This window comes from Astyanax mexicanus, chromosome 21, assembly GCF_023375975.1.
Source record: "Astyanax mexicanus isolate ESR-SI-001 chromosome 21, AstMex3_surface, whole genome shotgun sequence".
Lineage (NCBI taxonomy): Eukaryota > Metazoa > Chordata > Actinopteri > Characiformes > Acestrorhamphidae > Astyanax > Astyanax mexicanus.
The window spans coordinates 29,551,194-29,695,372 of NC_064428.1; the positions used below are offsets into that span (position 1 = coordinate 29,551,194).

Below are 144,179 nucleotides of genomic sequence, written 5' to 3' on the forward strand. Positions count from 1 at the left end.
GTCCTCAACTATAGGTTCAGAGGTACCAACTATCCAGGCTAAGTCCTTCGTCTCAAGGTTGCTAACTGTTATTCTAAAATGAAGCTGACAATCAAACTGTGATGTTTACTTCAATAAGAGACAGCTTTGTTGCTTTTTCCTGCCTTTTCTGCTACAGCAGTTAGAACAATGCCAAAAACTGATTATATTAAGACCTTAATGTTCCTCAGCTTCTTCAATTACCTCAGGTTTTAGAGTTTCCATTGACATTTCAGAAGATATGTCCAGTTTTTATTATGTGTAAATGACAGAATGTCCTGAACAATAGGTTCAGAGGTACTGACCACCCAGGCTAAGTCCTTGGTCTCAAGGTTGCTAACAATTATGTTTTAGTGGAAAACTGTGAAGTTTACTTTATTAAGATACAGCTTTGTTCCATTTTTCTGATTTTCCTGCTACAGCTGTTAGAACAATTACAAAAACTCACCATATTGAGACCTTAATGTCCCTTAGCTTCTTCAATTACCTCAGGTTTTAGAGTTTTCATTGACATTTTTTTGGCAGATATGTCCAATTTTTCTTATGTGTAAATAAAATAATGTCCTGAACAGTAGGTTCAGAGGTTTCTGACTAGCCAAGCTAAGCCCTTCATCTCAAGCTTGTTATTTTCCTGTGGAGCTGGAATCACATTTTTAATATATTTCTACAATTTTAATTGTGTTTGTATGATTTGTTTTACTCCATTGAAAGTAACTGTAAAAAAAACAGTATTTTGCATATTAGATAGTTCTAAATGGTGCTGTCAAATCTCCAAATAATTAATAACTAAATAAAACTAAGAACAAAAAACAGTATGTTGAAAATCTTTATGATGTATAATGTTATGGTATGGAAGTATCAGTATTTACTGGCTCACACCTTAAAAACAAAAACACCTTAAAATACTAAATTAAAGCATTCTTTGCCTCATTTGTTGGAGCTGAAGTAGATTATTTTGTTAAAACCAAAAGGATCTTCTTTCTGTATCCAACCTCTGTATTAAGTATTTTGCTGCCAATTTTGTGAACCTTGCTTAGCTAGATAAGTAGGCAGGCTTGTCAATCATTTAATTTCGTCTAAATGCTCCATTCATTACAAACTAAATGATTGAACCAGGTTTTGCAGTCCTGTGAATTTGAAAGGTAATGATTCATTGCCTTTATATGCATAGAGCATTTGGTTTATTAATTACTGGTGAGATGAAAAGATTTTAAGAAATGTAATAAAATATTCGGTTCTAATATAAATCACCAGGTTTAAAACTTCAGTTTTAAATCTTGAAAAAATGACCACTGTTTTGTCAGCATCTTCCATCTGTCCCTCGCAGTGGTCCAGAGGAGTGGTCCTGGGATTTGGTTTGAATTCCAGGTCATGCTGCTTGACATCAGCAGCCAGAGCCCGAGAGACAGGCACAGTTTGCCCTGATCTCTTAGGGGTGGGTCGATGGCATTTTTTTCCCACATTTTTGATCCCAACATCACTTCTAGTGTGATGTTGTTCAGCACAGTTTGGACAGAAAATGAATCTGCTGTTTGGACATCCAGTGGAAGTGCATTTCATCACTTTAGTGTCAGGACAGAGAAAAGTCTGGATGCCTGACCGTGCATTTTGCATGATGGTGGGTCAAGCCGATCAATACTAGCAGCTTGAAGGAATACTTGGTACAGATCTGGTTTTGACTGTTCCCATTAAGTATGAAGGAGCTGGTCCAATTTTGGCTCTGTAGGCCAATGTCAGGGTTTTGAACCACCTGATGCAGGCAGCTGCAGTAAGGAAGTTTTGGGTTTTCATTGATATTATCAGTTATATATAACTTATAAACTCAAAATAGAATGTCCTATATAGTTCCTTAAAACTTCAGCAAGACAGTTAACAATATTCTTTACTGCAGGTTTACCTTGATTTATTTGATTAGCGCCACCGTGTGGAGGAACGAAGCAGTAAATTCACTAAATTTTGTTTAGTCAATTTGGGGGGAGAGTCTTAGGGAGTTTAGAGGGCCTATGTTTCAATTCACGTATTAATATTTGATGCCACGTCATAATAATGTATTGCAAATGCAAACGATCGTGATATCAATATTTTGTCCCACCCCTACTGTTGAGTGTTATCCCTCTAGAAACCAAATCATTTCCACACAAAGTACCTATTTACATTGTTTCTTTGGATTTCCTTTAATTGATACAGATGGTACCTTGTCTAACAGGTGCGATATTACAATACGATCATTTTTTTGATGTTGTATCAGTTTAGATATGTAGTTATCTAATATATCATACAACATATTGCTCAGTAGAAACTGTGGGGGTTAAGGGTAGCTCATAGTCAGAGTCAGAGTCAGAGAATATTTCCTGAATTCTTAGATATTCCTGATTTAACAGTGTCAGCAGGTTCTCAGCACCCAAGATAAAAGGGAATTATTTAGCTACACTTTCTCTTCCCCGGTAAATTGAGCTTTGGGAGGCTAAAATGTCTCAGAGCCTCTTGGAGCATCTGCACTTCCGAGGCTGCTGGTTATTCATGAGGGAGAATAACTCTCATCATCTCAGCTGTCGAGGAACGTCGCTCGCTCTTACTGCTAGCCAACACCAGCCAGCACGGAGAGAGCCTATTAATCCTAACCTTAGAACCGTATTAAAAGAGTGCACTGTGCCCAAACCTCCTGCCTGTCCTGTCCTGTCTATTGGGTGAGGGATGTGAAGTTTTGTGTTTTGGCTGTACTGGTTTTACTGGAAAGCTAAAAGTAGCAGTGGAATATTGAGGATCTTACTGGAGCACAGGAGTGAATATTTTTGTGAATGTTTGCTGTAGTTATTTTTAGGGTTCAGTTATATTTGGTTCTAGTACAAATCAGGTGATTGACTGTGCTAGAGAGTTTATTGTCTCTTCCAGGATTTTTTTTGCTGTCTTTCATAGATAACTCCATCAGGCATGGTTCCAGTAGATTCATGTCTATCTCTGTATGCTCCAGAGATTCCTATTGTTTTTTGCAGTACTTTTCCCCTTGTAAAAAAAGTGTATTAATTATATTTTTAAAAGTATACTTAACATGGAAAAGGAAATACTTTTACAAAATTAAAATATGCACCTAAATGCATACTAAATATACTATTTTGGAACAACTTATGGCAACTTAAGTATATTTCAGTTGTAATCAAGCTATATATAAACACAACATAAAAGCATTAAATTGTGCTTATGCAGATTTAAGTATATGTGTGCTTTTTAAACACCTTTTTTAATACACTTGCAGTATACTGTAAATGTACTGCTTTGCATATTGATGCACATATTGTGTACACCTTAATGCTACTGGGAAAGAAATGCACATATACTAAAGTGCACTTTAAGCTGTATTTAATGGCACTATATACAGGGGTTGGACAATGAAATGAAAACACCTGGTTTTAGACCACAATAATTTATTGTGGTGACGGACAGTTCTGGTGGAAACAGGAGAGTTGAGGTGCACATTGAATTCTGCCGTGATTTGATTGAACATCCCTTTCAGACAGCTTCCTCTTACAGCGTCCACAGTTAATCCTGTTGGATGTGGTTGGTCCTTCTTGGTGGTATGCTGACATTACCCTGGATACCATGGCTCTTGATACATCACACAGACTTGCTGTCTTGGTCACAGATGCGCCAGCAAGACGTGCTCCAACAATTTGTCCTCTTTTGAACTCTGGAATGTCACTCATAATGTTGTGTGCATTGCAATATTTTGAGGAAAACCTTTGAACCTCTGCTCTTACTGGTGCAATGTGCAATTAATGTAGATTGGCCACCAGGCTGCTCCAATTTAGCCATGAAACCTTCCACACTAAAATGACAGGTGTTTTAGTTTCATTGTCCAATCCCTGTATGTTTTCTATCAACACTACATATAATCTAAAGCATTGCTTAAAAATGCATTTTATGGAAATACAGAGAAAGTATATGTAATGTGTATTTTCATGAAATATATTACATTGAAAATGCACTTTCAGTATTCTTTACCTAATTTTAATATACTTTTAATGCTATTAAGTATACTTTTTCCTTTTCACAAGAGTCTACAAACACTATGCAAGCTGTGTGTGTTCATTCCCTGATATAGTAACATTTTAATGTGCTACAATCCTGGGCCACATCTGGCACTTACTATTGGCCCACATACCACTTGGATTAATGGCCCTGAAGTGGGTTAAATGTGGTTTTGTGGGCCAAATGTAAGGCTCATTCATATTTTTGTATCCCTTTGATTTATAACTAGGGAATAAAAATACAGTTTTGTATACACCAATCAAACATAACATTATGACCACCTACTTGTTTGATCATTTAGGAGCACTTTGTAAGTCTAGAACCATTAAACTGTAGTCCTGTATCTTTTTCCTTAATGGTCAGGACCCTACAGGACCACCACTAAGCAGGTATTACTATTTGAATGATGGGTTTCAGCATTTGTAGCACTACAGGGACTGCACTGATGGTGCAATGATGGTGGTTAGTGTGTTAGTAGTGTGTATTGTGTTGTTGCGATAAGACGTTTTTGTGGACGATATATCACCCCAGAAATTATTGTGATACACAATATTTTTGTCATTTTAAGACTATTAAATGCCACTGACATAATGATAACAGAATAGCAATTAAAAAAAAAAAACAATTACACACTTTTTAAAGACAACAAAATATTTGAATGAATAATTTATTATAATTAGTTTGGGAATTATATCCTTATTTCTTCACATACTTTAGTCCACAATATGTGTATGGAGTCACAGTTATAAAAGCATGACTGGCTAAAATACGGTTCACTGTTATATATGTTAACAAACATACAAATAAACACAATAGACAGTATCATGATTATCAAAAATGATTGAGGTCTTGTTCATTTATTGTTCGATAAATCGATACATTGCAGTTATTGTGACAGGCCTAGTTGTTCTGTGTGGCTGTATGAGTGGATTAGACACTGCAGCAGTGCTGCTGGAGTTCTTAAACACTGTGTTTAACCACTCACTCTCCACTGACTAATATATACTTCTTTTACCTATAGCTGCTCCACCTTGTAGATAGTAAAGTAAAGTCAGAGACAGAAGCTCTGAATCTGTTTCTGTTTTTGAAAGCTTCTATTTAAAGAGTAGCTTTAGTAGCAATGGGTTGAGCATCTCTGGACTCTATATAAACAAGTAGCAGAAATACGTTTTTACCTTGAATTGTTGTGCAAATGCAATTAAATAATTTAGTTTAGTTTAGTTTAGTTTGGTTTTTGAAAAACATAGACAAACTTAAAAAACAGATAATAAAAAGAAACAATCAATAAAAAAACAAAAAGGTATAGGCTGCAGCTTTAGCACATACACATACATATATACGTAAAATATGTTTATTACAAAATGTAGTGACAAAAAACAACACAAAACTAAAAACAAACAAAAAAAAACACAAAAGAGAAAATTAAGAATTAAAAAATCATTAATCATTTGAAAGTTTACAATATATAGACAGCTCATTTATCACTTATTTATTTGTTTATTAATAATAATAATAATAATAATAATAAGCTTTTTAAGCGTTTGTCTCTTGATTCTTCAGAGCGACACCTTTATCCGTGTAAATCTCCAGCCGCAAATGACCCTCTGTGTATTTCTGGTCTGGGTTGAGTGAGGTTTAATTTAGTACAGTAATAGTAGGAGACTGAGTGGCATCCCTGTGGGTGGTAGCGTCCGCCCACCCACCCACCCATCATAGCCACTGTGCATTTGCCCGGAGCCTTAAGAGACCTTTTGTTTTGGCAGAGGAACTGGAGTGTACACTGAATTGCCAGTTTTTTAGGAACATCAGGGACATATTGACTATTTTGTCAGATAAACAGTGTATCCAAAAGTATCCCGTCGCTCTTTCTAATGAGAAAGTCGAGCTACTGTAAGGTACACCTACTGCTGACACAAGCAGTTAATTTTTGCACAGGCACAGCTTGAATAATATCCATAGAAAAGCACTGCCAATAGAATAGGATCAGCGTTTTAGGTTTTGGTTTATTGCACAATATCTCTCACAGCTTAGACACCTGTAATAAACAATTTCACAAATAACAATTAGGCTAACAAATGAAGCTAGAACTGCAGAATTGCTGGACTGCAGCCATAGAGAATCAGGAGTAAAGACTCCTTGGCTTAAGACATCGATTTCCAGTGCCAAAGCCACCCACCCATCCCAAAGCACTGACTGTTCAGGACTGATGAGCAGCACACATAGTAGTACATACATTCTCTGGAGTAATAAAGCACCTTTGATGAGTTGAGTGGGGTCATTGATCAGTGTCTGACATTTCCAGCACTCTAGTGGCTGAATGCAATCAAGTACTCAAAGCAATGTTCCAGCGTCTACTGTAGAAGGCCTTCCCAGAATAGTAGATGAGGCTGTTCCTCCAAACTGTGGACAAACTCTCCATTAATTCACTCCATTTTCCACTCCATTTTTCACAGAAAATCGTTGGATGATTTTCTGAGCGGTTCCCATCTGTTAGTTCTCAATTTATCAGCCCCCTTGTACGCCATCCATCAATGGAGCGGGACCACCACAGGACCCCCGCTGATGAATATTATTATAATTAGTGTGTATTGCCTGGGTATGAGTGTGTCAGTGCTGTGTTTTGAGAGGATTTGATATGTCAAAGTCACTGCCATGTTGAGAATATGGCACTAATCAGACATTTCAAGCCAACAGTGGTACTGTGGCCCAAAACTAACCACTAATGACTAAGAGTATGTTACTCTTGTTACACAAAGCAAAGCTGCTCACATTAATATACCACAGATATTTTGGTGTAAAAGCTGTGATGAGGATCTTGAGCCACAGCCAAGATTGTGTCTGCTCAGTGGTGATCATCTGGTGCTTTCCTATGTTTATTTGGTCTAGCTAATAGGGCTGCAACTCATGATCATTTTTATGATCATGATGATTATTAGCTGTATTTTCAATGAATCGATTGTTCGATTAGTCGCTTATTCAACGATTGTTTCTGCCATGCCTTCAATCAGTTTAAAAAGAACAACTTGAGAATTGGATTAAACCAGACATCCCAAGTTGCAAAAGTTGATTTCAGAAACACAGACTGCTGTTAGGCTCCGCCTTCAAGTGAGTGACATACACTGTGATGACTAATCTAAATAATCATTTAACCAAATGATCTACAGTCTGTTTGGTCCTTTATTTAGCAAAGTATTGCCACTACTTCTCATCAACAAACTGTGTGTTTATATCTCTTGTTCTTGTGTCTTCTCTTTGTTTTTTCTCTGATTATGTTTTTTAACTACATTTATCTTTGCCTTTTCATATTTGGCCTCTTGTTACAGCATTTTCTACTAGACTTTGACCCTTTTTCCTCTGTGTGGGGTGCTTTTGGTGTTTAAGCCCGTTTTTAGCTTTTAACAATGTGCATCTGACTATAATCAGAAGCCTATTGTTACACAAGGGAAATCCATTTATTCATGATAAACCCCTTAAAGTGATTTCAGCCTCTTGTATGGCTGAAGAACAGCATATCACAGTTGCCTACTTATTATATAAGAGAGTCTCTTGAGCCTTAGAGAATGGCATTTTTAATAGCACATATGGTACAGCCCATAATGAACTGGAAAGTGAGACAAATTGTGTTGCTTTGACAGAGTAGTCCAGCCTACTGAACGGGACATTATACAATAGGGAGGTTTAAATGTAGTATTTGCTTTATACTCTAGCATGCCATAAGTCATGGGACTGGAACTAATATGTCTTATGAGACAATTTGCATTGTCTAGTGGAGGCTTAAGCAAGATTCATTGGGAATTCCTCAAATATAAGTATTTTTATTGAAATATTGGGCCTCTTAACTCCCTAAGACAGGGCTGTACAAACTTTTTTTGTTGGGGGCCAAAAGGAGGAATATATTTGAAGTCACAGGCCACAGACTTTGTAATACAACAAATAATAAAATATACCCCTTTAAATAATACATTTTACTGATTACTTTCATTTACACATCATTTTACTTGACTTACAATCTCTATCTTTGACAGTGTTGTGTAAACTAAGATTTTTCAAATTGATGTTTCATTTGATGATGTCTCTTAATATAAAACTCCTTAATTACGGCAAATTTTAGACTCTTTGGCCCGTTTTTCTGCACTAGAACTGCGCACCCTCTCCGCTTTTAGACTCTTTGACCCGTTTTTCTGCACTACAACTGCGCACCCTCTCCGCTTTTAGACTCTTTGGTCTGTTTTTCTGCGCTACAACTGCGCACCCTCTCCGCTTTTAGACTCTTTGACCCATTTTTCTGCGCTACAACTGCGCACTCTCTCCGCTTTTAGACTCTTTGGCCCGTTTTTCTGCGCTACAACTGCGCACCCTCTCCGCCTTTAGACTCTTTGGCTTTTAGACTCTTTGGCCTGTTTTTCTGCGCTACAACTGCGCACCCTCTCCGCTTTTAGACTCTTTGGCCCGTTTTTCTGCGCTACAACTGCACATTCTCGCCGCTTTTAGACTCTTTGGCCCGTTTTTCTGCGCTATAACTGCGCATTCTCACTTCTTTTAGACTCTTTGGCCCGTTTTTCTGCACTACAACTGCGCACTCTGTCCGCTTTTAGACTCTTTGGCCCGTTTTTCTGTGCTACAACTGCGCACCCTCTCCGCTTTTAGACTCTTTGGCCCGTTTTTCTGCGCTACAACTGCACATTCTCGCCGCTTTTAGACTCTTTGGCCCGTTTTTCTGCGCTATAACTGTGCACCCTCTCCGCTTTTAGACTCTTTGGCCCGTTTTTCTGCGCTACAACTGCGCATTCTCACTTCTTTTAGACTCTTTGGCCCGTTTTTCTGCACTACAACTGCGCACCCTCTCCGCTTTTAGACTCTTTGACCCGTTTTTCTGCACTACAACTGCGCACCCTCTCCGTTTTTAGACTCTTTGGCCCGTTTTTCTGCGCTACAACTGCGCACCCTCTCCGCTTTTAGACTCTTTGACCCGTTTTTCTGCGCTTACACTTCGCACCCTCTCTGCTTTTAGACTCTTTGGCCCGTTTTTCTGCGCTACAACTGCGCACCCTCTCCGCTTTTAGACTCTTTGGCCCATTTTTCTGCGCTAACACTTCGCACCCTCTCTGCTTTTAGACTCTTTGGCCCATTTTTCTGCGCTACAACTGCGCACCCTCTCCGCTTTTAGACTCTTTGACCCGTTTTTCTGCACTACAACTGCGCACTCTGTCCGCTTTTAGACTCTTTGGCCCGTTTTTCTGTGCTACAACTGCGCACCCTCTCCGCTTTTAGACTCTTTGGCCCGTTTTTCTGCACTACAACTGCACATTCTCGCCGCTTTTAGACTCTTTGGCCCGTTTTTCTGCGCTATAACTGTGCACCCTCGCCGCTTTTAGACTCTTTGGCCCGTTTTTCTGCGCTACAACTGCGCATTCTCACTTCTTTTAGACTCTTTGGCCCGTTTTTCTGTGCTACAACTGAACACTCTCGCCACTTTCAGGCTCTTTGGCTCGTTTATCTGCGCTACAACTTCACTCTCTCTGCTTTTAGACTTTTTGGCCCGTTTCTGACACCTAGGGTTCAAACTTTGAATCTCACATTATAAAAACCTGCTTAACAGCGGGCCAACTTTCATTCTATTTCTAAAATACCTCGCGGGCCGCTCCAAAAAAGGAAACGGGCCGCAAATAGCCCATAGTTTGGACACCCCGGCCTAAGATTAGCCCCCCAATTTGTTATTGCTTCATTACTCCATATGGTGGCACTAATCAAATGAATAGGGTAAACCTGCAGTGATATATATTGGTTGTCAAATACTGTCAATCAATAATGAATTCATAATTTCTGGTATTTGCTTATTAAGGAGTATTTTATTCTCTTTATTAACATAGATGTCGTAAAGTAGTGTAGAGACTTGTCTTGCGATCTGTTGAGTATCGCAGAATCACAGTATCGTGATAATATCGTATCGTGAGACTCTAAATATGGATGTGATTTCTGTCCACTGTGGATGGTAATGCCTGTGGATCAAGGAATTTTAAATATCCACAAAACAATGTCAGAAAAGGAATTTCGAAATATATACCATCCATCTTTCACTGATTATCAGGCCTCACACTAACTCCAAAAATGTACGTCTTCTTGCCATCAGAGCATGTCTCCTGGCCAGTGTACAGCCTCACTCACAAGATATCACCTCAGAACATATACAGGTGTGGCCTCATCCAATGTACCACTCCATGGTGACATGTTGCTTTACATACTGCTGCTGCTTCCATGACTTTTGGCACATCAGTGTAGAAACACAAGAAAAACGTCAATCAGATATGAGCCCAGTTTATTCCAGGACTTATCAGGACCCCGATGAAGCTAATGCAGTCGGAGATGGAGAGCTCGATTTAAGCATGGCCCAATCTGCCATGGTAACGGGAAACTGCAGACTTAAGGCAGGCTCTAATCTTCCGCTGATAAAGTTGCAGGCAGTGCTGCCAAAAAGCGTTGGCAGTGAACTCGGTGTCGCGGTTTATTTGAATGAAGAAGTTCAGCAAAAAAGCACATTAAAAGAAGATGCGCATTAAGCGCACATGGCTCTGTTACTGATGACAGATAACAGCCTTGAGGTGTGCACCAGATGATGAATTAGATTTCTGCTACCCACCTCAGAAAAGTGCTGGCAATACTTTTCCATATTTCATCTCCCAAGGCTAGAGTCAAACAAAACGACTGGAGAGAAAGCAAATGTTTGATGCCCTTTTAAAAAAAAAAACATGGCTGTGGCAGTGATGCATTCAACAGGATGTAGTCTATTTATTTGTGTCTGTTTCTTCGTGTGCTGGGTGTTTGCCCGGTGGCACATACACTCATTGACAAAAAAGAACAATAGTGCACAAAGAAGGAGTTGTTGGAACTGATGAAACTTATTTATGTACACGTGTAAAAACAGTGGTAATGGTATATAAGTGATTATACAACAGTTAGTTCCGACCTCACAATCTGATTGGTTGAGAAGTGTTTTAGCCGTGCTGATATTTGTGATAACATCACGGCCTTCTCACGCTAAACTTGTATCACTCCGCTGACGCGTTGCCGAGTAACGGTGTGTATACACCGTACAGTTTTGAAAAATCACCTCCAGCGGCACCAGCAGCAGCGTTAGCTTAGCACAGGCTAGCACTCAGCCACGGCACGCTCACCCGCAGTGCTGGCTGGTCTTTTGTGGAAAAAAGGGAAGGAAAATCGCTCGGCTAATGCCGTCTGACAGCCAGAACAGTAACTTAACCAGCCAGGCTAGGCTAAGCTAAGCTAATGCTGAGCTAAAGCAAGCTACGCTAACCTAACCACAGTCCAGCCGGCTAGCTAAAACCAACACCACCCAGAAAAACAAGCAGAAGTGCTCAAAAAATACGCAGCTTTCACCTGAAGACGACTCCACTGAGCAGGAGAGGAGAATATTAGCGTTATTTCACAATCCTAACGTTACCATCTTGTCTTATTTCCAATTTTGCTTTCAAGCTAACTTTCGTGGTGTTAGTCTGTATAAACCGTACACCATTTTGTAGTTAAGTTTCAGTTCTGTTACAGTTGTGGTGGAGATACTTTTTGGCGGAAGGCACAGTCCATATTAAAGCATATTCTTTCAGAATTTCTTAAAGTTCTTTGATTCATTTTCTTTATTCATTTTGTAAAAAAATCTCGCCTACGTGCCTTAATTACAATGCAAGTGCTAAGATTTTTGAGAAGAACAACTGTATGACTGGAAGGAGGCTTTAGCACCCTGTTGGGCCACCTTTAAGCTGGATACAAGAGGAGATAAACAGTTGGGCGGTTGAAAGAATACAGGTTCTGTATTGCATTTTGTGGAACATTTGCCCAGAGATGTTGCAACTAGGTCTGTAGATCCTGCACACCCTAAGCTGTCCATTTTCCACACAAGCCAGCAAAGTGTTGCAAGTGTTGGTGGATACATTCCTGGGAACCTCTTGCTGTGTGTGGGCGAGCATTATCCTGCTGAAAAATGCCCGTTGGAGGCCGTTAAGTGAGCCGCAAGATGTTCTGCACATATTTCTGAGATGTTAGTGTTCCTTGCATCACTACTGTGAGTGACTTACTGTCGTATGTGATGGCTACCCAGATCATCACACGAGCAGTTAGGGCAGGTAGTCGCTGCACAGCAAAGGCTGGATTCAAACCTGACTGTCTTCAGAAATGGTTTTAATTCACATCATAATGCAGGGTTTTCTGTAACAGTATTTGAGGCAAGACAACAACAATTAGTGATGGGCAGTATGACCAAAAATGCATATCACTGGGCTTTTATATAGGTATTGTTAGGAGTACATATAATATAAAACAGTAGGGCTTTAAATTAAGGCTTTGATTACTATTGGGTTTACTTTGTCCCACAAAATATATAACACAATATATGAAGAAATCTTTAGTGTTCTTGTTCGGCGGAGCTGTCCTACACAGCGCTCTGCAGCGCCTCTAGTGGTATGGTGGAAGGTGAAAAATAGGGCTGCAACTAATGATTATTTTGGTAGTCGACTAATCTAGTGACTATTTTTCCGATTAGTCGACGATTATTTTTGCCATGTTCTCAATCTCTACTAGCTGTGGGTATAGCTGCTGTTGATTCTAGCCTTCTCTGTCTTCGCTTCACATTGATAGAAACGGCTGAACAAGGGATATAAATGCACTTCAAATATCCAGAACATTGCCCTTTAAATGTGGAAAGTGCTGATATTTAGTAAAGTAATGTGTAATCTGTCATGTTTGGGCAATTTTAGAGACTTTTTGGAGGCCAAGCTGAGTGTAAACTGTTTTTCTTTCCCCAGTACTTTTTGTAGTGCTGCAAATGAACGAATACATTTGGGGACGACACATTTTTATAATCGACATTGTCAATTATATCGACTAATCGTTGCAGCCCTAGTGAAAAATGCATCTGAATTCCTCTCCACCCAGCATTTCAGACAGTTTAATTTACCCACTGTTCTTCTCTCAGTCCAACTATGTACCCTTCTCACAGTCTGTGAACTGGCAAAAATGTCTTGGAGTCTAGCAGTCAGTGATCTCTCACCAGGAGGTACACTACCCGAGAGTAGCCTCTTTTTAAAGGGCAGTGGGAGATGCCTAATTAGACCACCCCTGAATCATGCACATATCTGCCTGAGACATAACTACATGCTGAGTTTTGCAGCATCCCTGGGTGCGTTATTTTTCTTTTTCTCAACAAGTGTATATCCAGACACTCACTCACCCACCCATCTTTCCGAACTGTGTTTATTAGTCCCCTAAAGAATCTCTAGCGTCGTGTTCCACAGTAAAAAGATACTTTACTGCTCAAATATTTTTATTCACTGCCATCGGTGGGTGTCTGGGAACAATTTCTAAAACGATGCATGGAGATAAGGCAATAGCTTTTCATTCTTGGTCTTTCATCTTTGATTGGCAGATCTGCTCCACTCGCTCCCTCCCTACCTCCGCTCTCTTCAGACAATCATCTCTCCCACCCAGCCACTCAGTGTGAGCATGTGTGTGTGTGTGTGAGAGAATGTGTGTGTCTGTGTGAGTGAGTATGTTCAGTGAAGACTGTACCGTATGATCTGTGCAGCCCTCGTTAGCTCCTTTTTACACACATCTCCTATATAGGGACTGCAGTTATAAACATTCCTTGCAGGCAAACGTCGTTATGTAACAGAAGAATACGTAAAAAAATGACTTGGATAAACAGTGATTTAACTGTCTTGCAGCGTGTATTTTTACGAGAAACTTTTTTAGTTTTATCCTTGTTTTTAGAAACGTTCCAATTCTGATTTTTCGTTTCAAGTACCTCATCTCATTAAATCCTGTAAATAGCATTTTACGACACAATATAACAATACATTGCCCATGATAACGTTAATATCACAATACTGTGATATTCTGAGATACACGAGAAATTACAAGACATCTCTCTACGATACTTAAAGGAGAACTCTGGTGTAAAATGGACTTTTGTTGTAGTAAAACATGATAAAAGTACTTACCTTTGATGAACAGCACACCTCCACCCTCCCACTGCATTCCCGAGATACAGAAATTTTAACAGTTTGTCCAAACACCCTTCAGACTGGGTGACACGGGGCATAATTTGCTCTGATAAATTGCCTTTTCCACCGTTATCCAGCTCAAAGTAGCTCCGCACTTCCTTGCTAGAAGCCTTAATGACTTAAAAAGTGCACAAGAAGCTTATTAAAAAACACTGTTTACATCCTATAATGCTAGCTCCGCTCCGTGCGCCGACATTACTAAACTGGAAATAACATAGACATATATATCCATGGACTCCGTATAGCGTAGCAGCTGGTGCCAGGAGGCAGCTAAAACAAAAGTAATGGCGTTTGTCTAACTGAAGAGGATAAAATACTCCTAAATAAGCAAATACCAGGAATTATGGATTTATTGGTGTCACAGAGAGACACAGAAATTATCAACCAATATTCATTACTGCAGGTTTACTCTATTCATTTGACTATAGCGCCACCGCAAGGAGTAATGAAGCATTTTTTTTTAGTAAGTCAAATTGGGGGGCGAGTCATAGGGAGTTTACAGCACCTATGTTTCAATATAAATGTCTAAAATTATATTTGACGACAGGTAACGATAATTTATCACAAACAAAAACGATACAGTACATTGCAGTATCAATAATATGGTTCCACCCCTAGTAAAGAGGAACACAATTCAGTTCTTCTCAGGCCCTAAAATAGAACCTTGTGGAACTCCACAAGGTTTGTGAAACTAAATACTTACTAAATAAGTAATAAAAGCTTGGTCATTAACTTAAATTAATAACTGAGGAATAAACATATGGTTTAACGGGTTAATGATGAGGTTTGGCTAAAACCAATCTGATCCAGTCATTGTATTTCTTCTGTATTGGTTAAATATTACAGCCTTGCAATTGAAGCAAAAATGTGCTGTTACTTAATACTGCAGTACAATCACGTCACCTGACATCTTGGGAATGCCCACACTTCTATAAGTTGTAAGGTGTTATCTTGTGAGGATTGAAGTTGAACACTGGAGTTTAACAAGGCCTGATAGTGGGTACCAGATGGATGGGACATAATATTTCCAAAGTTGTCCAAATTGGACATTTACCATTCTTTGATCAAGAGTGTCATGTGCATTCCAGGAAATCATGGGATATGACACTTGGAAGACTTGGCTTTAAAACATGGATGGGCCATTCCAGTCCAGTACGATAAATGAACATAATGTTGATACATTTTGCTTCTCTGGAAGTTGGCTGTTGTGTTTTCTTTCGTGTATTTAGCAGATGTTGATTTTAGCCAGTCATGCTGTTCTGTACTGTTCTTTCGTCAGACACACAGTATAGTTTTACTGCTGCTGTAGTCTTTCACACTGTTCTATTAAATGATACATAGACTGTATGGTGCAAGGTGAACTGAACCTGCTTTTGCTTTACTGTGTGCTCTGTGTCTGACTATATGCGTGCCAAGAGTTCTCTACAGATTTTGCTCTGTCCACCTGTTTCAACTTGTCCAATAATTGGCAGGTTTAAGGTCTGCTAAAGCATGGAAATCAGTAAATCAGTTGCGCTGCACTCAATCCAGTGCCATTTAACTGTATCAAATCAGGACATCCCTATTTGTTGTCATGATCTTTATACTTAACTTTCTACTCAAGTGTTTTTCAGTCAAGGTTCTTCCTGTGCATTTGGCTTCGTTATGCTTAGTCATACTCAAACTCTTAATAGTGACTGATATATGCAAGCTGTGACCATGAAATGTAATAAATGCTCTGTCACAAATCAAATTAAGTGTTGAACTTACTTCTGGCTGATTGAACAGCGTGGAGATCCTTCAGATTCTGAAGGTGAAGGGCAAAGGCCCATTTGATCCGCTTCCAGCTTTATTAGTGAGGAGGAGGTGATTGATAATTAAGGGCAGAGTGTGTTTAAAAACAAGTCGTAAAGCTTAGTGTGGGTCAAACCTATAAAACACTCGGTCAGCAGTGAGAGTGGACACAGTGTGCAGTGTGGTGACTTTCAGTTTGGAACTAACTTACTAAATTAAGTCCATTTATGAAGTCAAATTTATAAACAAGGTGCTCTGCGAAACATTCTTTCATTACTGTTTCCTTTTTGCCATATAGTCCCTGTTCACATCTGGCATTATAACATAATGAATCCTTCCAGCTAACAGAGGTTACAGGAAGGTTAACATGTAACGTTTAAGAAATAATGTTCCAGGAAAGTTCTGAAAACGTGACATAATAATGATCTGCATCACAATGTTAATAGATTATTTCTCACATAATGTTTCCAGCTATATGACTACCAACATTATGGAAATGTTAAAAGTAACACTTCTGAAAATAAAATTTAAAATATTGACAGAATAGTGACGTTGACTGTAGCGTTTAAAAGCATTAAATAAAACAGTTCTTAGAACGTTGTCAGGCCGAGGCAAGGGGGAGACGTAGAGAGGGGACGCAAATGCGAGGATTTATGAAAAATAGAAAACAAATAAACAAACAAGGAACTAAAATAAAAGAGAAACATGAACAGGAGCAAAAATAAAACACGGAACATGAAACACGGACAATACTGAGAGGAATAATCAAAACAAAGGAAACATGAGACCTGACTGATGTGAAAACGTACAACACTGGATGAGAAAGACAGGAACAGGGGGACTATTTAAACACACAGACTAACAGGAAACACCTGTGGAAGGTAACGAGGGGGCAGAGCTACAATTAAACACAGACAGGGGCACGTGGCTGAAGTAAAAAAAAAAAGAGAGAGCACATGAGACACAGAGACAGATAGGGAACAGGGCAAGAACGTGACAAACGTCCAGAAATCTTGAAAGATTGAACATTATAAGAACGTTTTTAATTATAAGTGGCCAACACAAAGTACAGATATGGAAAGGATACAGCATGTCATGTGGATAGGGATGGTACAATTTATTGATACCATTATATATTGTATGGTTTTGGTTGTGTCGTATTTTATCGATACATGGCATCAAATATATATTATATTATATATCGTTAAAAAAATTTACCAGTATCAAGGTCAGGACTTTAACTTTAGTCTTCTTTAGCCATTCTTTGGTAGAACAACATGTGTGCTTAGGGTCACTGTCTTGTTACATGGCCCCACATTCTCTGGAGATTCAGATCACAAGCAGATCCAGATGAATTTTTTTTATTCTTGATTGAATTTGCTTGTAAAATAAAGAAATCTTTGGCAAGCCTTACTGAAGCAGATGCAGTAAAAAAGCATGCCCTAATCATGATACTGCCACCACCATGTTTCCAAGATGGGAAAAAGGTGTTTTTTTTATGCTGGAATTCAGTGTTTTCCTTTTTCCAAATAGGATGCTTCTCATTTAAAATAAAAAAAAATCTGTTTTGGTCTTTTCTGTCCACAAAACATTGGTTCAATAGCCTATTGGCTTGTCCATGTTAGCTTTAGCAAACTAGAGAAAGGGCAGAAATGTTCTTTTTGGAGAGCAGCAGCTTTTTTCTTGCAAACCTGCAATGCACACTATTGTTGTTCAGTGTTTTTTCCTGGTGTGCAGAAATGTAGAAATTTATAAAGGGTTCACCAACTTTCAAGCTCCAGTGTAGATGCATGCTAATATCACTTTCTTCACTCTGCTGAAGAAGACGTGAGTGAGTTACAAGCTAGGCCAGTGTATTTCACTTCTAATAAAAACCAGCACACAGGAAAATGCATAAGGGTTAGCTTAAGGGTTAGGGATGGTAAATGCACAATTACCAGTTCCAGTTGTGGCATCTGAAAGGGCTGCCCTGCAATTCTGTAGGTATGAGAAGGAGGAATGCCTTTCTTTCATCGTGGTTTTCTTCTCATCTTCTCCTCTATTCAGTTTTAGTCAGTGTGTTTTTCATTTATGCTACTGATGCTTTATAAAGCCTGATAGCACAAGTGCCTCATAATGTTAGGTGGTAACTTTGGCGGTGCTGGTGATGAAACTTTTTTTTTTTTTTTCGAATAATTAGCATGTATCTGGAAGGCGCATTAACAAATTTAATCAACAGATGCCACTATACAATAGGGATGTGTCATATCGTATCATACGCAATAACATCAGCAATATGTTTGTATACCGTGAACAATTTTATAATAATTTATTTATTGTGGCGACGGACAGTTCTGGTGGAAACAGGAGAGTTGAGGTGCACATTGAATTCTGCCGTGATTTGTTCAGCCGTGGTTTTATGTTTTTTTGGATACAATCCGGGTTAGCATCCCTTTCAGACAGCTTCCTCTTACAGCGTCCACAGTTAATCCTGTTGGATGTGGTTGGTCCTTCTTGGTGGTATGTTGACATTACCCTGGATACCGTGGCTCTTGATAGATCACAAAGACTTGCTGTCTTGATCACAGATGCTCCAGCAAGACGTGCACCAACAATTTGTCCTCTTTTGAACTCTGGTATGTCACCCATAATGTTGTGTGCATTGCAATATTTTGAGCAGAACTGTGCTCTTACCCTGCTAATTGAACCTTCACACTCTGCTCTTACTGGTGCAATGTGCAATTAATGAAGATTGGACACCAGGCTGCTCCAATTTAGCCATGAAACCTCCCACACTAAAATGACAAGTGTTTCAGTTTCATTGTCCAACCCCTGTATTTACTAGAGACAGACTATATCTGTCCAGTATTATTTATTGTACTTTAATCCTGGATATATGGAGATATTTGGAGTGCATTATTAGGATTATGACATTCTGGATCATTGACGTCTGTTACAAGTCTGATAAAATTCTTGTATTTTTTAAATATCTCAGTTAGGGGTGTGCCATGTCATATCATATGCAAAAATAATAGTATAAGTTTCATTTTCATTTTGTTGCAGTTGTGTATTCTTGAAAAAAATTTTTTAATTGAGTGTTTTATCATATTGCCAAAAGTATAGTTACCGTGAAAATACTATGAAATATCATGATATTTTTTTGGGACCATGTCGCCCACCCCTACTATTCGGCCTTATTGTAATGCAGGCGGACGTAGTTCGAGGTGGGGGGCATTTGTTATCAAGGCCCTGCCCTAACTATAAAGCGCTGTGGAAAACACTGGTATAAGGCTTGTCTCGAGAACAGTTTTTAATGGACGATATTTGTTTGATTAAAATGACTTTATCGTAAGTCAGGATCAGGTCAGGTGTTTATAGCTGACTGAATGACCACATATTTTCAGTTGTAACAGTCTATCAAACATGGCACACGACACGGGATCAGATGTGGTGGTCAAATGTGGTGCGAGTGGGGAACCGCCACTATTTCCCAAGGAAATCGTGGGAGGCAAATGTTATTGACAGAGGTGTCAAGTAACAAAGTAAAAATCTTTACTTTACTGGAGTAATTATGTTTCAGGGAGCCTAGTGCATCCCAAATTTATCAACATTAATATTTTAATATAACATTATAGTCATTATGGCTTTCAGAAAAATGTGTTTTGGAGAGGGGGGGTAGTGCACTATTGGACCCTATAGCGCGGCCTAATATTTTGTGCTTAATGGGCTTATTTCCCCGTTACGTTTAAGCAGGGCTCTCAAGTTTTGAAGTTTGGTGTTGAGGGGTTGGGGGGTTGTGGTGGAAGTGAATGCGCACAGTCCTTTTTTAGTTGTACAAAGGGCGGGGGGGTGGGGGTGGGGGGGTTGGATGCACGCCGCTCTTCGGTTGTTAAACTCTGACACTCCACTGCTGAAACTCCACCCTCTTTGACTAGGTCTGCCTAACAACAGAGCGATCTATATTCTGATTGGCTCTACAAGAGTACATTATAATATACATCCGATGGATTGGCAAGCGTGAGAAATACCATGTGTGGCATGTGAGCGTGTGAACTCGCTGAGGTGCGTGTGTGACTTGAGAACACTGGTTTAAGCTTGAGTTAGTACTTCAACTTATACAGAAGTATTTTAAACCCTAGTATCTGTACTAGTACCTGAGTAAAAATATCAATACTTTTGACACCATGACTATTGACACCATGTCCATTTATTGTACGATAAGTCAATAATGTCAATATCTCGACTGATTTAAGGGCCTCGTTTTTGAAAACCTACCCATTGAATACAACTCAATGAAGTTGCGTCATTTGGAATAAATTGAACGCACCTGCCTGTGCCCAGAGTTAAGTATTTTCATGTGTTGTAAACATCACCATATTCTGTAGACACTGCAGACATCTGCATCAGGGAACTGAACTGGCCCTCTTTTTTCCAGCATGTCAGGATTCTGGATGCCTGCAGAGCTCCATCTGTTTAGTCCCGTCGGACTCAGGAGCAGATAAGAGTAAGCATGTGTTTATGGAACTGCTCAAACATCGCAGTCCCAGCCATTAGTTTGATGTGTCCCTTTCTGTAGTCATACAGCCTAAAGAACTTCCAGCCGTTTCTCACAGAGAGACTGGGATTTGAGTAATAGAAACTGGTCCTGGATCAGCCGGTAAGGGCACGTTCACTTCACTGCTGCCAAACTCCTGACAGCCGGGGGCTTTGCCACCAGCTCAACACCCCAAAGGGCCTTTTGGCTCAGTTTGCTCTGGCAGCCCCAGTGTGACAGATCCTTAGTCACTCGCGCATCTGGTGGCGGAGTGCTTCTGAAAACTCTCCTTTTTCATTTCCCTGTTTTCCTTCCCTGACAGTAATCGCTAAAGAATAGCATGACCTTCCCCAGTTGGTTATATAAGGTGTGTGTTTGTTTGAAGATGTAGCATCCTTTAATTCGAGGGGGGAAGTGGGGAAAAAGTCACATCGAAGTTGAAAAAATGAAAGAAAAAAGTGTGCAGCATTAAGAGCAGGCGTTGAGACTTTTCCACCTCGTATATTGGATTGGATTTGGTTTTCATTTCGCAGGGATGGGAAAATGAGGCCAACCGTCAAGAGGGAACGCTCACTTCCGAGAAGACTGGAAGCGAAGAGTCAGTGCATCATTTATTTCAGTCACTCACTGTCAGACAAACATAGTAATGATCGATTAATTCAACCTCTAAATGAGAGTGACGCATCGTATTTCGTATTGTAGGGGTTGTGGGTGGGAGGTTGGGTTTGGCAAATTGGCGTATTCCCGATAGCGCAGTAACATATTTAACCAAAGATGCCACAATTTGGGCGCTTCGTGATGTAGGGGAGGATGGGGGGAGTAGTCAAGGCGGGGGCATTTGTTGTCAAGGCGGCTGCCCTAAGTATAAAGCGCTGTGGGAAATAACTTTTTTAATGGACGATGTAGTATCCCAGGAATTATCACTTGCAGTTCTGAAAAACTGGAAGCAAATATTTAATGCATCATTTTTTTTCAGTCTCTCACTGTTTAAAACACTCATAATATAATAATAAATTCAACTACTAAATGAGGGTGACGCATCATATTTTTGTCTGGTTTGTGCCCACTCTTAAAAAAAAAGATGCTCCAAAGTTTTCTACAAGGAAAAAAACAGTTGTGAAATATGAAAAATAATTAATATACACTTTGATGTAAAGCTTTAGTGGAAGTATAAAAGGTACCACTGTAAAATAAGACTACCTTTATAAAGGGTTTATAAATGGTTAACAATTAGTTTATTAATGGTTACTAATTAGGTTGTAAATGCCTTAAAAATCATTAATAATCAGTTTTAACACATATGTAGAAAGGGCAACAATGACCTGTTTATTGCCAAATAGTGAACCCACAGCCTTCTATATTGTTGCCCTATTTATGTATGTGTTATAACTGATTATTAATGTTTTTTAAGGCATTTACAACTTTATTAGTAACCATTAATAAACTAATTGTAAACCATTTATAAACTCTTTATAAAGGTATTCTTATTTTAAAGTGGTACTGTATAAAAAAGGCAGTATTTGACTTTTTGTAATGTTCAGGTCATTTTGGCTGTGTTCACATTACCAATTTAAGTTTTTTTCCCTTAATGTGACCCTGATCTGAATTTTTCAGGGCGGTGTGGATGTGTCAAATCAGATTTGAGTCACTTTCATATTTGTTGTCCCACAGCAGATACAAGTGATCTTTTTGGGCATGCTGCATGACCAGGATGCATGCGTTTAGTGCTGTTGGTGATGAAGCTAAAAGTTCTCATAGGAAAGAGGTAGCCATCTTCACAGTGTCATCAGGCAGCTGCGCGTCTTCTCCACAGAGATGTGACCTTCAGTTTGGAGTATTTTGGTCTCTTCTTGTCCACAGAGGTCAGAGCCTGGTCTTGTGTGACTGGAAATAACTGCTCAATAATACAGCAAAGAGGAGCCAAGTGAAGAGGCTTTCTTATAAGGTCAATTCTAGTCATTTTACGCTGGCAGAGCGAGTTTCTTCGTTCCCAGTTGACTGCGGAATATTTAGTAGCATTGCCATGGAAGTGATTGGAGCAAATGATCTGATGTTGCTGCAGTTGGTCTGCGGGTTTAGGTTCAGCAACAGTATGTGTTGAAAGAATGAGGTCAGCTGACTACCTGAATATACTAAATATAGACCAGGTTATTCCATCAATGGATTTTTTCTTCCCTGATGGCACGGGCATATTCCAAGATAATAATGTCAGGATTCATGGTGGTGGAATTGTGAAAGAGTGCAGAGTTCAGGGAACATGAGATCATTATTTTCACACATGGATTGAGAGAGTTCACCACAGAGTCCAGACATTAACCTCATTGAGAATCTTTGGGATGTGCTGGATGGAGAAGAGCTGCTTTGTGCAGTGGTTGGTCAGACTCTACCATCATCAATGCTGCTGCAAGATCTTGGTGAAAAATTAATGCAACACTGGATTGAAATAAATCTTGTGACATTGCAGTAGCTTATCGAAACAATGCCACAGAGAATGTGTGTCACAATTAAAACTAAAGGCGGTCCAATGAAATATTAGAATGTGCGACTTTTATTTTTTGGCCAGGCAGTGTAGTTTTGGCAATATAGTGTATATCTTGCACAATAGTAAAATAGTTATTTACTAAACCAAACATTTTTCAAGTCCGAAATTTAAAATCCATAAGGCTTTTTTCCCTCTACGTTCCTCTATTTCAGTCCTTTTTGCTATTATTTAGCCTTAATTTGTTTTAGGATGAAGGCCAAAATCGATTTACCCACTCTGTGTGTTTGGAGACCACTCATGCAAGCTGACAAAATCAGAAATGAATGCAACACTCTGCATAAGTACTCTCTGATTAAACAAAGCGAAAAAAAGAAGAAAAAAAACAGCATCTTCAAAAAGTGCAGAATTTATTTATTCATTCACAGCGACTCTTTGCAATTACTTTCAATCTTGTGGCCTTCCTCGAGGAGATGAATCAGTGTCTGGCAGGATATAGGCCAGGGATTTTAAAAGTCTTGGAATCAAACGGTGTATGAGGATGTGCCTATTAAACGCGGGGATAAAGGAACATATTGTTGAGAGATGCACGGTCCCACCTCGGCGTGAGGAGCTAGAATGAGGGAATCAGCAACGTAATACTAAAACATCTGCTATTTTTATGAGCTGGGAGAATGCTTCTCATGCAGCGTTTTGTGGCAGCGTTTATCAAAGCCTCTAGCAGAATATTGAGATTGAAAATTCCACTTGTTCTTCAGGGACCTTGAGAGTTCTTGCACAGATAAAGAACCTTGCGTCCTCCAAGTCCACGTGGACTTCAAGGTCGGTGACACATCACTTTTTCCTCTTTCTTTCTGAAGCTTTTCAGTGTTTCCAGAACCGGTGAAACGTTAGCGTCTAACCTCGGTGTCATCTGAGATAAGCTTGGTTTATTCTTCAGATTCGTCTGTTTCGCTCTCAGACTTACCTACCTACGTCAGCAAACACAAATTAACGGAAGTTAAGAGGAAATAAAGAAAAAGATGAAAAATACTGAAAGAGTAATCTTAATGAGACGTGTGATGATGATTAGAGCAGTGTGATCCGACTCTCTGAGGCACAGGAAGTTAGAGGACTGATTGGCAGGAGGGAGAGCTAGCGGATGGTGATCTCAGTAGCTGCCGTGGTTTGGCATCGCGAGCGACAGCTCTCTCCATCCATCCCTGCTGCTTCTCTGCTGCTTCTCCGCTTCAGCTCATCTCGTCGTTGGGGTTTTGTTTGCAGTATTGCACAGAATGAGTCTCTAAACTTGGGAACCATTTTTGATTGACAGCAGCGTTGGTAACTGTAGCGTCCGTGTTTATTTTTTATTAATGTCCCAAAGACTGCTGCTCTAAAACATCAATAAACGACGAATGCACTGAATGAAAACTTTTGGCCAAAAATGAAACCAAAAAAAGGCAGGATATAAACAAGTTTTTTTGTTAATTTTGCCACTTTTTTATCTTTAAAATCTTCAGCATAGTTGTTTTAGTCACACACTTACCTTCGCAGTACAATTTTAACCATGAACACACTTTAGGAGCACTATTCTAATTGTGAATTTACCTCAGCATAGTTGTTTTACTTACACATTTCAAAGTCAAAGTGTTTTTTATTTTCATTTCAGCTATATACAGAGTACACAGTGAAACGAAACAACGTTCCTCCAGGGACCATGGTGCACATAAACACAGTGTAGACAGAACGAAAGTGCAACAGTACAAAAGTGCAGACAGACAATACAACACAATACAGACAAGAATAATAAATAACAAGACAGTGTGCAAATTATGCAGTGTGCAATTAATGTTGAGACGAGTGAGGTAGTAATTACCTCTATTACGCAGTGTGCAATAGTCCAGTGAGGTAGTAGTGTTTTTAGTGCAAATGATTTCCATTTTCTGGGGTAAGTGGGGTAAGAGTGACAGTGTGTGCATGTACAGAAAAACCATCAGTTCAGTCTCTGCAGTTGAGGAGTCTGATGGCTTGGGGGTAGAAGCTGTTGCAGAATCTGGTCGTGCTGGACCGGATGCTGCGGTACCTTCTTCCCGAAGGCAGGAGGGAGAATAGTTCGTGTGAGGGATGAGTGGGGTCATTCACAATGCTGGTTGCTTTGCGGATGCTGCAGGTGGTGTAAATGTCCGTGATGGAGGGGAGAGAGACGCCGATGATCCTCTCAGCTGTCCTCACAATTTGCTGGAGGGTCTTGCGGTCAGAGGCGGTGCAGGTCCTAAACCAGGTAAACTAACATTTACCTAAGCAGTGCTATTCTCTTCGTGAATTTACTTCAGCATTGTTGTTTTATTCCCACATTTACCTCAGCAGTGCTATTCTATTTGTGAAATTACTCCCACATTGTTGTTCTAGTCACACATTTACCTCAGCAGTGCAGTTTTTACCATGAATTTACTTCAGGAGCGATATTTTAATCATGAATCTACTTTAGCACTGTTGTTCTAGTCACACATTTACCTAAGCAGTGCCATTTTGGTCAGGTGGAATATACACATCATAATGTATCTAATATTTTGGTAAACAAACAAATGCTAAAGCTAGATAGCTCAGCTAATGTTACTGTTCTAGTCCTGTACAGCTTGTATCTTTAAACTGGAAAACAGACAGGTAAATGTAGCCAGTATGAATCCATTATTTTATTTAATTCATGCAAATACAGTGTTAAAATGAACTTAAACCTGCTGTTTAATGGTTCTCCCTTTTTATATTCTGCTTTACCGTAAGGAAGCGGAGTTACACATGTTAAGAGTTAGTCATACTGGGTTTGGTTGTATTTGTACTCTGCCTTGGTCTGGACTGAGTCCAAATACCATTTAATACATTATATTTACTTCTTTCAATTTAAATAATAGTAAACTGACTGTAGTAGCTTTGGTTTGTCTCAGTGGCAAACAAAGCAAATGGAGCTGAGCCCCATTACTGCAATTATAATTATGAAATTTGCTTAAACTGTAAGGCGTTTCATACTAAAATACATTAAGCTTCACTTTTACTCTCAAAATAAATTATTTTATATTTACAGACATCAGCATTTGCCTATCCCTTAGGTGTGCTTTAATAAAACCTGGACTATCTTTGCTGGTACTAAAAATGTCAGTGTGGAATAAGCTGTTTAAGGTGTGATTCAGTTTTTGGCGAACACCGCTAAAATGTTGTTTACTGCTCAGTGGCAACACTTATTTAACTGGAACGTGAAAAGTGTCCTAGTTTTGACAGAACTGGTGTTTGAGGAGCAAATGTAGAAAGTGTGAAGTTGTAAGCGGATTAAAAATTGAGGTTCCTGTTCCTCCTGTGAGAGGAGTTAACATTCAGACGTAGAGAAAGAGAGAGAGAGAGAGAGAGAGAGAGAGAGAGAGAGAGGGAGACAGTAAGGGCACACTAATAGAGCATGTTGAAAATTTGATAGAAACCGTCTCCTGCGAAGGTTGTTCTGAGTACATATGACTGACCCTGCGCGAATGCCGCCGTGACTAAAGCAGATGCATCTCCAAATCATTTTATGCACTGGGTGACTTAATATAGCTGTGAGACCTGGTACGAACATGGCACAGCATACCTGAGGAGCGCAAGCAGAGTGCTGGCATCATTATACAGGCAATTCCAACTCTTCACAAACAAATAGTGAGAGAGCAGAGAGGGTGGAAGGGCTGGATTATTTGCTCTGAAATAAGTGAGACAAGCCAATGAGGTTGCTTCACCACAAATGGAAATAGAATGGCTTGTTAAAACTGCATAATATGGACTGTAAATTGTGTTCAGGTGTATCTCGCAACATGTAGAAAATTGGCCCAGTTTACAGAGAACATTTTTTAGAACATTTTGTAACTAGAGTTGTACTTAATAGAGATCTACTGAACCATGGTCCAGACCAAAGTATCAGAATGTGGTCTGACCAAAAAAGCTGGTCTCAGTCTGAAAGTACTGAACCATGGTCTGGAACAAAGTATCAGAGTTTTGTCCAATCAAAAGAGGTGGTCTCAGTCTGGATCTACTGAACCATGGTTCAGACCAAAGTATTAAAGTTTGGTCCAACCAAAAGTGGGGGTCTCAGTCCAGGTCTAGCGAACCATGGTCCAGACCACAGTATCAGAGTTTGGTCCAACCAAAAGAGATGGTCTCAGTCCAGGTTTATTGAACCATGGTCCGGACCAAAGTATTAGAGTTTGGTACAACCAAAAGAGGTGGTCTCAGTCCAGGTCTACTGAACCATGGTCCAGACCGAAGTATTAAAGTTTGGTCCAACCAAAAGTGGTGGTCTCAGTCCAGGTCTACTAAACCATGGTCCGGACCAAAGTATTAGAGTTTGGTACAACCAAAAGAGGTGGTCTCGGTCCAGGTCTACTAAACCATGGTCTGGACCAAAGTATCAGAGTTTGGTCCAACCAAAAGATGTGGTCTCAGCTGGAGTAACAGAGCCATGGTCCAGACCAAAGTATCAGAGTTTGGTTTGACCAGAAGTGGTGCTCTCAGTCCAAAGCTACTAAACCATGGTCCGGACCAAAGTATTAGAGCTTTATCAAACCAAAAGAGGTGGTCTTGGTCTTGATTTACTGAACCATGGTCCAGACCAAAGTATTAAAGTTTAGTCCAACCAAAAGAAGTGGTCTTTGGTCCTGACTATGGATAAATTAATCCAAACAAAGTATTAAAGTTTGGTCCAACCAAAAGTGGTGGTCTCCGTCCGAATCTATTGAACCATGGTCCGGACCATTAGTATTAGAGTTTAATTTGACAAAAAAAAGGTGGTATTAGTCTGGATCTACTAAACCAAGGTCTGGGCCAAAGTATCAGAGTTTGGTTCAACCAAAATTGGTGGTCTCTGTCCAGGTCTACTGAACTATGATCTGGACCAGAGTATCAGAGTTTGGTCCAACCAAAAGCGGTGGTCAAAGCCAAACTCATAACTAACATTCTACAATTCTGTTAATATGAAGTATAGAGAGACTCACATAGCCCAGGTAGCTGATAACGACAGGGCGTAGTAAAGATTTTTAGTCCTCTCTAAACTAAACTGCAGTGTGAAATCGAAACTAACTGAACCAAATCTACGGTAAACAATGTAACAAAGACACAAACCTTGGTGTGGCCTGTAATCCAGACTTTCAGGTGTGGAATCACCTGAGCAAGGCAAAGGCAACAGTGGCCAAAAACTCTGAAAGCTGAAGGAAGGACCCTTCGGAGGAAGAACAAGACTCACTGAGAGCTAGAGAACGATTAAGCCTAAAAAAACAAAATAATATTTCACAGTGTGAGATACCCTGTGTACCAATTTAAGCTTCTAACATGCTGTGATTACACTCAGTAAAAGGTCTAAATCTGACATTTTCCATTTTTACTGAAGTTCACTGATGATTGTGTGGGTTTTCGTACCCAGATAAACTGTTCCAATTAATCTCCCGGTATTGTGGCTCATTCAAAAAGCAGTCAGAGTTGAAACTTTAAGAGATAACCTGCTATACTCTGAATAGGTGAATAAATTAATGCAAATGAGTTGGTTATACTGAGAGCAGAGAATTCAAAACAAGCTTTTCTATATGGATTACAGAATATGGACAGTTACAATTTGTTTGTGTCCAAATGAAAGGTAATCTGTCACATTGACCCTGAACTTCGCTGTCTCAGATGTGCAGTTTTATCGAGTTTAGGTAAGGTTTTTTTTATGTCAGTTTGTCAACAACAGCAACTGCCCTGAGCTTTCTAATACTCTTAATAGATATTGTATCTGTAGTCAAGCTAACTAGCTTAGGGATTAAGCTACAGAACCAACAGACCACACAAAAACATTAATTTCAGTTTCTGTTTTTGCTGTCCAAAAGCAGTTGCTTGATCCGAGTCTTTCTTGTCTAATGGCTTATAAGCACACAAATTGCTTTTTAAACCTAATAACAGCTGTACACATGTCTTTCTGGACAAGCTGAGAGATATAAAACTGGCATCTTAAAAATAAAGAAAAGAAGCATGTAGACTGGGGTAGAGTAGAGGTGGGACCATTTTAGAATATTATTATAAAATTCAAGTTTATCTTTTCTCCAAACCCAATATCAGTGATTTGTTGTAGTGGTTTACTGCAAATGGAACTTCTGTACTCTAGTTATGTAATCTTATTTAACACTTCATGTGAGAGATTAGTGTGAGTGGGTGGGCTGGTGATTCAACTGGCTTCACGAGTAGCATTCTTCTGCAGCGAACATGTGCAGTTGATAGAATGACTCATTGGTGTCGTGCAGAGTGTATGAATGCAGAAGGAATAGTAGTAACCTTCAGAACAACAGGGTGGGGGGAGGGTGCTTTGAGACATTCTTTTCGTCTTTTTGTTGAGCGATTAAAAAAAACAATGCTTCTTTTCCTTTAAATTTGTGTGCAAGTCAAGCAGAGTGCCTGAAAAACAAGGGTCTCAAAAGCCTGTCCGGGATTGGCTGCTTCTCCAGGATCAGATATTGAGACCTCCAGGTTAAACTGTCTACATGTTGCTCAATAATAAGGAAAGTATCCTACTGTGTGGAGAACCCAGTGAGACACCCGTCAGTCTTTCCTCATAGCATTTCATGGTAATCGGTAATGTGTGTGGACTGTAAAGATGCTGAATCAATTCTGTTTGTAATTGACACCATGGTCCCTTACAAATGACCATATGTGTCAATTCAAATGCCAGATGACAAAAGGCTGGATGTGAAGATCTGAAAGTAGAAAGGGAGAAAAGCTTCCCTGCTATGGAATTGCTAATATCGCAGTTCTTTTGTCGCCAAAAATTGCCATCAGCGCTCAAAATGAGATGCATTAAACAGGTCCTTTGAGGATATCTCTGTTATTACAAAGTAATGCTCCACTGATGTTGATGCATGCCAATGCTTTTTGAAGTTCTTTCTAAGGATTTTCTCATTTATTTTGTTGCTCGGAAAAAAATATCATTAGTTTATAAAATCCAGCTGTATTAAATGAGTTCATCCTGTGTGTGCGGAAAAAGGTGCAGTCGTTTAAACTTTATTAAAATGTATTTATTTTTTTATTCTTTTTTTCAGATTTCCAACTTCACTCACAAAACGTATTAATATAAAAGTGAAAAAACAACATGGACCTTCAAAACTGCTCCGCGCCGGATCTTTCTGATGTTCTGGACGGTCGAATCAGCCCTGGTAAAATCCTGCTCTCCCTGATGCTCTCCGTTTTGGCTGTGGCCACTACCATCATAAACTCCTTGGTGATCACCGCCATCTTGGTCACTCGCAAACTCCACCAGCCTGCCAACTACCTGATCTGCTCCTTGGCTGTGACTGATCTTCTGGTGGCTGTGCTGGTCATGCCTGTCAGCATCATCTACATAGCAGAAGAAGAATGGGTTCTAGGGCCAATCGTTTGTCACCTGTGGCTCGGCGTGGACGTCACCTGCTGCACCTGCTCCATTCTGCACCTGGCTGCCATCGCCCACGATCGTTACAGAGCTATCACTGATGCCGTGGCCTACTCTCAGAAGCGTACGTCCAGACGTGCAGCTGCAACAATCATAGTGCTGTGGGTGCTGTCCATACTTGTTTCACTTCCTCCACTCATGTGGAGGAGGTTTCCCAACATAAGAGAACAAATTGGGGACCGTGTAGTCATGGACTGCTTGATAGAGCATGACCACGTTGCCTTCACAGTCTACTCCACATTTGGCGCCTTCTACATCCCCCTCACCCTGATCCTGGTGCTCTACTACAAGATCTACCGTGCAGCACAGACGCTCCGGAATCGAAGAGGAAGCAGCCGGTTGGTCCAGCAGACAGTCAGCAGCGTCATGATAAGTTCAGAACGAGATGCTCCTCTTAGTCCAGACACTCTCAGCCCTATCGAAAAGTCTTTTTCTGACCCTTCCACAGACTGTGACCGCGTCAGGATTGCGCCTACCACAGGGCGGACGATCAGGAGTCGCAGAGCTCCTGGAGCCAGGGAGAGACGCGCGGCATTGACGCTTGGCCTCATCCTTGGGGCATTTGTGATTTGCTGGCTGCCTTTCTTCCTCAAGGAGGTCATTGTAAACAGTTGCCCTTCTTGTAGTACCTCTGCCTTTCTCGCAGACTTCCTCACATGGTTGGGATACCTGAATTCGCTCATCAATCCACTAATATACACCATCTTCAATGAGGACTTCAAGAAAGCCTTCCAGAAGCTTCTCCCGTTGTGTTGTACCCACTACCGCTGAAGTTGAACCACTGGAACATGGAACCATCTGCTTCCTTTGAGTGTGACGCTGTATCCTTGGAAGTAACATCCTGACGAGACTTTTCGTTGGCAGTGTCAGGATTGAGCCTGGGACTGGGTGGACAGTAAGGAGCCGCAGAGCTCCTGGAGTCAAGAAAAGACGTGCAGCCCTGACGCTTGGCCTCATACTTGGGCTTTTGCATTCTCTGCGACTTCCATCAACTTGCTAATATACACCATCTTTAACGTAAACTTCAAGAAAGCTTTCAAGAAGCTTCTCCTGCTGTGTTGTACCCACTACCAGTGAAGCTGAACCACAGGGACATGGAACAATCCTCTACTTTGAGTGTGACATTGCATCCTGAGACATTCTGTTGACATTGCCAGGATTGAGCCTGGGACTGGGTGGACAATCAGGAGCTATAGAGCTCCTGGTGAAAGGGAGAGACATGCAGCCTTGAGGCTTGGCTTTATCCTTGGGGGTTTGGCATTCTTACCGACTTCCTGACCTGGCTAAGGTACCTGAATTCGCAAGAACTTCAAGAATGCCTTCCAGAAACTTCTCCTGCAGTGTTGTACCTACTACCGGTGAAGCTGAACCACAGGGACGTTCTTTTCTTATTGGGTGTCCTGAGAAATTACTTCCTTCCAAGACTTCAGAGCAGTAACAGTTGTTAAGAAGTGTGTCAGGATAGTTCCACCCAGGGTAAACAGTCTGGAGCTCCAAAGCTCCTGCAGCCAGGGAGAGGTGTGCATCAATGACACTTAACCTCATCCTTGGGGCTTTTGTGATCTGCTGGCTGCCTTTCTTCATTAAGGAGGTCATTATGAACAATTGCCCTTCGTATAGTACCTGAATTGTACTCCAGATTTGTCAAGGTTGTCAAGGTCTTCAAGAAGTGGCCACTGCCATTGAAGACTCTGTTCTTTGTGGGTATGATTATGTACCCTGAGAAATTACTTCCTGTTGAGACTTTGGTTGAGACACCCACCACAGAGCAAACAGTCAGGAGCCAGTTGACAATTATTGGTTAGTCGAATGTTTCCTGAACATTACAGTTTACAGTCTTAGAATGTTCAGTCAGGATGTTCTTAGAACATTTTTATTTAACATTTTTAATTGTAATCTTTTTAAAGTCCCTGCAATGTTACTTGTGTATGTGTTTTTATTTGTTGTTTTGAGAATGTTACTTTTAACATTTTCATAATGTTAGTATTTATTTAGCTTGGAACATTACATGAGAAACATTCTAATAGCTTTGAGATCTAAACCATTATTATGTTACATGTTTCAGAATGTTCCTGGAACATTGTGAATGATTGCCCTTCTTGTAGTAGCTCGGCTGTATTTGCAGACCTCCTGACATGGCTGGGGTGCCTAAATTTACTCATCAACCCCTACCAGTGAATCACTGGAATACTGTTCTTTTTGAGTTTGACATTGTATCCTGAGAAATGACATCCTGTTGAGACTTCGAGATGGTAAAGACTTTTGTAGATTTTTATTTTTGAGAACAGACTGGAAACTCGGGGAGGAGGGATTTCCCAGGTTAGATGACTCACAATCGGCTCTGCAGAGCTGCGGTAGAAAATCATATTGTTTTAGCATATATAAATCTATTAAAAGTGAGAAGTTGCACTGCTTTTTGTCTAAGTTAAAGCTTTAATCTTTCTTGGAGTGTTAATATCCATGATTTGAGTCTTGACTCAATTTGACAAACTGGACATCCTTCAAGGAAGGTCTACTTTTATGATTGTATTTAACCAGCGAGTACAGGAACATTAAAGCCAGACACTTATTTTTGAACTGCTGCAGAAGCAGCCCCATAGGGAAGCTCACCACTTGGAGAACTGTCTGCTCAAAGCTGTGTACGTGAGCTGGCGCCCGCTCATGGCTGGCGAGCGTTGACTGACAGGGGAGAGGGACTAAGCCATCTTTTTCACTAATTTGCTCTTTTGGACTTCTGGTCAGGGATGGATGGCTTTGGCATTGATGACAGGACACAGCCCTCCGCTCAACTCTCCACATTTATCAGTCGGGAAAAAGCAGCATTGGCTTCTTCTTATCTTATCCTGCGTTCACACTGGCAGATGACAAGTCGCTCACATCGCCCCAAGTTTGTCTCTTGTAGAACCGAGACTGCAGGAGGAGGTGGTCTCCGTCTGGACCCAGATGAACTCGAAATAAGAACGTAATTCTGCCTCAATCTGACCAACTGTCCAAAATACTCCTTATGTTTAGGCTAAGCTGCTTTTCAGGTACAGTTTAACCTGATTAATTATCTAGATTATCACTACAGCTATAAACAAATGTGGTTGAACCCTGTAAGTGCAGCGCTTGCCACTTACACCCACCAAAAAATGCAGCCATTCCATTGAAAACAAATAGCTTGAAGGTGCAGCAGCAATATTTCCGCATTCAGCGTAAATGCACCTTACTCTACACAAATACAGGACCTTCCTATGTTTACTTTTTTTGCTACTACCCATACAGTTCTGACCAGTAGTCAAAGCTTACATGCTCATGTTTGTTGTGATGCACTTTGTTGCACTTGCGAACCAAAGTGGGAAATGCTCAAATAAACACGTTAACTGATTCGGACCAGAGAAACCAACAAAAGGTGCCAAAAAAATGCCCTAAGTGGATTTTCTTATGCATGATGTCACCACAAATCCAAGTCCAAGGACTCTTCATTGGAGAGTCCTACAGAGGACCTGTCCTACCTTGAGTGCAGCCTAGACTTTGGAAAAGAGTTTTACCTTTCGGACATTTGGTTTAAACTGGTTTCCCACATCATAATTTATTTGCGTAAAGTTTTAAAAATCCTAGCTTGATTTGTCGCTTGTCGTGTGTCATCAAATCTCAAATACATATCGCATCCTCTCATAGGAAATGACTGGTCGTTTGTTATGTTGCCTGCTAGTGTGAACGCAGAGTTAGTTATTAAAGAAAACAGCAACATCCATATCTTGATGTCTTGAAGTCCATGAATGTGGGAATTGTTAGAATATGTATTCTCATGCATCTCCCACAATGGCTGCCCTATACCAAACCCTTGACTTTAATGCCTGAAGGCGTTGACCTCGGTACGTATAAATAAAAAGACCCATCAGGTGTCGAGATTCTTTGACAGTTCCTAAGCATTCACTGATTTTCAGCGTCCATCTCTATCTGACAGTGAGCCTCCCCTTGCAACCACTCGTACCTGAGGCAGTTTTACTAGTTTGGCATCTTGTCACGATTTCTGACACTGTTCCCTTCGACTACTTTTATTTTTCTATTTCAGTGTCTGACATACTTGGAGCTCATCCTGAAACAAATATTCCACTATGCGTATGGTATACATCTTATGCTGGAAATATCCACCCTCCTGCTTTAACATTAACATCTTGGTAATTGTCATATTGACAATTAATCTAAGATGAGCATCACATATTTATTCTGTCTCATTAAAAAAAAAGCTGCTTTTTCTATTCAGTGTCTTTGTCTACATGTTGGTAGGTTCATGCCTCAACCAAGAGATGCAGTTCGGTGTTCCCACCAAAGCAGTACTTAAAGCAATTATCCAGTTAGCAAGCTTTAAAAAAGGCTCAGCAATTAAACACTCTTGTATTAATAAAATATATATGTATACGCTCCATTAACATGAAGTGTTGCATTTGCACAAGTTACTGTGTGGAAGTTTTATTTCATTTGCATACAACAAGCATGCACATTTAAATCAGGAAAATGCAACCCTGTTGTGGAAGCACTTTGTATAGGTGCTTCTTTGTTGGTACTCCCGCACTATTACAACACACAGCATGCAAACACCCCTTTAAATGTGGCACTGTAGATGTCAAACAGTAATATTAGAAAGCATTATCTGTAAATACAAGGAAAACACCCTACATACTATGTGCACATGCCCCATGTAGATGTTTTATTAGAATTAGAATCAGAAGGTCTCTATGGGAATAAGGGCGTTTTCACACCAGCACTATTTGGTCTGGTTTAAACAAACTCCGATCCATTTGTAACTGCAGTGCGGTTCGATTGAGCAGGTGTGAAAACAGTAATCGCACTCTGGTGCGGATCAAACGAACTCTGAAGCGGTTCGCTTTGGTGAGAACGTAATCCGGTCTTGATCCGACCCAGCTATTAAATATGGTCTTTTTATTTAAACTAAACTGCTGATAAGGCGCAGTTTAAACTGATATATTAGCCAGATAACGCTAATTACCACAGCCGGGAACAAACGCTGTGTCCATGCACGCGCGATCTGTGCTGTGTTCACTTCTCAGAGCCGCATGATGCGGTTTACTATGCTTACACCTGTGCTGCACGTCCAAACACTGTTTAAAAGCGCAGCGTTTTAGCGTTCACTGTTAAAGCACAGATATTCACGCTGGAACACAGAATATCTTCTCGCTATATTTAACAGGTCCCACGCCAGACAGCTCTGACCAATCAGAGGACACAGCCTGCTTGCGTTGTTTTTTGGTGCGCGTACATTTATGTCTGTGTAAAACCAGAACAAACAGAGGAAGAAAACGCTCCATGTAAATGAACATCAACTGATTCAGACCACAGAAACCAACTACAGGTGTGAAAACGCCGATCTAGTCTTGGACTACACAAGATTGTGAATGGAGATGGTCCAGTATAAGGAAAGCTTAGTCTAGGACTAGACCCAATTTCCTGTTTAAGAAACTGCTCGTATAACTGTTTAAAGACCAGACTGAAATGGTTTGAGACTGGCCAATTGAAACATGTGGGCTCTAAGATGGGAGTAGAATACACCATCACCACCACCTGCTGGACAAAAGCATTAATGACTAACAGTATAAAACATGGGGCACAAACGTTAACCAGTTAAAAAAACAAAACAAAAAAAAAAAAAGTTAGTTTCCACCCAAAAAAAAAAAAAAAAAAAAAAGAGTCTGTGGTGAGATGAGTCATCCTTTATACGATGTGGAAGGGTCCATATATATATATATATATATATATATATATATAAAACTTTCCTTCACATTAACTTATTAGGTCCCCAAGTGGCATATACTGAATGTGTATCATGATGTATTACAGTATTACAGTATGTATTTTTTTTTAATAAAAAAAAGGCAATTTAAACCAATGATCTTTATTAAACCAAAAAGAGACCATTGTGTCAGACCCTTTAAGATCTGTGTAAAGTTCCTTAAAGCACTGTAACAATCATTTTAATTCCTTTAATTCCCATTTTAAGTCCTGAACTACATAGCAGAAAATAGGTGATTGGTTAGTGCTAAAAATAAAACTGGCTCATTTTAAATCACTTGCTTCTACAGGTCTGTTCCCATAGTTTTCAGGCCTGACCTATTAAAATGTTAGGAAAATATTAACTTTACTAAACACTACAAAAGAAAATGCATGCTAGTGGAGGAACTGCTCCACATTTAAGCTTAAACTTAACAGAAAATAATCCAGATAAGAGAGGACTTAATGCTGGTGCCAACTACATGCATCAACACTTGCAGTGTCCATATTAAGCTGCATGCTTTGCAAAAAATCTAGTCATTGCAACTTAATTAAAAAGTTAATTTTACTTCAAAAACCATATGTAAACCAATAAACTTGACTAAACACAAGTACACAAACTACTTAAAAATTACTTTTATTTACAGAAATAAAAGGAACACTTAAAAACAAAACTCAACACTAAACAGCTCAACAACATTTACACATAAGCCGTGTGTTCTCTGGCCTGAGACGCTGGTTTATAGAGGCCTCCTCTCATTCCTCCACCTCGAGGCCAGGAGGTGCACAGGAGGCCTCCCCCGATCACCTGGAGCACACCTGCACCCCAGCAGATGAAAATCGCCGCACCAAGCTCCCTCTTCTGCGCTTGGGAAACCAGCGGGTTGTAGAAGTCCGTGATGACCACATTGGCCGTCCAACTGGGTGGCACAAGACTCAGGAGGCCAGCAACTAGAAAGAAGATCCCAGCTCCTACAGCTACTTTAGCTTTGGAGGTGGAGCCACCATCCAGGCAGTTTGTGCATTCGGCCCCCGCCAAGCTAGCTAAGATCGCTACAACCGCGATTACGATAGCGATGACTAGGATAGCCCTGGAGGCCTGAAGGTCCTGAGGCAGAGCCAGCATGGAGTCGAAGACTTTGCACTGCATTTGACCGGTACTCTGCACCACGCAGTTCATCCACAAGCCCTCCCACATGACCTGCGACGTCACAATGTTGTTGCCAATGAAGGCGGTCACTCGCCATAGCGGAAGGGCACAGGCCACGATGACTCCCAACCAGCCCAGCATTCCTAGTGCAGCACCAAGCATCTGTAGACCTGCAGACATGGCACCTTCAGGACAGAACTGAAACAGAACCTGGTAGAAATAGAAGAGCAGAGTTAATAGAAGAATTTCTGAAAAACAAAACTTTGTACAAAAGATATTCTCAAGATGCACAGAATCCAATTTCTGCAGGGGTTTTTCCTCACATCAAATAAAGGTCTAGAAAGCTGCATTAGGAAGTGTTTTTTTTAGCCAAGTTAATCAGATTTCTAAGCACATGCAGCAACTCAATCAAGATTAAAGCTGTGCTTAACATAATAATAAATAAATAATAAATAAAAAAACTTCTGAATGATTGACACTCTTTAGATAAGGCAGTGATCATTAAATAAATGATGCATACAAAAGACTACTAAAGCCAAGACAAGGGATGCACCAACGCAAGAATTCTGGGACAATACATTTATTGGCACATCTGCCAAAGCACACATGTATAACTTGAGACTATACACAGGCACAGGAGGAGAAAGGGAAAAAAAATCTCTAGTCAGATTAGCCATACCTACATCAGGAATTACAAGCCATCCCTAATCTCAGTTAAATAAAAACAAACAAACAAACAAACAAACAAACAAACAAACAAACAATCTCTTTTCTATGGCCATAGAACTGCAAACAACTTGAAGATTCTGCTTTAAAGCTACTTGTTTTTGTCTAGACCCTGAGCGGTTACTGCAGGATAGCTTCAGGCGGTTTTAGAGTGATATCTATAGTGATCTCTCAAAAAGAACATTGTAAAGTCAGACGTTTGAGAGTTTCCAAACTGAAAGTTTATGCTTTCAAAACAAGTCATGAAGTTGGTGGAGTCAGCAAAAAGGCTTAGGGTGGAGTTCACCAAGGCCTAAAACATTAACAAAGAAAAAGTGCATTGGTTCAGACAATAGAATAGTTGGGGGTTGTCGAGTTGGTATGGCATCAAGTGCCTGACCAGTACAAGTACATTTACCAATTGCCTCAGGATGTTCTGATTGAGATCTAAGGTGACCTCAAAAGAAAACTTGTTTTAAAAAAAAAGTAGTTTTTGAATACACTAAAGACTATAATATTTATGAAAATGAAAAGAAAGTTGCATTGGTTTGAACCAAAGAACTGGGGCCAGAATTTCAGTCTGGATTAAAGTACAAAAGTATCAGGTCTAACTAGTTCTAGGTTATGCCTTTCTTCTGTAAAACTACAGCGTAGTCATTTAACTTAACTGTTTTTTTACTGGTTTACTGGTCATTTAACAGACTGCTCTAAAAACAATGTGATCAATGGTGAGCTATCAAACAAAACTTTTGCAAAGTCAATAAGTTAATAGAAATATCGAATTAGTTTTAGCTTTAATTTACATTTTAAAATGAAGAAAAGCATATATAATGCCTTTGGAAGAGTACACTCAAGCCTAAAATCTTCACAGCAAAAAAAAAAAAAAAAAAAAAAAAAAAAAACATTTAAAGCAGTGCACTACACTGGTTTAAACAGAACTAGCAGGTTAAATCTTAATTCTTCAACAGAATCTACCAAATTCTCCACCCTTGAGCTGAGAATGGAAAACCTTAAGTCCTTAAGGTAGGTATGACCAAACAAAAAGATACACCCCACTACTAGAAGCAGTAAATCACACTAAAAACAAAACCCCATAAAATCACACCTACTGCACACCTACTGGACTCTACTGAACACTACTACAAGAAAGCTAGTTAGCCATACTGAAAAACTTGCAAACATACCAAACAGCGTTTACCTGGGAGCTTTAAAACTGCTGCAGCACAATTAAAACCAACACGTCAAACCAGGAAACAGACTTGAGCTGCTTAAAGTGTGGCACCCACACAATTCACAACACAAATTAATAAAACAACATCACTCAACTAAAACCAAGGCATCAACAAACACCCAGCAGCTGCACAGTAGTTATGTAGACAACTCATTCCTCCAGCTCCTTCATTGAAACCAATTGGTGGCTCCACCACTGATGACTCACTGGCTCTGATTGGCTGACCCAGATAATTAATGAAGTCATGTGATTTCAGCATGTTTCCTTTCCTTTGTCAGAAGCAGAGTTGCCAGGTTCTTGTTTTGTCCGCCAAATTGGGCTTGTTTAAAAATCCAGTCGCAGGTGAAAATTCAGGGGTGGCGGGGTGTGTTTTTTGGGCTACTTTTAAAAATTTACCGCAGCCAACAACAAAAAAAAATTTAATAAATAAAAAAATCACAATGTAACCAGAAATCACAAGATGATAAAAAAATGTTAAAGAGGAGAGAAGAGAGTATTAAAAGTAACATTTTGCTAATCATGTTACTATGAAATGTTCTTGACTTGGATAGAAAACTGTTAAAAAAGTACAAATAAAACTCAAATGTTACAATATTATTAATGACTTAAAAATAAATAGTAATCCTGATAATAAATTCCTTATAAACTAAATACTAAGTCGTATACTCATAGTTGTTTTGCCATTTGCTTCAAATTTGTGACAAACATGTAACACGTATTCGGACAGGCGGCAAGATGGCGTCACGAAATAAGTTTCCGGGTCACAGAGGAGAGGAGGAGGATCAGTAGGAAAAAGGAGACACTTTTGGGGTTTCTGGACGCAGCCGCTGTGTTCAGAATGCTCCCTACTACAGAAATAGTGCATAGATGTTGACCATTGGTGAAATAAGCCAATCACAATGCTCGGTTTCAGCTCCCCTAACACTGCCCAGCCAATCAAAGCTTCTGCAAACAGCAAAAACAAATACAGCGATTATTTTAAATTATTTTTCTGTTAATTGTGGATGCTTAAAACTCTTGCTCTTTGCATTAAAAACTCTAAATTCTCTAAATATGTTATTTATTTTTATTAATACATATTAAGTGATGATATGTTCTATAGTCATGTAAATGTTTTTTATAAAGTTGTATTTAATTCTACACATACACAATTCAAAAATGTATAAATTCATAAATTAATAATTTAATAAAAGTATAGTGCTCTGCCACTATGTGGGAGTGGCCACATTGATGTCACTCCAAAATCAAATGTGTCCCTTAATTGTTTCCAAGTCTTTATTATTAATCTACAATTTAGAAAATAAACGAAAGAAAAAACTATTGAAAGAAAAATACTGAATGAGAAGAGACGTGTCCAAACTTTGACTGGTACAGTATTTATATTAATATATACTATTAATATAGTATTTATTTACTATATAATAATATAATAAATAATCTCCTCTTATATATAAATAATACACAGTACTCTTAGGAATTAGTGGCCTTTTTCGTAAAGTAACTTCACCTAATATCGATGCAGTTTCATACAACATCAGAGGTATTTTTACTTTATTTATTTTTTTATCCTTCTTATGGTGCCTCATCTCAAGATCTGTGTCCTCCAGCATCCAACAATGAAGCAGAGGAACTGTGTTATCTGCAGAGGTGGAAAAAGTACTGAAAAATTGTAATTAAGTAAAAGTACTTTTACTTTGCTAAAATTCAACTCAAGTAAAAGTACCCATCTAAAAATCTACTCGAGTAAAAGTAAAAAAGTACTCAATTTAAAATGTACTTTGAGTAAAAGTTGCATAGTTACTTTTAATTATTTGATGTAAAAAATAAAAACAAATCATAAATTGAATTGAATGAAATGTTGTTCCACATAGTATTTTAAACCTTTCAGGCAGTATTTGTTCCACCCCATAAAACATTTTTAGTGGCATAGGTTTCTATGATTCATTTTTTTTCTTTACTGTTAAAAAGTTAGGGTCATATAGGTGACTATAAACTGTATTTTTATAGTTTTACAGTTCATTCTTATTTTTTAACTTGCCATTGCTATGCTTTAAGTGCTATTTACATGTTTTTTTTAACATTAAAGCAGATTGTTTAATGATAAAAATACTCACCACCACATGCTTTCACAGGTTTGATGTGAAAGTTTTAAAAGCTGACAGCTCTGTCCGGCAGGGCACAGTTTGTTTTGCACAAGGACGTTATTGCCTCGTTATTCCACGCGCGAGCATTTTTTTTTTATTCAGACAATTGTTTTTTTCCCCGCATTTTATTTTTTACTTAGTAATTAGGAGTGTTTCAATGTAGCGAAGTAAATTACTTGTGTCAAAATGTACTTGAGTAAAAGTAAAATTATTTTTTAAAAACTACTTTAAAAATTACAAATTACTCAAAAAACCTACTCAATTACATTTACTTGAGTAAATGTAATTCATTACTTTCCACCTCTGGTTATCTGGAATAGCAGAGCTGTGTTTAAAACTTTTGGGATGAGTTGGGGAGATGGTGCTTTTGCTGCTGAGTGCAGTTAAATCCTCACACCAATGCTCTTAAATCTAGTAGAATGTCTTCCCTTAACAGGAGAGACAGTTACTCTAGCAAAAGCAGGATAAACGCAGGATTTCTTTTAAATACTCTTGATTTCAGAAGAAATAACATATGAGTGGGTGTCCCAGTATTTTTGCCCATTTATTCTAGCTCTTGTCTTGACCTGGAGGAATGAGTGAAATCTGGTCATTACAGAAAGTGAAATGCATCACTGAAGGTGTGTTGGGATCCTTTTGAATTCAACATGGCTGTAAAGCGGCAGGATTATTCCATTCCCACTCCAGTAGAAAATCTATTTTCACCATCCTTGATGAGAAAGATGGGTAGTGGCAGATAAAGCTGGATGAGCCATGAGCAAAGCTGTGTACATTCAATATGCCGTAGGGCTAATACCGCTTTCTTTTTTCTACAGGATTTGGCATGGAGTCTGCCAGTGACGTTTTTCTCGAGAATAATGACGAGCCCTTCGGCAACACTGAAGGGGTGCATATAATTGCAGACGACATAATAAAAGCTGCTTTGTCAGACCAAGAGAGCGTTAAATTCAGAAATGGAAAAGATCCTATTCAAAGTCAACACAAAAATCTGTTCAGAATTGGATTACTTCAGTTATTCTAGTTCTAATAAATCTTATTAAGAAATCAGATAAAGAAAGCTCGATTTTAGCTCAGTAATCAGATTTCTCAGTGCATGTTGTGATAAAGACAATGCCTGTCCTTTTCACCAGTGAGGTTGTGATACTTACCTGTAAGTCCTTTTTTTTTTCACATTTTGTCGCCTTAGAACCGTAAACTTGGTTGTATTTTATTGAGATTTTAAGTGATAGACCAACACAAAGTAGCACATAATTGTAAAGTGGAACGAAAACTTTAAACAAATAAAAATCTGACAAGTGTGATGTGCAAAAGAATTGAAAAGTATTACTCAGACACCCCTAAATAAAAACAATTGCCTCAGGATCACTAAGTTGTAAGCTGTAAAGGCCTCAGTGGTTTGTTAGAGAACAGTAGTGAACAAACAAGGAACTCACAAGACAGGTCAGAGATAAAGTTGTGGAAAAGAGGTTTAAAGCAGGGTTTGGTTATAAAAACATATGCCAAGCTTTGAGCATCTCAAAGAGCCCTGTTTAATTCACCATTCAAAAAAAAAAAATATATATATATATATATATATATATATATATATATATATATATATATATATATATATATATATATATATATATTCTACAGCTGCAAGCCTATCCAGGACATGGCCATGGTCCACCCAAACTGACAGATCAAGAAGAAAAGAGAGCACTGGTCAGAAAAGCAGCCAAGAGGCCCATGGTCACTCTGAAGGAGCTGCAGAAATCCAAATTAGTACTTAGTACTTTTGCTTGTCACACTTTTTCAGAATTTTATTTCATTAAAATTTTTTAAACGATTTATCAGGTTTGTGGTTGTATGTTCTTAACATGGAAAGCTTGGGAATGTAGAGATGGGCTTGCTGGACGTCTTTTCCAGGAGGGTAAGCCCCTGTACTACGGCTCTCAAGCATTTTCTAAGAAAAGATGACTCAGACGACAGCACAGCCTTGACAGTGACCTGTACCAGCACTGAACACTGCGTCATACTGTCACAATCATGAATGGCACATTGTTGATGGCAGACAGTCCCACAGAACATCAGGTCAGTCATGTTGAAGAGGTTACACTTGACTCACTACGGAGTACATCAAAGAAAAGCCCAGGCCAGAAATCTCTTATTCTGACCTGGGATGGCATGCGGCACACAGCAGATGATGTCAGCAGCTCCAGCCTCAGAATAAGAAAGATGATCTTCTTTCACACGATGTACCAGAACTCTCACGGCTAGAATTAGGGGCTGGCATTTTGCGTCTCCAAAGACATTCCTACATGATACTTGAGGACAAACCCTGCATATCTACTTAGATCAAGCAGAACATTATGACCACCTTTTTGTTTCTATATGCATTTTCTACGTTTCCATCTTTTGAGCATATAGGAGCACTTTGTAGTTCTATATTTACAGACTGTAGTTCTGTATCTGTTTCTCTGTATATTTTATTATTATCCTCCCTATTCCCTGTTATTCAATGGTCAGGACCCCACATCACCATATTATTGTTACGAGAATAGCATGGTGGTTGTTAGTCTGTGTGTTGTGATTGGTGTTCTGGTATGAGTGAGTAGATCAGACACAGCAGTGCTGCTGGAGTTCTTAAACACCTCAGTGTTAATAACCCACCAACTGAAATTATCCAGAAAACATTATCCTGCTGGCACCGTCCTGTGGACAATGACACATGCCCTTTACTAACACACCCTTTAGTAAGTCAAATTGGGGTGCAAGTCTAATGGAGTTTAGAGTGCTTATGTTTTATTAAATGTATATAATAAATATCAATATTTGACTCCAAATATTTGACGGCCAAAGCAATACGATACATCAATATTTTGTCCTATCCCAAGTTACCCCTAAGTACAAAAATGTACAAATTACAATATTTTTTAAGCAATATTTGTTTCTAATATTATTGATAGTGTTTATATATTACAGCCTGTTTTAAAGTTTTTGGACACTGACTGCTGCTTCCAAATAACGATATTCTCCTGTTAGCTTGTAAATATAATTAAATGAAAAAAAATATATATACACATCATTTAGCTTTGAGGACAGATCTGCACACTTTTGGTATTTTAAACTCAGTGTCTTCATGAGTGAGAGTAACCTGGAATAGTTTTCTCAGCATCTTGAAGGAGTTGAATAATAGCTGAATAATAGTTTCTGCTTTTTTTCTTTGTGTTGTGAAGCTCCAGCTCATCCCAAATCACCATCTCAGTTGATCAGGTTTAGATCAGAAGATTGTGGAGGAGAAACACTTTTTTGTTTACAGAATAATTTTACATGTGTTTCTGTATAGCTTTAATGTCTCAAATGTCTTAAATTTACAATGTAAAAAAAAAAAACATAAAAATGAAGAACACACATTAAATAAAAAGAGGTGTGTCCAAACTTTTTATTAGTACAGGTGCTGGTCAACGAATTAGAATAATTTGAAATAGTGCAATCATGAAATTCTTTGAATGCATTTTTTGTGCAGAAAGCAAATCAGGTGTTCACCGCACCTGTCCTACTCGTTAGACTAATCACAGAACTCGTTACCTGGAAAACAATTTGCTCAGCTGAGCTTTCCAAAAGGCCCATTTAGGCCATTTAACTGTGACACTGTTGTTTTATTGAATTAGAATAATGGAGAAACCGTTTCATTGAATTAGAATAATTTTTATTATAATTACAATCATCACTTTCTCAGTATTTTGTGGCTGCCCCCTTGGCTTGTATGACTGCCTGAAGTCTCCGCGGCATCTATTTGACCAGCTTGTCGCAAGTTTCCGCACTCACAGCTTCCCAGGCAGTGGCGATGTTCTGCTTCAGTTGGTCCAGCGTAGTAGGCTTTCTGTCGCGAATTTTCCGCTTGACGATGGCCCAAAGGTTTTCAATGACATTGAGGTCAGGCGAGTTGGCCGGCCATGCCAAAACTTCAAGCTGTTTTTTAGTGAACCAATCTTTGGTCGACTTTGCCGCATGAGCCGGTGCAAGATCCTGTTGAAATATGAAGTCTTCTTCGCCGAACTGTTCCTCAACAGTCAGAATCAGGAACGTTTCCAGAACATCTTGATATACGGCAGCATTGACAGTCTTCTTGAGGAAGCAGAGTTTCCCTACACCTCGAGCGGACATGCATCCCCAGACCATAACGCTCTGGGGAAACTTGACGGATCTTTTCACGCACTCGTGGTTGTAGGTTTCGCCACCACGACGCCAGACACGAGGACCTTGGTCACCGAAGGAGATGCAGAAGCGTGATTCGTCACTGAAGACCACTTTCTGCCAGTCTTCAGCAGTCCACTCGCCGTGTTCTTTGGCTCACTTCAGCCGTTTCTCCATTTGTTTCTTGTTCAGCATCGGTTTTACTGCTGGAACGCGAGATTTGAAGCCGAGTTCGCGCAGACGACGGTAAGTGGTTGATCTGGAGACGTCAGCGCCGGTCTGCTTGTTCCACAAGTCGGTGAGCTCGGAAGTGGACTTGAACCGGTTGCTGACTGCGATCTTTCTCAGCTGCTTGTTGTCGCGAGCAGAAGTTTTTCGGACGCCGGAACAGTTGGTGCGCTTGCTGCAGTTTTTCTTGAGAGCTTTGCAGACGGAAGACTGGCTGATGCCGAGCTGCTCAGCAATTTTAGTTTGGGTCAAGCCTTGTTGGCGAAGGGCTTGAATTTGAGCCACTATTCCGGTTGAGAGGTCGCGCTGCTTACCCATGATTGATTTTACAACTTAGAAATTCTACTCAACCCTGACTTTATACTGCACAGTGAACACTCTTCACAGAAAACAAAAATTCGAGCATTTATTCTAATTCAATGAAACGGTTTCTCCATTATTCTAATTCAATAAAACAACAGTGTCACAGTTAAATGGCCTAAATGGGCCTTTTGGAAAGCTCAGCTGAGCAAATTTTTTTCCAGGTAATGAGTTCTGTGATTAGTCTAACGAGTAGGACAGGTGCGGTGAACACCTGATTTGCTTTCTGCACAAAAAATGCATTCAAAGAATTTCATGATTGCACTATTTCAAATTATTTTAATTCGTTGACCAGCACCTGTACTGTATGTGGTGGAATTGCAAAAAAAATCAATTGAAGCATTGTAGGCCAGCACCAAACATACCCAAAAAATCATATCTGTTGATTAATATGTTTCCACAGGTACATGGGTGTTGCAGTGTCCCCCTTATATTTCATAATAATAGTTTTAACGTAAAATATCTATATTTAAATCACACTTTTAATGTGTTTTAATGTTCAGTTGGACAGCTCACACAAATGTATGAATAACTAGTATACTCTGTATAAATTTAGTGCAAATTAATATCATTTTATTTACGAACAAGTAGTGATTAAGTACAAATTAGGGGTTTCAAAATAACAGAACTTAAGTACAGATCTATTTTAGCGTAATTTAAGTATACTTAAATTACCACTCTTCCTCCAGACTCTGCTCCCTTGATTTCCAAATGTAAAATTTACTGATGATCCGACAGTGATGGTTTGGAGAGTCATGTCATCTGCTGGTGTTGATCCACTGTGTTTTATTATCAAGTCTAAAGTCAGTGTAGTTTTGTTTTCCCAGAAAATCTTACAGCACTTCAACTTTTATGGAGATGCGGATTTCATTTTCCAGCAGGATTCTGCACACTGCCCACATCAAGAATAAAAGAAATACATGCTTAAAATCAGAGGTGGAAAAAGTACTGAAAAATTGTAATTGAGTAAAATTACCTTTACTTTGCTAAAATTGTACTCAAGTAAAAGTAAAAGTACCCATCTAAAAATCTACTTGAGTAAAAGTAAAAAGTACTCAATTTAAAATGTACTTTGAGTTACACAGTTACATTTAATTGTAAAAATGTAAAAAATGTAAAATAATAAATTAAATTGTTTTTAATAAACTATTATTCCACATAATAATTTGGACCATTCATGCAGTTTTTGTTCAGATCACCCCATAAAACATTTTCAAGAACAAGTGGCATAGGTTTCTATCATCCATTTTTTTCTTTACTGTTAAAAGGTTATGGTCATTAAGGTGACTATAAACTGTAATTTTATAGTTTACAGTTCATTATTATTTTTTAACTTACCATTGTTATGCTTTAACTGCTATTTACATGTTTTTTTTTAACATTTAAGCAGATTGTTTAATGATAAAAAATACTTACCACCACATGCTTTCGCAGGTTTGATGAGGAAGTTTTGAAAGCTGACAGCTCTGTCCGGCGGGGCACATTTTGTATTGCATGAGGACGTTATTGCCTCGTTATTTCACTCGCAAGCATCCGTGCCAAAACAATTGTTTTTTTCCCCCTATCATTTTATTTTTTCCTCAGTAATTGGGAGTTTTCCAATGTAGCAAAGTAAATTACTTGTGTCAAAATGTAACGTACTTGAATAAAAGTAAAATTACCTATTTTAAAAACTACTTTGGAAATGACAAATTACTCATAAAATCTACTCAATTACAGTAACTTGAGTAAATGTGATGAATTACTTTCCACCTAATATATGAGTTTCACATTTTGAACTGAATAACTTCAGTTATCTTAAATTACATATTATTTTGAGGTGCACTAATGTGTGTATATACAGACAGTTAGATAAACAACAAACTCAAGAAAGTATATGCGTTGCAGACTATTAATATAACTGGTCTGGGCATGTTTGTTCAAGCGTTCAGGAGAAATTACAAGAAAAAGAAAGTTAAAGTCCAGCGTTTGGCAAATCAAACTGAAAGAAAGGGACTACATGTGAGCTGCGGGGTGATTGACACGAGCGGCGGACCAATAGCAGAGCAGGATCCCGGGGTTCGGGGGTGACTGGCAGGCCGAGCGTCCAATCGGCGGGCGCGGGAGGCGGGCCGGGGTCGGGCTGGTTGTAGAGGTTTGCGGTGTGTGTTGTACGCGCTGGGGTAGAGAAGAAGTATGGCGGAAGAGGAGAGTGAAGTGGAGTTAGACAGGTTTAAGAGGGAGCTGCGGGGTTTGGTGAGCGGCGGTGCGGGCGAGGAACGCGGGCTGCGGAGCGGGAGCTTCTGCACCAGGTTTTGCGAGGTGAGCCGGGGAGCCGCGGGCTGAGCGGAGCCGCTGACGGGCGCTAGCATTCTGGGTAGCTGGCTGGGTAACTAGCTTAGCTAGGCTGTCAGAGTCCCCCTCCCGTCCCCTCCCCCAGTGTCGGAGCTCGGCCACTTTTAGCAGACTGTACCGCTGCTGTGGAACTCCGAGAGATCCCCGAGTGCGTGTTAATGTCGAAAAAACGCCCGTATCTGCCGAAACTAGTGATTTATTACACGGTTTACAGGCTAACTGGTTATTTATTAGCTAGTTAGCTAACCTAGCTCGGTTAGCCGTTTGCTAGGTTAGCCTTTAGCTAGCTAGCTTTGCTTACATTCCAAAACAACACACTGATTGTCAGCCTGCCAGGCTGAGTTCAACTCCAGCTAACATTAGCTCATTAGCTTAGCTAGCGTTAGCTTACTCTAATTGGCAGCTAAGATCAGCTGTTGGAAAGTTGGACGCGTTTCTGTGCGGTTATAGCGATAATTCTCTGCCACCCCAGCCTCCACAACAGCTCTTTGTTGAACGCTGACCTGCTTGAGTTGGATTTATCGCGAAAGACCCTGCTGAACTTGGTTAAAACTAATAAAAACTCGCCGTAATTAGCTAACTAGCTAGATAAGTTAGTGTTAAAGTGTTCAGCACTGTGTTTTAGCAGTAGTCACTGCTAGGGCCGCGCGATATGGCCTTAAAATAATATCACGATATTTAAGGGTGTCATGACATGAATTTCTTTCCCCCAATAAATCAAAACAACCAAAGGTGTCAAAACTGTTCACCACATTACAAGAACTAGTGCACCTCAAAAAAATTGAATATCATTAATAAGTGTCTTTATTTCAGTATTCAGTTCACAAATGTAAACCTCAAAAATCAGTGTCTCAGAAAATTAGAATATTATATAAGACCAGTTGGTACTTTTGACAGTGTGGGCAGTGTGCCAAGTCCTGCTGGAAAATGAAGTCCGCATCTCCATTAAAGTCATTAAAGTCAGTGCAGTGTTTTAACAAAATAAAGTAAACTTTTTGTGATATTCTAATTTGTTGAGATGCACTAGATACTGAGTTTTAAAAATGCTTCTGTATAAGTTGAAGTTTCAACTCAAGGTTTTTAATGCTACACCAGTAAAAGTGTAAAACTATTTAAAGTGTAAAAATATTGTAAAATAGGGGAAACATGTAATTAAGCTTAGGCCTTGTCACAGGGTCCTATAGTTCCCCCACATTTTATAAAAGCCATAATGACTATAATGTTATATTAAGATGTTAATAAATTTGGGATGCACTAGTCTTCCAGTGTCAGCTGAATATATGTTAATTGAAAATGAATGTATTTTAGTACAATGTAAATATATTAAAGAAGCTTAGTTGGCCATTTGGCTCAAGTTCTTCTGAGTCTCTACATGGATAATTTTCATGGGTTGGGCAATATATCAATATTTCATTTAGGGGTAAACTATTGTGGGAATTCTGGGCCAATGCTAATATCAAGGCTTGTCACAATAATTACATTATTGAATTATTGTGCAATGAATGGATATGACCTCATTAATATTTGATATATATGATATCGTCTGTCATGCAATGACCAATGCTTCAATAACTGTGACTCCCTCTTTTGCTTGTAGTTGGTTGAGGACCACACAAGCCGCTGGCAGGTGCCCCTGCCGCAGCTGCAGGTTCTGAGAAGTGCCCTGTGCGCATTCGTCCAAGGTGCTGCTTCTTTTCCCTCGGATTGTGAGCATGTGCGCTACACCCTGAGCAGTCTCGCCCTGTGAGTATAACCTACTGCCATAATCTGATTTCAAAAATAGATGTTTTGCATTCAGAGAACATATTATCGATATCTTGATATAGAAATTAGTAGGAATCACAGAAGGTCAAAAAAACTCCCTGCTGCCAGGTGATGCTTTGAATAGAATTACTGGGCCTTGAACTTGTAACCAAAATAACATAAGCGTAAATGTATCAGTTCCTTATGTATTAGAAAATCACTTCATTTTGGTTAATGTTCTAATTTTGGCCATTTTCTGTATATTTACAATATTTTACCATCACAGTACTCAGTGGCTTGAATTCATTGACCTGAATGAATGTAAAGTCATTATACTAGCCGATGCTCATAAACTTGAGCTCTTCTAATCTTTTCTTAGGAAGCTATTCATTTTATCACCTAGCAAAATTGCGGCTTCTGCAAGGATTTGGTTCTGTTATGTTTGATTATCATCTTGTGAGTTCTATTGACTTTAACAATACTGTGTTCTTTGGTCATTGGTTGTAAAGCTTTAAAAGCTTTAATTTAATAATAGAAAAATAATTGATTTTACAATTTTGCAGGAGTGTCTTCGAGCTGCTGCTGTTTTTTGGGAAAGATGAGTTCCCTGAGGACCCTTTAAAAGACATTCTGGACTCGTTTCAGGTAATTTCAACAAGTATTTTTTGCCTCAGTCTGTAGAGGCCTTTTATAACCTTATGTTAAAGGATATAGATAATAGATAGTAGACAGTGATTATAATGTTGTCTAGGTATAATTAGTACAGAATTTCTTTCCTCTAATCCATAAACAAATCTTATGTTTACATTGTGATGGTATATTTTCTCTTGCAGATGCACAACTTATGATCTGTATCTCATGATTATCATTTTCATTTTTGTCAGGAATGTCACTCAAGCCTGGTGAGGTACCAAAATGTGTACCTGCTCCAGGTTAGACAGATCATTAAAGATGGCGGACCCTGGGCAAGCTCGGTCCTTCATGGTATCTTAAAGGAATTGGAGCAGCCACAGGAGGAAGGTGGGTTCAAGTTTTTATAGCATTTTTTTTTGCTAATTTTATGCTGTTTATTAATCTAACAAATGTTAATAAATTATAAATAGCAGGTCTTCCAGCATATTGCTAATAAAGTTCTGTATGATTCACAGTGGACCGATACCTGAGCTCTGAGGTTTCTGTGTTCTTCGAGTTGCGAGTGCGATACCTGCTCGCCTGTGAACGAAATCAGGAGGCTTTGGCGTTGGCCCAGAGATGCAGCCAGCACCCGACTGCAGGCAAACACCTTTTCTTCAAGCAGGCCTACCTCTCCTGTCTCCGCAAGACCTCTCAGCAAGAACGCCTGTTCAAGGAGGTTAGTCTGACCTTGTCTGTGACCTTCATTGTTCATTTTTGTCTTTTTCTGTCATTACAAGGACTGTTTTGGATATGTATCTAATCTAGAACTACATATAAAAGTCAAAGCCGTGTCTATTTTAAGCAAAAACACATTTTATGTGGACATCCATAGAAAATCTGATGTGCTTACTGTTATGCTCTTATTCTAAAGATGGCAGAGGTTGACGCTAAGGATGCTGTGGAGATCCTCTGCATTGCAGAGAATGAGGAGAAGGATGAATTTGTTCTGGAACTGAGCAGAGGATTCCTCTCGCAACAACTCAGGAGTGGAGACATGTACTACCTTTGGTGAGTCCCAAGTTTCACAATCAAAAACATCTGGATTTAAAATAAATTATACAAGTGTGTGTGTATACATACAGTTTTATGTTGAAGTTTGGGTGTCTGTCTTCACATTACACAATTAATAATTACACATCATCTACTTAATTAAAACAAAACTTAATTAAAAACATAAATATCATTTATAATGATGAAAGTAAATAATAGACACTTTTATCAAGCTTTACATTTGCATAGTTTAACATATTAAAAGATGAAACATTAGCTATAAAATGTGGCAAAACATTTAGACACGCCTCATTTCACCAGCAAAATTAAGCAAACAGATATTGAATGTTCTTTCATGTGTGTTTAAATCATAGATATGTATGTGATTTCCTTTTATATACAGCTCTGGATAAAAATAAGAGACCACTTTAAAATTTTGCTTTTCTTTGATTTTACCAAATATAAAACCTCTGGAATATAATCAAGAGGAAGATGGATGATCACAAACCATCAAACCAAACTGAACTGAAATTTGCAGCAGGAGTGGCATAAAGTTATTCAAAAGCAGTGTGTAAGACTGGTGGAGGAAAACATAAAGCCAAGGTGCATGAAAACTGTGACTAAAAAACAGGGTTATTCCAACAAATATTGATTTCTGAACTCTTAAAACTTTATGAATATGAACTTGTTTTCTTTGCATAATTTATGATCTGAAAGATTTTTGTTATTTCAGGCATTTCTCATTTTCTGCAAATTAATGCTCTAGATGACAATATTTTTTATTTGGAAATTGGGAGAAATGTTGTCCGTAGTTTACACATTTACAACAATGTTCATTTGAATTCAACCATATACCTATAAATAGCAAAATCTTAGAAACTGATTCAGATTTTTTTTCCAGAACTCTGTATATGTGTGCCCTTTTTCCAGTCTTGGTATCTCTGTGATTAAAGTAGTTTGAAAGGGGACTACTTTTATGGTTTTGGAAAATAAATGCAAATTATGCATAGTCGTTATTTGTTATTAATTGTTGTGTAATTTTCTTAATTGTAGAAATGCATACTAATACTGCAATGTGGTGCTCCCCTTTAGGGACTTGGTCTTCATATGGTGTAAGCTGTATCTCCGAGTGAAGGCTTCCAAACAGGATTTCCTAAAAGAGTGCAAAGATATGATCCTGTCAGCTGCAAACATCAAGGCCATGTTTCCATTTATGAAAGTGATTTTGGAAGAGGTATGTTTATTAACATGTTTGTCCATCAAACTACACAATATTATAAATGGTATCTTTAGGAATTCTTATATCTCTGTTGTCCTGTGGGAGATCAAGAATGCTGCTCTGACCTGTGGGAGGTGTGTGCGTGAAGCTTTCAGCATTGAATGTGGATTAGATTTTTGCCAGAGTCACTTGTCTGTTCATATGGCCAATTCTAACCACACACTGCTGTGCTGTACTATAATAGACTACCCTGGAGCCCTCAATATGATGTAAACACGTCTGATTGCAGTGGCTTTCAAACTATTTTTTTATTTATTTAATCTTTCTTGCAGGAGTTGGGAAGAGACGGGCTGACCTTTTGCGTGGAGCTTTGTGCCCGAGCACTTCAAACTGACCTCAAGAACGATCCTGACACCAAATCTCTCATCTACAAAACCATTGCATACCTCCTTCCAAGCGACTTGGAGATATGCAGAGCCTGTGCCCTGCTTGTGTTTTTCTTGGAGCGCACCGTCGAGGCCTACAAGACCGTGTTTCTACTGTACACTCATCCTGATCAGGAGTACCACCTTGACAGCAGTCCTATTGGTAATCACGTTCGCTTTGAAGTCATTCGAATCCTCAAGAAGGGACTGTTCTTTGACCCTGAATTCTGGAACCTCCTCAACATCAAAACCAACTGTCTGAAGCTCATGAGCGACAGCGTGGCGAAGGCTGCCCTCTGTGAAATAATGGAGGAGGACAAGTGGGTTCCCAATTACTGTGCTAGAGGCCTGTGCAGGTGCCACACGGAACCAGAAAGGACTTTTATCAGATCGGTGGCAAAGCCTGTCAGCATGAACAGACAAGAATCGGAGGATGGAAGGGTAAGAACTTTTGATGATGAATCTTCTCAAGGTCTTCCGCCTAAGAAGAGAGGCAGAAAACCAGGGTCGCAAATCACAAAGGATCTTGATCCTTTTCCTGTGCGCCGTTCTTTCAGACAGTTGGATTTGGCACAGAACCATGCCAGGCAGTTGAACAGCAGACGCCAGAGATTACTTACTAGGCAGGAAGATATTAGGACCTTAAAACGAAGGGGGCGCAAACCTCGCTGGCTGCTGGAGGAGTTGGCTGCCCAGGCAGAAAACAGTGCCCCTAGGGAAGGCAAAAAACCAGGGCGGAAGCCAAAGCAGTTTAAAGACCTTGCGGTCGAAACGCCAGTCATAGAAATCACAATGGAATTGTCTTATCCTGATAATGAAGTTGATCTCCCTGCTGATGTTCAGTGTCGATCTATGGCGACGTCTCACACTTATGATGAATCTAATCTGAATCCATGTCGAGAAAGTCCTCCAAAGCTTTGTGTTGAGACTCCAAATTCTCACTGTCATGTACTCTTAGAGCCGTCTTCTCTCTCATGGAGAGAGAGGGCAATGTCCACAGAAGAGTCTTTCATCTTTCAAGCACAGGAAAGCGTCGTCTTTGTGAAGAAGTTCCACTCATATGCGAAAGTGCCTGAAGATGAGGAAATTTCAAGACTCTGTGCCCTGGGTGACAACGCAGAGGCATCTGGTCCGCCTGTTCTTGAAAAGGAAAGACCTTTGGAAGCCCCCACACCTTCAGAGAATCCACCAAAGTTAAACACTCTGGCTGAGAATAAACTTACCTCACTGACCCCTGCTGTAGCACAGGACACCTCTACACCTCTAGGGGGCATTGTTGATACAAATGAGCTGCCTGTTTTAGAGAAATATCCTTGCCAGGCATCCTTATCACTTACACCTGGTAAGGATGATGTGGGCATCCCAGATTACGTAGTGCATAATGGCACCAGTGGTCCTCCTGGAGATGAAACCACTAATACAATGGCCGACACTATGCCTACGCTCGAAAGTGCACTAGAAATAGCAGCTGACAAGTTTCATTCGTCTGATAACACACTTAACAAAGCCTCTGACAGTATTTGCCCAGTAAAAAGTGGGCTGGAAAATGCAACGAGTAATGTTTCATTCCCTGGAAATACACATGAATCACCAGTAAACACTACTCCTTCTAGTTTAAATGCACCTCAAATGAAGGCTGACACTATTCATACTCCTGAAAAACTAACTTATGGTAAAGAAAATGCCTCTTCTGATTCGAGACAAGTGGGATTGACCCTTGTTCCTAAAAATGTGTCTGAAATTCCAAGCAGCCCCAAGATACAGGAGAAGAAACCTCAAGAAACAGTATTGCACAAAGCCTGTGAGGCTAAGCACCTTCATACTATGACTCCTTCAGTAACTAGAGTGCGAAACAGTTCAGCCCCAGTGCGAAAACTTCAGCCTAAAGAACTTGTACACAAATGTAGGCTTTGCAATAAAGAATCTGCCAGCTTGGCAATTCTGACACATGCATTTTTGCATTATCGCCTTGAAAAACGATGCATGTTTTGTTTGGCTGACTCTGGTCTTGGTCGCCCACTTGGCCATTTCAAAAAGCACATCAAACATTTAAGAGATCCTGTTGCACATGTTGAGGAAAAGAAGTGTGAAGGTTCTGCTGAACCATCTGCGAAACCTGAAGTGACAGTCCAAGAAGCAGTGCCAAAGAAGGCAAGACCTGGACTTGCACAGATCAAGTCTAAACTGTTGATGAGACTGAATTTCAGAAGAGAGGCCACCACCCAAAAGGCAGAGAAAAGCACAGATGACCGAAGTCTGTTGAAGTTGGGTTTGACAAAAAAGCCTGCACCTGTACCAGAGCCTAAGAAGAGGGACAGTGAGGTGGATAGCGACGAGGAGGACGCTGCTGAGAAGAAGATAATCTATTTGACCAGGGGTTTGGTTAAAAACTCTAGGTCTAAATCCAAGTTGAAGGCAAGGTTTCTTAGGAAGAGACTAGCTAGAAAAGCAAAGACTGGAACATCAATGGCAGAGAGAGATGTTTCAGTACCTAGGGATGGCTCTGCCGACAGGCATAATGGAGTTATTTGTAAAAAACAAAAGATACACAAGATGAAGCAAGATCAGGGTGAGAGCAATCATGTAAATGAGAAAAATGTATTGGTTTCAACTAAACGGGAATGCAAAGAGCCAAAGACTGAAAGGGTGCCATCCGAGGAGAAAGTTGAAAAGAAGGAAGCTAAACATGATGAAAATACCAAGCGGGACAAGACGTTAGTTAGTGCTACTGCAGAGGAAAAGAAGAGCTTGAATACATCACAGTCGGAAGCTAAAAGGAAGATTAAAAAGTTGCATAAGTCTGGAATAGAAAAGAAAAAGAGCAAATTAGCAGACCAGAAAGAGAACAAGGAAAAGACAGAGGATGCCGACCGGAAGGAGCACGTTGTCCAGAAAAAGGACTCTAACCAGAAAGAGCATGCTAAACAAAAAGATAACTCCAACCAGAAAAAGGATGCTAAAACAATGAAGAAAAGAAAGTTAAACATTGTGAAAAGTGATGAAAAACAGAATAAAACAAATCATACAGATAAACCCGCTGAAAACCAGAAAATTGAAGCTGCTGAAGCTGTTGAAGCCATTGAAGCCGTTGTAAAAGACCTAACAAAAGAGGAAAACAGGACGCAGGTAGAATCAATCGAGATCTACCAATCAGTGCACACAAACAAGAAACAAGTAAAAGCACCTGCAATAGTCAATTGCCCCAGGGAACCTTGCACGTTCCACGGAAGGGCAGGTCCTGTTCTCTCGCACGTTCTCATCCACCACCCTGGTGACCTGAAAGCACTGGAGTTCTTCTACAACTATGCCAAGCAAAAGTGTATTTTCTGCAACAGAAGGATCTGGACCTCTCAGCACTTTTTCAATCACGTTGTTTGCCATCGCGGTAACCTCAAGCACCCGTGCTACGACATAGATTGCAAGCAGAGGTTCAAAACAAGACTGGACCTTGCCGACCACATGATAAAAGATCACAATCCACTGAAGGCAGTTTGCAGCTTCACTGGATGCACCATGCAATTTAACGACCCCAAGACCTTGTACAGTCACGAGAGAGAGCATTACAAAGGGATCTGGGAAATGCCTCTGACCAAAAACGATGTGCCTCCTGACAAAACTGAAGATCAGTCAAGCTGTCCACCAGAGGCAAGCCCAAAGACTAGCTCTGAGGGCCTTGAGATTTGTGCCGCAAATCCAGAAATGCAACCGCTCAAAGGTACGGAACAGGACAGGATCGCCGCACCTGCTAATGTGGAGGAGGAAATGCCTTTGACCTTAAATAAAGGTTCAGTCAGCTATACCAAGAATCTCAAGCTTGTCAATGGTCACAGTGACCATGAACAAGGATCTCCGGTTAAACCTCCTGCACAGCCTCAAAAAGATCAAGAGGCTGAAAACAAGGCGGTAGGCATCAAGCCCTTCGTCCGCCCTCCTCCCTCAGCTTACCTGGACGAACTGTTTATCAGCATGCCCAAACGCTGGAAGGGGCCCCAGGTGAGCTACAGGGGATCCCTTGAAAATGTGGAACCCTCCATCAAGAGGCAGGCCTGTCCCCGGTGCTCTGCGTCCTTCAACAGCGAGGAAGAGCTGCAGGGGCACAGAGAGAAGTGCACGTCCCTCTTTGGCTTTGATTCAGATGATGAAGGTAAGCATGTTTAGATGTTTGTGTACTGCTTATGTAACCTGCTCATCTGGGGAATCTCTTATATTAGAACCAATAAGTGTTCATAGGTTATAGCCTCTTTTCAAAGTCCAGGCTGTTCTGTTTCTAAGAGGGAATGGTGTCTTTCTGAGTTTGTTGTATTCTAAATCAGGACCAGGACCATGAAGTTCACAGCATTTGGTAAAAATTTAAGCAACAGTTACTGTTGCCTGATGTGCCTGGTCTTATTTTCCGATTTTACTGACTTTGCAAGTTTTTAAACTAGTTCCGTGCCTCGTCCCACATTGCTGCCTCGTTATTAGAACACTGACTACGAGCCTAATGCTACCAGACTTTTAACATGGCTAATACAGTGTTGGTTCATTGTCTATGGGTCTTATCCAACATCGCTACCGCCAAGTTAGCCTGTTGACCATGGCTCTTCTGCAGCATAGTGACACCCATGTTAACATCTGTCTATCAGCAGATCCATACGCCATTTAATTCCACCTGCTAAACGGTCTTGTGACCCTAAATATGGAGAGCTATTTCTGCTAAGAAAAACTGTGCTCAGCCTGGTTTGTACATTTTTGGTGTCAAATCATCATGTCTGTTTTTAAAATCTACCTGATCGGATACCCTCCATGCTTAGAACTGTTTGGTCCTACATTTTACCATTTCCAGAGTTCTTGTTAAGCATGCAAGTACCTAATATATAACATCATCCATTAACCTCCATTAAAGTAAATCAGTTGAGTTGCTGAACAACTGAACAAATTCACATAGGGGTCAATTTCCAGACAAGGACTAATCCTAGTCCTGGAATAAATTTTCTCTTCAGTGAAAAATCTCTATTCAGTGTGTTGTGTAGCCTAGGATCAACATTAATCCCTGTCTGGAACTGTGTTTTACTGTATTTCAGTTTGTTTTGGTTGTTGCACTTACTCGTGATCAAGTTGACATCAAACTTTGTAAGGTGTTACTGCCCTCTGCTGGGCTGGAATACTCTTGCAAGAGTATCTTTAGAAGCACATTCCTGGGACTGAGAGAAAAAATGTTTTCAAAAAATAAGGCTTAGGTTTAAACTGTACTTATTGATTGGATATAAATATGTTGCTTATAATCATTGCTCCAGTGCATTGATTTAAAAAAACAATTTTGGACATTTGTGTTTTTGTGTGTATAATTATATATACTGCTATCCTATCAAGTAAAAAGTGTGAATCACATTGCATGTAAACAAATCCAAATTTTTTATGGGCCAATACTGTCTAAATCTACCGTAAGTGTTTCTTAATCTAATCCCATGTGCCTACTTGAAGGAGCCATGTTTTTGCTCCATCAGAGTAGGGCTACTTTCAGATTTCCAGACTAAAGTGACTCAAATCTGATTGTATTTTCTCAAGTTTGTGTCAAAACTTTGTTCAGATTACTGACAAACTCAGGTGTTCTGCAGAAATCGGATTATGAAGTGCATGTGAACTCCTTTACTGATGTGAGCCACTGAATCAAATTCAATGAAATGAATGTGATAAAGACACTTGATTGAAGTTATTCACCTAATCCAAGGCCAGTTTTTCCAAAGTGACTCATTCTCGCTTTGTCTCCTCACAGGTGCCTTTTGAAGAAGCTGCACTTTCCTCTCAGAGTGGTGGTCAAAGCAACAGAGCCCAATTCTGAAGAATGTGAGCATAGGAGACCCTGTCTTGAAAGTACTCTTATTTGGAGCTTTTAGGTGTTATAAACAAAACACAACTTATATTTTATGATCTGAACTCTTCCTTAAACCTTTTTTTTTTTATTATTATTATTAACCAAGCGTGTGATCCATGGACTTGGATGAATGATGAAGTTCTGAAGTAATAAATCTGAAGTGATTTGATGATATGAACTTTAGCAGCTGGACCCAACATTCAATACCACAGATTAACATCGGAATTGACTGAAGCGTCTGGTTATTAATTTGCTTGCCATGCAAATGTTGATGTATTTAAAAGAAAAGAAGAAGAAGGATATTATTTCAAGTTTGAATTTCAGGAGGATGCTTTAGGTCATGGTTGTATGGTAAAATTTGCTCGTTGATCTTAAACAGAGGGATTTATTGCTCAAGTTTTTTCCTCATCTGGTCTGCTTTTGCTACGTTTTGTCTAATGACAAGATAAAGCCAGACTACTCAGTGCCAAGATGGTCATCAGGATTCTGCCTCAACCTGTTCAAAATGACTTTTGGCGCAAGATTGTGCAAGTAATAAACTCTATATTACTGGCTGTGCAAGTCAAAATAGGGTCCGGCACATTCAGAAGAGCCGGCTTAACTATTTGTGGACTCTGTGAATAGTTAATCTTTCCTCATCAACTAATTTTCACCAACTCTTGCTCTTGAACATTGATGTGTTGCATTCATTGAACTCTAATGAGCAGATGTGATGCTCGAGATTTGATAAATATCAATCATATTTATCCTCTTTTTTTTGCCTTTTGTATCCTACTGGTTTTGGCTATGTAGGTGCATGGATGCAGGAACCAGGCCTGGTTCTTGGAGGAGACTGAAAGGACAGAACAGAATGCCATATGACATAGTATTTATGGAAAAATATGAATCTAGATGGGGTATAACCAACCAACACAGCCAAGCTGTTTTTTTTTTGTCTTCAACCTTCAAGTTTAATGTTTCTCTTAAACAGAAACTTCTTAAAATGTTATGGGTAATGTTACATACTTTTCTAATGAACTTCTCTTCAAATTCAAGAGAAGAAACCCCTATGTCTCAAAGGAGGCATGTATAAGCTGTTCTACATAGGAGCAGAGACTTGCTTATTTAATTTATTTTTCTTTTTTGTATCTTATGTAAATGTTTGAATGGTATATAATTGGGATGGGTTTATATATCAAGAGTTCTTTTGTTCTAAAAAAAAATAAAATGCATATATGAAATCAGAGTGGTGTTTTAATATATGAGTGTCAAATGTAAGCATTTACTAGGCAATGTTTGCCATATAGGTTTTAGGCATCTCTTGAAATGCTCATTTTATAGACTTTTTATAGAGTTCTGCCAGGATCTTAGGGAAGGTTTCCTGGACTATATTTTCCTTTGAATGGAAATTGCCATTCATAATGCTTTGTATCCATATGGATTATCCAGATTGATTTTGATAGTGTGAACAGCGAGAAACCACATTATTATTATTATTTTTTTCTTTGAAATGGACCCACATCACATTTAAAGGTGGCTTAAATGTGATTACAATCAGATTTGTACAGATGCACCTCAGTCTGGATGCTCTGGACGCCTAAATTCGATTTTAGTGTGTCCTTTGCATCAATCAGAACCCGAGAAAAAACATTCCACCAAATCTATTTTTTAGGAAACTTAGGACAAAAACATAAGACAGTTGTTAGGCTGTTTAAAAATGTTTAGTGGTTTAAGGGCATAGTTTTCATACAGTTAAGCAGAAAAGCCAAATGAATTCCTAATTTGAAGTTATGAAAATATTGATTGAAAAGACTAAAAATATAGCCATATATAGCTGCATTAAACCCAATACAAACCAATAGTACAAATGAAATCAGTAAATTTTGCATTTCATTTTGAAATCAAGGGCACAGAGTCTGGAGGAAGAGTAGAGAGAAACACAGTCCAACCTACTTGAGGTCTAGTGTGAAGTTTCTACAATCAGAGATGGTGTGGAGAGACATGTCATCTGCTGGTGTTGGTCCACTGTTATATCAAGTCCAAAGTCAGTGCAGTGTTTTCCCAGGAAATATTACAGGCCTTTTATGTGGATTTCATTTTCCAGCAGGAGTTGGCACACTGCCCACACTGCCAAAAGTAACAATTGTTCTTTTATAATACTCAAACTTTCTGAGACACTGATTTTTGGGTTTTCTTTGGCTGTAAGCCATGAACACTTACAATAAAAGAAATGAACGCATAAAATAGATCACTCTGTGTTTAATACATCTATATTATATATGAGTTTCATATTCTCAAATTATTTGAGATGCACTAGTGTGTATAAAGCTCTGGAAAAAATGTAAGAGACCACTTCAGTTTCAGAATCAGTTTCGCTGATTTTGTTATTTATAGGTTTATGTTTGAGTAAAATGAACATTGTTGTTTTATTCTATAAACTATGCACAACATTTTTTCCCTAATTCCAAATAAAAATATTGTCATTTAGAGCATTTATTTGCAGGATATTAGATATGGCTGAAATAACAAGAAAGATGGAGAGCTTTCAGACCCTTACGTAATGCAAAGAAAATAAGTTCATATTCATAAAGTTTTAAGAGTTTGGAAATCAATATTTGGTGGAATAACCCTGGTTTTTAATCACAGTTTTTATGCATCTTGGCATGTTCTCCTCCACCAGTCTTACACACTGCTTTGCAAAAGTTCAAGCAGTTCAGCTTGGTTTGACGGCTTGTGCTCATCCATCTTTTTCTTAATTATATTCCAGAGGTTTTCAATTTGGTAAAATCAAAGAAACTCATAATTTTTAAGTGGTCTTTTATTTTTTTCCAGAGCTGTATATGATAAATCTTTAATTATGAAGCCCATAGCTCAATAATCCATTCCTTCCAGTGGGGGGCGAGACTGCGCTTATCCCCGGGCCGCTGTGGGCTGTGAAGGGAGAGGTAAATCAGAGCTGCAGCCATAGCAGCGTAACCAGGGCCGGGTAAACAAAGCGGAGCAGCGGCGGCAGCGGCACCTCCACTAACCCTCACCCCGGAGAGAGACTCGCTCCTGCAGGCGGAATTTACACTGAATAACCCGCTTTAATACAGACATTATTTTCCTTCAGGATTTTAGCAGCAGGAGACGCCTCGTTAAAGCTAACCTAGGTTAGCTAACTAGCTTAGCTGGCTACTGGTTACTTTTAAGCCAGCCTAGGTACCGTTAGCTTTAGCTTAGCTAGCTAATTGAGAGCTTTACGCTGTATTTTGAAATATTTTTAAAAACTTTTATTGTTTTTAAATCTTTATCTGATAGTTTAAATGGTTTACGAATGAGAACATGCCGCTTTATTTGCTGTTAGACGAGAAGAGTTACCAACAAGTGGGGTTTAGCTAGTTAACAGCTAGCTAACTAGCTAGTCAGGTTATGTAACGCTAACTGTAACTTAGCAACCGTTACCCGGATGTATAACCTAGCTAACCTAGGTTCCGTTACTTTAGCTGGCAAGCTAAGTTAGTTAGCTTACCTGGGCTAAATAGTTAGCTAACTAAATAGTTAAATAACTATTATAAGTGACCCTTACATGTTTAGCTAATTAGGCTTTAATTTAACTAACGTTTTTTAAACGTTAGCTACATTTCACAATGGGCTGCAATAATCGACTAATATTGATTATATAAATTTGTCGACTACACATTTAAATGTCGACCAATCGTTCATTTGTAACGGTACGTTAACTTACATGGCTTAATTACTCACACAGGTTACACTCAACTTAGTTTATGTCTCCAAAAGTGCCAGATTTTTACACAGATAACAGATTACATATTTAATCACTGAATATCAGTACTTTCTGCGTTTAAACAAAATCCAGACATTTAAATGCCTTTTAATTCTCATGTTCAGCTGTTTCTATCGTTTTTAGAAATGGAGACGATGCCAGAAAAAGTCAATGACTAGTCAACTAATAATAAAAACAAAAAACCAACAGATCGACTAATCGACTATCAAAATAATAATGATATCCCTAGCGTTACTTACTATCTGCCTCAGTCCAGCAGGAGCTGAAATTCAGTGTGACACCAGGTTACCAGATATTTAAGCTAGTTAGTCAACTAGTTATCTACTAATCTGGCTCTTCAGAACACAAGTAAAGCTCTCTTCCCAGCAGTTTGTATGAGGTAACAGTTATCTCACGAGCTAGACAGCTTCCAAGTCCCATGGTTTTGCACTGCCATGTTCAGTCTGATGGCGAACTGCTGCAGCTGGCTCAAACGGTGGCGTGAACCTGCAAGGTGAGTCTCTCTCTCTCCATCTGCAGTTTGAGTTGTTGAGCTGTTTGAGTTGAGTTGTATTAAATTGCTGAGATGACAAAACACAAAAAATTCTCAAACCATAGCAGAAAAAAATGTGATTTGATATGAAATGAAACTGCTTGATAATAGTTGAAGCAGTATCTCACTTTTTTTCTGAAAGAGTACTCAGTACCCTTTTAAAAGAAAAGTATTTTTAAGTATAATTTTTAAAGTATACCTTCAATGAAAAAAGTACATACTTTTAGCATTAAAATTAATATGTACTAAATGAGGTCCAGCACACTGCCAAAAGTACCAATATTGTAGTTTTTGTAGACACTGGTGTTATGGTATTAATTGGCTCTAAGCCATAATCATCATCAAAAACGCTTAAAATAGATCACTCTGTGTGTTGTACATCTATATAATTTCACAGTTTCACGTTTTAAACTGAAATACTCTTTTGGGAGATGCACTGGTATATATAATGTGTGTGTCTTCATTTGGGTGACAATGAAAAAAAAGGCCTTCTCAGACCACCTGAAACCAGCTAGCAGATACCAGATCTTACCAAGAGTCCCCAAAATAAGTCAAAAGTTGTTGTCTAGAGTGATTGTGCTCAATTCAATACCTTTTGGAATGAGTTAGAGTGGCATTTGTGATGCAGTGCTACTAATGAATCAAATTCTCCCAGCAGTCCTTCCAACTACTAATTTTCCTGTGATTACTTTTGATTTTGGATGAATCAGTAGATTAACAATTTTTAACAAAGTTTTACTTTTGGGTATGTAGTTTAAAAGTTAACTTTTAGTCTAGTGGTCTTCCTGCCTGCTCCTGGTGAACTACCCAGACCCATACTTTTGGGGTTCTAATCATAATCCATCCCAACTGATTCACTGAAAAAGTCCCTTCAGAAGTTCCTGATTGGGTGAATGGGATGTGTTAGAATTGGGTTAAAGTAGAAACCTATGAAATGTTTCTTGTCATAGTCACTTTCTATCACAGCACTCTCTGTGTCTCTGTGTGTAGTCATTATATGGTGTGATGTACTGTTAAAGCCCTGTTCTTCATTGCGGTAGATTTGCCCACTCGAGCATGGGAGCAGTTGACATTGAAGATCGCTTAAGTGAAGTCAGAACATCTGACGGATATGAACTCTGTGAAAACACCTGTCAGCTTCCCTAAGGGATTGTGTTTGGTTGAGTTGAGAAATGGCGGTGTTTTGCTGGAAATTGCACATTGTTTTTTAAGGTCTTGACAAGCACCTGTAACTCTGTGCACTTTGTGTTGTATTCTCTTGGCTTCAAGATTTAGCCTTATTGAGCTGTGCAAAAACCTTCTCGCCATATGTGATCACAACAACTGACTCACAGTGAGCTTGTCAGCTTTAGAGATAAAGCTCCTCTCTGACTCATCTCCTGCTGGGCAATGAGCTCAGACACTTCACTAGCCTTTGTTTTGGTTAATCTATTGGGGCTACTGTTAAATTGATCAGATAATAAAGAAAACGTTCTCATGAGCAAGAGCCACCATGCTCTTACTGTAGGTTATTCAGAAACTTTTGACTAGCTAGAAACATTTTTAGACACGTACAACAAATGCATATAATCTGCAGAATTATTGGAATACAACATATCAGTACTACAAAAGTTTTACACTATGTTTTGCAATACTGTGTAAATTCATAAAAGCTCATTGTCTAGTTTTAATCATTTACATGCAAAGATTGGTGGCATACAGTGTTTTTGGTGGTGCTTAAACTCAACCACTGGTTTGATTTTTTTTTTTATTAAGGATGCACCAAAATAATGGAGCAACTGAAATTTTTCTTAACTGAAAAGACCCAATAATGTATACCAAACAATGACTGATTTAATTTGAAGTCATATTGCAGAGCCTCCTCCCAAATTTTGTTGAGCTTAGACATTGACTCAGAGTTAGCATCCTGACCAAACCATCCAAGGCTGGCTGCTATGTCTGTTAGCATTGTTTCTATTTACCTTGGCTAAGTTTAGCATCACAGCTAGCTTACGTCAACCCGACCAAGGCTGGCTGCTTTGTCTGTTAGCATCATTTTTTTATTTATCCTGCCTGAACTTGACTGTGAACATCTTACTTGGGTTACCATAACCCAAATCAGGCCTGTTTTTGTGTCTGTTAGCATAGTTGTTAGCATTGCAGCTGCTGCTAGCATTATTATACTGGCAGAATAGAAGTACTGCCAACATAATATGACCCTTTGGAGAGGGTATAGCCTAATCTGTTGGCACCATACATTATGGGTCAGGACGTTTTAAAGCCCCCAAGCCATTAATATGTACTTATAGTAGCAATGCTTAACTGTATCATCAAATGCAGTCAGCATCATCAAATGCTTTGACACACTGTATTGTGTCTATGCCAATTATACCTCATATTTCTTATTTTGCTCTCCCTTATTCTTAAATAAACAGCCAGGTTCAGTGCTAGCCCGCTAAGCTACCAACTCATAGCGTCACTTTCTGCTTACGTGTGATTGGGTGAGCAGCTTTTGTCCTCCAGCACCCTGGCTCTGATCCTCTGAGGCTAAAGTGCAAATCCCTGGTGCTAATCCCAGTGCAAAGGGGCTGACCAGGGCCAAGACCGGGCACAGGGTGTGAGTTGTTGTGAGTTTGTGTACTTTGTAGAAGTGTGTGGTAAAAGAAAACTGGTGGAAGACACAATCCAGCTTGGTTGGGTTCAGTCCTGCAGATGAAGCTTGATGAAGAGCTCGGTCCAGAGCTCGATGAGGACGTCCTGGCTCCAGAGGACAGTCACCTGGATAGTGCGGTTGATGTCCCTGCGGCGCAAGTGCCGTAGTTAAGTATTTGTGTGTGTGTGTGTTTTGAGTGTGTTCTGGCCAGGGGTTTTCCTTTAAGTGTTTTCCATTGTGTTTACCTAAAGCAGGAGGGGGCGGGGCTTGTTGGCTGTTGGCAGCCTCTTTAGAGTTTGTTTAAGTTGCTTGGTGCCGGTGTTTGTCCTGCATTATCCTGGCAATGTGACGTAGCTTAGATACCCAAGTGGATGAGAGTACAGGAAGATCTCGTCACTGCTTTTTAAGATGATAATTTTTCAGATTCTTGGAGTGGATGTTTGAACAGCTGTACTTGATGTACTGCGCTGTTGTGAAACAACGTAAGGGGGGTGCACAGTGGGAATTGGCACAGATGCTAATGCCCTTTTTTTTGCTCTTTACGTGTGATTTGAAACTTTCCATTTCTGTTTTTAGGGGGGCTTTTCATTGAACACATTATTTTGTGTAGTCATCTGTAGACGATGAGACAGACTGGATTATGTCCACTGTGCTGATTCTCGCTGACTCACCCAAGTCAATTTGTTATGTTTATGCTGGTCAGGAAACAATGTATTAGCCTGCTCTACACTTAGCATGCGTGGCAGCAGCAACAGTGACACTAACTTTAGGCCCACCATGAACTTGGTTTTACTGGTCTAGGCAGGTCTGTGATGGTCAAGATTAATGAAAAGCTGGTTTCCATGAAAAAAAACTAACACTGTACTGATAAGCAAGCTGGTTAACCAGTTATTTACCAGCAAATTCAATGTTGCCATTGGTCAAGTTTATGCTGGAGCAAATCAGCAAATCAGATGCTGATCAATCAGCTTGGGTCATACTGGTCATACTGATCGGCTTTATGTTGGTCAGCTAGTTGGTCTTGATCATCAATAGCCTTGGTCTTGCTTGTCAACAAACTTGAGGTTTCTGGTCAGTCAGTTGGGCCTTGCTGGTCATGCAGGTCAAACAACTCTGATGCTGGTCAATCAGCTTGGATCACACTGGTTATACTGCTCAACTTCGTTATGCTTATCAACTAGTTTGGTAATTTGGTCAATAGCCTTGGTCTTTCTGATCATGCTGGTGAACAAACATGGGGGTGCTGGTCAGCTAGTTTGCTCTTCCTAGCCACCCAGTTTGATCATGCTGGATATGTTCATCAATCAGCTTGGTGAAGATGGTCGTTGTGGTCAACCAACTTGGTCTTACTGTTCATGCTGGTTGAGCAGCTTGGTAATGCTGATCAGTCACTAGGTGTTGATGTTTGTCATTCTTAAAAGTAATGCCACGGAATAACCCTATTTGGTTCCATATGAAGCCATGGACCCCAAATCTTTGTTCATAAGAATCACTTAAAAATATTGGCACGTGTATAAATTTGATAATGAATTGCTTGTGTTTGTTTGATTACAGGAAGGTGACGTTGGTAATGGTGGGACTGGACAATGCTGGAAAAACGGCAACAGTCCGAGGCATCCAGGGAGGTGAGGCCACAGTGTTAAGCCTTCACAGATGAATTTTTGTTACACAGTTAATCTTATATCATGACATGCTGACAAAAACAACAAATAAAACGTATTAACATTGTAACATTGTGTGACTCTCCTTCACAGAAAGTCCGCTTGATGTGGCCCCCACAGTCGGCTTCTCCAAAGTGGACCTGAAGCAGGGGAAGTTCGAGGTCACGATATTTGACCTGGGTGGGGGTAAGCGGATCCGGGGCATCTGGAAGAACTACTACTCTGAGTCCTATGGGGTGGTCTTTGTGGTGGACTCCAGCGACATCCAGAGGATCCAGGAGACCAGAGACACCATGGCAGAAGTTCTTCGTCACCCTCGCATCGCTGGAAAGCCTGTTCTAGTGTGAGTCAGACAGTCCTTACCTGAGTCACTTATTCTATAAGCCAGGATTAAGCCATGCTTTGTTTATGTGAATACACATTTCAGAAGATACAATGAATGGGCAGGTGCCTCAGTGTTAGGGGTGGGCAATATTATATCGTATACAATATATCGTGACACAAAAATATCATGATATTAAAAATCCATATCGTGATAATAGGGATGGTTTGTCTTATTATTTACTTTTAGTGTATTTATTGTATAATTGTTTTAGTTTACAGTTTTTGTTTGCAGTTTATATGCGTGGAAATATTCTGCAATATCTTTTGCTGCATTATATTATTTTATGCTATATTATTTATTTTGCCACATTATGATTATACTGTTATACTATTAAACCATATTCCTGAAATTAATTAATTATTTTTCTGTTTTCCTATTTTGCCAAGTATATTGTTATCGCAAAAATACCCTGAAATATTGTGATATTATTTTAGAGCCATATTGCCCACCCCTACTCAGTGCTTTTGTTTGTTTTACAGTTGTAATGCCTATGTTATTTTGATTATTGTCTGGAGTTTGTGCTTTTACAACAGAAATATACATGTGAGAAGCTGTTGTTAAATGTGAGATGCTTTACATTTTTAACATCTGTAATGTAGACAAAGAATGAGGGCTTCAAATTCATCTTGTAGAACATCTTGCATCGCCTGCATAGAAACAACAGTGGCAACAGTAGCTAGCTAACACCCATTCAGCGAAGAATAGTTACCAGTTACATTGTAGGGCAGGAACAGGTTTTTTTTTCACTTAAAAAAATGATTGTTGCCGAAAGTATGATGTATTTTTCTTAAAGTAAATAGCAATGTGGAAAAAAACCTTTTTGGCTACGTTCACATTACAAAGCTGAAGTGACTCAAATCAGATTTTTTGCTCAATATGGCTCAAATCTGATATTTTCATGGCTGTCTGAACATCAGATTTGAGTCACTTCCATATGTGGTCCTAAATCAGATATGTATCCGATCCATAGACATAAGACATGAATGTGAACGGTCAAATTTGAATTCATGCGTCTTTTTGATTTTACGCATGCGTCTCTTGGTGCAGCTGCGCAGCTATAGCTACAAAAACAGCAAAAGCAAACCGCCTGTACTTTTTTCACCTCCTCGACCTGAGCATGAACTTCAGACCAGCTGTTTACTCTTCACTCCAGCAAAAGATGGTCCACGTATGAGCTGCTAACTCATCCATTTCCCTTTTATAAATCTACGAGTCATCTCTCTAATATGATGTTTTTTGTTGTTTGTGAAGAAGGTGACATTTATACGTATTTATCACGTATCAGTGTGCGCATGTGAGGGGTTTCAGAGACAGAGATTTGTTCACTTTACACACAGATACAGATCACTTACAATTGTGAATGTAAACTGTCAAGATGGCCAAATCCGACCTGAGCAAAAAATCGTATTTGAGCAACGTGGCTTATAATGTGAACGTATCCTATGATGCTGCTGTTTGAGTTAAATTGTAAGTGTTCTCCAGTGTTCTGGTTATTTTTGAATGTTTTCCATCATTGACACTCTCCTAAAGTACACCACTTCCCTTATTGACGCAGATTTATTTGGCTTGGCAGTTCTTATTCTCAGACCAGGCGTTTCAGACATCACACACTTAGCGCTGTCACTTACAGCTCCCTTTCTTTCTTCTCTTCAATTGACCCTCAGGCTGGCCAATAAACAGGACCAGGACGGGGCGTTGGCTGAAGCAGACATCATCGAGAGCCTGTCGTTGGAGAAGCTCGTCAATGAGAACAAATGTCTCTGTCAGATTGTAAGTCTTTAATTAAAGTGCATTTTCTCACAATAACCACAGACCATTACCCTGTACCACCAGTTAGGTTCACAGACCGCAAAGAAATTATCATCCTAATTCTAGTCTTTTAATATCTTTCTAAGAAAAATCCTAATCATGAATCTATTAGATTCGTTAGACGTTTATAAATAGCAAAACTGTTTTCAGCTCTGCTTATATAATGATGCCATTATGCCTCTGAAATAAAAAAAAATCCTAAATGAGAAACAAGAAAACATGCAAGTTTGTAAGATATTTCTTAACACTAGTTAGAAAATAAGCTCCATTGTTCTAAATGTGAAAACTTCGTCCTCTTAGTAAGAGAGAAAGTTAACAGTGAGTGAAATGAATTAAAATAACATCATAATTCATGTTAAAACAAGCTTATATTAATAAAACTCAAAACTGTCTTTCTTTTTCACAGGAACCATGTTCTGCAGTTCTGGGCTATGGAAAGAAAGTTGACAAGTCTATCAAAAATGGCCTCAATTGGCTTTTAAACAACATCGCCAAGGATTACGAGGCAATCACAGAGCGTGTCCAGAGGGACACAGCAGAGCAGCGAGCACAAGAGGAGCAGGACAAGAAAGACCGAGCGGAACGAGTAAAGAAAATCCGGGAGGAAAGGTTAGTGAGGGATCACATTCTGGATATCTTTTCATCTATTTGTTTCCTTGTCTGTTTTTGAGTTATAGTTGCATAAAATCACCTAAAATCTAGCAACGAATAAATGAAGGGTAGTAAAACCATTTAGCATTAATGGAAACTATTTGGATTTAACTAGTAATGGGCGTTTATGTAACTTTTTAACACTTCTAAATCATCACACACTTCCCATAGACATAGCATTGAGCTGTTACTTATCACAATCAGCTTTGCTTATGTAGTTTCCTACACATATGGTACACTCTTATTTATACAAGTGTGCAAAAAAAGCACATTTTAAGGCTTAAAAGGCACAAGGCAGTACAAGTCATTCTATACATCCATGATAATTGAAGAAAATGAATGTTAGTTTGTATTGTGTTTTTTGTGGTATAGAGGCAATGTAGACATATGACAGAAGTAAAAAAACAAACAAAAAAAAACTTATGACTGTCATTAAAGTCAGTATTTTCCTTGGATTTGTTCCTCCCACAGGGACAGACAAGAGCGTGAGGAGGCTGAGCGAGAAGGCAGACAAATAAAGGAGGAGGAGTCAGAGGACGCCAACATGCCCAGTCCATTCCAGCCAATAAACAGTGTTATTACTGAGGTGAGTGACTCTCTCAGCAAAGGGGATAGGTGATGTGTTCTTGCTTTCTCATTTGACTTGTGTAAATGCAGTAAGGTGCTTTTGTTAGGTTTGTTAAAACAGGATTTTGTTTTGGTGCATGTTTTTCAGAACGAGGATAAATTGAAAAAGGAAATGGAGAAGAAAAAGCAGCGAGGAGACGGACAGCGAGATGGTGATCTGGAGCTGAAGAGCAAACAAGAAAATGATGAGGAGGACGAAGAGGAGGAGGAGGATGAGAGTGAGAGACAAACACCAGAAAGCACAGAATCAGGTTAGTTTTTTTTTCCTTGTCTTTTTGATTCCTCCATTGCAGAGCAATGAAATATATTTGGTCATAAAAAGGGCTTTTTTTGTCATTATTCCAAATAAACAAGTGTAGTTGACGACACCCACAATATAGTCAAGATAGTAAATTCTGTATTTTCATAATGTTATCAGAATATGATGTGGTATGATTATCTCAGAAACTATCACAGAATTACAGAATGAATTTGCTCTAACTTATTTAAACCCTTTAATTTTATTGTCTCTTCAAAAGTGTTCGGACATGTTTGGTCTCGTGGGTTTTGTTCTCACTTATTTACTACACCACAGTCACAGTTTTCAATTATGCACAATGCTGAGAAATCCTAGAACACTTTGGTTAAGAGTGTACGTTTACTGAGAATTTGATCACTAAGCTACAATCCATCTCTCTTCATTAGATTTCTTAATCAAATTTGAGACTGTTTACATGTCAACATTGAATAATCAGATAACTGCAGTAGTCGGTTACCATTTTCTTCCTTTAATCTTGCCACCATAGAAATAATCTACAATTTTAGTATATTAGTCAACTGGTCAATTTTAGTTAGTTTGTTCAGCATCCAAGGTTTTTATTTTTTTTAGGTATTAAGAGGTTTTTGCTCTTTCTCAGGTCTCGGAGACCAAACCAAAAAGAAAGTAAAGAAACTTCGTCTGAAGCGGAAAAATAAAATCGACCCTCTCAGAATAGATGACTCCGCCAAAAGCCCCACACCACCTCCTGCTGTACCAGGTAAGAACATATAGATTGTGATTAAACCATATTTTTTTCATTAATAGCTAAAATGTGTTCCTTCAAAGTAATGAAACTTACCCATTTTTTTTAAAAAGTTGTTTAAACATTTACTAACCTTTAAAAAAAGCTATATGCAGATCAGTCAAGCAATAATACCACCTCCCTGGGCTGATGTCCAAATTGTCTCCTTCACACCGCTATCAAAGGCACACTGGTGCTGCTGCAGCTCAGCCAATCAGCTCTCCCTCCTTTTAAACCCATACATCACCCAAACTACACCTCCCATTTTTTAAACCATTTTTAAATCAGCAAAAATCAGGGGGAGTAGTGCCCCTTTATACAATAGTTTGACATCCATTAAACATGAACCGGCAGATATATTGGCACCACACGTAACTTCAGGTGTGAGCTAGATAGATATAAAGCTAGAGTATTTTAAATGCTGGGTAATAGAACATTAACTGGAAATTTAGAGAGCAATCACATCCTACAGACCTACCAGACCACTCTGCTTTTAGATTAATTTATTAGATGTTGCAGGGACATGCCAATACACTGTTATATTAATATTAATTATAATATTTAACTCCCTCCCATCTCAGGAATACTACTTCTTTCACTGATCCTCTTTTTCCCCTTAGCACTCAAAAGTGCATATGCGTTTTTTTAATTTTGTGCACAGTCATCCTTATTCTAACCACATTAAACCAGATTAAACAGATGTGTTATTTTGACTTGTGTTTTTAGTTGGATGGGCTACTCCCAAAGTTTCTAGACTCCCTAAGCTTGAGCCGCTTGGAGATACAAGGCGTTCTGGTAACTCCTGGTTTTATTTTTGATGTTTTCCGCATGTTTCACCTCATTAACTACTAACAGTCTGTTTTTCCCCTCATTGTTTTTGTTCTAACCAGGTCTGCTTGTCCATGTTTTTATCAATGTCAAACTAACAGACATCCCACAGTCTCGTGTGCTTCTGTTTTCTCTCCATCTGTCCTGTCACCATGTCCATATAACTCTGGTACATATGCACTGTGTGGATTTTATTTGCCATTGTAACAAAAAAGTCTATTAATGAAACTGCATTGCCAGAAAGTGTGTGGAAAGTGAAAAGTTTGAACTTGACATTTAGGCTAAAAAAGGAAAATCTTTAAACAAAAGTGGACGACCCATACAGATACAATATATTATTGCTTACAATATGTTTATGCAGAAAGTTGTTGACTTGAGTTTATATTCTGAATTAGTCCTGAATAAGTCCTTATGAATTAGGACCGTATAAAATACATTAGGTTTTGTTTTATTTTTCATTTAAGATTTACTTTTCTTATTCAGAGTTTTAGGGCTTTAGAGTTAAGGAAATTTAAAAAACTACCCTTATCGAAACACTGTATTTACTGAATTAAACTAAAATATGTTTTATGTACAGCACACATTCACATCTATGCATGCATACATTTGTAGTAAAAATTAATTTAACTATTTCCCAAGAGCAGCAATCAGCTTTGGTTCACACTTTTTGAATGTCAGTAAAATACATCTGCAGTCTACAAGTGCATGTTTTCAGCCGAAAGCAAATGTACAAAACACACTAAACAATGTTTTGCATTAATATTCATTGATTTATGTTTATATAGATATATGTATATATTTATTCAGAGTGTTGGTGTTATTGCTGCATTTTTTTGGTGCTGTTTGCATACCTGAAACTAGTGCCTTGAATGAAATTCCCACATGTACATAGACAGAAGCGTGTTGAAAGTGACTAGTAAACAGAATGAATTCAGTCTTTATAAAATACACTATACATTTAATACAAATATTGTAGTGTATTTATGCAGTTTTTGAATGACTAATTTAATTCTGATTTTAAAATCATTGTTTTTGTGGGGTGGAGTACCTCATTTTTTACTCCTGAGCAGTGTGCCCAAAATATTTCTTGCTCTTGGGCTCCCCCTACAGTTGTAAAGTTTTATTTACACAGCATTGTAATGAGCCACAACTGAGAGACACATTTTTACACACGCATTTCTGGACAAGCTGAGAGATACAGAAACTGTCATTACAGTGTTCTACAGTTCTTGTTGTTTTTTTTTCCTGCTTCACCAAAGTTACATAGTGCAGTTAGTAGCATGCTGAGCCCAGAATAGAATGGGAAAAGTATAGAGACTCTCACTATTACATGTCATTGATTTAGATTTTTTTTAAAGCTGTTTTATATGTTAAAATGCTATAAGTTATGCTGCTTTAATAGAACAGATCTTGCTAACCCGTTTCTTTTTTCCACCGTTCTCTCCCATTGGCAGATTTCTTTGGAAAGCCCCTCCCACCCGTAGCAATTAGACAGAGGCCGAACGGCGAAACTCATGATGTCATTTCCTAACCCCAACTCTTCTCATTTCCCCCTTCCTCATTTGTATTCGAATCTTCGCCCCCCAACCAATCACGGTCTTTTGTTTTATTTTTCTTATCTCCAAGCTCGGGCTGTGTAAAGAGCTACTCTGGTGAAGGGACCTATGACCGAGGATCTGATCAGGCAACCAGTGGAGAATTAAGACAGATGGAACACATGTCTGTTGACCAGCCAATGGCCTGCGAGGGGGCTGGGCTAAAGTACAGAGACTGAAAATACAGAGATTCTCTTTGAGCAGTGATCATGTGACGGGAACATGACGCTGAGACTGAATTCATCTGCGATGGACAGTTCGTTCATCTACAGTGTACAGAAAAATGTGCACATTTTGTTTTGTTCTTTCCACACGTGGTGGAAAGAGTGGAATTTTAAAAGGTCCCCTTCCTCTAATGGATTGTGTACATAAGAAAAGTATAAGAAATAAATCCCACCTAACTATTTGCAACTGTGAAACACATGGCCTTTTCTACACAGGTCTCATTTTCAGAGGCTATATAAACTATATATACAGTATGTATATATCTCTATATACAAAAATGAATCTTTATTGTAAAACACTACAATTTTTGATATATGGACCTTCTGTAATTTGCATGGTGCAAGACTATTCTGGCTGTCATGGAAACTCTCTTCTCAAATCTTCTCATTATCTCCATTTTTGCCATATCTTTCACTTTTTGACCTAATTTGGAAATGTATGAAATAAATAATACCCTAGTCATTCAAAAATGGTTGCACCGAGAAGAAGCAATAAACAATTAAATGTTTAGACTGATTTGGGCTATATTTATTGAATTAAAGCTGCTAGCCTGTGTACGTTCAGAAAAGGTACAAACATGACGGGTGCAATTATTTTATTTTATAGGTCAATAGAGTTCTCCAAATTTATATGGGATAAAATCTGATTACATTTATCTTCCATTAAAAGTAACAAAATACTTTTTTTCGTTCTTCTGTAAAGCAGACAGCTACAATATGTCTCATGTTCACGCATACAGATGAGCGCTGGTGTGCTAAAAAGCATGTGATTTATGAAATGCACTGTTTTTATACATTTCATTTCTGTTCAGTTCAATTTTTCTTCAGAAATGTTCTACGTACCAGTTCCAGTCAAATGTTTGAGCACACCATAAATGTAGAGGTTTTTAACTATTGTACAAATTGTAGATTAATACTGGAATAAACTTGGAATTATTTAGTAAATAAAAAGGTGTTAAACAAAACAGAATATGTTTTTATATTTTAGATTCTTCTAAACTTGTCAATGTTTAATTACTTGAATTTCTGGCCTCTTATTGTATTTGAGAGCATCAGTAGTAACGAGGTAGAGTTACAGGTATACAGTGAATAGCTCTATTTGAGTAATGCTCAAATCTATACTATGGCTGTCAATATGAAACATTTTCAGAACTTTTAAAGTATCCCCATGTGCACTTACAAAAGCCACTGAAAATGTTATGATGAAACTGGCACTCATCAGGATCTCCCCAGGAAAGGAAGAGCAAGAGTTACCTCTGTTGCACAGGATCCTTTCATCACAGTTACCATCCTCCTGTGTTCCTTCATATTCTGAATGACTTTAGTATCAATTTATAATGTGGGATAAATAAACCAATTCAAACATTTAAAGAGGTGTGTCCAAACGTTTGACTGGTATTCTATGTGGTTTTCAGTTAAAAAAAAAAAACTCTTAATTCAAAGTTCACATGCAGACTACACACTCCGGAATTCACCAGCAATGTGACACTACTTTAAATTGAGTGGATCTTGAAAGGACAGAGGATATAAACATGGATTTGTCTCTGATTTCAAAAAGTATAGATATATATATTTAAGTAACTTTATTTTGCTTTTGTTTTAAACTTTGTTTGGAAAGGACATTTTGTTTCAAACAGTAGCATTTTAAATTGTTACAGCAGCTTAAAACTTTGTGAAATATTTTTTAACAAACCAAAATATTGAAAAAAACTTATCTATTGATTTGTTTTAATCCCCAAAATGTGTGTTCATCGTCCAGATTGCATTGTTTCAACTGTAATCTAAAAATGCATCCCTGAAAGTGCAATGTTTTTGAAGGTACCATGATCAGTTTATGGACTCCAGTTTCCACTTTACTCTTGATCTTTATATGGACTTGACAGATTTTATTTATATCAGAGACATGTACTGTAAACAGTGTATTCCTGTTATTAGATATGTGTTTGTTATAGCTGACAATTGACACTATGGTTTACTTTAGTTGTTACTGTAAGTTTCACCTACTTATTTGTTTTTGTTATACATTATTATACTGTATATAGTAGTGCATCTAAAAATGAATATCATTGAAAAGTTACTTTATTTCAGTAATTCTGTTGAAATGTGAAACTAATATATTATGGAGAGACATGTCATCTGCTGGTGTTGATCCACTGTGTTTTATTATCAAGTCTAAAGTCAGTGCAGTTTTGTTTTCCCACAAAATCTTACAGCACTTCATGCTTCCCTCTGCTGACAACTTTTATGGAGATGTGGATTTCATTTTCCAGCAGGTCTTGGCACAAATATATTTATATTTTCTCACACACTGATATTTTGGGTTAAGCCTGACCATCAACAGTAAGAAAAAACTCAAATAAAATATACAAATTTCACACATTCAGCTGAATTACTGAAATAAAGTAACTATTCAACGTTATTTAAATTTTTCTGATGCACTAGTATATATTTGCCACAAGTCGATTACATTTCGTCAGCGTTATGTTTATCATTTCAACTAATTACCACAGTTTTCTTAACATCATATTCTCGTTTCCATAGCTTTCATTACAAGCACTTTTTTATCCAGTTTGTTTTTAATATAAATGCTATTAAATGCATAAATATTTTTATTCAGTTTGAGTCTGTTTTGCTTTATTGGGGAAAACTGTGCAAATGTACAAATGAGGTTCCAGTTCCCTCTTGGGCGCCATCTAGGGCTGCACGATATATTGGTTATGCATTGTCATCGTGATGTGGGCTATAGTATATGCACAATAGTATACATTGTCAGAAAAAAGAACATTTGCAATGTAAAGTAATTCTAATATGGTGCAGCCCTAGTGCCATCTGGATGAAAGATGAGATACGGATGAGCATGGAGGCATACAGGTGTTCCGTATGGATCCCGCTGCACATTTACCCATAGATGTTGCATCTGGTGTTTTTCAGCAGGATAATGTTCACCCACACACTGTTTCTGGTGGGGATATTCCTTGGAGATCCTTGCAAAGTATTTGTGGCGATAAATATGTTGTATTCAAGCTGAGAGGTCCCTGGGAAAACCAATTTCCTGTTGAAAGATGTCAGTTGAAGCATCACATGTGGCAGCAGGAGGTCCTGCACATGTTGCTGAGCTGTTAGCATACCTCATATCACTACTTGGCTTGGATGGATCTACATGTGTGCAGAACCAGGTTAAGAGTTGAGTCAAATAGTGAAATAGTGTGAACTGTGAACTTTGTCTTATAACCCTCAAACACTGAGTTACGAGCTGCTCCTGCACACAATGTCTGTCTACAGTATTTGAAGTGTTTGTTAAGCTTTAAAGTTTGGGTTTCCCCGGCCAAGCTGCGGCACACAAGCCCAAGAACACAATGTGCAAAACCAAGAATCAGCTAGAGTGATGCACAGCGCACACTGCCATTGATTTTTGGAACAATGTCTTCTGGAGTGATGAATCATGTGCTTCACAAGCTGGCAGTCTGACTGATGAATCTGAGTTTGGCAGATGTCAGGGGAGCGCTACCTGCCCGACTGCAGAGTGCCAGGCGTAAAGTTTGGGACGGCGGGTTGGAAGAGACGGTAATGTTAATACTAAAGCATTGAATGACATTTTGAAGAACAGTGTGCTTCCAAGGTGGCAACAGCTTTGGGAAATATCGTTTCGTTTGTGCAAAGTGAAGTTCCTAAAAGAATACGCTACAGGCCAAAGGTTTTACACTGCAAAGATTCGTCATATTGTCATTTAGAGCATTTATTTGCAGAAAATAAGAAATGGCTAAAATAACAAGAAAAATGCAGAGCTTTCAGACCTCAAATAATGCAAAGAAAACAAGTTAATATTCATAAAGTTTTAAGAGTTTAGAAATCAATATTTGGTGGAAAAACCCTGTTTTTTCAATGACAGGTTTCAAGCATCTTGGCATGTTCTCCTCCACCAGTCTTACACACTGCTTTTGGATAACTTTATGCCACTCCTGGTGCAAAAATTCAAGCAGTTTAGCTCAGAATCAACGGAAGTGACGGTAATGTTAATGCTAAAGCATTGAATGACATTTTGAAGAACAGTGTGCTTCCAAGGTGGTACTGATGAATCTGAGGTTTTAGAACACCACATTTTTTTTTTCCATTTATACTTGCCATTTAAGCACTTCGGCTCCAGTGATTGAATAACCTAAAATAATACAAAATCTATTGAACTTAAATGTCACCAATGTTTGCAACAAGCTGCCATAGCTTTAAAAGAAAAAAGATATTGTAGCGGCTCTGGGTTCTGTGTGTGGCTGCCTGTAGGCATGTTTCTATTCTTGTGTGTGTGGGCTCTTGTGTTTTGTTGTGCTGTGTTGCTCCAGCCTACGTATTGGTACCTCCCCCATAACCTAGGGCAGGGGTGTCAAACTCATTTTGGCCGAGGGCCACATTGGCATATTGGCTGTCCTCCGAGGGCCAGATGTAACTTATAAATATAAGAAAATGTAACCAAATGTAATATATGTAAATGAATGTAATTACTCCTTAATGTTAAATAACTCTCAATATATTATTTATTCAATCAAATATTACAGTTGCATGGAAAAAATGTTTGCTTGTTGCTCTATTAACATAAATCCTGTTATGAAATCCAAAAACTCCATCAATCAAGAACGAAACTATACAAGTGAATAGAAATGACATAAAATACAAGTTATATTAACTTTGATCAAAACGTTTGATACTGAAAAGAGGCTTAATAAATATAAAATCAAAAATTGTGAGCTGTGACAGATTTAGCATTTCCTCATCCAACCACTAGTGGGAGCTGCAGCAGCACAAGCCCACAGTCTTTACTGAGTCAGAGCTACAGCCCAGCCACGGGCTACAGGATTTTAAGTTCTTCTGTGTATGAAATAAAATAACCCCACTAACCGGATAATACAGCTCTCTACAGTTCATATTTCAGCCCAAGCAGCTAACAGCAGCAGTTTAGAGCAGCCATCCTGGAGTCACTGCTCGGATTACATTATAAACAGGTCAGTTAGCGCGCTGCTAACCTCAGGATGTTTATAACTACGGAGTTTAGAACACACCACGGCTGCAAGGTTAGACTGTTGAAGGCTACTGGAGACTATTAAAGGCTATTGGAGGTTATTGAAAGGGTTATTGGGGGCAGAAATCAGTAAAGGCTGGTTAGATAAGTGATTCACCTCCTCGTCCTTTGCTGAGGTGAAACTGCGACTAGCGATGTCACAGTGATGTTTATTAACCTCATTAAAACAGATTTTATCAGCTATTGTCTTATAAATATTTACACATAATTTATATCTCTTCTAAAAAGCATTTATTTTGGTCAGTAACACAAAATGCATACCGGTCTTTCGCCTTGAAGCACAGCCGTCCGTCTGCATCAACTTTTCTTTTTCTGGATATTACGGGATAAACATGTCTCAATTCCACCCGCGAAGTTACACCTTCCCTCCGGCAGGGTTTCCACATCAATGACTACACTGCCGTGTAGTGGCAGTAAGCCGTAACTTTGCGGGTAATACAATCGACAAGCATTGTGGGAAATGTATTTTTTGGTCAAAGAACGCTTCTGACCTATTTATTATAGACACTAAGATTTTACAAGCTCTCGCGGGCCACATAAAAAGACGTGGCGGGCCACATTTGGCCCGCGGGCCTTGTGTTTGACACATGTGACCTAGGGTATGAGGAGGGGCCATGCAGTTGGGTGCTGGTTAGGGCACTCACCGTAAAGTAGGTGGATAGTGAGTTGGGTCACTTGGCTCTGTTGGTAGGCTACAGATAGAATGGTTTTAGCTCTCCTAGTCTTGTTAAAGACTGTAAGTGAGTGGCAAACCGATTCAATAAAGGAGCTATTGAGCATTCAGCATGAGTCTCACGGGTCTTCCTTCCTCTTCCACGCCACAATATATAGAATAAAGGGGCAGATCATTGGTTTACAACTTGCAGCTGGTTTGTAGCAATGAAGATTAACTGAGTTTTGGAAATGTACGCAAAACAATGTGAATTTCTAAAAGCCCTTGTCTGTAGTAAAGCAGTGCTGGAACAGACTGCGTTACTGCTGTTACTCTCCACTGCAGTATTTACACACTTACACACATCACATTCACACTTTCATCATAATAACTAAAAAAAGACATAGAAACACAGAGAACTCTGTGTAACTAACTATAGCCTAACAATGAAAAGTAATAAGCTTAACATTGGGCTCAGTTTCAACATTAAAGAGAAGAATTAAAGGTCTGACAGGTAAAGAGATTAGCAGTAAGTCATTGCTAAGATGAGTTTTTTGTTTGTTTGTTTGTTTAAACATGTAAATTAATAAATAGTTTGTTGGTTGATTTAAGCGTTTTGTTCATGTATATACTGGTGCATCTCAAAAAAATATTGAATATCATTAAAAAATTACTTTATTTCAGTAATTCAGTTCAAAAAGTCTATTTTTAGATCTATCAGTAAATTTTACATTTCATTTGGAAATCAAGGTTCCAGAGTCTGGAGGAAGAGTGGAGACACACAGTCCAAACTGCTTGAGGTCTACTGTGAAGTTTCCACCAATCAGTGATGGTTTGGAGAGACATGTCATCTGCTGGTGTTGATCCACTGTGTTTTATTATCAAGTCTAAAGTCAGTGCAGTTTTGTTTTCCCACAAAATCTTGCAGCACTTCATGCTTCCCTCTACTCACAACTTTTATGGAGATGTGAATTTCATTTTCCAGCAGGACTTGGCACATTGCCAACACTGATACCAAAAGTACCAATTGGTCTTATATAATATTCACATTTTCTGAGACACTGATATTTGGGTTTTCATTGGCTGTAAACAAAAATCATCAACAATAAAATAATAGAAATAAACACTTAAAATAGATCACTCTGTGTGTAATACATCTATATAATATATGAGTTTCACATTTTGAACTGAATTACTGAATTAAAGTAGCTTTTTTTCAATGATTTACCCCAGTGCGCTGTTAGTGACCTGCTGTTTAGTGCACTACTTAGGGAGTAAGTCAGCTGATTGGGACTCGCCCCTCCACACGGAACTAATAGTAGGAGCGCGTGTTTCTAGGGGGAGCATTGGGAGGCGGTTTAGTGTGGGATTGTGCTGCTGGGTAAATGGTGTTATTAAGGTGTTTATATGGGGTTTATAAGAGCTGCAGGAGGAGGAATATCGGGTGTATAAGAGCTGGTTTCTGCAGCGGCTCGGTCTTCAGGAGGAGCTCAGAGCCTCAGCCTCAGGTCTGTACCGCCCGGGCACCGCCGGTTAACCGCTCGATACCGGTAACGTTACAGCGCCTCTATCGTTTATCAGACCTCTGTATTACCGAAATATTTGATTAAAATTATCTGTTTGTTATCAAAAGTTATAGACAGTTAAGAGACCACTTCAGTTTCTGAATCAGTTTCTCTAATTTTGCTATTTATAGGTTTATGTTTGAGTAAAATAAACACTGTTGTTTTATTTTATAAACTACGGGCAACATTTCTCCCAAATTCCAAATAAAAATATGGTTGTTTAGAGCATTTATTTGCAGAAAATGAGAATTGACTGAAATAACAGAAAGGGTGCAGAGCTTTCAGACCTCAAGTAACTTAGTGCACTATAAGACCCTGTGGTGTACCCTAAGCTTTCTTGCTTTTGTTCTTAATGGGGTTTTATGAATGTATTTTTTGACTGGATAAAGAAGAGAATTGTGGCTGATTTTAATACCGTAATGTTTTTAATGACTTAAGGAATAACATACTTAATAATAACAACTTGTGTCTTACTTGTGCAATAGACCTTTTGAGAAATATCTTTGTGAATACTTAAACATTGAGTATTTTATGTTCATTTATAGCAGGGGTGTCCAAACTTTTTTTGTTGGGGGCCAGAAGGAGAAATATATTTGAAGTAACGGGCCACACTCTGTAATAAAACAAATAATGAAATATACCACTTTAAATAATACATTTTCCTGATTATTTCATTTACACACCATTTTACTTGACTTACTATCATTTTTCTGCGCTAGAAATGCGCACTCTCTCCTCTTTTAGACTCTTTGCCCCGTTTTTTTGTGCTAAAAATGCGCACTCTCTCCGCTTTTAGACTCATTGCCCCGTTTTTCTGCACTAGAAATGCGCACGCTCTCCGCTTTTAGACTCTTTGGCCCGTTTTTCTGCGCTAGAAATGCGCACCCTCTCCGATTTTAGACTCTTTGCTCCACTTTTCTGCGCTAGAAATGCGCACCCTCTCCGCTTTTAGACTCTTTGGCCCGTTTTTCTGCGCTAGAAATGCGCACCCTCTCCGATTTTAGACTCTTTGGCCCGTTTTTCTGCGCTAGAAATACGCACCCTCTCCGCTTTTAGACTCTTTGGCCCGTTTTTCTGCGCTAGAAATGCGCACCCTCTCCGCTTTTAGACTCTTTGGCCCGTTTTTCTGCGCTAGAAATGCGCACCCTCTCCGCTTTTAGACTTAATTTAAAGCCTTAGTGTTTTATATTATATGTACTACTAACAGTACATTAACTCACAAACCTATATTAAAGCCCAGTCATGCAAAACCTAATAATAAAAAAAATACTAATGAAAATACTGTGAAATACCGTGAAACTGCCAGAATCTTGAAAAATAAAGTGATATGCATTTTTGGCCATAACGCCTAGAAAAATGAATGTCAATACTAGGGGTGGGCAATATTATATCATATACAATATATCGTGACACAGAAATATCATGATATTAAAAATCCATACTGTGATAATAGGGCTGTTCGGTCTTAAAAGTAGTCTATTATTTACTGTGAAGCTTTAAGTGTATTTATTGTATAATTGTTTTAGTTTGCAGTTTATATGCATGCACTAAATATTCTGTAATATTTTGTGCTGCTTTATAATATTTTATGTTATATTATTTATTTTGTCACATTATGATTATACTGTTATACTGTTATACTATATTCCTGAAATTAATTAATTATTTTTTTGTTTTCCTATATCGCCAAGTATATCGTTATCGCAAAAATACCCCGAAATATCGTGATATTATTTTAGAGCCGTATTGCCCACACCTAGTCAATTCTTTTGACACCTTTGATTTCCACCACAGCTTCCCACCAGAGAGTCTAACAGCAGACCCCGGAGGACGGTGTGTCAGCTAGTTCTGGATCATTTCGACTTCCAGTACAGAGAAGAGTTGGGAGAACAGTGGGAATCTTCAAGGTAAGAGTCTAAAATGTTAATTTATTCACTACTTTAGACAGTGTGACCTTTTTATTAGTATCATATTTTTCGGACAATTTTTCACACTTAAAAACTTAATTTTACCAAAAATCGTCAGTACGCCTTAAAATCCAGTGCACCTTAAGTATGAATTCTACCAGTCAGGTATTAGGGAGCACTCAGCTGAAGTACAGCATTATAAAGGTGAGTTTTTTTAGTGACGTTTCTCCAGCATTAAGGCTGGGTGCAGCAGCATTAGCATTAGCATTAGCCGCTAACCGATCTGGTGCACATTATATATGAAAATAAACCAGAAAATAGATGTTTATTGATAGTGCACCTTATAGTCCAAAAAATACGGTACATAATATGGGGATTGTTATGTAGGAATTAACAATAATTGCTGTATTAGTTTAAAATTAGTAATTTTAGAGCTTGATTTTTAAATAATGTACATATGTAATCAGCAGCACAAGACTGTATTAATCAATAGCTTTGTAAAAAAACAAAAAAATGAAAAATGTGTTAAGCATATTTTTTACAGACTATAGTTAACATGAAAAAGTACATATTTTTAAAATTAAAATACATACTAAATGTACTATTTTGGAAAAAATATATATTTTATATTGTAATTTAGCTATATTTAAATATAACATTAAATATTAAATTGTGCTTTTAAGTTCTTTTTTCGTACAACTTCTTTGAACTTAAGTAGATTTAAATATGTGTTTAATAAACTTTATTTTTATTACACTGTTGCATATTGATGCACATATTGTGTATACCTCACCTTACTACTACTAGGAAAAAAATACACTAAAGTGCACTTTAGGCAGAATTAAATGCCACTATATTATTTCTATTAAAACAACATATAATTAAGCATTAAAAATACATTTTATGGAAATACAGAGAAATTATATATTTAATATGTATTTTCATCAAGTATATTATTTATTTATGTATTTATTTATTTAGAAGATTTATTCATTTCATTTTATTCACAAATAAAATGAAAGGCAAATTTAGTAAATTTCCAAAAGTATATTAAATTAAAAATTCACTTTTAGTATTCTGTACCTAATATGAACTCTTTTAAGTATACTGAATTTTTGTCCTTTTTTTTCCCCTCCCAGGAATGTCCTGCTGAATCCACAGTGCTGGCAGCATGGCGTCCTGCTGAACCGCTATAGTGATCTCACCGGACTCCACACTCACCTCAAATCTCTCGGCCACTGCAGCCTCCTACCTCAGCCTCGTGCTTCCAGCGTCCATGGCCTCCTGCAGTGCTTTATTCCTGAGCAGGCTGTGCGCCTGCCCACCCAGCGGCACCGCCCCGGCTGGCTGAAGCAGTACTACCTGCTGAACGCTGCGTCTCTGCTGCCTGTGCTGGCCCTGGGGCTGAGGGACGGGGAGAAGGTCCTGGACCTGTGCTCGGCTCCTGGAGGAAAAGCCCTGGCTTTACTGCAGACGGCCAGCCCTGGTAAGAGCCTGCACTCCACAGTCTGCTCAGGGGTTGAAACAAAATATCAGTATTGCGAAATATTGTAGCGATTTGCTTTCATTTACAATATATATTATTGTTATATGGCGTCAAATACAGCTCTGGAAAAAAATAAGAGAGCACTAAAAATGATGAGTTTCTTTAATTTTACCAAATTGAAAACCTCTGGTATATAGAATATAATCAAGAGGAAGATGGATGATCACAAGCCATCAAACCAAACTGAACTGCTGGAATTTTTGCACCAGGAGTGAGCAGCATAAAGTTATCCAAAAGCAGTGTGTAAGACTGGTGGAGGAGAACATGATGCCAAGATGCATGAAAACTGTGATTAAAACCAGGGTTATTCCACCAAATATTGATTTCTGAACTCTTAAAACTTTATGAATATGATCTTTTTTCTTTGCATAATTTGAGGTCTAAAAAGTATTTTTTGCATCTTTTTTGTTAATTTGACCATGCTCTAAATGACAATATTTTTGGGGGGAATTTGGAAGAAATGTTGATAAAATAAAACAACAATGTTCATTTTACTCAAAAATAAACCTATAAATAGCAAAATCAGGGAAACTGATTCAGAAACTGAAGTGGTCTCTTAATTGTAATTCTTGATATTTGCTTATTTAAGTGTATTTTATTCTCTTTTAAGTATCGTAGAGATTGTGATGTCATCTTTATTGCATCGGGCAATTGTATCGTAATAATACATTATCTTATCCACCCAATATATCCACTTAAAGTATCCGTACACTTCCCATCATGTAAGAGATCAAAGCAACTGCCTAGCAGACAGCATCTGCTTTACAACATTACATAACAGCTACAGCATAATGGCTACCCTTTAATATAGCATAGCAACCACCTAAGACACCATAGCAACCACTTTAAATCATGTAGCAACTGCCAGGGTACTAGATACAAATGTCCTTAAGCACAATCTGTAGGAACAGTGTGAGAATATTTGAGCTGCATGGAATGGATGGACTATTGTAGGACACCATTGGGGACCTCTACAATTTCATGCCTCTACAGCTCAATTAAAATAACCAATATTCTAAATGTTCAGTAATTTATTGCTCTTAGTGATATTTTTCTTCCTTTCAAATAACACTGCAATTTAACACTTCCTGCTGGGTGCAGTTATTTTTGTGACTTTTTTGTTTACTATGAGTTAAATAAATTGTGCAATAAATTGTGGTCTGAGTTCTCACTTTTTTTGCAGCCCTATCCTTGGCAGTGGCCCATGGAAATATTGATGAAAAGCAAGTGTTTAATAATGCATTTTGTTATAATGCAAGTCATATTACATTCTCAGGGTGGTATAGCATTCATATTTCCATTTTAAATATCCGTTGTGTTGGTGAGGCGTTTGTGTATGATAGCCAGTTTCAGACTCGTCTCATTGACTTTCTTTTCTGCTTTTAAATGGAAAAGACCACAATTTTAGACACAAATCTGAATCTGAATGTTCCTGCCTACCTAAATACCATGTCTTCTCTCTCTCTCTCTCTCTCTCTCTCTTTTTCTTTCTCTCTCTCTCTCTCTCTCAGGGCTTCTGCACTGTAATGAAGTGGAAGAGAGCCGGTTTGAGTGGCTGCTGAAGACGCTGGAGTCCTACATCCCTCTCTCAGTGAGGGACACGGTCACTGTGACGAATGTGGACGGCAGAACTATTGGCAGCAGCCAGCCTGACAAGTACGATAAGGTAAAACAGCTGTGTCTCATCTGCTATTAATAAATTATACTCTCTGATAGGGCTGGGTATCGTTTAAAAATGATCAATATCGATATGAATACTATACTTTGAATTCGATATCGATACCCAAATGGTACTATTTTCCTTCACCTTTTTACTAAATTGTAACCAAAAAAAAATACAATGTATTTACAGAAAAAACATGAGTAGACATGAGTAATCTCATTCTCATGCTCTCACCATAAGAGGCTCCATCTTTTTGGAAATTCTTGGAACAAACAAACAAAAAGTGAGCCTTTTGTGGTGTTTATTCAAAACAAAAACAACAGCATGACTTTACCTGCTTAAACTACTAAACTAAAACATGACTTTAACTGCTTAAACTACTTAATATTTTCCTTAAGCATATAACTGGATGCAGTTCAGTTTTAAATAGTTCAGCATTACATTGACAAAAATTAAATAGTAGTGGTTAGTGTTAGTGGTGTTGCTCACTTAAAAATAAATTATAATTATGATGTTTTTTTTTTAAATGCTGGTATCTCCCTGTATTTTTTGAAAGAGGGATAGTAGTGTATAGTATAAGTACACTAACAGTAGTTTAGTGTGGTTTGCAAGTGAGTGGGAGGCAGTGCGAGTGAGCCAGAGACAGCACAAGTAAACGAGAGAGCGAGAGACCGCACAAGCAAGTGAGAGAGCGAGAGACAGCACAAGCAAGCGAGAGAGCGAGAGACAGCACGATTGAGCCAGAGACAGCACAAGCAAACGAGAGAGCCAGAGACAGCACAAGCAAACGAGAGAGCGAGAGACGGCACAAGCAAACGAGAGAGCGAGAGACAGCACGATTGAGCCAGAGACAGCACAAGCAAACGAGAGAGCCAGAGACAGCACAAGCAAACGAGAGAGCGAGAGACGGCACAAGCAAACGAGAGAGCGAGAGACAGCACAAGCAAATGAGAGAGCGATAGACAGCGCAAGCAAACGAGAGACAGTGCAAGCAAACGAGAGAGCGAGAGACAGCACAAGCAAACGAGAGAGCGAGAGACAGCGCAAGCAAACGAGAGACAGTGCAAGCAAACGAGAGAGCGAGAGACAGTGCAAGCAAACGAGAGACAGTGCAAGCAAACGAGAGACAGTGCAAGCAAACGAGAGAGCGAGAGACAGTGCAAGCAAACGAGAGACAGTGCAAGCAAATGAGACAGCACGAGTGAGAGCGAGAGACAGTGCAAGCAAACGAGAGACAGTGCAAGCAAATGAGAGACAGCACGAGTGAGCGAGAGACCGCATGAGCAAGCGAGAGACAGCATGAGTGAGCCAAAGCAACACAAACAAACGAATGCGAGAGAGACAGTGTAAATGAGCCAGAACCGCATGAGCGAGACAGCATGAACCAACGAGTGAGCGAGAGACAGCACAAGCAAACGAGAGAGAGTGAGTGAGCAAGAGACAGCACGAGCGAGCTAGAGACAGCGTGAGCAAACGAGAGAGAGAGCAAGTTAGCTAGAGACAGCACAACCAAACAAACGAGAGAGCAAGTGAGCAAGAGACAGCGAGAGCTAGCAAGAGACAGCTGGTGCACTTGGCGTGTTTATGCACATTTCAAATGCAAAACATCCAAAACAGGCACCAACGTTTTATTTTTTTAATTTTTATACACCTTTCAGTACTCAGTAGTAATGAGACATTTCTGTCAGTGCCTTTTTGATGTCAAATTTCAATACCCAGCCCTATTCTCACCATATAAAAAAATATTAAGAGTTCATCACACACCAACATAGTGTTCAAGTGATACAACGAACACTAACAGCTCCTGCCGCCACAAGTGTTGTTTCTAATGATAAGGCTTCTATTTGGCATTTTTCAGCAGGATAATGCTCACCCACACACAGCAAGAGTTCCCCAGAAAAGTCTCAGGATTTTCCAGATTTAGCAGTAATCAAGCATTTGTGCTGGTACAAGTAGATTGATAAAATGTATTGTAATGCGAATGCAAATATCACAATATTTTCCAAAGGGAAGAATATTAAAAATAAGCGATTTTATACTTCAAAGAACAAACCATCATTTCTCGGCTGTCGGCGTCACACAACCAGTCAGGCTTTAACTTTTCTGGCATTTTTAAAAGCATGCAAACATTGCCCGCTGTATGCATTTTTCCTCCTGCTGACTCAGTTATTTTAAAAGCAGCGCTGGCACTGGTGAAAGCTCTACACATACACATTCTCTCCCATCCAGAGACACAGGGGAGGTTTCCATCTGCCCTTCAGGTGAAACATGCCAGTCAGACACTGCAAACAGACACTCTGCCCAGCCTGCTGACTAAGGAGATTTACCCCTAATGGCTTTCATAGATGAGAAACAGCAGCCGGCGAAATGTGTGTGAAAACGTGACTGATTATGTTGGAAGTAAATGGAATATATCACAGTGGCTTGCAGTATTCAAAGTATTCATACCGTAGTATTCAACAGTGCTCCCTGAGATGCTCAAAGCTTGAGATATGTGTTTTATAACCTACACCTGCTTTAAACTTTTTAGCAACTTTACCTCTGACCTGTTTGGTGAGTTGTTTAGTCTTCATGATGCTGTTTGTTCATTAGCGCTTTCTAACAAACCTTCACTGAGACCTTCAACACAACAGGAGTTGATACTGTATATTGATACTGAGAGTAAATTACATTTACAATTACATTTAAAAATGTCGTTCTGAAGGCGATTTACTGCACTGAATTTTATTTCAAGGGTGATCAGAGTAAAGGGGGCTGAATACTTTTGCACATCACTCTTCATAGATTTCTATTTAATTTAAATTGTTGAAACCCATGTACCATTTGTTTTCTTTCACTTCACGATAGATTATATGCTGTTTTTTGTTGATTTATCACTTAAAATCTCAATCAAATGCATTTAAGTTTGTAACTGTAAGGTGACTCAATGTGTGTAAAAAAAAAAAAAAAAAATCAAGGGGTATGAATAATTTTGCAAACCACTGTATATATTGAGACTAGAGATAGGACCATTCCAGTATCCAGTATCGGTATCTGGGCCGTGATTAACGTAATTAGCTTATCGTAACTGGTGCTGAGTCATCTAGCAGTCTAAAGTGCTGCCACTATGATCGGGAGGTCATGCAGCTTGCCATCAGCTGCTGGAGAAAAATATTGTAATTTAGAGCATTTATTTGCAGAAAATGCAAAGAAAACAAGTTCATATTCATAAAGTTTTAAGAATTCAGAAATCAATATTTGGTGGAATAACCCTGGTTTTTAATCACAGTTTTAATGCATCTTTTGCATGTTCTCCTCCACCAGTCTTACACACTGCTTTTGGATAACTTTATGCTACTCACTCCTGGTGTGAAAATTCAAGCAGTTCAGCTTGGTTTGATGGATCTTCCTCTTGATTATATTCCAGAGGTTTTCAATTTGGTAAAATAAAAAAAAACTTATTTTTTATTTGTTTGAGTAGCCGATTCTACTGTCCAGGGAAGACTTTCTACTAGATTTTTGAGGAGCATTGCTGTGAGGATTTGATTGATCCCATCCAAAATTATTGGACGGAGTGGCATCATTCCACTGCTCCACAGCTAAATGATATATGGGGGGCTATATACCCCTGGCATTAGACCATATTTGGCATTACTTCTCTACAGAAACTAAACTAGCTATACAAGTTGTGGGTATGTGTTAAGAACATGATTTAGTAAATTAATCTAAAAAAAAAAAAAAAAAACTTTTAGTAAGACTTTTGAGTAATTAATTGCATAAATAACTACAATTACTGATATACTTATGTAATTAATGGTAAAAGAACCACAGTAACTGTAACAAACTTAGTTACATATTGTATACACCACACAGCTGTGTCCACTGGGTGGCGGTGTTGCCATGCTGCTGGTGCTGTGATCTGTCTGAATGTGTTGTTGATATTGGCTTTATTATGAAACCTTGTGGTGCTCTCATTGGAGCCCTGCAGTGCTGGACTGTCAGGCATAAATTTACTTCACTTACAGAACAGACTACATCTCCCAGCATGCCTCCCACAGTTCACCCGAGAGTGACACTGAGTAGGAGGGGTGTAAAAACACATGGATGCTCAGCGTGAGGTGGAGTTGATTTAGATGCATCAATTTTAGAGTGTTTAAATCAATTTGGATAAATTCTTTGTAAAAAAAAAAATATATATATATATATATATATATATATTATCAGTATAACAATTTTACCGTCATTTTCAAACATAAAATGAGAGCTTTTATCTTTTATTGCCTTGTTGTTTAAATTGCCTGTTCAGATTAGATTGAATTGAGGTGTAATTTAAAATTTTGTAGTTGGAATTACTTATTTCTTTAAAAATTAAATCAAGTTGAAATCAAATCAGTTGAATCACAGTTGAATCATTTACTTCAATGTCTCATTGGGCCCTATTTAAGTGATCCATAGGCGAGCTGTCAACCGTACACAGTGCAGCTTGATTTAGTGCGTCTTCATCAGTGTGCCTTCGCTATCGTAACGACGGGAAAAGTACAACTTGTGCAGCTCGAAATGCACAAAAGGCATGTACTAATTCTTAATACTCAGTCATGCATGTGTTTTGGGTGAAACGTAAAATAAACCAATCAGTGTGTCACTTACCTCGTATTCCCTTTAAAAGTCAGGTACGCTCTAACTTTTATTGCTATTTTTGATTGCTATTTTAACAGTGCATTGCTTCTGCACTTCTCAGGAGAGTAAACGAACCTGTTGTTCATGCTGTGAAGGTGCATGAGCAAGTCATTTACGAGAACAGCAACATTTATTTTATTTAAAAATTTGTTTATTATTGATGAAACAGTTGGGTTTGTGCACTGCTGCGTGTGTGCTGCACACCTGCCAAGATAGCAATGAATGTCTGGCTGTTTTTTTTTGTTTGTTTGTTTGTTTTTGTGAATATGTTTTTATATATTTTTTCAAACATATTTTACACAGACACAATGACGCAGCACAACAAGGTCAGCAGTAAATAATAAAAAGGTGTTGGCAATAATAACACAGTAAACGCATACAATAAGGTAGATAGCAAAGTATGTTACATAGTTAGTATGAAAATATAACAATGTAGTATAATGTAAGAAGCATAATAATAATAATAATAATAATAATATAATAATATAATATAATAATAATATGCATCTGTGTTTTCTATAGCTAAGATAGCAGTACACCTGAAATTTACCTGAGCACACACCCCTGATTTCCAGACCACCACGCCCATCTGGGATTTATTCACAAGAAATGTTGCTATTTAAACAATGCAAGCGCAAGGTTTGGAAAAAAGACTGTTGTTGGGGTTAGGCCTGTCACAATAATTGCAATATCGATTTATCGTACAATATCGTACAAACATGACCTCAATAATTTTTGATAATCGTGATATCGTCTATTGTGTTTGTGTATGTTTGTTCAAACATATAACAGTGAACAGTATTTTAGCCAGTCATGCTTCAATAACTGTGACTCCATACACACAATGTGGACTAAAGTAGGTGAAAAAATAAGTATTTAATTCCCAAACTATAAACTATATTATAATAAATGATTATTTAAAGCTCCACTACGTAGGATTGAGATTTTGTGCTTGTGGGCTCCCCCTACAGTTGTAGAGTGTAATAAATGTTTCAGGCGGATTAGTTTCTCTTTCTCGTTTTTTGGCTTTCACAGACATATTCGGTCTCGTTCCAGCTTCTGCCAGAGTGTCTGTATGTTAGTTTGTAAAGAATGAACCAGTAGTCCTTGTAGAACTGTTAGAACTAAAGGTCGGAAAGCAGGTCGCAGTTCTCGCGAGCGTTGGTCTGGTTTGAGCTCAGTGGAGCTCAGTCACAGACACGAGAGCACCGCTAGTCCAACTATTACACCTCAATGGAGCGCTACAGTGAGTTTCAAGCTATAATTTTACTTTTTTAAAAATATAAAAAATTCAGGAAATTCTACCTAGTGCTGCTTTAAAATTTTGCCATCTTTAAAAAGTGTATGATTACTTTTTTATGCTATTCTGTTATCATTATGTCAGTGACATTTAATAGTCTTAAAATTACAAAAATATTGTTTATCGCAATAATTTCTGGGACATCATATCGACCACAAAAAATGTATATCGTGACAGGCCTAGGTGGGGTGTAAGATAGCAATGTGCATGGCCCAGGCTGTAAGATGTAAGGCCCTTTGTGCTGTGTTCAGAATGGTCCACTTGTACACTCCTTTTACTCCAGTGTATGGTTTATATTAATTTAACTCAATAACTAAATGTAGTGATTCAGAACTCTGTGCTATAAGTTTCCACCTCATATGACTCGGGAGTCATTTCAGCAGCTCTGTGATGTTATTCAGGTGCTGCGTCTCTGTGTGTAGATCTGGTGCTTTGGTGCCGTTTTCTCTCCCGGATGGTCTTGTTTACCCCACCTGTGGGCTTGGGTCTCCAGCACGGCGTGGTGTAGTAGCTGCTATCCCCAGAGTGCCCTCAGGTGTTCTTCTAGCCCAGCAGGCATTAGAGGTGCGAGAGAGGGGAATTAAGGGGGAACAAAGCTGGCGAGGGAGACGAGCGGTGACGCTCCACTGTCTGCTCGTCAAGGCACTTCCACTGAGCCGGCTCTAATGAGCAGAGAGAGGAGTCTAATCTCTGAGAGGAGCTTAGCCGGAACAAGCAGAGACGCAGGAAGAGCGAGCAAGCGACTGTGTAAAACAGAGAGAGAGAGAGAGAGAGAGAGAGAGACAGATGCTGTTTTGGTTGTTGCAAATATTGAGGCCTAATTAAGAAATTCATGCACTGGATTCTTTCGCGTTCCTTACCTTCATTTTGTTTATTCGTTAAACTTCTGTGGAACGTTGTAACTCAGGTGTGTCCTCCTGCTCGGTCTCAGGGGTTCTCCTTCTTTCCTCCATCTCTTTCTCTCTCTTTCTCTCAATCTTTCTTTTTTTCTGTTCTGTTTCTTACAGGTAAATCAAACCCCCCTGATTTAATTCACTTAGGTTGTTTAAATCTGCAAACTATACTGAATTCCAGACATCAGTTAGTGACATCTTCTGTAGACACACACTGAGCCTCATTGTCCAGTTGGCCTGATTTGCTTCAAAATAGTCAGAGCTGTGAACAATTCTGCAGTCTAAAAAGTAGGTTCTGGAACCAGGATCGTTTGCTCACGGTGGGAACCAAGGAATACTAGGTTCTTCAGCGTGAACCGTGACTACATCTGTGGGCGTGTCTGTTTTGTACAGGGACAAAAACATACCATTTGCCTCTCATGGTGTAGTCTTCTATGTTTTCATATCACAAAAACTTGATCCAGATTAGTTTTTTGGAGAAAAACAAACGTCTGTATCAACAGCACAAAGGCTCACTTTGATGACATATGATGTGACAGTTTAATGGTTCCACAAAAACTGGTGGAAACGCAGGCTGGTTCGCTGAAAAGCACCACGGCTCTTACAAGCCCGAACAGAGCTGGTTTAAAAAACAGAGCTCTTTTGGTGGAAAAGTGCTGACTGGAGCTTCCGTCTGCCATCAACTTTCAGTGAGAAATCCAGCTCAGAGAAAGTAGAATCACTCCAACTCCATTCCAACATCCCTGAGCATTTAAATGCAATGTTTAGTAATGTATTAACTAGCCGCAGTCAATCATTAGTTGAGACATTACTTAACCATTTAACTTTGTTTATTATTGCCTTGTGTTGCTTGTACATCTTTATAAGTTGTAGTTTTGTAATTGTAATTCATTGAAAAGGCTATTTAATGTATCTACTGTTTTAAAAAAAAAGAACAAAATATAAATGTGTGAATTTCTTTTTTTTTGTCACTAATAATGACACCTTCTTAACTTAAGTTTTAGAATGGACATAGTGAGTGGATACAGTGTTTAAAAACTCCAGCAGCACTGCTGCAGTGTCTGATCCACTCACTGTACCAGCACAACCCACACTAACACCTCATACACCACCACCATGCTAGGATTACTCACTTTAGAGCTGGGAATGAATGACCCACCACCCAAATAATAATACCTGCCCTGTGGTTTATCCTGAGGGGTCCTGAGCATTAAAGAACAGGGTGAAAGGGGGATGCAATATGAAAAAAAATCCAGAGAAACAGATGCATAATTATAGAACTATATCCTCAGTAGAGCTGAGCTGTGTTTTGAATTTGTATGAGAAATCTAAAGCTACAGTCATGGTTTACGCTGTTTACATTTCATTTTTGGTTGTAATTAAATTCCACCTTGTTTACAGATCAGATCACACACTGTGCATATTGCATACCGTGACGTAAAGCCGACATCTACATACGTCTGGCCCTGCCTGCATTCTTTGTATATGAGTCTGGTGTAGAAGCCTACACAGGCGTTGTACACCATACTGATGCGTTCAAGAGGTAACGGCGAGTGCAGAGCGGACCGTGGGTGGAGATAATGGAAATGTGGCTGATCACATATTCTCTTTGATTTACTGAAGTTTCAGCTTTACGTTCATTTCCTCCACCTCTTAAAACCAGGTGTAAATTAACTGTCTCAGAGGTGCTGTTGGAAGATTTCCTTTAATAATGGCAGCAGACGTCGCTGCGGCGGCGGCGGAGGCCTTGAGGACGTGCTGAAAGAATATTTACCAACATAATAACAGTATTTCAACTCTGAGAACTCCTTTCAAAAGTTGCCTAATTAATCCCCTGTGGCATTAACTTTATATTATTGTTTTCTAGATGTTAATTTCTCGGTATGAATAAAATCACGCCCTTGCTATAAACCATATTTTTTGCACTATATGGCGCACTACCAATGAACGTCTATTTTCTGGTCTATTTTCAAATATAAGGCACACCAGATTATAAGGCGCATTAAGCAAGGACTAGAAGAACTGTCACTATGTTTTGCTTTCTAATGGGGAGGCTGGGGGAAGCGCCTAAGTAAACAAAACTGTGATTCTTAAAAAAATACATTTCTTTTAAAGTCAAATGAACGCTGAATGTTAATCTACACAGATTTCTCTTCTGAAAACTATTTATTTGGGTGAGTAAAGCGCTTCTGTTTATTTACAGTAGGTTAAGAATTCCAGTATTTTGTCAGAGGGTGAGTGCTAGTTGCAGTTAGCAGCATAGTCGGCTGCGTTTAGCAGTGCTAGCCAGCCCCAGTTAGCAGTGTAGCCAGCCCGGGTTAGCAGCATTAGCCAGCCCGGGTTAGCAGCACTAGCCAGCCCGGGTTAGCAGCACTAGCCAGCCCGGGTTAGCAGCACTAGCCACCCTTGATTAGCCAGGCTACCCAGTCACGGTTAGCAGCGCTAGCCAGCCACAGTTAACAATGATTCCTAGCCCCAGTTAGCAACGCTAACTCCATTGTGCTCTGTAATTCATTGAAATGGATTTACTGCTCCTTACAACCTGACCGGTAAAATTCATACATAAGGAGCACTGGGTTATAAGGCGCACTGGGGATTTTTGGGAAAATTAAAGGATTTTAGGTGCGTCTAATATATATATATAATTTTGGAAGTAAGGCATAGAAAGGGAAAACAATCATATATTTCACCTTGCAACCCCTGTACAGTTCCATCCCATAACTCCGCCCTCCAATACCCCTCCCCATGGCACCCCACCCCACCTTCTAATGGCCAGAACAGATTCTACTTTTGCGTACCCATTGGTGAGAGATAGGGATAGACCTGTTCCACACGTGATCGAAAATCGGGATCAGGTGGAAAATATCTGTCTCCTTCCCAAAAATACCATAATTTAAAAAATATAAATTGTAATTTTGATATTGGGAGATTTAATACAATACATTTTTATGTGATTGACACCTTACACTGATTCTTTTATTTACATTTACCTATTACCTATTATTAAAATCTGGTATCTAAAAGATGGTAGGTCACATGGTTTACACATATATGCACTGGGGATTTTAATGTTATTGTTTGTTTTAAGTAAATACAAAATGCCTTAAATACGTATAGTTTTCATTTGTATATTTAATAACCAATTATTATCCTTTCAGAAATGGAGGCTAGTACAGGATAAGACTTTTACAAACACATTTTTTTGATACAATAGTATGTTTTAATTGTTTTAATAATAAAACAATAAATAAAAATGAAAAAAAATAAATAATAGAAAACTTGGATGTGTGTTTAGTTTTTTCCCCATTGCCAAAGTATGGGATCGGGACTCTGTATCAGCAGATACTCAAAATCGAATGACTCTGGCTCAGGGGCAGAAACATGTGATTGGAACATCCTTAGTAAGAAATTGTTGGATTCTAGACATGCCTCTATGATGCACTCAAAGACATTTTACCCAGTTGACAGACTTTGAGAGGGGCACATTATTGGACTCAGAGAAGCAGGATGGTCAATTCAGCGAATTGCCTGCCATTTGAGCTGTTAGTCAGTCCGCCAGCCAACCACTCACTATTGCCTTAGTTTACAGTGGTTTTATGGACTAGAATCCTAGGCTGCTACAGACTGGAACTGTGTGGTCTTAAGCAGTGAATTCAGGCTCTGTTTGAGATCCAAAAACGACAACCAGGTTTGAGTATGGAGGCCCTGTACTGAGCGCTTCAGTCCTGCCATTGAGGTGGAGTGATGATCTGAGGAGGCATTGCATATGACAGTGAGTCGTAGACACCTCTAGTTGTGATGCAAGGGATACACTTGTTGTTTTTTAATAATAGGACTTGCTGGGGTTGATGCTGCAGTTGGTCCGCAGGTCTAGGTTCAGCAACAGTATGTGCTGAAAGAATGAGGTCAGCTGACTACCTGAATATACTGAATATAGACCAGATTATTCCATCAATGGATTTTTTTCTCCCCTGATGCCACGGGTATATTCCAAAATGACAATATCAGGATTCTTGGGGCTGGAATTGTGAAAGAGTGATTCAGGGAGCATGAGATCATCATTTTTACACATGGATTGAGTAGGGGTGTGACGAGATCTTGTGTCACGAGATCTCGCGAGATTAGAACTTGACGATATATCTCGCGAAAAAAAAAAAAAAACAGTAGGTGAGCTCCGCGGCACAGTTAAAGAGCTCCTCGCGACAGTGCTCTTACTGTCCCAAAGATTCACAGCCCTAGTAAATACTGTAAGTAAATCGAACACGTGACTTTCATAGGCAGTTGTCTTTGTTTGCACTTCAAGCATAGTCTTCATATGACTGGTTATGGTTATGCATTGTTAAATTTCAAGAGATTTAGGAGAAAAAAACACAAACCATAGGCTTAATATGACTGTTTGTGGTTTGCACTTATTGTTTGCACTATATAAAACCTAGAAAAGCTTTATTTTTATTTTTTATTCTTATTTCTGTTTAAATATTATTTTTAAATCTAGTCTCGTCTCGTCTCGTGATATTAGTGTCTCATCACACCCCTAGGATTGAGAGAGTTCACCACAGAGTCCAGATCTTAACCTCATTGAGAATCTTTGGGATGTGCTGGATGGAGAAGAGCTGCTTTGTGCAGCGGTTGGTCAGACTCTACCATCATCAATGCTGCTGCAAGATCTTGGTGAAAAATTAATCCAGCAACACTGGATTGAAATAAATCTTGTTACATTGCAGAAGCTTATTGAAACATTGCCAGAGGGAATTAAAGATAAAGGTGGTCCAATAAAATATTGTATGAGTGTTTGACCTTTTTTGCGCCTGGAAACATATCCAGTATATTGCTGGTTTATCAAGGGATGTTCTGCACTGTTGTTTCTCATCTACGTACACCTGGCCCTGTGTGTGAGTGTAAGTGTGTGTGGAATGGTGTTTCCTTGGGGGCTTTATCCCCATAGGCCAGTGACGGCCCACATTTGCCTTATCTCTTCTTGCTGCCTCTGGTGTCTGGTGTATATTTCCCTCTTCTTGTTTTCCTTTTTCTAATATTCGCACCTATACCCTGGTCTGTGTGTGTGTGTCTCCCCTGTGCCAGGTGTTAGTTGATGCCCCCTGCTCTAATGACCGAAGTTGGCTGTATACCCCTGGAGATCAACAGGGGGCGCTGTGGTTAAAAGAACGAGCTCAGCTACCCCACTTACAGAAAGAGCTGCTCTGGTAAGTTTCTCTTTAGATGATATATAAGCTACTACCTGTTATACTGTATAGAAGCTAAAGGGCACTACACTGAATGTGGATGTAATTTACCATTTCTTTTAAAGGAGAAATCCGGTGAGAATTTAACTTTGATTGTAGTGAAACATGGAAACGAGTACAAACGTTTGTTGAATATCCCTCTCCTTCATTTCACCCCCAGCATTCTGAAATACCGCGCTTTAGCCACTGCTCCCAACAGACCTACAATACTAGTAATAGGGGCATAGTATAGCCTATGCTAAGAAAACACTATTTTTACACCATTAATAAACTCAAAGTAGCTCCACACTTGATTGGTAGAATTCTGAGGGCCCTACTAATTCTACTAACGAAGTGTGGAGCTACTTTGAGTTTATTCATGGTGTAAAATAGAGCAAAAAATTAATAGACTATCGCTAGCATTGTAAGCCTATTGGATTTGACTAAAAGAGCTGTATTTACATAAGGAATAATATGAGAATACATAAGGGATCATGTAATAAATGTATTAAACAGACCAACATAGTCTTTAATTTGCCGTTTTCTGAGGCTGGGAACTCTGATGAACTCATCCTGTGCAACAGAATTAACTCTTTGACTACATTTCATGGGATGGTCCTGATAAGTGCCAGTTTCATCATAACATTTGTCATCATGACTTGAAGATACTTTCAAAGGTTTTTTTTTTTCTTTACTTAGTTGAGTATTTCTTGCCATAATATTGATTAGAACATTAATCAAATAGAGCTATTCACTGTATACCTGTAACTCTACCTCTTCACAACTTTACAACTGACGCTCTCAAACACATTAAGAGACAAGAAATTTAGCACAGCTGTTAACATTTAGCTGAAAGCTATTCCAGATGTGCCAAACCGGTCATCTAAGCCAGAGGTGCCTACTTAGGAGAAGATAAAATATAAAACATTCTGGTTTGTTTTTTTACGTTTTCTAAATAATGCCATACGTTTTCTTCACAGTTTGATGACTTTGGTATTAACATCTACAATGCAGAGCATTTTAAAATAAAGAAAATAAAAAACGCCGCATTTCTGGTTTAAGTTTTTGACTGGTACTTTATATCTAAACCAAAAATGAGGGTTTAATTAGTAAAATCTGGGTAATTTGGTTCACACATCAGTGAACACACATGCCCCATCTATGATAACACACCTGTGGCATGTGTGTGTGTGTGTGTGTGTGTGTGTGTGTGTGTGTGTGTGTGTGTGTGTGTGTGTGTGTGTGTGTGTGTGTGTGTGTGTGTGCGTGCGTGCGTGCGTGCGTGCGTGCGTGCGTGCGTGCGTGCGTGCGCGCGTGCGCGCGTGCGTGCGCGCGTGCGTGCGTGTGTTTTTCAGCTCGGCCTTGTCTACAGTTCGTCCCGGAGGTCTGGTGGTGTACTCTACCTGTACTTTTTCACGTGCGGAGAACCAGTCTGTGGTGGAGGAGGTTCTTACCTCCTGCTCAGGGGTGGAGCTTGTGGACCTGGAGGAGGAGCTGATTGGCTCTCTCTCTAAACATTTTACATTTGCCCGCCTCCAGCCTCCGCTGGGTTATCTGATTGTTCCGGAACAGGGAAGAACGTGGGGGCCGATGTTTGTCTGTCGACTGAGGAGAATCTACTGACTGTAGAGATTTTTACTTTTCTGTTAATTTGTTACATATAGTATTTATGGTGAATTTATCCTGTATATAATGTTATTGCATTCATTTCACAAATAAATATATATTATTTTGGACTATATTATTGGACTCAAATAATTATATTATTTTTTTGGACTATAAGGCCCATTTAAAGGTCTCATTTCATCATTTTCTTTCATTTTAAAGTCTAGTTGTGTGTTTTTTTTTGTCTTTTTTTTAACAAAAAGTGCTCAGGTGTTTCTGTATAGCCCTGCTTTAGTTCACTGAATTACTGGTCTCAGGATTTTGGCTCTTGCTCATGAATATTCATACATGCAAACATGTTGCCTAACAGCGCTGTGCTGGCTAACAGCACTGCAACAGAGAACCTACTTTTTTTTTAGACCTTTTTCTTTTTGTTTAAATACTGCAGACAAGGGAGGCTGAGAAACAAACTCAGAGAGACCTATAGTGTTTCACAAACAGCAAGACAAAGTGAATTTTTAAAAATCCATGAATTAAAATCTGTGAATTTTTCCAAAAATCGACAGTGTGTCTTCTAATCTGTTGCTGCTTATGTATGAATTCTACCAGTCAGTTTGTAAGGAGCAGTAAAGAGTTATAAGGGTGAGTTTTCAGTAAAGTTTCTCCAGCACCAAGGATAAAGCAATATTAGCATTAGCGCTAGCTCTTTCGCCAGTCAGAGGTAAGTATATAGGACTGCGTGTTTACCGTGTTAAAACAAGCTACGTGAGATGAACTGCTAGCTGATAGCACCCTGGGTTGCCAGAACACTCAGGGTTCCTCAGTGTAGCTCTGTCTGTCTGCATTTACTAGTGCTAAGCTCTGTTAACCACACTGTTGAAAATATTGGAATTCTAAGCTTACTGTAAATTAATGGAAGCTCTTTACTCACCCAAATAAACAGTTTTAAGTGCAACACCTGTTTCTTAATAGTGTCACTTAAAATGCACTTTATAATCCGGTGTGCCTTATGTATGAAAATAGACCAGAAAATAGACATTAATTGATAGTTCTGGTGCGCCCTATAGTGCGAATAATATTTATTTTTACATTGTTAAGGTATAAAAAGGTTGGTTCAATACTTTTTTCTGTTGGTGGTTCAAATATGATCTAAAAATGTAGTACATGCATATTTATTGAAAAACTGGTGTGTATGTATCGCCCACATGTTTTATAAGAACAGAAACCTGTGACTTAGCTTTACACTAGTCACCACAGTCTACTGCAACCAGAACATGTACAACAGTTGTACAACTGTACAACATCCATAACAGCACTGGAGTTACAGTTAAAATAAAATAAATAAAAAATCACTCCCACAGGATGCAGAGTTTATAAGACAGCTATTTATAAATAATACATATACATAGTTCTATTAATGACTTTAAAGCCCACAAACTAAAGTGTTAGGACATTTTTCACTTATAATTCTGTCAAGTAGAATCAAACACACACATATATCAATACAGTCTCATTTATTTAATGAATTGAATAAAAGTGCTACCAAAAACCCTACTAAAATGAAACATAACATATGCTAAATATGAAAGCAAATTAATATTTGAAGATTTGTTAATCTAAAATCTATAAATGTAATGAATTTGTTTATTATTTAAACCAATTAACTTTCAGCTGAAAGGAGCAAGTTTTTTTGCTTTCTCTTTTGCCTTTTAAGGAACTTGTAAATAAGGGCCTGCTTGACTTGAATAGTCCTATCAAAGCAAATTTTAGCCTGTTCTTTCAGTTTCACAATGCGGTTTAGCTTTGTCAAGTGAAAAGAAAAAACAGTTTACATAAGCTGACTATCATTTTTAAAAAGTCAGTTCACCAAACAAATACTCTTTTGTTTAATATAACTAGTACAGTACAGCTTTTCTATTGGGGTGCACTCACTCGTTTACTTTGTGGCTGTACTTTTGTAAAGCATTTGTAAATTTAAAGATATATATATGTATATATCTTTATGTATACAGCTCTGGAAAAAATAAGAGACCGCACAAAAATGATGAGGTTCTTTGATTTTACCCACTTAAAAACCTCTGGAATATAATCAAGAGGAATATGGATGATCACAAGCCATCAAACCAGGCTGAACTGCTTGAATTTTTGCACCAGGAGTGGCATAAAGTTATCCAAAAGCAGTGTGTAAGACTGGTGGAGGAGAACATGCGACAGATGCATGAAAACTGTGATTAAAAACCAGGGTTATTCCACCAAATATTAATTTCTGAACTCTTAAAGCTTGGTGTGTAGATACATCTGGGGATGCACTGGGACACATCATCAGTGATGTTTCCTGAGATCCTTAGGTGTTTCGGGTCTCACAACATCAGACACCCTCCCTCAGGCGACCCAGCCAGGGCTGATCAGACCCCGACTTGTGTCCCAGCAGCTTTGGCCCACGTTTCGGACCTTTTGATCCAAATCCACCTTGAGGCTCTCTCTGCAGCCTCTGTAGTGGACTTGATAGCTCTCCTTTTTGCAGCTCCTGTGACAAACAAGGAGGGTATAGGTCTTGCATAGGGAGCGGGCTGCGAAGCCTCGACATCCCACCTCTATTGGCACACAGTGGGCTTTCCAGCCTTTCCTTTGACATTCCTCTACCAGCTCTTGGTACTTGAGTCGCTTGCGTTCATTAGCCTCTTCCATGCGGTCCTCCCAGGGGACTGTTAACTCCAGTAAGAGTACCTGCTTGGATGAGAGAGATGTAAGCACCAGGTCTGGTCTTAAAGAAGTTGATGTCACATACTCTGGGAACTTGAGCTGCCTACCCAAGTCCACTCTCATTTCCCAGTCTGATGCAGATGAAATTAGGCTGGCTGGTGATGTCTGCTGTGCTCGTGGCTTTTCTCCAGCTTTTACGAAGGATACTGACCTCTGGCTGTGGATGTGCTTGTTGTTGGCAACTGCAGTGGAAGTAGTCATACACAGCTTGGACCATGAACTTGATGCGCTGTTTATGATTATGAACTTGTTTTCTTTGCTTTATTTGAGATCTGAAAGCTCTGCATCGTTTTTGTTATTTCAGCCATTTCACAATTTTGATTTGTCATTAAAAATGTAGGATTGGAAAGTTACCAAAATGAAGAAAAAGTTAATGCTGTGTTAGCAGCAGTTAAAAAAGGAGAAGTTTGAAATGTATACATCAGCATTGAGGGTACAGCCATGACATTTTTGTAATTTCCAATTTTTGGTTAGATGGTTTAGTGCATCAGATTCATAACATAGATTCTGATTACCCTTAGGGAATGTTTAGCTTTCATTTTATGGCATTGTTGTGTTTTATGTGTGTGTGGAATGGCATGCAGAGCTGCTGCATGCCATGGCAAGTTTTTCAGAAATTACATGAAGCGTTTAGAGGGAGTGTCCAGATATACAGCTGATCCTGCCCTCTTCAGTTATTTATTTCCTTTTATTCATATAAAATGTATTTATTCAATATTTTCATTATATGGAGAATAATTTTTTAAGATTTTGGTTCTATATGTATTTTTTATATTTATTTATTTATTTATTAGGGACAATGAACTATAAATATTTATTTCCTCTTGGTTTCTCTTTCCTGGTTACATAATTTCTTTGTGAAACAAAAGCACAGGAACTTAAGGACATGACACAGACGTCACATCTACAGTCAGTAAAAAGGACAAAGGTGTACAGACCTGAAGTTTCAGATTGTTTATAAGGCAGAAAGGTAAGTCAAGAGAACGACTGTATTATTCCATTGTTGGGTTTATAATTATTTTAACTACATAAATTAAGTTTCTCCCTGTACTCTCTTAAGAATAAAGGTATTACAAAAGGTTCTTTGAAGGATACAATAGAAGAACATTTTTTGGAAAAGAGACATGTGTAAGTATCACAGCTTCTTTACAAAAGTGTTTTTTTTTTTCAATAGCATCAGTAAATAACCTTTATCGTGTCATTTTATCCTTTTGACATAGATTACAAATAATATAGCTTGTTCTGTGAGCAACGAATGCCACACTAAAAAAATTAAACAAATTAATATAATATAAATAAACAGTATATATAGTATATAAATGAACATTCCAGCTATTTAAGTGTATCACCAAGTAGAATGCAATAATTATTTTTCATTTATTTGTCACAATTTGCTAAACAAATCCTAAGTTGTATTATGAAATAATGACAATATTACTTGCTTGGTAAGTTAAACAGAACTTTAAGTGAACATCCTAAAAACCTAACAAACACTAATTTCAGCAGCTAAACTATTGTTCTTAAAAATAACTGGCCAATGGCAAATGATGGCTTTCACTCCACCATTGGATGCAAAAGGTGAAAAATATTTACATTTTGAAGATTTGATGGGTAGAGTAAAATGTATTATTTAGGTTTCTGCTGCAAAACTGTAGTTAAAAAAACAACTTTCTAGTAGGTGACTTAAAATGTTAAAATACAATAATACAAATCATGTTTAAATTAAACTTTGATAAGATCATGTAGTTGTCAATAATTAAACCAAATAATTAAACAGCTAACTTCCTGGATCGTTTGAGGAACTTCTTTTTGTCACACCCGCTTACTTCAGAACATCCACCAGCTCCTGAACGTAAGTTTTCCATTTTTATTACATTCTATTTATAGTATCCAATAAAAATGTCAAATTTGAGCCACTTTCACTTGCTGTGTGAACACAACCTATGTTGTGTTCTATGGGTTCTATTGTTCTATGGGTCTCATAATGGCTTTGAGCAAATTAACTTGGTTCTTATGCTATTGAGGTTATTATGTTTATATCAGACTTGTACAGTTATACAGTACACTACAGAGTATCTAACAGCCAATTATCTCTTAAAGCTCTTGAAGAACCATGGAGACCAGTGGACTGGAGGTAAATCTTTTGCAGCCTCTAACAGGTTTTCTTCCAGGTTTGCCCTGCATTTAGCTCCATCCATCTTCCTAACAACTCTGACCAGCTTCCTTGTCCCTGCTAAAGAAACGGAACGGTGTGTTCAGGGTGATTTGCAGTGGTTTAAATTTAGGCCAAAAAGTTCAGGTTTCATCTGGTCTCATCTGTCGAGAGCAAATTTTTGCACTTGTTTGCTGTGTTCCGTACATGGCTTGTAAACAAATTGGAAACAGTACTCTTTTTGGCTTGCTTTTAAAAATGTTTTTTTTTTTTTAACCTCTTGCCACTCTTCCATAAAGGCCAGATTTGAGCAAGTAAGGCAAATCTCACAAAAATGCAAGGATTTTACAGGAAGAACGGGCAAATGTTCCACCTAACACAAAACTGAAAACTGTTTGCTGGCTAAAAAACTAAGTACTAACCATGCAGTGTAGATAAACTGTTTCCTCAGACTCTTATCTTTTTTTGTTATTTTAAATTGGTTAAAGATAGAAACAGAAACATTTAAATTGTTTATCACTTAGATCACTGATTATCAAAGTGCTTTTTCTTGTAAAAAACATTTCTGTAGCAAACAAACCTGACAAAAGTTTTGTTTACTAGTAATGAAGAAAGACAACGGATGTTAGACGAAATGAGAGATTTCCAGGTTAGCACTTCAAAGGTCAGCAATCTCAGGATTCTGCTGCACGGACCAGTAGGTTCTGGGAAGTCCAGCTTTTTCAACTCAGTTAACACTGTCTTCCAAGGCCGTAACACTTGTGATGCCCCGGCAAATTCAACAGCTGGGAACAGCTTCACTTTGCAGGTAATGATAATGTACACTGCTCAAAAAATAAAGAGAACACTTAAACAACACAATGTAACTCCAAGTAAATCAAACTTCTATGAAATCAACCTGTCCAGTTAGGAAGCAACACTGATTGTGAATCAATGTCACCTGCTGTTGTGCAAATGGAACAGACAACGGATAGAAATGAGAGTCAATTATCAAGACAACCCCTATAAAGGGGGGTGGAGTGCTGTACAAATAGCAGTTCCAACCACACAAGTGGCAGACCCAGCCGCAGACAAGTAGATCTCAAAGCAGGTAAACTCAAAAGGAAAGGGAAAAAAACACGGAGAACTGACGGTGCCCGAAAACAGGTGGAAAATAAAGCAGCACGCCGAGCGTGTGAAAATGGGTGGAAACCACGAAAACGGGTGGAAGCTCACAAACGGGTGGAAACCTCAAAACGGGCGTGAAAACAAAATGAGCGTAACCTCCCGAAAACGGCTGGAAACGCTGAAACAGGTGGGAACCCCAAAACGGGCGCGAGCATGAGCGAGAGGAAGGGGAAAGAGATAAACAAAGGCTTGCCAGGAAGCGCCGCTACCTCGAAGGAGAAACAAGAGGACTTCCAAAGTAACTGAACTGGTGATTAATCAAAGGGTGCTTTGTTGACTATAAGCATTTCCACCGGGGAGCAGGGAAACCGTAGAGAGAGAGGTGAGCAAACCGCGAACCTCACAGCTGCTTCATACACACACACACACTCTCGCTGGATACAGAGTGAGCGCAAGGGAGGGGGGAGCAGAGAGCCGCTGAGCTCTGGCTCCCACAGACTCTAGAGAGAGGGATAAGGGAAACTCGAGAAGGGAGGAGAAAGCCGGCTATGCTGTCCAGTCTCACTCCAAGCACAGGCAGGAAAATGGCGCTTGCCGTGGATAGAGCAGGGAGGAAAAGAGAGCCGGAGCTCGGAGGAAAATCTGGGATTCGCTCCCATGAGCTTTAAAGATCCAGCACCGAGTGGCTGGTTGTTGTTGCTTATAAGGTGTTGGTAGCAGGTGTTAGTAATTAGCCAAATTAACCCTCGGCGCTGGCCTGGCGCGCCCTCCGATGCCCCGGAGGACGTCTCGATCAGGCACCAGCCCTTACAGAGAACCAGAGAGTATAATGTGCATACTCCGCCCACTTTAGGTTGTCGGACCAGGTGGACTGGGCGGAGGAGGCCAGACAGCGGAGGGTTCAATCGAGATCTTGGTTAACCCTTCCTGTCTGGCTATTAGATTGGTGAGGGAAGCCTGAGTGGGCAAAAGGCACCCCAGAACCTGCTGGTGAACTGTGGCCCACGGTCTGACACGATGTCTGCAGGTAGTCCATGGATCTGGACTACATGCTCTAGTATTAGTTCAGCCGTCACCTTTGCAGATTGAAGTTTGGAAAGGGCGATGAAGTGGCAGGCCTTGGAGAATCTGTCCACGACAACAAGAATCACCATGTTACCCCGTGATGGGGGCAACCCAGTGATGAAGTCCAGGGACAGGTAGCTCCAAGGGCGTGATGGGACTGCTAACGGCTGAAGCAGACCTGTGTGCTTTGTTCTGGGGTCCTTGCACTGTGCGCACACAACACACGCAGCCACACAGGCCCATAATTCTGCCTCTAGACGCGACCACCAAAACGTCGTCGGAGGAGCTCTAGCATACGTGCGGTGCCCAGTTGTGCTGTTTGAGGAGACGCATGGGCCCACTGTAGTCCCCGATCTCTCAGTGGCCGGGAAACATACACCCGGCCCGGAGGACCACTGCCTGGGGTCTAGTTCGGAGACGTGGGCTCGCCGCACTTCGTCCATGAGGGCCCAATGGATGGGAGCTAGCACACGGACTGGGGGAACAATGGTTGTGGGTGTGTCTGGATGAGAGCAGCTGGAGAATCGGGGCCATAACCAACAGGCATCTGATGCTGTCGAACGCTTTCTGGGCTTCAGTGGACCACTTGAACCACCCTGTGTTTTTTCCTGCCAGGTCGGTCAATGGAGCAGCTACCATGCTGAAATTTCTTATAACGCGCCGGAAGAAGTTGGCAAAGCCGAGGAAGTGTTGGACAAGATGCACAGAGGTAGGCTGGGGCCAGTTATCTTCTGCCTTGGTCTTGGCCGGGTCCATGCGCAGAGTGTTGTGAGACACCATGAACCCCGGGAAAGACATCATCTGTGCATGGAACACCGATTTATCCAGCTTTACGAATAGATGGTTCTCCAAAAGTAACTGGAGGACCCACCGGACATGGGCAAAGTGTTTGTCTACCAATTTGCTGTAAATCAAGATATTGTCTAGGTAGAGGAACACGTACCTGTCCAAAGCCTCCCTAAGGACCTCATTGATATACCTCTGGAAGACGGAGGGTGCGTTCATCAACCCAAACGGCATCACCAGGTACTCATAGTGGCCGAATGGGGTGATGAACACTGTCTTCCATTCATCCATCCACTGTCTGAAACGAACCAAGTTGTAGGCACTGCGCAGATTCCGCGCGTTCTGGCCCTGACAGGAAGAAAAGCCTACCCCTGGGTGGGCTAGTGCCAGGGAGGAGGTCTATGGCAATGTCATAAGGATGGTGCGGGGGCAGTAGCTTTGCCTGCTGCTTGCTAAATGCCTCCCAAAGATCCCACTACTCGGTAGGCACATGTTTGAGATCCATGGGGTCAGCGTCAGCCTCCTGAGGCACCTTACGTGGCTGCAGGCAAGAAACCTGGCCGGCTGAACCCCAAGACACGACTGACCGAGACAGCCAATCAATGCGGGGATTGTGTCACTGGAGCCAGGGAAAACCCAAAACCAACTGAAGGTCGGGAGCACTGATGATGTAGAGCACCATCTGCTCAGAGTGGGATCCGACACGCATAGTAATAGGGCAGGTCTGGTGGGAGACTTTCCCCGGATCTAGTGACCGACCATCAATTGCCACAATAGGCAGGGGGTCACTCAGCGGCACTAGTGGCAGAGCCAACCTCTTGGCTAGATGGAGATCCACAAAGTTGCCTGCTGCCCCAGAATCTATGAACGCAGGTAAGCGAACCTCAGATGATCCCCACGCAAAGGTAGCACTGAGGAACACTCCCTGGTTCTGGGGGAGAGTCGTAATGTCCGTCAAAGGTCCCCGTGCCTTTAACGGGCCTTGGCGTTTCCCCGAGAGTTCGGGGCAGGCTGGCTGGAGGTGGTTAGTACCCCCACAATAGAGGCACCTACCCCTCCCGCATGCGTGCCTCACATTCATGGTGGGGAAGGCAAGTGTGCCCCACCAGCACAGGCTGAGCACCATTATCCGGCTGCCCCTCAAGGACCTGGGGAGGCTTTAAGCTCCTCACTGAGCCCATGCTGAAAGGCAGAGACCAAACGTTTGTGACAGAGAGGAAGCGAACTGTGCCCCCTAAGCACACACGTCAGGGTGGTTCTCCCACACAAGGGCTTACCTGCTTGAGATCTACTTGGTCTGCTGGATCCATAGCTCTGGCTGGATCTTTCTGTAAGGTGGGGGAGTGGAGTGCTGTACAAACAGCAGTTCCAACCATGCAATTGGCAGACCCAGTCACAGATCTCAAAGCAGGTAAACTCAAAAGGAAAGGGAAGAAAACATTGGCGATGCCTGAAAACAGGTGGAAAATAAGGCAGCACGCCGAGCGTGTGAAAACGGGTGAAAACACCGAAAACGGGTGGAAGCCCCGAAACAGGTGGCAACCCCAAAACGGGCGCAAAACGAAAAGTTACGCCTAGTGCAAGCAAGAGGAAGGGGAAGAGATAAACAATGGCTTGCCGGGAAGCAATCTTGCTCCAAAGCACAGGCAGGAAAACGGCGCTTGCCGTGGATAGAGAAGGGAGGAAAAGAGAGCCGGAGCTTGGAGGAAAACCAGGCAAAGATTCATGAGCTTCAAAGATCCAGCGTTTAAGAGGCTGGTTGGCGTTGCTTATAAGGTGTTGGTAGCAGGTGTTTGTAATTAGCCAAATTAACCCAATCGAGGCATCCTCCAGGGCATTGGAGGGCACGCCAGGCCATCGCCCTCCAATGCCCTGGAGGATGCCTCGATTGGGCACCAGCCCTTATAAAAGGAGTGGTTCTGCAGGTGTTGACCACAGACTTTTTTTCTGTTCTCATCCTTTCTGGCTGATGTTTTGGTCACGTTTGCATTTTGTCAGTTCTCTCACCATAGAGGTAGCATGAGGCGGTATCTACAACCGACAGAAGTTGCTCAGGTAGTGCAGCTCATCCAGGATGGAACATCAATGTGAGCTGTGGCAAGGTTTTCTGTGTCTGTCAGCACAGTGTCCAGAGAATGGACCAGATACCAGGAGACAGGCCAGTACACCAGGAGACATGGAGGGGGCTGTAGGAGGGCAACAACCCAGCAGCAGGACTGCTACCTCCTCCTCTGTGCAAGGAGAAACAGGAGGAGCAGTGCAAGAGCCCTGCAAAATGACCTCCTGCAGGCCACTAATATCCATGTTTCTGCTCAAACGGTCAGAAACTGACTCAATGAGGGTGGTATGAGGGCCTGACGTCCACAAGTGGGGATGATTGGCATTTGCCAGAGAACACCAAGATTGGCAGATTCAACACTGCCACCCTGTGCTCTTCACAGATTTGAGCAGGTTCACACTAAGCACACGCCATGTCTCATTCCATTCACTAACACCACACTCCACCACAGACTGTCCAGGGGTTGAGTGATGCTTTAATCCAGGTCTAGGAGGAGATTCCTCAGGAGAACATCCGCCGCCTCATCAGGAGCAGCCCAGGCGTTGTACGGAGGTCATACAGGCACGTGGAGCCATACACACTACTGAGCCTCATTTTAACTTGTCTTGAGGAATTTTCACTGAAGTTGGATCAGCCTGTCATTTGATTTTCCACTTTAATTTTGAGTATGATTCCAAATCCAGACCTTAATGGGATAATAATTTTGATTTACATTCATCATTTTTTATGTTGTTTTGTTCTCAACACATTCCACTACTTAATAAATAAATGTTTTTAAACTTGAATATTTTATTCATTGAGATCTAGGATGTGTTATTTTAGTGTTCCCTTTACTTTTTAAGCAGTGTATATTTAAATATGTGACAAGGCTACTTAAATGTCACAATTTATCACTTTTTAATAATGATACTGTTCACATATTTAATTTTTTTTTCTTTCTCCAGTACCAAACCTTCAAGTTGAAGAAAGACAGAGATGGAGCTTTCTTTCCTTTCGTATTCAGTGACATGAAGGGTCTGGAACCAGATAATACGAAAACGGTTCAAACTGAAGACATAGTCAATATATTAAAGGGCCATGTGCAAGAAGGCTACACAGTAAGTTAAAATACATGGAGTTTACTTACATGAAGAATGTAAAATACAGAATAGTGGAAAACAAGTAAACAAATGTAACAATATTTTTCATAAATTAATGTATCAGTTTGATTTGCGTTAAATATGCAATGACATAAAATTGGTTATAATTTGTTATTGTAGACCAGGAACAGTTGTAACATGGGACAGTTTCTTCATCTTGACTTCCTTGATTACACCTACTGTGCACATGATTAGTGACTGTCTTCTTGCTCAAACGAAAGGAGTCACATTTAGAAACTCTCAGAGAAAGTTATCACCAAAAGTGTTTTTTTTTTTTAGGTCAAAATTTAACTTTTCTATCAGATGTATTTTTTAGATACTATCCTGAGACCAAATGTATAGGAATCCTAACCAGTGTTATTAGAATCACTGTTTTATAAGCTAAAAAGAGAAAATACTAACATGTCAAGCTATAGGAGTCAGGCTAGTTCACATGAGGTGAAATCATGGCTGGTTATACTGGAACGGTTGCAACGGTTCTGCAAGAAGCAGAAAATTCAGAAATAATTTGATAGGGTCTGATAAGGTCTGGCTCCAGTGCTGGTCTTGTAAAGCGTGGTCCTGTAAAGTGTAGAACCTTTGCTACCTTTTGTATCCTTTTCTGTTTTTGATTTTACCCATATAATATCTAACATTCAGTTAAGTATCACAGTCAACACACCCCTACACAGTTGAGTTACTTGATGTGTTTTACTTCAATCACACCTAATGACTAATGAAGGCATATTGAATAATTCTGTGACTGCAGTAATCTTTAAAAGTGGTATTTTGTGTTGAATTTGGAGAATCCACTTAGTTATATTATAATTTTTTTTAATTGCTCTTGTTTGGTTGATTAATTTCAAACAGCTGAAAGTTTGCAAAGTTTGCTAATAACCCTAATTTGTAATGGAAGCTGAATAATTTTGATAGAAGTGTAATAATTGTGTCTGTCCATTTTATTACAATTTCAGTTTACTTCTGAGAAGGCGATTATTGAGGACGACAAATACTACACCAAATCTGAAGACGTCAAGCCAGATGACAAGGTTCACTGTCTTGTCAGTGTTGTACGAGGAGACATAGCAAAAGAAAACATTAACTATGATCGAGAGGACATTAATCAAATGATAAAAGTACGGGAAAAGGCACGAGACTTGGGTGAGTGATCCGATCATTTTTTAATAACCCATCATTATTTAACTTCTGTTTATAACGCAAAACATTCTCTTAATGATACCTTTCATGTTTTTAAGAGTTTATTGCCTAATTCTTTGGGTTAAAATCCATGCTTGCAGCTTGAAAGCATAGAGAAATACTACATGACATTAGAGGAAAATGGTCAAAACATATTGTTTAAAAAATATATAAAAGGGTGAGATTGACCTGTTTACTGTTCTTCAGGAATTCCTCAGGTCACCCTCATGACAATGGTGGATAGAGCATGCCCACTCGTTTCAAAAGACCTGAAAATGGTCTACAGGAGCAGAAAAATCAAAGAGAAGGTGAGAAGTGTGGTGACATCATGGACAAAGTTTTTCCAGTGTATGAAAATAGGCCAGAAAATAGACAATTATTGATAGTGCACCTTATAGTGCGAAAAATACAGTACTGGGTTTGAGGGTGTATTGACACTAGGCCAGGACTTCCCTGGAGACCTTATAGTGGGGCAAAATTTGTTTTCTGAACCAATGTTTCAACTTTTCACACCAATCACCATATGAAAAATCAGTACTTATGTCTTTATTTTTCTAGATGGAGGAGTACAGTAATTTACTTGGAGTTCCAATGAACTGCATCTTCCCTGTAAAGAACTACAGCGAGGAAATCTCCACCAACATCAACGGGGATCTTCTCATTCTCACAGCACTGAATGATATTGTTAATTTTGCCAATGATTATGTGGAAAGGGAGTATGAATAATCCTCCCTTTCAGTACATGGGATGAGTTTGGACAAGAGAACCATTATATTACATTCTTTCTAAGCTTCTTTAAAAATATGTTTGGCCAGGCAGTGAAGATTTTGCATTTAGCAAGAGAACTGCATTCTGTATTGGTTCTGTATTAAATGCTAGACGGATGCTAGAATGTCATCCACAGCAAAAATAGACTATACAAATATTTTTTTCAGAATATAATCTGTATACCATTTTTTTATTACAAGAACATGCCCAAAAACATTATTTATATTAACTCCTGCATTTACTACTTGCTTATACACTTTTAATCATACGTTGGTCGCTTAGTGTGCAACACTTTAAATTTAAACTTAACACTTGTAAGATGTGTAAGAAATATGTTTTTTTTGTCTGTAATGCACAAAAAATAAGAATCTAATATTCTACTATAAAACCTATATAGCAAATAAATCCAATTAAGATATTTAATAGTTTTTTTATTTCCATTGCATTAAATGCCTGTGTGTAGTGTTATTTCATGAACCATCCATAAACATTAAAAACATGATTAAAATGTGTTGTTAATCACATTAAATTAGTAAAAACTAGGTGTTAATGGATGCAGGGTCTGAAAGGGTTAAGTTATCTTTCCCAGCATAATACTACTGGCTCTTTTTTGATTTACTATCTTCTTTAGAAATTCTAATGAGGTCTAGATTGAGAGATTGGAATAGCTATCTATATACAGTATAAACAGTATATATTCTCTTAATGAGTGTGTGCTTAATGACTGTGTCTGTAATATTGGTTTGAATATCATACCTATGTGTAAATGATCAATTCTATACTTTTACATGCTTATGATGTGTGATTTAAATGAGGAATATATGAAATTCAGGTATTCTGTGCTCCTGTATAAAGCACATATTTAGCAAGTGTGCAAAAGCAGAATTTGAAAGACAGAAAGTGTGTTTTTTATATGAATGAATGATGTATTTTGTTTTTTTTCTTCTTAAATTATCTTTTTGTCATTTTAATATACACATCTTTTCCTGTTATTGAGTAATTTTAATAAACATGACAAGCAATTTTAAAAATGTGGATGCATTTGTATGTGCCTTACAATCAAATTTACCTGAAATTGGAAGTATGATTTGGGACATTGTCCTGCTGCATGATCCAACCACTGTCTTGTCTTTTACACGGTCTCCTAACCTTATATTGCATTACATTTGATTGGACACAATGGATATCAGAATTTCATAGTTACATACAGAAAACTATAACTAGAACGTCCCCACAAGTCAAATTTCTTGGGAAGTTGGGAGTGGGGTCTCACCAACACTAATTTCAGAATCCAAGATGGCTGCACTCCACATCAAGTAAAAGTTGTAATATTTTTACTTTACTCTGTTTGTGTCTCATTAAATCAGTCATACACACAGTAGTAATGTCTGACTGTTATCTGTGGACTGAAGGCAATGTTTGACTAATCTTTGGAGATGACAAATTAATCTGTGTTTGGTCTTTAACTTTTAGTTTTTCTGAAGTTCCCCATAGCTGCTTTGGCAACACTGCAAAAAAAAAAAAACATCACAGAGGTGACCTGTGACCTGAATGATCTTCACAAAGAAGAAAAATGCCTGTTAGTTTCACCTTCACCTAAAAACCTGGCAAACAGGTCCAGATAATAAGATATAAATTTGTAACCAACAAACATATGTATTTTTAAATAGCTTTTCATACTGTTTAAAAGGGCAAAGTGCATATAATATTGCACTGTTCATGTTTACTGTAGGCTGCTCAGTAGTGAACTGGTTCAGACATGTATTCCTTGAAAACTGAAAAAAAAAAAACAGGTGCATGAATAGTATAAGCAAAACATTGATGTGCATGATGAAAACATGTGATTTTTCCCCAATATGTTTCAATGTAAATATTATTACATAGTTAACTTCCACACTAGATCTACATCACATTTCCACCCCCTGCAGGCAGCAATATTAACACTCAAGGTAATGCTTAAATTGTTAACAAATTTTAAAATATAGTTAGATATTTTTCTGAAACTAAAACTGAAATTCATTGAATACTGAATGCAGTCTCTAATGATTATAAAACCTTCAGTCCAGCATTATTCATAGTTCTTAAGTAAATTAATCTTTTAAAACTGAAGGAATTTGAAGCATCTGAAACATAAGACTGTTACTGAATTCTGTACCACATTATTTAGACAACACTGCACCTTTGGATTGCCACTGCCACATTTTTATTTGAAAAATAGTTTTGTTCCTGATTCAGAATTTTTAGTCAGATTAAATTTGGCTATTCAGAAAAAAAAAAACTATTTATTCATGTGTTTTTTTTTTTTTAAACTTATGAACGGCAGCCTAATTTAATTACTGACATACTCTTAGGTACGGTGTGTCCGTTTTTATTTTATTGCTCAACTTTTTATAAAATTTGGTCAGTTTTTTATTTTATTGCTCATCTTTTGTTTTAAACTTTGTCCGTGCTTTTTTTTGTTTATTTTTAATCTCTCCTGCATCTCTTTTATTTTCTTGCCATTTATTTTTATGTTCTTTGCCCTTCAGGGCCACCGTACTTAGGCCATCATATGGATTTGTGGAATGATTAGACAGACAGCATTCATGTATTTAAGTTTAAAATACAATTTTATAAAAACATTTTATTTGGCTCAAAATATCGGAGATAATAAAACAACTGTCTTTGGAAATCCATGACCACAACTCGCCATTAGGTCTGAAACAAAGGATCATGCTGGTCAGTAGAAGTAATATATCCTATAACGCTAGCTTCAGCTCAGAGTGCCGCCATTACTCCTACGCTATGCGGAGTCTACGTAGTCTTATAGAATGTAAACAGTGTTTCTTTAATACATTTCTTGTACAGTTATTAATGCCTCGTTTTAAATGTCAGGGCTCTCATAATTCTAGCAGGGAGGTGTGGAGCTACTTTGAGTCTGAATAACGGTGGTAAAAACGATGTATCGGGGCAAATTATGCCCCATATCACCCAGTCTGAAAGGTGTTTGGACAAACTGTTAAAATTTCTGAATCTCAGAACAGTGTAGGAGAGCGGAGGTGTGCTATTTATCAAAAGTAAGTACTTTACTTTACTACAACAAAAGTCGATTTTACAGTGGAGTTCTCCTTTAAACTCCAATCACCTGCTTACCTACCTACCTCTACCGAAAGGCTGCAGTTACACATTTCCACCAGTGGGGGCTCCAAAAATCAAATTTTAGTGTAATTGTGAATGTCTTTTAATGGGAAATTTAAAGGGAAGCCTTCTATGCTCATTTTACTTGGATAAACTAGAGTAAGTTCTTCAGAAACTAAGTGAGAATGTGTCTGAAAGTGTGTGTGAAAGAAAGAGAGAGACAGAAAGTGAGAGAGAGAGAGAGAGAAAAAAGAGAGAGTATCTCTGCATGAGAGCTTCCCGGGATGGTGGAAGTCTTTACCTTACCATTTACTATGTAGGCTCCACTTGCCCTTTGGAATCACTGAGCAGTTTGCTCGGGCAGGAAATGAATTGCCATCCCACTGTGGGGTGTTGGGAGTCGGACGTGTGTGTGTGTGTGTGTGTGCGCGAGAGGAAGATAGAGAGAGAGAGAGGGAGAAAGTGAGAGGATGTGAAAAACACAGCGAGTTTTCTGCTGGTGTGAGAAATGGGGCCTGGCTGGTGAAAACGATGCTAAAATAGAAACTGACATTTACCACAGCCCACTGTGTCTGCTGTGTTTTAATAATGCCAAAGAGAGAGAGAGAGAGAGAGAGAGAGAGGGAAGCTCTCCCACCTGCGATGACTCAAGAAGAGATTTTAGTTGTGTGTATTATGGAGTGTGAGTCGACTGTCTACAGAGGGAAGATGCATAATCTAATTCGAACCCTAACCCGTGCCTTAGGCGCTCTCATTCAACTACCTAGACGTGTGTTAACACAGCTGTCGTATTATGAAGCTCTCTGTGTATGACAGGGCATGAACTACATAGGCCCACACTACATCATCTGCTGGAGCAGGATTCATTTCACCACTGCGGACTGTGATTTGTAATGTCGTTTGTTGCAGTTTGATTGGATTCGTTTGATTTATATCAGAGACATTATGTATAATTTCCCTTGTGGATTGAAACATCATAGCCTGGGTGTTCACATTAGTGTTATGAGACAGTTTTGGAAGCCAAAAAGTTTCCAAAAAGAAAGCAAAAAAGAAAATCAAGTGAGATATCCTACAGTAGTCTTGTTATATTCATGTTATGGTTGTAACTTGCAATTTTTTGCTTCCAATGAGTTTACGCTAGTTATAGAACACTGCTCTTCAATAAAACAAGCGCTTCATTTTGCAGGTAAATTGCATATGAATTTTGTCAACTTTTATGTGATGAAACTAAGCGAGTAAATCCAATTTCATGAGAAAATTTGGTAAATCTGGGTAAAAAAATTTGGTACCACTTTAAAATAAGACTACATTTATAAAGGGTTTATAACTGGTTTACAAATTAGTTTATTAATGGTTACTAATTAGGTTGTAAATGCCTTGAAAATCATTAATAATCAGTTATAACACATACGTAGAAAGGGCAACAATATAGACGGCTGTGGGTTCAATATTTGGCAAACAACAGGTCATTGTTGCCCTTTCTACGTATGTGTTATAACTGATTATTATTAATGATTTTTAAGGCATTTACAACCTAATTAGTAATCATTAATAATTGTAAACCATTTATAAACTCTATATAAAGGTAGTCTTATTTAAAAGTGGTACCAAAAATTCCATCATTTAACTGTAGAGATGAATTGACTTTACAACCTAATTATTAACCATTAATAAACTAATTGTAAACCATTTATAAACCCTCTATAAAGGTAGTCTTATTTTAAAGTGGTCCCAAAAGGGGGGGACTTAAAGGGGAAAAAATAGCAACTAAATTTAAGGGAGAAATCAGGTATAAAATGGACTTGGGTTGTAGTAAAACATGATAACGAGTACAAACTTTTTGTTGATTTGCCAAATAACCCTGTTCACCCCCAGCATAGCGTTACCCATGTAAAGAATTCACTATTTTCACAACATTTATTAAAAAAAGACCATCATTTTGCAGGTGAACCCTATAAAAAAAAACTGTGTCGAAAGTTTTATGATGAATTCAGGTAAGTAAATCCAAATACACAGGAAAATTTACCTTGATAGTTTGGGTGAAAATTGGGAAGAAAAAGGTAAATTTAACGATACAGATGAGTTCAGTATAAATTTGCAGAAGGTTTTGGGGAGAACTTGATGAAATGAAAAATGGCAGCTAAATTTAAAGGAGAAATCTGGTATAAAATGGACTTGGGTTGTAGTGGAACGTAATAACAAGTACAATCTTGTGTCGAATTGCCCAATAACTGTTCACCCCAGCATTCCGAAATACAGTGCTTTTAATCAATATTCCCAACAGCCTTATAATGCTAGTGATGGGGGCATAGAGTTGGCAAATGCAAAAGAAATTGCTATTTTTACACCATTAACAACCTCAAAGTAGCTCCACACTTCATTAGTAGAATTCTGAGAGCCCTGATATTTAAAACGAGGCCCTGAGAAGCATTGGCTAAATGTGCCGTATTTAAGGGCCATATATTTTTTCCACAGCTTGTTTTATACCCACTGCCATGTCTGAATGCATAAGTATGATATTTTAGTTTTTAAAACTATGAATACTTTTGGATGATTCTAAATTCAGGAGAAAACTTTTGGAGAATAGAATCATGTTAAAATATTAGCACTGGTTGGATCAGAGAAAAAATGGCAGAAAAAATATGACATATTTGGAAAATTTGGCGAAGAACTTGCTAAACAAAATTTGTTTTTATGATATAGGTATGAATTTGCAGCTATACAGAAAATGTTGAACGTTTGAATGAAAAGTGGGTAAAATACTGTCAAATTAGCAGAAATTCAGTGGAAAACCGACTCCCCTGTTTTGAAAATTTTAATTTAGGCAAAAATATGTATAATTTTGAGGCAGAAATTGATGATTTGATTGCATTCAGCGATAACAAGGTACGTGAGGTGAGGATGTTGATGTTCACCACCCTACTATCATCCCCTTAACAACCAAACAACTCTCCAAATCATCCCAAAAGTATTGGATGGAGTACTATCATCATCTCCACTGCTCCACAGCTCAATGGTCTGCGGCTTGAAGCCGATAGGTTGATGTTTATCTGCTTCAGAGAGTCCTGTGCTATTAGCAGTACTTGTGGATTTGCACCATTAGAAGGGCTGTCCATAAACATTATTTCTTAATTATTAATTATGTGGGATTTCCTGTTGAATGAGATTAGTGTTCACCTATAATTATTCAGTCGTGGCATTGTTCTATAGTTCTATAGCTGCCTTTTTTCTATAGATGCTCTGATGATCTATTTATTCACATCCCTGCCGTCGCCCTTTTTCACCTCGCCGCCTCTTCAGCCCGTCCTGCTCCTCCTCCTTCACTTCCCACCCCTTTGCACTTCTGGCTGTCAGACATTTGGACGTTAATAACGTGTTAAAGCAACACATTATGCCCCTCTCCACCCGTTCATGCACAGCTGAGCCCGCCGCCGCTCTCCCACGGGTGACTGGGTGCCAGTGGCCCGTGCAGAATCACCGTTTAATCTGTTTTTGCTCTTCTCTGCCTCCTACTGATTGCCTGATGTTTAGATTGCCTGTTCTGTGGACGCGGCGGACGCGGACGCAGGCGTTACGTAACGCAAATGGGCTTTTTGTTTGTGAGCGCTTCGGCTTTTCTCAGCTACGCAAACAGACGAGTGACTTATGCACACAAGGTCGATGCTTTGTTTGTATGTGTGTATTTGTGTACACATGTGTATGAGTGTGTGAGTGTGTGTATTAGGGCCCATTGCCTTTAATACATTACGTGCATTGTTCAGGCACAAGTGCTTCTCATAGCATTCTTGCTAATGGTCCTTGAAGGCAGATAGAGCTTCCTTTCATTATCAAAGGCAATGCAACACCACCAAAGCCTTTGAAATGCACTGTCTGAGTATTTCAGCCTATCAGTCTGCTTAAGCAAGACTCCGAAGCATTCTATTAATTCTAATACATGCATGAATTGAAGCCTGCATGCTTCATTTAGTGAAATAAAGCCAAATATCCTCATTAGAGACCAAAAAAAAACAGCTAGGCTGCTGCATACTATCTACTAAAGCACTAAGAAGGTCATAAGGCCTGCGTCCCTTAACAAGTAATAATCTAAAAGGAGCGATTGATCTGAACTGTACGTTTAGTGCACCACAGTGAACCAACCATGGTAAGTAGAGTATGTTTTATAGTATTGTGTTTGACCACAATAGTGTCTCCAATTTCTAGTCTTTAGTCATCAGTAGAGCAGATGGTTGAGAATCCAGCATTCTGATTGGCGTATTTTTTTCTATTTTACACCTTGATTGGTTAGCTGAATTTTCAGTCCTGCACTTTGACAGGCTAGTTGAATTTTCAGTTCTCTAGTATCCCTATTTACCTAAAACTTCAATCCTGCACTCTCATTGGCTACCTGAACTAACCATTCTAAGTGACTAGTTGAATTTAATTGGTTTGTTGATCTTCCCTTCTAGTGAATTTCAAAGTCCTGTAGAATGCATGAATATCTGATGCTTTAATTGGCTACTTTACTATTTTATATTCTTTTCTATTTCACACCCTAATTGGTAAGCTACATTTTTAGTCCTGCACTTTGACTGGCTATTTGAATTTCCCCTCTAGTGAATTATCAGTCATGTAGTATGACTAATTACCGGAAATTTCGATCCTACACTCTGATTGACTTGATTCCTTTAGTCTTTAGCTTGTTGAATTTCCATTCTAGTAAAGTAGAATGTCTGTTAACCTGGCACTTTAATCTTGAACTCTGATTGGCTACTTGAATTTTCAAACCTGCAATCTAATTTGGCTGATTGATTTTCCACTTATGTACTTTGATTGGGTGGCTGAATCTTCATCTTGCATGGTGATTGGCTCCCTTAAAGTATAGTCCTGTTCGCTGATTGACAATTCTCAACTATGGACTCTGATTGGCTACTAAATGTTTCAAATTCTGTTTGAATTTGCAGTCATGCACTTTAATTTGCTGGCTAAAAATTTCCCTCATTATAATTGGCTACTTGAACTGGCACTCTGCATTGTGAAAGGATGTCTGCATTTTAGTTCAGCACTTTGATTGGTTGGTATATTAGTGTATTTTCCCCTGTAGTGTCTAACGTTGTGTCTTAATTATATATGGTAAACACATAGACAGTGAAATGCATTGAGTCCATTCATCATTCCTGTGTGTGTGTGTGTGTGTGTGTGTGTGTGGTGCTGTATGGTGGTGGTAAGCATTCATTTCTGACTTGATTTCCTCACCAGGATTAGAACACGAGGGGAATAAAAGCCTCATTGCACAGATTATTCTTTCTACTTATTACACCATTCAGAACTAATTACCTAAACAGATCCTGCTTTATCTACGCTGCTTACGATAAGTCCAAACCTCACCAAGCTTCAGCATAGCTTTTAATTTGATGTACTCTTATCTTATTTCTGATGTATTTCCTTATCGCTGACTGCATCTTTTCTCCCTCCACAGATCCTATTAAGGACTAGTTATATGCAGTATAATCTATTATATTAGTAAGAATGGTTGGACACACCTTGAATTAGGGTCATTTTTATTAGTTTAAAATGCGCTGCATTGTAGATTAACACCGTCATCCACACTATGAAGCAAAACATATGGAATTAAGCGATTCCTCTTGCTTAGATGAGAGCTTTGCACATCTCAGTCAGCTTTTCATCTGAAATGTTCAGACAGATTATCCTACCTGAGCTGTGGATTTCTGCAGCTCCTCCAGAGTGACCATGGGCCTCTTGGCTTGACTCTGTTAACTTATTCAGTGACTTCTGAAGGCAATTGACTGCACTGGATTTATTTAGAAGCTTCAAAGAAAAGCACGTCACACTTTTCAGATTTTTGTTTTATAAAATGTATATATTTTTAAAAACAATGTTTCATTTTAAATTTGCTTCACAATTATGTGCTACTTTGTGTCAGTTTATCAATTAAAATCTTTAAAATACATTTAAGTTTGTAGTTGTAAAGTGACAAAATGTGAAAAAAGTTTATGAATACTTCTGCAAGCCACTGTATCAACCATATCTGATCTCTTTTTAATTATTTTTTTCTTGTCAATAACAGTACATGCCCTGGTCATCAGGACAACATCTCAATGCTCTGCCAGACTATGGACTCCTCGAAAACATTCTTGCAGGTATTGTAGGAGTGTTATATTGTGCCACAGCAAACTCTGAATTATTTTCTCTCTTATCCTCCAGTTCTTTGCTCTGAGGAAGTTGGTGTGAGCCAGGATTTACAATAAAGACTGTGGAGGTGAAGCAGTTGATCCCTGTTCTTCTGTATAAACACAGCGCTGCAGTGTTTACATGGGCCTGGGTTTAGGTCTGAGGCAACAACCTCTCCAGGCACTTAAAGACCAGCAGCAGAAAGAGCTGGAAAGGCCTGTCAGTTCCAGTAAAACTGTGCTCCAAAGACAAATACCTGATGTATAATTCATAAATGCTACAGACTCTTCCTAAAGGAGGGAAAAACAATGACTTTCCCTATTTAGGAAACATCTGCATGAGCTGCACTAACATTTTGAGTTAATAAACCATCTGCAGACTGTCGTCTACTACATAAGTCACCAATGTCTTATCATTTTCATCTTTTGCTTATTTTTTTTTTTTACCTATGTGTAATGTTATATACAGTTTCATTTGATGAAACTGTGATTTCCAGTGATGTTACTTAGTAACACGTTACTCTAATCTAATCATTACTATTTCCAATCCAGTAACCAGGTAAAAGTTAAAGTTACCTATCCAAGTGACTGTGTGTTACATTTTTGTCCTTTTTTCTTGGTAAAAAGATATTGTAGCCTCCAGCTGGAAAAGTTAAAAGTATGGATGAGAAAGGTCTTAACAGTCGTCGCTTTATTGCTGGATCTGTCGGCCACAACCACACCAAAATAACAACAGACTAGCGAGCTAACAAGCTAACAGGTTAAAACTAGCACTCAGGCTGTACACACATTCACACACAGACCCTGCACACTTTCAAACTCACACACTCACACAGCGAGCCCCCTCTCTCTCTCCACCTCACACACTCACACACAGACCCCGCACACACAGACCCTGCACACTTTCCACCTCACCTACTCACACACAGACCCTGCACACTTTCCACCTCACACTCACACAAAGCGAGCACCACTCTCTCTAACTCACACACTGACCCTGCATGCTCTCCACCTCACACTCACACACAGCGAGCACCACTCTCTCTTTACCTCACACACACACACTGACCCTGCATGCTCTCCACCTCACACTCACTAACAGCGAGCACCACTCTCTCCACCTCACACACACTGACCCTGCATGCTCTTCACCTCACACCCACACACAGCGAGCACCCCACTCTCTCCACACACACACACAAACACACAGACCTCGTGCTCTCTCACCCTGGCCCCCTTATGCAAATGCTGAAGACTTGTAAGCCTGTGGGCGCGGCTACAGACCATAAGAGCGGCTGAGAGAACCTTCATCCACCCTGTAATGAACCATTTAATCATCTCAAAACGGTGTAAAATGCATTGATTAATTGAGAAATGTTGCATGATGTTGCTTTAAGTATCTTGAACACACTGTTTATTATGATATTAATTATGTATCCAATCCATACGATGCTTTCAAACACCTCTTCAAACTTTATTGCCAAACTGTGGTCATAAATACCACGAAAGTAAAAAGGCTATAGAGGATATAAAGCTCCAAAGACAATGGTGGGTGGAGAAACTAAGTGTAAACTAAATCCCTATGATCTGAGGAGCTTCTTCCATTGTTATATATGCCCATGCAATCTGCTGAAATAGACCAATACATTAGCATTAGCACAGTTTGTTCATACACGATAATACAACAGATGGTTACGCAGGTTTACCGCAATGGTGACTGCCATCTTTACCGTACTTCCCTCCATTCATATCTGAGGAAGAAGACCATTTTTACACCATAATCAGTATTATCAAAAGCCAAAGCGCACTCCACATGACATCAAATCAGCGTTTATGGACGTCAACCCGCTTTGGGGAACGGCGGCCATTTTCTTAACCTCTGCGTGAACCCCCGGCTCATCTTTTTTTAAGAAGATGAAATGCCCCAGAGGCAGCTGAGCTCCGCAGCTTTCCATCCCACTTCAAAGGGAGAATATAGGCCTGCTTTACATAATCAGGTGGAGAGAGAATTAGCGAGGAGCTCAGTGGAACAGCTCCAGCAGAAACGAATGTAGAACGTACCGAGTCTCCAGACGCCGCAATCCCACCCTATCTCCTCCGCTGACTGCGGGCCTACAGCAACCAACAGCTGCAACAATGGAGGGGATGAGGGGTAGAAGAAATCAGCTTGGTTACAGCTGCTAGCTGTGTGGAGGTGGTCTTGGTTCGAACCCAGTCAGAAGAGTCCAGAGGGAAATGAGGAGGATGTGAGGAACACCTGAAGAACCGGACTCGTTTAACTCAACTCAAAATGTGCACTAAACTCCACTCTACAATTTCACAATCTGCTCATCAGTACTATCGCCCCATCACTAACCATGCCTCCAACACTGGGGTGAGGGTAAAGACTAGCACACTAGCATTTCTAGAGTTACAGGTATACAGTGAATAGATCTGTAATGTTCTAATTCATTCTATGAGAAGACTTACACAACTAAATAAAGAAATATAGGTCAGTCAATCTGAAACATTTCAATCAAAAATGTTATGCTATGATAAAACTGGCACTCATCAGGAAAGAAAGCTCCAGGTAACGAAGATCAAGAGTTACTGTATTTCTGTTGCATAGATAAGAGCACTTCTGGTTTAACACTAAGTTTCAGCAACATTAACTCACAATGTGATGGTTCTGCTAGCATATCTAGTCATATCTTATCAAAGAGAGTTTTCTGTAAACCCATACGTTGTTTGAACTCAAATGATTTAGGTCTGTTTTACATAAAATTGGATATTTCTAAACAATACTCAACTATTTTGAGTTAGTTGAACATTTTTGGGCACATATACTGTACTATTCAAACTGAGATCTTTGAGTTGAACCAACTTATAATAAGTGAGTTTAGTCTGTTTTTCCATTAACAGCATCTTTTCTATTGGTTTCTATCACAATCTATTTGCATACTGGGTGTGTCCAACAGTTTCTGACTAACACTCACCATCAGTGTGATGATAGTGATTCCCCCTGAGCTACCTTAGAAATAAATCAAGTTCATGTTTAGTTGTAATAACTTGATGTTTAAATTTATGCTAACTCAAATTTTCATTCCCCATTACTTAAAAAATATGAGCAAACCGGCTGCCTTAAAAAGTTAAGTAAACTCAACTTATCTGGTCTTAGAATATAGCAAAAATAAAAAAAGTTCAATAAATTCCACCTTTAGTTGTAATAACTTGATGTTCTAAGTTTTCATTCCCCATTACTTAACTTTTTAAGGCAACCGGTTTCCTCAAATTTTGTAAGTAAATTCAACTTTTCTGGGCTTACAGTCTAGATTACACTGCTGACTTAAATACAACCAATCAAACCTCAGCAATTAAAATGGAAAAAAACAAACCTATAATGGACATATATTAGTGCACTGTAAGCCTGGATAAGTTCAATTTACTTAAAAAAGTTGAGGAAACAGGTTGCCTTAAAAAAGTTAAGTAATGGCGAATGAAAACTTGAGTTAGCATAACTTAGAACATCAAGTTATTACAACTAAAGGGAAACTTGATTTATTTCTAAGGTAGTGCAGGGGGAATCACTATGATCACACTGATGGTGAGTGTTAGTCAGAAACTGTTGTTCACACCCAGTATGCAAATAGATTGTGACAGAAGCCAATGGGAAAGAAGCTGTTAATGTTAATGACAACAGACTAAACTCAGTTATTATAAGTTGGTTCAACTCAAAAGATCTCAGTATAATATGTATAATATGTGCCACAAATGTTCAACTAACTCAAAATAGTTGAGTATTGTTTAGAAATATCCAATGCTGTTCAAACAGCATATGGGTTTACAGTGTGGTTAATTGAATTAGTGATAACAGTAAGATGTCAAATATGGTACCTAATGAGAAATGAAGTGAACAAATCATTATTAAGAACTTAGCATCGGTTCCTGACTCACACGTTCGTAAGTATCACACTCTGAACCAGACCCTCCAGCTTCAGACCTGCAGACAGAGGCGACCTCATTAACCTCAGAAAAAAATGAGTTTTCCACAGAATCTAAAACAGCGGTGCTGAGTTTCAACTAATTACAAACCTAAGAATGATCTTCTGGAGAGCCACCAATTTCCACTTTCCTATTGTTTTTAGCTCATTTACAGAATAACTGTTCAAACAAGAATCGGGGTGCTCTATTTCTATTTCTACTTGACAGCCAAAATAGAGGGGTAGGGCCATTTTTTCCCATGTTTCCCAAAAAGAACACTTTTTACTTACATACTTCAGACCCCTTTAAATTTTTAACTCTTTGTTTCATCGCAGCTATTAGCTAAAAGACATTTTATTTCTTATTAATATACACTCTGCACCCATCTTTATAGAAAAAAAAAAACAGAAATGTAGAAATCTTTGCAAATTTTCTAGAAAAGAAAAACTCAGTATTCAGACCCTTTGCTCAGTATTGAGTAAGTACAGCCAGTACAGCCATGAGTCTTCTTGGGAATGATGCAAGATCTCCAGTTCCGTCAGGTTGGATGGTGAACGTTGGTAAACAGCCATTTTCAGGTCTCTTCAGAAATGTTCATTTGGGTCTAGGTCAGAACTCTGGCTGGGCCAGTCAAGAATGGTCACAGATTTGTTCCGAAGTCAATTCTTTGTTATTTTATCTGTGTGTTTAGGGTCATTGTCTTGCTGGAAGGTGAACCTTCAGCTCAGTCAAAGAGCACCCTGGAAGCGCACCCTGGAAAAGGTTTTCTTCCAGGATATCTCTGTACTTGGGCCCATTAATCTTTCCTTTAATTGCAACCAGTCACCCTGTCCCTGCAGCTGAAAAAAAACACCCCATAGCATGATGCTGCCACCACCATGTTTCACTGTTGGGATTGTATTGGGCAAGTGATGAGCAGTGCCTAGTTTTCTCCTCACGTAACGCTTATAATTAATGCCAGAAAGTTTAATCTTCGTTTCTTTAGACCAGAGAATTTTATTTCTCATAGTCTGGGAGTCCTTCGTGTGTTTTTTTTAAATATGTCTTGCACTGAGGAGAAGCTTCCGTCAGGTCACTCTGCCATAAAGCCCTGATTGGTGGAGGGCAGCAGTGATAGTTTGTGAGACTTTGAGGAAGTTTTTCCATGAGCAGAACATGGAAACTCCACTCAGGTAGGGACTTGAACCCAAGACCCCAGCACTGGGAGGTGAATGTGCAACCAGTGGTGTAAAATTTTCTTTTTTGCTCATTTCCAGAATAACAATTCAAACATAAAAAAATGAACGCCCAACCCCAAGGCGTTGACAGCCAAAAACAGAGGGGTAGAGGTTGGCAAAGTGGTAGAACCAAAGGGATGGAATAGGAATGGGCCCTGTTTTTTTTTTTTAAGAAATTCTACGACAAACATAATGGTAGAAACAGGAAATCACAGTGTGGCTTTATTAATGCTTAATTAAATCTGACTCTCAGTATTAAGCATAGTACTGTATTAGCTAACTGACCACCGCGCCATCAAAACCGAATAGACGCTACGATGCACCGAGAGACTGGGAAGTCAGAAGAGGTGTGTATGTGTGTGTGTGGGCATCAATTTTTTCACCCATGTTACAACTCATAAAGCACACTTTTACTTACATACTTATATCAACACATACATCAGGAGAATTTTAGAGTATCCAATTTATGTGATCTCCAAGTTTTTTGGGCTGTGGGAGGAAACCCATGCAGACAAATGGAGAACATGGAAACTCCACCCAGGTAGGGACTTGAACCCAATACTCCAGCACTTGGAGGCGAATGTGCTAACCACTAGGCTACCGTGTTGTAAAATCCTGCAACCAGTGGTGTGACCTTTCCTTGTTAGCTACCCCTAGGCGTTGATACCCAAAAACAGAGGGTAGGCAGGGCTAAGTGGAAGGGTCCAAGGGATGGAATGGGAATGGGCCCTGTTTTTTCTCTTTTTTTTTAAGGAAATTCACAACAAACATAATAGTAGAAAGAGGGAATCACAGTGTGTAGGTGGCTGCATTAATGCTTTATTAAATCTGACTCTCGGTATAAAGCAGAGTACTGTATTAGCTAACTGACCACCGCGCCATTAAAACCGAATAGACGCTACGATGCACTGAGAGACTGGGAAGTCAGAAGAGGTGTGTATGTGTGTGTGTGGGCATCAATTTTTTCACCCATGTTACAACTCATAAAGCACACTTTTTAATTGCCAGGGCCATTATGTTTGAGTCAATGGGTGATATGACCGCGGCTCGCTAAAGTTCACGTTTTATTATGTAAACATGCTCTGAATTTAATTTGATAGACCTCAGGTGCTTAAAAGCTTCATATTAATCATGGGAGGACAGCGTAATCATGGCCGAGCATTAGAATGTTCAATTAATCACAGCACTCGCGCTTAGCTCTTCAGCTCATACGTGCCTGAATGTAAAATAAAAAATAAGTACAGTTCATGTTGCTCTCTCTCTCTCTCTTTACCTCTAGCTCTATCTTTCCCTTTCCTATAATAAAATATGAGCGCTGTCTTCCATCTTCCATGCAAGGAAATGTCTCTCTGGACTTATATCAGTTTTATTCATTTACGCACGCCGCATTTTAGCGTTTAAAAATTCCCACGCTATTAGAGGAAGACATTAAACCACCTTCGCTAAAACACCTTTTCCCATCGAGACATGTGTTACTGTTAAATTATGTTTCAATAGTGAAAAAAAACGGCAGCCGGCATAAGAATGAATATGTAGAATATATTAATTTAATCTGCTGCTGTGGCGGAGCATAAAGTATTAGCGTATTAAAAAATTTAAATCCTTTAATTTTGCCAAAAATCGACAGTGCACCTTATAATCTGGTGCACCTTATGTATAAATTCTACCATTTAGGTTGTAAGGAGCAGTAAAGCCACTCTCACACAGAAGTACAGCTTAATACAAGAGTTTCAGTGAAGTTTCTCCGTCACCAAGGATGGAGCAGCATTAGCATTAGCTGCTAACTGCAGCACTAGCTGCTCTTTTGAAGTTCAGAGGCGAGTATATACAACTGGTAAAACAAGATACATGGAAAGAAATGCTAGCTGATAGCACCCTAGGTTACCGAAACACTCAGGGTTCCTCAGTGTAGCACTTTCGGGCAGCATTTACTAGCGCTAACCGATGCTAACTGCTGCTAACCACGGCTAGCGCTGCTGTTAAATGAAATTCCAGGTGACTCCACCTCATAAAGCTGACTGAGAAAATCCAGCCAAGCGGTGCAAAACTATCACTTTTGTTTAATAAATCATTACTCATGATTTAGTGAGTTTGGATGACTTTAGTATTAATCGGTAATGCAGTTATCAAATAAGAACAGGATTGTGAATCCAAACGCAGGTTTATAAAAAAAAAACACAAAGATTCAAGCTAACAAGGCAGAAAAGGGGGTAAACCAAGAAATCGAGGACTTAGGAAAAAGGTCATAGAACAAAAATACCAAGGTAAAATAATGTCAGAATGTCAGAATCAAGCTTTGAATGTCAGAATAACTAACAAGACGTCACAAATAGATACATACATTAAGTAGCACGTTTAAATTTTACTTAAATATATTTACATTTTAGTACAGTTAAGTACACCTAGCAAAATTTAAGTAAGACTTTTGTACTATTTTTATACAATTAAAGTATAATAAGTGCAAAAAATGTTGCTCTGTCTGGATAGGGCTTTTCAAACTTTTAGTTTCTAATCACCATCAGAAAATGTTTTTTTAATAAGAAAAAGAAACTAATGAAAAAAAACAAACATTTTCTAATCAACATCAGAAAATGTTTTTTTTTTCATTAGTTTCTTTTTCTTATTTTATTTTATTTTTTTACTTTTATTTATTTATTATTACTTTTATGTTTTTATTCTAATGTTTTATATTTTCATTCTTGTTCTTAGTTCTATTATTATACATTGTTTATCATTTCTTATCATTCTTAACATTTTACGTTACTTTTACTATTATTTTTATATTTATTTTATATTTTATACATTTTTTACTTATGATGTGTCAATTAGTTTTTTTATGGTATTTTAGAATGTTCTGTTTCACATATATTTATATATATACATATACATATATATAAAAATTTATTGATTTAAAATTAGTACTTCTTTAAATTTTCTTTCACAATTTTCTTTCTTATTATTTCTAATTTATTATTAAATGTTTTTAGTCCCTTATATATTGTAAATGCTTGGCAACATTGTAAATGAGTATCACCCTCAATGAAAAACAAGTGAAAATAAAGGTTAATAATAATAATAATAATAATAATAATAATAATACATTTTATTTGTAACGCACTTTACATTTAAAACAAATCTCAAAGTGCTACATCGCAGAAGCATCATTATAGAAACATCACTATGAAACCTAAACACTACTGTACTATAGAGCATCTAATTACTCCATAAAAAGATTACGTTGCTGTCCTATGAAAAACACTGTCCCTTACACTGTGCCAAAATTTCTTTATGAACGGACCAATAGAAACTCTTCGAAATGACCTGAAATAAATAACTCTTTTTACATTGACTTCCATTGAAAGTTTACAAGGGTTTTCTCTCTCCTGTAAAGTTGCTGTTTTGGAGATAAGTGTTTTTCATTGGACAGTGACGTTATGTTCTGCTAAAAAGAAAGGTTTTTAGTCCTTTTTTGAAGCACTCACTTGACAAAAGGTTGATTGATTAATTGATTGATTTGACTGTTACAGAAAATCTGAGTTTACAGTCTTTTACTTTCCTGAATTTAATATTGTATATATTTTTTACTGTAAAATTAACAGTATTTTTTTTTTTTTACAGTGTTCAGTCTTTGGTCTGCTTCCTTAACGCTAAATTGAGTGGCTGTAAAACTGGCATAATCCCTTTTTAAACTGCACACAGCTTAGCCTTATTAGTCACACTGCTGTGAGACACTCCGTGTTGACTTAATTAGCTAATACACGCCACAAAAGTTATCGGTTTAAAATAACAAAAGCCTTCAGTTCTCCGGCCGCAGAAGAGCAGGGGGACGTGGAAAAGGAATCAAAAGGTAGCGTTAATGATTAGCGGACCACCGCCGGGGGGAAACGCCGGCCTACGCTGTGCCGTAAGAGCATAAAAGCCTGACTAGACTGTTCCCGAGCCCAGAGAACGCCATTTAGCCTACTGCTGTGAACTGTGTTGTCTGAGGAATAAATAGGACAAGCCTTCAGTGAGTCATGAGTCCACAGCTTCCACAGCGACGGGCCGACTGCTCTCGTCGCTGCTTTCACCGCTGCTCTTGCCGCTGCTCTCGCCGCCCATAGGCTTCTTAAGGTGAGAGTGTTTGGGCTCTGCAGAGTTTAATGGCAGGGGGTGATGAGGTTTGTTTATGCTGCTCTGTGCATCGAGCTGGATGCCACTCGTTTTTTATCAAGGACTCGCTCTCCTCTGCCAGGAGAGGGTTTTAAACGTGGAGGGTTTTGAGCATGGAGAGCATTGTGAGGGGAGCTGGCACCGTGCAACATTCTCAAAAACATAACTAAAGTTAAACAACAATACTACTCAAAAATTCAGTGTGTGAGTGTTTTGAAAGGTCTAAACTGGTATTTGAGGTGAAAATATACTATATTCAGCTACGAGCTAAGCTATAAAATCTAACTTTACTCCATATTGAATGTATTAATTTAGTCAATACAACTTAAATATTACACAAATACAGCTCTGGAAAAAAAAGAGATTTTTACCAAATTAAAAACCTCTGGAATATAATCAAGAGGAAGATGGATGATCACAAACCATCAAACCAAACCAAGCTGAACTGCTTGAATTTTTTTGCACCAGGAGTGAGCGCAATAGAGTTATTCAAAAGCAGTGTGTAAGACTGGAGGAGGAGAACATGATGCCAAGATGCATAAAAACTGTGATTAAAAACCAGGGTTGTTCCACTAAATATTGATTTCTGAACTCTTAAAATTGTATGCATGTGAACTTGCTTTCTTTGTATTATTTGAGGTCTGAAAGCTCTGCATCTTTCTTTTTGTTATTTCAGCCATTTCTCATTTTCTACAAATAAATGCTCTAAATGACAATATTTTTATTTGGAATTTGGGAGAAATGTTGTCTGTAGTTTATAGAATAAAACAACAATTTTCATTTTACTCAAACATAAACCTATAAATAGTTAAATCTGAGAAACTGATTCAGAAACTGAAGTGGTCTCTTAATTTTTTTTTCCAGAGCTGTAAATAGAGCTATTCTTAGTCTTCTAATAAAGTCCTCTTCAGTCCGGTCATGACTGGTGAACTTTATTTTAAATAAAGGTCAGAAATCTCTAACTGGGAGGCTTTGACAATGCAGCTCAGAGCCCTTGCTGGGATTTGAGCTTAAGATCTCCTACCATTTAATAAGCAACAGTTAGACTATAGGGTCACCCTACCAATAAGAAACTACACTTCACAGTTGCAGGTGTCTAATTGCCTGTTAGTGAGGAGGAGACAGGAGTTCATAAGCTCAAATCCCATCAACATAACAGCCCAAATGGAGGGTGCGATTTATTATATTTTCTATAGTAGCTCATAACATGATTACGATGTATCATCTGATATTAAGGAAGCTGGTGTCAGCAGAGCTTTTCTTTTTAAATATTTTCTTATTGGAATGCTGTGGTTTGTGATGTAATCTCTGTTGGTTGTTGCCTACGAATCTGGCCACCGTGATCCCATTTCCACACCCTGGGTTGTCAGGTATAGAACACTATGGAACATAGCTGGGTAATTTATCACCGCCACTAGCATATTATCACTTATTCACATCTACTTGTGACTCAAAACTCAAAAATCGCTCTGTAATCATTTACTTTTTCACTTTTTCACTTTAAGTTTGCCTGGCTTTACTTTTTTGCCGGCACAAACAAACAAATTACCACCAGAACAGTATCCTTTCTCTCAACAGCTTCAGTCTGTGTGGAGAAAAAAAGGTAAATGATGTTGAAACATTAATATTGTTGGAATCCGATATAGGCTTCACTCAGGAGACTGCTATTCATCACAGACAGAGAGAGAGAGAGAGAGAGAGAGAGAGAGAATAGCTAATGAAGGATTTATGAAGTTCTATATCTCAGGGGTGATTTATCACAAAGTTCTCAGTCTGTTTGTGTGAGTGTGAGTGTGTGTGTGTGTGATTTGTATGTGTTATTTGTTAGCACTGTATTCATTATGAATGCTAAAATAATAATGTTTGGCCTGAAACGTTAAAAGATTTATGCACTGAAAAAACCTTGATCATTTGGTATTTGGTTGCACAGAAACAGTTGCTAAACTGAGTGGAAGAATAAAGAGAATGTTTGATGGCAGGAAATTCTCTTTGTTTGGGATTAAAGTGCTTTTTTAGAAGGAACGACTAAAGCTAACTACAAATCACAAATACAAGTTCATTTTAAGGACTTATTGTAGTGCTTTCAGGATATTTTTAGAGATTTACAACAGTTGTTTTCAACCTGAGACCCCCAAATGTGACACAGTAGTACTGCTAAGAGTCAATGACCAAAAAATGAGTTTTTGTTTTTTCTGTTTTGCAAATTTTTTTCTATTTTCTACAGCTCTGGAAAAAGATAAGAGTTTCTTTGATTTTACCAAATTGGAAACCTTTGGAACATAATCAAGAGGAAGATGGATGATCAAAAGCCATCAAACTGCTTTAATTTCTGCACCAGGAGCAGCATTAAGTTATCCAAAAGCAGTGTGTAAAACTGGTGGAGGAGAACATGATGCCAAGGTGCATAAAAACTGTGATTGAAAACCAATGTTATTCTACAAAGAAATATAAGTTTTTAACTCTTAAAACTTTATGAAAATGAACTTGTTTTTTTTTTGCATTATTTGAGGTCTGAAAGCTCTTTTTAATAGGAATTTGGGAGAAATGTTGTCTGTAGTTTATAGAATAAAACAACAATGTTCGGTTTACTCAAACATATACCTTTAAAAAGCAAAATCAGAGAAACTGATTCAGAAACTGGAGTGATTTCTTATTTTTTTCAGAGCTATATATACATAGAGGAACAGGTGAACTCAATATTCAGGTGATTTACTTCCTGGTAGAGGCAAGTGCAGTGTAATGTGACTGTTTGAGGGCGTGAGGTCAGTATGAGGTGCATTCTGGGTATCGTAGTCTAGAGATCGCAGGTAGAGATTAGTGTGGGAAAGACAGGAATGCAGTTGGCGCTGAATTTTTTAAAGCAGAAAGTCGTTGAAATTAATTGAAGTGATGTGCAAAAGCAAAATACATAAACATAACAAATACTGTATGTCACTGTCCAAATACTTAACCACCTGACTGTATCTACCAGCCCTGGCATCATCGATCATTTTCCACACAATCTGAACTTGGACGGAATCACTGAGGAACATCTGAATGTGTTAAAATGTCCAATAAGAAGCCTGCAATTTAGCTTCCCATATTTCTTTTTTATTCACCGCTGGAGGCTTTTATCATGCACTCCCCTTTGGCACAGACTGCTTTGGGAAATTCTCCAACATGGCAGAGGCCTCTGTTAACCTGTAAACACAGCCAGAGTGGCAGGGGTGACGGCATAGGCAACCAGCTGGATACTGGCTTTTGGAACGAGCAGTGAAATGGACACATTTTGGGTCCAATTTTTTTTGTCGCATGCCTCCCTATCTGGTTTTGGAGCCAGCCATGTGCTGTCAGTAGAGCTCTGCCTGCTCTGAAGGACACACTTTCTTAAACTCTGGAAGCTACAGTTAATACTGATGCAATACGAATTATTTCTTGCATGTATATTCATGAAACAAGTGAAGAAAATCATGTTGAATGTGCCACATTTGTTTTAATAAGTTGAGAAAGTGGTATTTTTAATATTTCGCATTAAATAAAATGTTGTCATATACAGCTCTGGAAAAAAATAAGAGAATGGAAGTTTTGCACCAGGAGTAAAGGCAGAAAGTTATCCAAAAGCAGTGTGTAAGACTGGTGGAGGAGAACATGCCAAGATGCATGAAAACTGTGATTTAGTTCTAAAGTCTTTCTAAAACCTTATGAATATGAACTTGTTTTCTTTGCATTATTTGAAGTCTAAAAGCTCTGCATCTTTAATGTTATTTCAGCCATTTCTTATTTTCTGAAAGGCAAGTAAATCCTCTTAATGACGATATATTTTTTGTAGCTGTGCTGTTTGCTGTTTGGTTTGTAAGCGCTGTATTGTTGCTAGGTTGTATTGTTGAGCTTCGGTTACAGTGCATTACTGGCTGATAATGGCAATCATTTAACATCTCTCAGCCAATCACATTGCAGGGTCGGAACTAACTGTGGTAAATATTATATATTTTAGTTTGGATGATATATTGTTCCAGAAATAACTGACACAAGCCATATTACTGTAATTTTAGGACCATTCTAAAAACCTGTTGATAATTACAATTATAATGATAATGATAATACTGTATAATAGTATAATAATACATGGACAAAAATGTAAAAAACTTATATTTGGCACCATATATTGCATCTTTTTGCACACTGGGCATGCCCTAATGATAGTGACACTCACTGTCAGTGTGTAGTCGCTCCCCTAATCGGCTACCTTATGCATAAATCCAACACGTTTTTGGATTTTGGATTGTGTAAGTACAGTTTTTTGAGTAAAACAACAACAAAAAAAAACATTTTATTTGAGTGCAGGCGTGCGGAGGTGTTGTGAAGGGGATCTGAAGGAAGGCTCTCTCTTGTGGAGAGGTATCTCTTAAGACGTGAGTGATTACGAGGTGACTGCTTTTCCACAGGTCTTCCTCAGAGAGCTCGGTGAGTGCGTGTTCAGGGGGAGCTCATCTGCATGCTGTATGTCGGGCTAGCCAAGAAACAGGGGCTTTAAATGGGATTAAGTTTGACTGTGCCTTCGAGACAAAGACAAGTAAACAAGTTTCAGAGTGTGCGCGATTGTGTGTGTGTGTGTCAGAGAGAAAGAGATGGGGGACAATCGAAAGCGGCTGGCAGACAGGACAGGACGCGACAAGAGTACTATGCTAATGCCTGCCCTCCTCACTCACTCCTGGCTGATGGAGTGTGTGTGTATGTGTGTGTGCACAAGTGTATGTGTGTGTATGTGTATACAAGAGTGTGTGTGTGTGTATGCCTGCGGCTGTGTATCCACTTCAAAAAACGGCTCCAAACGACCGTGAATATGTTTGTTGTCAGCATGTGTTGACACATGCCTGAGACCTTTAATTCGATCTAATAATCTCCAGTAGTGGAACAAACAATAGTCTCGAGTTTAGATTCTCTGCCTGAGCCTGAGACCAACCTGATGCCCAAACCAATCTAGAGGAGGGTCCGGCCAAAAGTGTCCATCACTTTCTTTGGGTCTTATTGGGTACGGCTCAAAAAATGGTCTGTTACGTTTTTATTTCTAATGTTTTCCCCATTTTCCCCTAATTTATCTAGGCCAATGGTTCCACCCATTCAGCGGATACTCAGCTGCATATCCCTCATCACTAGTGATGCTACAACACAAGGAGGGTGAAGACTAGCACATGCCTCCTCCGATTCACGTGAAGTCAAACTCCTCCTCTTTTCAAACTGTTGCCAAAGGAAAGCGCATTGACTCGGTTCTCATAGATCAGCTCACAGACGCCTTGTGCTGATCGACATCACCATTTGGAGTGATGAGGGGAAAGAGCACCATCTACTGTACCCACCCAGAGAGAGCAAGACCAACTGTGCTCTCTTTTAGGGCTCCGGCAGCTGATGGCAAGCTGCATGACCAGGATTGGAATCAGTGATCTCACGATTATAGTGACAGTGCACTATGCTGTCCGATCAGTTGGTGCACACCTAGGGCTGTGTTTTTTAAATGCGATTTTCATTTTATATAAAGCTATGTCATGATAATCACTATGTATCAAAGGAAAGAATCGTCAACCTGTCCTGGACAGGCAAGCTTAAGAACAGTAAAGTATAGAGGAATCAGCTTCGAGGAATGGGTTTTCATTGGCTAATCAGCTCCATCCAAGATTTACATCACCAAACGTAAGGCAGGCGAACGAATACTTTTGCCAATATAGTGTAGATGTGTAAAGCTCCGAAAAAAAATAAGACACCACTTAAAAATGATGAGTTTCTTTGATTTTACCAAATTGAAACCCTCTGTAATATAACCAAGAGGAAGATTTATGATCACAAGCCATCAAACCAAGCTGAACTGTTTCAATTTTTGCACCAGGAGTAAAGGCATAAAGTTATCCAAAAGCAGTGTGTAAGACTGGTGGAGGGAACATGATGCCATGATGCCAACTGTGATTAAAAACCAGGGTTATTCCACCAAATTTTAATTTGTTTAACTCTTAAACTTTATGAATATGAAATTGTTTTCTTTGCATTATTTGAGATCTGAAAGCTCTGCATCTTTTTTGTTATTTCAGCCATTCCTCATTTCCTGCAAATAAATGCTGTAAATGACATTATTTTTTCTGTAGTTTATAGAATTAACCACCAATGTTCATTTTACTCATTTTACGCAAACATATACCTATAAATAGCAAAATCAGAGAACTGATTCAGAAATGGAAGTGAAAACTCTTCATTTTTTTCAGCTCTCTATATTAGATATTTTATATGTAGGGTTCCTTTTAACAAAGTTTTTTTTTAAGTGTGCAGTTTGATAGTGCTGAGCAAAGTTAACATACACGCACATAAATAGAGGATGTTGTTTACAAGATAATGAAGTCAGTCTCGAGCTCGCTTCGTTCGTCTCTCTGAGTTTTCCTCTCTTCCTTTCTCTCTTTCTTTCTCTCTCTCTTTCTTTTTCCACACACAGGGTGAAAAGATCCACAATTACTGAGTTGAGTTTCATACTAGCCTAAAAATAATCAGCCAGGCATATAAGAGCCCTTACATAAATGAATACGTAAATTACCGTTGGCGAGTTTAATGCGTGACCTTCCGACACCTCAACCAGTCCTTGACAGGATAGAAATGTAGACTTTAAGTTTGAGTGCGCGACTGTGTGTGTGTGTGTGTATGTGTGTGTGTGTGTGTGTGTCCCTGCACTCATTCAAATACAGTAAATGAACCTCTTCTCTCTCGCGCGCTGTCAGACTATCCTTGGCCTACCTAAATGAGGCTTGGAAAGTGTGATAAATGAACTGGCGCTTTTTCTCCCGCGTCAGGAGCGACTTTGTGACTGGCATGAGCCAAAGGCAGCGAGGATAGTAATGTCGGAGAAACTTCCTCACCGGAAGGTCGCACGCCCCCACGCTTACAAACCCATCTCTCCTCTTGTCAGAGCGCATTTAACTGCCGTAAAAAATTGCATCAAAATGGCCAGACTCCTATATTTAGAGTCCCACTTTCTCTCGGACCTTCGCGTCTGATATTCCCCCCTGTTCCGTCTGACGCCCGCGGTGATTGATGGCCGACGCCACGCCTTCAAGGCCACGTGGCGGACGCGCACCGTCTGTATTCATCCACGTCAATCCACAGTGCACTCGCTTCCCTTAGAGCCGGACCCGACATGAATTCCGCCTCAAGGACAGCGAGACCTCGCCGAGGCCCGCAGGATGCTCTTACTGTCCGAGCTGCCTTTTATCCAACTTACGCTTTTGAAAGAGTTAAGAACTATCCTTTATGTTATGAGTATGAGCGTAACTACAGGGGTTTGGACAATGAAACTGAAACACCTGAAACACATTTTAGTGTGGGAGGTTTCATGGCTAAATTGGAGCAGCCTGGTGTCCAATCTTCATTAATTTCACATTGCACCAGTAAGAGCGTATGAAGAGTGTGAGTATGAAGGTTCAATAAGCAGGGTAAGAGCACAGTTCTGCTCAAAATATTGCAATGTACACAACATTATGGGTGACATACCAGAGTTCAAAAGAGGACAAATTGTTGGTGCACGTCTTGCTGGAGCATCTGTGATCAAGACAGCAAGTCTTTGTGATGTATCAAGAGCCACGGTATCCAAGGTAATGTCAGCGAGATACCACCAAGAAGGACCAACCACATCCAACAGGATTAACTGTGGACGCTGTAAGAGGAAGCTGTCTGAAAGGGATGTTCGGGTGCTAACACAGATTGTATACAAAAAAACATAAAACCACAGCTGCTCAAATCACGACAGAATTCAATGTACACCTCAACTCCCCCGTTTCCACCAGAACTGTTCGTCAGTGCAATAAATTATTGTGGTCTAAAACCAGGTGTTTCAGTTTCATTGCCCAAACATATTTAACTACATAGCAGGTATAGTGATTCATTGCAGACTAACATTGCATTGGCATGCACTGGAAGGTGTACTTCTTTGTTTATGACTTTTATGAGTTTATTGGTCAGATGGCCACATGGTCTTAAGTTTTATTGCAAAATGTAAACTTGGTTAACTTGGGAATTCATTTTCCCTTGATGACGGCAATCTGTCCAGGCCCTGATGCAGCAAAGCAGCCCCAAACCATGATGCCCCCATGATGTTTCACAGTTGGAATGAGATTTTGATGATGGTGTGCTGTGCCTTTTTTCTTCACACACACAGCATTGTGTGTTCCTTCCAAACAACTCAATTTTGGTTTCATCTGTCCCCAGTATATTTAGCCAGTAGTGCTAGTAGTGAAACATCCAGGTGCTCTTTTGCAAACTTCAAACGTGCCGCAATGTTTTTTTGGACAGCAGTAGCTTCCTTCGTGGTGTCCTCCCATAAACATCATTCTTGTTTAATATTTTCCTTATTGTAGATTTGTCAACAAAAATGTCAGCATGTGCCAGAGATTTCTGTACGTCTTTAGCTGACACTCTATAGGATTCTTCCTCACCTCATTGATCATTCTGCGCTGTGCTCTTACAGTCATCTTTACAGGACGACCACACCTAGGGGCAGTAGCAACAGTACTGAACTTTCTCCATTTGTAGATTTGTGTAATACAATAAAAGAGTTCCTTTTTCTGGAACTAAGGGGCCGAGTCAAACTCCTGAAAAACAACCCCAACCTCAAACCCTAGTAATAATCCCCCTTCCACCAAACTTTACACTTGTCCCAGTGCACTCAGACAAGTAGTGTTCTCCTGGCAACTGGCAGAACCAGATTTAACCAACAGATTTACAGATGGAAAAACATTATTCATCACTCCAGGGCACATATCTCCTCTGCTCTGGAGCCCATGGGTAAATTAATATGTTTGCCCATATTGTATGATATACTTCAGGCAACTAACTAGACTCCTCTTCAGGGTGTTGGTTCTTCAAGAAAACAAATGTAACAAATGGAATGGCAATAATGCTCCCATAAACCTTTGAGAGACTTTTGAATTTTAAAGCATGTATAGTTCTAGTAAACATGCTTTTGCATCCGTCTATGAAATCAGCCTCAAGGACATGGAGGTCTCTGCCGCTTCCACCGCAAAATAACAAAAACCTTGAGTGACAAATTTGCTCCGAGGGGCATAATGAGTCAGCTGTGGCCTGGCTGGAGTCGAGGGGATCCTGAGATGAAGCCAAGACTCGCATTAGCATGAACTTCACTCCAGGGCCAAGCCAGCGCAGAGAACACTCACACGCACAAAAAACTGTGACCGACGATGTAAATAAGATGCTTAAAGCGAGCTGGACTGACCTTTCTGTTCAAATTGTTTTGCCCTAGTGCTACAAATTGTTCTAATGGTTCTAAAAGCGCAGGAGGGAAAGCGTCCTCGGTGTCGAGGCAGGAACAGAGCGCTACGTTAGCAGCGTCAGCTACAGAAAGCTGAGCTATTTGCTGCTGCTGCAGTGTTAAAGGTCCTCCTCAGGATAGAAAATAATGTGGCCCAGTCTAAAACGGCTCAGTGAAGCATGGAATGGGAGCGAGCACTTGAGCGGGCGGGACTGCGGAGGAGCGACTGCACTGCTTGCCGTGTGGCGGCTGAGGAAAATACCTTGTTAGCCTTTAAGCTAAAGCAAAAGTTTGGCGAATAATTAGAATCTATAGCATTTGCCTCTTAACTCTTAATTCTTAACTCGGATGGAGCAAATCAGCCAGTACAGGTTTGCTTTCTTTCTTGTTTAGCCCTGAAGCTGCAAAGCTAATGTAGCTAACAACAAATGAAGCTAACACATGTCCAGTAAGCAAATTCTACATGCCTATATAGTTGAGTTGTACAGAGCCCCTGAAGGGCTGTGGTGTATCTATTTTTTAAACGTCAAAAGTGGTAAGCACCACATACTAAGTGGTGGGCACCACATACTAAGTGGTGAGCAGCAGATAGTAAGTGGTGAGCACCACTTACTAAGTGGTGAGCATCAGATAATGGCAGCTAGCAAGCTATAGTTTAAACTGGCATATGTTCCACAGTAAAACAATGTGGTTAGCTAGCTAGGTTAGCTAATGTTAACTATATTTCAATGTGAAACATTTTTAGCTAACGTTAGCTAGGTTATCAAATTAAAGGTGATCAAATATGTATTGGTTGAGGATCTACATTTGGAGTTGAAGGAAAACTGGAAATGTGTAAATGTAACAAGTTAAAAAAATAACAAGCTATTACTAGAAATATCATAGAAAACAAACATATATTTTTAAATTCTACAAAGAAAACAAAAATGGAAAAAAATTTAAGAAATGCACAGAAAAGAAGATTCTAATATTCTCCTATATAATCTATATAGCAAACAAATCCAATTAACTAAAATATTTATTTAATTTTTTTTATTTAGATTGTACTGGAAGCCTGTGTGTAATATTTTATATTTGATATTGTTATTTTTATTTTATAAACCATCCCTGTAAAAAACAGTGAAAAACATGATTAAAAACGTGTTGTAAATCACATTAAATTAGTAAAAAATAACTTTACTTTTACGTTACTCTGCCTCAATGGCTCTAGTTTAATTGTTTTGCCAGTTTTTTTTGCAGTGGGCAGGGCCAAGCTATTGTTTCCCTGATTTATAAACTTTTTCACTAACTAGTTCATGGTCTATTCTGATGGACAATAGCTCTCAAATAGTGTTATGTGCAACAAAACATTCAAAAATAATGAAAATACATGACGTCCATTGTAATGGATGCAGGGTCTGAAAGGGTTATCTAACAGAACAAGTCACCAGACAAAATCTTCCTGTATTCTGAGATTTTTTTCAGGACTTCCAGCACCGTGGACCTTAGTGTGAATACCCGCCAATGACCTGCCACTGCGGCGAGACGCTGATTAGCACTCGTCGTCCTGAACACAAGGTCTTTTCTTCTCAGTGGACAATTTACCTGTTATATTTTCACACTTTCTGGGTGTCTTGTCTGGGTGAAGTGTAGAGAATACTGGACTCTGGAATGGAGATACATCGCAGTACATCTGGCCATGTGCAAAGCTCTGAGCAGCATCAGCACAGAAGGAATGTTCTATCTCTATCTATTATATGTGTTAAAAAGATACTGTATGAGAAGCTGGAACCAACAGCCATCCAGTTCTTCTATAACAAGGAATGTTTAACTAATAAGTGCTTTTTTGAGCACATGGCATTGTTTTGTTATTGTCCAGTCTCCACCCTAGCCCTGCCCTAGTCATTAGTGTTATTACCTTGTGTCTCATTTGTAACTCCGCCCCCTCTTTACCTCCACAGGTGTCCCTAGTGTGTGCATGTGTATAAATACCCCATGTGCTCCTGTGTTCTCTGTTGTGCTTTTTGTTTGATGCTGTCCTGTTCAACCGTGTCTGGAAGTTAATCTGTGTTTTGTCCATAGAGTTCTGGTTTGTTTTCTGTATATTGTTGGATTCTTTGTTAGTTTATTTCACTT

At 39.0% G+C, this 144,179-nt stretch overlaps 6 protein-coding genes across 11 annotated transcripts; 5 read left to right on the plus strand and 1 right to left on the minus strand.

The window, feature by feature from the left end:
- Nucleotides 1–24,813: 24,813 nt before the first annotated feature.
- htr1fb (5-hydroxytryptamine (serotonin) receptor 1Fb) lies at nt 24,814–34,730 on the plus strand. Its single transcript, XM_022674658.2, has 2 exons — nt 24,814–25,139; nt 29,935–34,730. Exon 2 carries the CDS (start codon nt 29,985–29,987, stop codon nt 31,092–31,094), a length of 1,110 nt encoding a protein of 369 aa, XP_022530379.1. The 5' UTR covers nt 24,814–25,139; nt 29,935–29,984; the 3' UTR covers nt 31,095–34,730.
- Nucleotides 34,731–36,716: 1,986 nt separating this feature from the next.
- cldng (claudin g) lies at nt 36,717–39,306 on the minus strand. Of its 2 annotated transcripts, none has more exons than XM_007246697.4 (2): nt 39,135–39,306; nt 36,717–37,455 (listed from the first exon to the last, which is right to left on the minus strand). In XM_007246697.4, exon 2 carries the CDS (start codon nt 37,423–37,425, stop codon nt 36,796–36,798), a length of 630 nt encoding a protein of 209 aa, XP_007246759.3. In that variant the 5' UTR covers nt 37,426–37,455; nt 39,135–39,306; the 3' UTR covers nt 36,717–36,795. The 2 variants fall into 2 exon arrangements, with proteins under 2 accessions (XP_007246759.3, XP_007246758.3); XM_007246696.4 differs by having other exon boundaries at nt 39,149–39,304.
- An 8,920-nt stretch (nt 39,307–48,226) lies between these two features.
- znf654 (zinc finger protein 654) lies at nt 48,227–60,555 on the plus strand. Its single transcript, XM_007246694.4, has 9 exons — nt 48,227–48,393; nt 50,024–50,169; nt 50,733–50,814; nt 51,054–51,189; nt 51,318–51,520; nt 51,716–51,852; nt 52,927–53,068; nt 53,386–57,622; nt 59,234–60,555. The coding sequence occupies exons 1-9, from the start codon at nt 48,268–48,270 to the stop codon at nt 59,242–59,244; spliced, it is 5,220 nt and encodes a 1,739-aa protein (XP_007246756.3). The 5' UTR covers nt 48,227–48,267; the 3' UTR covers nt 59,245–60,555.
- A 1,688-nt stretch (nt 60,556–62,243) lies between these two features.
- arl13b (ADP-ribosylation factor-like 13b) lies at nt 62,244–77,698 on the plus strand. Of its 5 annotated transcripts, none has more exons than XM_007246690.4 (10): nt 62,244–63,591; nt 67,817–67,887; nt 68,017–68,266; nt 69,973–70,078; nt 70,524–70,726; nt 71,240–71,354; nt 71,484–71,646; nt 72,292–72,411; nt 73,162–73,230; nt 74,718–77,698. In XM_007246690.4, exons 1-10 carry the CDS (start codon nt 63,533–63,535, stop codon nt 74,792–74,794), a joined length of 1,233 nt encoding a protein of 410 aa, XP_007246752.2. In that variant the 5' UTR covers nt 62,244–63,532; the 3' UTR covers nt 74,795–77,698. The 5 variants fall into 5 exon arrangements, with proteins under 5 accessions (XP_007246752.2, XP_049325622.1, XP_049325623.1 ...); XM_049469665.1 differs by having other exon boundaries at nt 74,890–77,698; XM_049469667.1 differs by lacking the exon at nt 62,244–63,591 and adding an exon at nt 66,222–66,433 and having other exon boundaries at nt 67,821–67,887.
- Nucleotides 77,699–82,119: 4,421 nt separating this feature from the next.
- Nucleotides 82,120–101,295, plus strand: nsun3 (NOP2/Sun RNA methyltransferase 3). Its single transcript, XM_022674656.2, has 6 exons — nt 82,120–82,310; nt 84,162–84,274; nt 85,414–85,760; nt 87,332–87,486; nt 99,415–99,536; nt 100,910–101,295. Exons 1-6 carry the CDS (start codon nt 82,188–82,190, stop codon nt 101,175–101,177), a joined length of 1,128 nt encoding a protein of 375 aa, XP_022530377.2. The 5' UTR covers nt 82,120–82,187; the 3' UTR covers nt 101,178–101,295.
- Nucleotides 101,296–104,715: 3,420 nt separating this feature from the next.
- LOC125785672 (interferon-induced protein 44-like) lies at nt 104,716–115,196 on the plus strand. The gene is made up of 9 exons (XM_049469670.1): nt 104,716–104,892; nt 104,983–105,050; nt 105,700–105,774; nt 106,023–106,056; nt 106,678–106,882; nt 112,036–112,188; nt 113,184–113,370; nt 113,614–113,714; nt 113,965–115,196. The coding sequence occupies exons 2-9, from the start codon at nt 105,047–105,049 to the stop codon at nt 114,130–114,132; spliced, it is 927 nt and encodes a 308-aa protein (XP_049325627.1). The 5' UTR covers nt 104,716–104,892; nt 104,983–105,046; the 3' UTR covers nt 114,133–115,196.
- The last annotated feature ends 28,983 nt before the right edge of the window (nt 115,197–144,179 follow it).

Excerpts from the sequence above, each read along its gene's own strand:
- cldng (XM_007246697.4), bottom strand. The coding sequence starts at position 37,425 with ATGTCTGCAGGTCTACAGATGCTTGGTGCTGCACTAGGAATGCTGGGC.
- arl13b (XM_007246690.4), top strand. The coding sequence starts at position 63,533 with ATGTTCAGTCTGATGGCGAACTGCTGCAGCTGGCTCAAACGGTGGCGT. Across the intron at positions 71,355-71,483 it reads TAAACAGTGTTATTACTGAG|AACGAGGATAAATTGAAAAA; the intron begins GTGAGTGACTCT and ends CATGTTTTTCAG. Across the intron at positions 72,412-73,161 it reads ACCACCTCCTGCTGTACCAG|TTGGATGGGCTACTCCCAAA; the intron begins GTAAGAACATAT and ends TTGTGTTTTTAG.
- LOC125785672 (XM_049469670.1), top strand. Across the intron at positions 112,189-113,183 it reads ATGTGCAAGAAGGCTACACA|TTTACTTCTGAGAAGGCGAT; the intron begins GTAAGTTAAAAT and ends TTACAATTTCAG. Across the intron at positions 113,371-113,613 it reads GGAAAAGGCACGAGACTTGG|GAATTCCTCAGGTCACCCTC; the intron begins GTGAGTGATCCG and ends ACTGTTCTTCAG.
- nsun3 (XM_022674656.2), top strand. The coding sequence starts at position 82,188 with ATGGTGTTATTAAGGTGTTTATATGGGGTTTATAAGAGCTGCAGGAGG. Across the intron at positions 82,311-84,161 it reads GCTCAGAGCCTCAGCCTCAG|CTTCCCACCAGAGAGTCTAA; the intron begins GTCTGTACCGCC and ends TTTCCACCACAG. Across the intron at positions 85,761-87,331 it reads ACTGCAGACGGCCAGCCCTG|GGCTTCTGCACTGTAATGAA; the intron begins GTAAGAGCCTGC and ends TCTCTCTCTCAG.
- htr1fb (XM_022674658.2), top strand. The coding sequence starts at position 29,985 with ATGGACCTTCAAAACTGCTCCGCGCCGGATCTTTCTGATGTTCTGGAC.
- znf654 (XM_007246694.4), top strand. The coding sequence starts at position 48,268 with ATGGCGGAAGAGGAGAGTGAAGTGGAGTTAGACAGGTTTAAGAGGGAG. Across the intron at positions 51,190-51,317 it reads GGAGCAGCCACAGGAGGAAG|TGGACCGATACCTGAGCTCT; the intron begins GTGGGTTCAAGT and ends TATGATTCACAG. Across the intron at positions 51,521-51,715 it reads AAGAACGCCTGTTCAAGGAG|ATGGCAGAGGTTGACGCTAA; the intron begins GTTAGTCTGACC and ends CTTATTCTAAAG.